General features: G+C 37.2%; 2 protein-coding genes across 7 annotated transcripts; one reads left to right on the forward strand and one right to left on the reverse strand.

The window, feature by feature from the left end:
* Positions 1–360: 360 nt before the first annotated feature.
* On the forward strand, positions 361–79,684 carry LOC5564361 (cholinephosphotransferase 1). 5 transcript variants are annotated; one of them, XM_021852088.1, is made up of 8 exons: positions 361–1,097; positions 24,245–24,644; positions 45,626–45,760; positions 46,304–46,438; positions 57,592–57,750; positions 57,811–57,975; positions 66,552–66,678; positions 78,994–79,684. In XM_021852088.1, exons 1-8 carry the CDS (start codon positions 886–888, stop codon positions 79,194–79,196), a joined length of 1,536 nt encoding a protein of 511 aa, XP_021707780.1. In that variant the 5' UTR covers positions 361–885; the 3' UTR covers positions 79,197–79,684. The 5 variants fall into 5 exon arrangements, with proteins under 5 accessions (XP_021707780.1, XP_021707781.1, XP_021707782.1 ...); XM_021852089.1 differs by having other exon boundaries at positions 66,552–66,633; XM_021852090.1 differs by lacking the exon at positions 46,304–46,438 and having other exon boundaries at positions 362–1,097; positions 78,994–79,683.
* Positions 79,685–105,466: 25,782 nt separating this feature from the next.
* Positions 105,467–120,287, reverse strand: LOC5575456 (histone-lysine N-methyltransferase ASHR1). Of its 2 annotated transcripts, none has more exons than XM_001661924.2 (2): positions 119,706–120,287; positions 105,467–107,018 (listed from the first exon to the last, which is right to left on the reverse strand). In XM_001661924.2, exons 1-2 carry the CDS (start codon positions 120,083–120,085, stop codon positions 105,683–105,685), a joined length of 1,716 nt encoding a protein of 571 aa, XP_001661974.2. In that variant the 5' UTR covers positions 120,086–120,287; the 3' UTR covers positions 105,467–105,682. The 2 variants fall into 2 exon arrangements, with proteins under 2 accessions (XP_001661974.2, XP_021707714.1); XM_021852022.1 differs by lacking the exon at positions 119,706–120,287 and adding an exon at positions 107,094–107,270.
* Between the last annotated feature and the right edge of the window lie 963 nt (positions 120,288–121,250).

Below are 121,250 nucleotides of genomic sequence, written 5' to 3' on the forward strand. Positions count from 1 at the left end.
GTTGATATTTTTCCTCTTCGCGAGTCTCTCTCAGTTTATAACTGTTTTTTCACCCATTTATGGGTTCACAAAGAGTTTTCAACAATGGGTGTTTTTTTACTCTTTTTGAATTTTTAAATTCCCCCATTTTTTGACAGATCGGTACGCTATTCAAAAATGGGTATTTTTTCACCCATTAAAGGGTATTCGCAAACCACCGTGTATGACCAGAACATTCGTCCGATACGTTACATTGAAAAGTTACACTTGTTGACCTAAATGCCTAGTCCCTTCTTCGGCCATCCACGCGTCAGTTTCAGTTCAGTGGCCGACAAGAAGTAAACAAAAAAAGCAACAAAAAATATCGCCTGATTTTCCGCGACCGCCGTTCTGTCAGTCAGGTTGCTCTGCTGTTTCATTTCGTCCGTGATTGCGCGATCATCGCGAATGCACTTTTTTCCCTGTGGATTGTCTCGAAAGGCATTGTCCATCAGGACGAAAATAATTTTTTAAAGTCGTCAATTGAAGCCCTTTTCGCGGTATATCGGGTGCGTGAAGAAAACACGAGTGTTCAATCGGAAGCAAAAGTTAAAATCGGTGTCAAAACTCGGAAGAATTCGCACGCGTGTGACTTGCATTGAGCTGTTGTGTTCCTGATTGGGGAAAAAATCATCTCATCTCCGTCTTTAGATTCAATGAATCAGAGGTGAAATTCTTTCTATCGTGCGCTTAGAAGGAAGTGTTGTTCAGTGAAATAAAAGTGGCCATTAGGAGCATAAGTGATTGAGGGAAGAATTACGTGGAATGAAAAAGTCCATGCCCTACAGCTGCAAGGCGTGAATTAAAAAAAAAGCATTAAGAGGAAGAAATTGTGCAAGGGCGATTTAGTGGAGGAAGCAGGAAGCGATGTATTTCTACAAACAGAAACTGCTGCAGCCGGGGCAGCTGAAAAAGCTCGGCGACCACAAGTATTCCTGTTCCAACGTCAGCCTGCTGGATCCGTTTCTGCAGCCCTGGTGGTGCTGGCTGGTCAGTAAGGTTCCCCTCTGGCTGGCACCGAATCTGATCACCATCGTGGGCCTCGTTATCAACATTTTGACGACGCTTATCCTTATCTAGTGAGTACCTTTTTCGTGGTTTTTATGCTAGAAGGCATTCGTAACAATTCGAGCGTGTAATCTATGGTATAATTTTCTTCTACTGCGATGATGATTCATGTGGTTCAGGTATATATGTAACACTGCAGGGCTGGTTGCGAACCACTTTTTATTGACTTGGTCACTTTTTTGTAGGCAGTCACTATAAATCAGGCCTGTCCAAACTTTTAGGGCCAATTTTTTTTTCTTTGTCGGTAGAGCCTTTAAACCACTGCTTCCATCATTTAGGATTATTGCGGTATGACCTATATTTTATTTAGTGCTTATCAAATATCTTTTCACAAATGAAATGTGATAGACATTGGTTAATGTAGCACTCTATCCCAATTAGGCTCAACTAATTACCCCAGATCCGTGCTCTTGAAAATTTGAATTTTGGCTTCGATTCATCTTCACCTTAAGATTCAGTATGGGGCTCTGCTCAAAAATCTTGCAAAAAACAAGGCCAGTAAACGTCAAAATCCCATGCACAATCAAAACAGTGCAGAGTCCCATAGTCCGTGGGTTTTATGAATCCTTTCGCTTGCTTGGATGTATCCGTGGCATTCTAATTGAATTCTATCTATAGTTAAGTATGCTGTTCAGCTCAAGAAAAGAAAAGAAATTCCTTGACTGAATGGGTCAAGAAATTTCCTTCAGAGAGCTCCATTTGAAATGACAACTGCGTACTGCGATCAGAAAAATGTGATTTTCTGGACCATTTCTGGGAAGAAATTTTCCACGCATCGAGATAGGCGATTCCTTTTCTTGTCAGTAGCAAACCAGCCTTATCACAGAAAAGTTCAGGGCCGACAAAGTTCAAGGCTGCACTTGGCTTGCTAAACTGTCGGCGATTTCATTCTTCTCAATACCATCATGGCCGGATACCCAGTACAATGTAATATCGTTCCTTCTTCCGAGAAAGAAAGCATTCTCACACTAACTTTGAACGCCAATTAAATGCATTAAGAGCTTTCAAAGCTGCTTGACTGTCCGAGAAGATATATATTTGCAAACCTGACTCCAGCTCCAGTATTGTCGCCCATCTTTGACCCATCGGTATAACATACAATAGAGCCTGGACGTAAACTTGCCCCACCAGGATCCCAAAAAGAGCAGCTTGGTTTAACCCAGGTCTTCGAGGTCATCCAATTTTCTATTGTTGTATATCTGAATTCAAACTGAATTCCTTGATGATCTTCATGTGACCAAGACCATCTAGTATTTTATTGTAACGGATAAACTGCAAGGCATTTTTTGCAGCTTGCAGTTTAATGAATGATGCAAAGGAAGCATATTAAGAAGGGCATCCAGAGGTGTACTTCTCATTTCTTCTGTCAATGATATACAAGCGAGCATATACTACTTAGCCAGCTTCTTCTGAGCGGTTACCCCATTTGTCTTGGGCCACCATACCAGTGAAGTATAATAGAGTGTCTACTACTTGAGAAAAACCTTGAATTATCAGAAAATTGTATTCATCCTGAAAAAATCTGGAATTTTGAGGGAATTTCGACTTCTATCAGGGAAATAATTTTGAATCCGTAATACTATGTCCTTTTTGTGACGAAAAATCTTGTAATTCAAAACATATATTCGGTTACGCCGCTATCAAAAGGCTACTTGATGCATCTAGTCCGTGCATTTTTTTAGTGATTTTTATTTATTCGGCATAGAACATGTTTAGACAAGTTAGTAAAGGCAAGTACAATTCCCATTTCCAGCCGAGTGTCGTTCATCAGCATATTAAACATAGGTAGTAGAGAACATTCCAAATTTCATTTTTCGCCTTCGCTACAATAACAATAAACTTTGTAGGAAAAAAGCAAAACATACAACAGGTACGAAAAATAGTACGTTTCTCAGGTTGGCAGGGTTCTTTTGAGAGTCTTTATCACTATTTCAATGCAAGTATCTAAAAATGATAGATAATTTTCATTAGGGAGACCTTAAGTATCTATTTTAATCAAAATGGTCTCTTATATCACTTATTTGCCGTAATCTGTTTGTAGTCAATACTGGTGCGAAAATTTTGGAGGCTCCAGAGAGTCATTTACGCGACTGTTCCACAGGTTCTATATAATGAAATTTTATTCGGAACCCGAGGATTGCTTCAGGAATTCTAGTGATTTCTCCAGAAATTCCTTCTGGAATACTATCAGGAACATTTCCATGGAGGCTCCAGCGATTTTCAAAGGATGCTTAGAGGAAATTTTTTAGAATTTGGTGCAGAAAATTCTGATTCTTTAAAAAATCTCTAGTTGTTTTGTTTTTCAAAGTAGATTTCGCACAGATTCTACAAGAGTTTTTCCACAAAGTTTTATTCCGAGTTTTTCCAAAAAACCCTACAATAGTTCGTTTGCTGATTTTTTTCATTTATTGCAGGCTTATATTTTTGTGAATTATTTCGTCGGGCTAGTTCTTCACTCATTATTTCAGGCATTTTCATAAGGATTCTTTGAAAAGTTCATCTACGAATAATCTCATGAATTGCTCCAAAAATTCCTTCAGGCATGATTCGATGAAATCTACTATAAACTTTCCAAGAATCATTAAACACAACCTAGAATTTCTCATTAAGTTCCTCCAGAAATTACTCTCGGCATTTCTCCAGCTGTTTATCAAAATGTTACAGAGATTATTACAGTCATTGCTCTGATAATAAATTTCTTCGGATTCTGTCCGAAGTTCTTCTAAAAGTCTTGTAGGACACTATTCAGAGATTCATTTTTTTTCAGTTATCTTAACAATTTATCGTGAAAAAAAAAATCCAAGCAAGAATTTATTGAGAAGTCAGGAGTTCTCGAATATGTGTGCAAAATATTCTCAAATATTCAATATATTCAAAGTACCTTGAAAGAATTACTTAGGCAGCTCGTGAGAGCAAAAAACAAATTCCTGCAAAGATCTTAGGAGTAATATGTGAAATGAATCAACAGTTAAATGAGCAGTAATACTTGCCGTAATGCCACGAGGAATCAAAAAAGAATATCTTAGAAATATTCTTCAATATATCAAGCTACGAATCAAACTCTCATGTCGTTGTTCCCGCTAGGATTTTTTTCGTATGCATCCCTAATTAATGTATGATCTCTTTTTGATCCTTGTTTTTTTTTTCGTGCAAAAGATCTCTGAAGTTCTTATTTTTAAAACAATGAATTGCAACCAGCCTTAGTTTCCCTAGATTCAGATCATTTGATAAGCATCCTTGTTTTTCATAAAAAAAAAATCATATCATTTCTTTTTTAATTTTTTTTCTTTGTAGTTTACACATTTAAAACAAACATAAGGGAACATGGTCCAATTCGGACCTAGTAACAGTTTTTTGACCATATCTTTTCATCACGATGGACGGCATGAAAAACGTTATGTTTTCTTGAAAACCAGATTTAGCGCGCGCACTTTTCTCTCAGAGAGTTTTGTGATATCTCCTATCAGGACACACGGTGTGCTGGAACACACATATTATCGAACTTGTATGAACCTCCGATCTTTTTTCACTAAAAATTAGCCTTGATAGTCAAGAAAAGCTTGCGGAATATTAAAAAATCTTTCATCGGCAAAAATTGAAACAAGTCGATTTTTGTATTTTTATCCTTTTTTCATATTTTCATAGGAGAATATTAGAGTTACACTAATTTTGATGCATTGCAATAGCTCAAAGACTTATTTGATATACCTTGATCACGAATCGATTACAAGACGTTTCAAATTGAGCATAACTTCTACCTACATTCACACAATGTGACCTGCCCATGGTGGTATGCCGTTTATTAACGACATCGCATTTTTACATACATTTATTAAGGTAAACATACTACAAGTTATCAAGTTTCAATCAATGTTTCCTATTCTACTGAATAATTGAAATCATTGGAGTTCGTCATTGAACATGAAGCTTTTTTAAGATAACAGACAGTTGTATATTTACATGCAACCATTAAAATAAACCACCATAATATTATGTAGGGCAATGTTTTTTTTCTATTTTGTATGGTATGTTCACTCTGGCTGGTCTTGTTATTCACATTTGTTTTGATTGAAAGATGGAGGAAGATTTTACGCAAACCTGTATACGGTACATCCAAAACTAGAACACATACAAATATTGTAAAATTACATGAGGCGTTGCATACCCAGGTAACCAAGAAGCATTTAAATAAGCCGCAGAACGGACTGTACACAGCATTTGATATGCTTCATGTCTTATAGAAGCAGTTTGATTGCTTAGCTGTCTTGAAGCAGAATCCGCACTGCTGCTCAAAATCTGTTGGCTACTAATTAGCATATCTCCTGCACGAGCAGTCTTCGATTAGAAGCAATTCAAATGCTTTTCTACTGCTTCTAAGCAGCAGGAGAGAAGAGTGAAGATGATACGTTATAAATTTGACAACATGTTTTTTCACTATCGAACACATCGTCCGCGTCGGCGTGGTATCACTCGTACTTGCTATACCCTTCTCTCTTCCCTCTGGCCTTCTCTTTCCACCACCCTCAAGAATGTCGCGGGGAAATGCTGGGATGCAGGCAAACAATACATTTTTTCTTCGTTCCGACTTCTAGATGAACCTCGTTCAATTGTCTGCTTCGAAAATAACCCTTATTGCAGGGTAAATCTAGAGAAATCGAGAAGGGAACTAGACATGGCTGGCAAGCTATATTCATAATGAATATACATCTGCACATGAATAATATTATTATGTTTATATCAGGACTCTCTGCTCCGAAGACAGCCCCACGTATGAACAGTGGTTTAAATACGGCAAATAATCAAAGCTGCTTACTAAATCACCTTTAGCACATTCTGGAGCGCGGCAGAGCAAAATGATGGCATCTTCAGGCTGCAGGTACGAGTCGCAATTATGAAATATGAGGCAAAAAAACAACCAGACGAGAAAAAAAGGACGATATGCGACAGTGAGAGAAAAAGAGAGTGTGAAAACAATATTTTTGTTTTGGTATGTTCAGTACTGAGGCGTTACGCTTTTTAGCTGTCATTGGAAACGTTTCTGAAGGTATAGCACTAAGATAGCCCGTTATTTCGCCAAAACCTGCATTGCGACAGCATTATAGGCAGATATATCGTTAATTAGCATTTATTGCCTTGCCGTTGAAGCGAATATAATGCTGAAACAATGCAGTTTTAAATGCTTGATGGTTACTTGGGTACCTCTAGGCTTTTAATGATATATGGGAATTTGTGACCTTGATTGCAAAAATGATTCCAAATTGTAAAACTGTTTTTCGCTATAAGGTTTGATACCGGATTCATGTTCTACTATAGCTAGGCCATCAAGCATACGTACCGAACTCATTATAGTTTCATGAAATAGTGATAGTAAAACAGATTGTTTGTGAGCGTTTTGAAAGTACCAAAATCTCATCACTTTTTAATGTCCGAATATAAAGCCTCATATACTCTTGATTGGCACGAAAACAGCTCAGAGGTGAAGTGTCATACTGATACTCCTTAGTTTCGCATTCGTTTTGCTTAACTGAATAACATATTTTTTTGTTATTTTGTTTAGTACGTTGCGGATCCCGCACTATCAAAGTTACCTGCATTTTCAAAGATACCTCGTTTTACGATACTAAAATTTATGTGTCCATGTTGGTCATTGAAATTGTTGTGTCTATTTCGCAAAATGTGCCCTCCATAAGTGCGAAGTCGTGAATAAAAGGGCTGGATTACGTTGGATCGATTTGTTACCGTCGCCACATTTATCCGAAGTAGTTAGTTAGTTATCTTTATTAGGGAGATTTTCAGCCCTTGGCTGGTTCATCTCCGCTATCCGAAGTAATCCAGCCCTTTCACTCACAGGCACTTCGAACCCCAAATATAATGTGCGCATTGCATATGAGTAGATTAGTGACTGCACAAAACTTGTATCACGATGAGCTTGAGACCACCTTAAGGCTATATAAGCCATTTACTGTTAATCATGTTATAGTGCACCCTCTTTCAAGACTTTTGCGCGTATAAGCACATGAATACAGCCTATACTGCCATGTGTATCAATTTCTGGGAATTCCTATTCTGATTAGAAAACTATACCACATACGTAAAATATTACTGATTTGATTCAGAAAGAAGAATACAAAGCGTTCGTATGAGCTTTTCTGAAGTGAAAAGTGAAATTTCCATTATATAAAATACTGCATACCACCATGGGCTGGTCATATTGTGTTAGTGTATGTAGGAAATGATGCTTAATTTAAAACATCTAAGAATTCATTCATGTTAAAGATATGTCAAATTGGTCATTAAGTCGTTAAAAGTCATCATATAAGTGTATCTCTAATATTTTCCTATGAACTCATATATGGAAAAAGGGTAAAAATACAAAAATCGTCTTTTTTCAATTTTTTGCCGATGAAAGATTTTTTAATATTCCGCAAGCTTTTTTTGACTACCAAGGCTAACTTTTAGTGAAAAAAGATCGGAGGTTCATGCAAGTCCGATAATATGTGTGTTCCAGCACACCGTGGGACATGACTAGACTTGTTTGAACAAAATTCTCCAAAAGGTCCGAATTCGATCAACCCTGTTCCAATTCGGTCCCCCCATATTCTAATTCGGACCACTTTATATTTTATCGCTTTTTGCTATGGTAGCTATAAAATATCACTCCGATTTGTTTGTTATCAAAGCTTGTTGAACTTCTTCTATAAGCGTAAGCATAAAAAATAACTCAATGCTTGAAAAATTCCTATTTAGTGCGAGTCATAATTAGCTCAAAAAATGTGAATGTCATTTAAAAAAAAAGTGTGAAACTGGTTTAAAATTGAGTACAGTGAACTTTCTCTTGCTCGATTTTAAACTGACCATCGTGTATGGAAGATATCGAGATAAGGAACACACATTTTTTAATTTTTGAGCTTCTTGTAATTTTGACAAAATACATTGGAAAATCAATTTTTGCTCATAATATAGTAAAATTTTCAACATATTGAATTATGGCATGAAAATATTGGATTAAAAAGGTGAACTTGTTCGGGAAACTGAAAGAGAGTCTCGGAACAACAAGATAGAGACGTATAGACAAAATTTTAGGGTCAAAGTACGCTATATTACAGTGATTATAAAATGAAGCCAAACTTTAAATTGTCAAGTTCAAAACACATTATATCGGGTAAGGCAAAGTTGATTGTATTGTTCTCAGCACTCGTAAACTTTTTTTTGTATCGTTTGTCAAACAAATTTGGAAAGTTGCATCCAAAATAGGCAGTGGTATTAATGGAGATGCTTTTCAAGTAGCTGGTTTATTGATTCCTTTTTCGGTGGGCTACCGTTGTTGAAAACCAAGAGATCCGTATTGAACCATATCAAAAGATCCAGATTGGACCAGCACACATTTTGTGATTTTCAAACTAGTTGAGCACAAACAGTGCATAGACATATCAAAACCATATGGTCAGATGAAAGCTTAGGCTTGGGGAATTCGATTATAAAATAACACAGAAAGATTTGAGAATTATTGTCGATTACAGAAGCTTGGAAATAATGCTAACCGATAGCACACTAGAGCACTTCAAAACAACAAACTAATATAAATATCAAACAAATTAACTGAAATGTATTATGTTAGATCCTAGCCAGACGGTGGGTAGAAAAACGGTACACACGATCCTTACAGTAGTCATCTCAAATTCTTTATTCGTCAATCAATAATGTATTTTGGAGAATTTCTTGAACCTGGAATATTTTTACAAAAACCTAGAAAAACCTGAAATAGCTGGTTCGTATCCGAAGGTATAACATATGTGTAGTCAACATCCGTTATGTTATGTTTGAATTACAATATCTGTGATTTTGATCAAAAACCTTTATTGAAATGTCCTGTTGTGGCCTACTCAATCTATCTATTGTATAACAGTTATCCTTCAACACAATATTGTATACAACGATGCACATCGAGAATATTTTATACAAGTTCAATAGAGAAGAGCGTAGTATAAATATGACACCATTAAGTTGTACAAATCAGTTGGAAAAAAATCGTGAACTAGAAAACATCTCTCCGTGTAATTATTCCCGTTATTATTATCCGTTAATCGTGTCGGCGGGAACATGTCCTATAAAATATTAGTGGTTTAAGTACTATTTTGCCACGCTATGTTTCTTGGAAATGTTTAATTTTTATCAATAATTAGCGATGTTTCGATATTTTTTAAATCTCTTTTTTACTGTTAGGTGTAACATTTTTTTGCATTCTTCTCAATCTGTTTGACTTGAATTTTTAAAATAAAAAAAAATCATATTTAGTTTCAGAAGATTTTAGAATTCAAAAACATTGCATCTAAAATTTTCTCTAGATACTGAATATTTGGTTCCGGGTCATTTGGCCGAATGCCATTTGGCCGAATGCCGTTTGGCCGAACGTCATTTGGACGAATACCGTTTGGCCGAAATTGAAAACAAAAGTGAACTGCAGTTAGCATGGATTTATAATGAATTTCAAAGAATTTATTCAGCTTATTCATAAATCATCATTTATATACATTAATATGTTTTTTAGTGTTAGTTGAAGAAACAGTCAGTGCTGAAAGAAGAACATCCTAAATGTAAGCAGTAGTTTACTTCTATGCTTACGGTAATAGCCAGCAGATGTTTTGACATAGCGTTTGTAGCTAGCTTTTGACAGTAAATAAAACGGTTTAACGCTTAAGGTCCAAACGCAATGATTGCGGAACCGGTTCGCCAGCATGAATCAAACCATTTTGACTCAGCTGTCGACGAACGAAAGTGAATCAAGTTTGAGTCGACAAACATGCTATAGTTCATGCTCGCGAACCGGTTCCGCTTTCCGTTGCGCTATCATTGCGTTTGGGCCTTTATGCATCATTCTGCTGGATCGGGTTGGATTGGCTTCTTCTTTTCACAACGAAGAAATAGTGTGTTTCTTTGACGTAAGTGTTCACCGAGTTTATTGCTATACGCAAGCAACGGTGCAGTTTCAGTTCACATGTTGTAATCTTAATCTTCGAGGAGAATGACATCTCACCTTACCCGAGCAGAAGAAAATAACTACTGAATACCAAATTGAGGTATTCCATACCAGATAATTTCCAGTACTTACAACCTGAATGACCCGAGGAGGAACAAATAACTCCCCAATAACTCATGCATACCATATTTTGGTATCATACCAAAATTAGGTATTGTTCAGTTGTCAATACCTCAATTTGGTATTATATTGGTATTGCGAAAACTGTTTAAAAAAAATCAATAATACTTCATTGAGGTATTCGACAGCTATTGAGGACTGCTTGAAGTATTGAACTATTATTGAAAAATTTCACTTCCCGAGCAGAAGAAAATAACTACTGAATACCAAACTGACGTATTCCATACCAGACAATTTCCAATACCAACAACCTGAATGAGGTATGAATGAGCCCTGCATAAGAGGTAAAATACCTCAAATAATATCTCAAGCATGTTCTACTGATACCAAACTGATAATTCGATCAGGTATTGTAATACCTAAATAATACGTGATGGATTTTCATATAAAAGTGAAATTTTTCAATAATAGTTCAATACTTCAAGCAGTCCTCAATAGCTGTCGAATACCTCAATGAAGTATTATTGATTTTTTTTTAAACAGTTTTCGCAATACCAATATAATACCAAATTGAGGTATTGACAACTGAACAATACCTAATTTTGGTATGATACCAAAATATGGTATGCATGAGTTATTGGGGAGTTATTTGTTCCTCCTCGGGTTTTATATGAAAATCCATCACGTATTATTTAGGTATTACAATACCTGATCGAATTATCAGTTTGGTATCAGTAGAACATGCTTGAGATATTATTTGAAGTATTTTACCTCTTATGCAGGGCTCATTCATACCTCATTCAGGTTGTTGGTATTGGAAATTGTCTGGTATGGAATACCTCAGTTTGGTATTCAGTAGTTATTTTCTTCTGCTCGGGGAGGTATTTTTTGCTTCATGCAAAATTACTTTTACCGAAATAATTTCAAGCGGATAACATTACTCCTCAAGAAAAGTCCAAAACAAACATAACGCATGTTCGTTTGGCTCACACTTTGACAGCTCTCGCTGCTCGATTGGCTCACACTTTGACAGAAATGTCAGCTTCCGCGAATCTCTCTTATAAAGGATTTCTAGTCTAGACCGACGAGAATACGTAAATTCCCCTATGTTCTAAACTTTTTTTCTCCCGGTATATTATGATTTTTAAAATTCACCAAAATGCTTATAATTATTCTATACTAACTCTTATAAATTTGAGCATCTTCCTTCTTAATGAGATTTATGAAGTACTATACAGTAAAAATTACTGTACTCGACTAGATTTACAACATACAGTAGATCATCTCAGATATCTTTCTCATAATCATATGGAGCACAAGGCCACAAGTCGGCTGGTGTGATGACCATCTTCGGATTTCGAGATGTTTCACCTCAAACTGATTTCAAGCGTTTTAACTTTCAATTCAAGTCACTTGTATTATTATTATTGTTTTTTTTTTTTTTGAAAACCGTAAGCCACTGTTTGATCACTATTTTTTCCAATCTGATCACAAAAATAACTCTTTGTGGTGATACCACTATTCGCTACCAGCCCTGATGTAACACTAATAATTGACCACCTGGGGACGAAGCATCGACACGGGGCAGACTCTTGTGCTATAACCGAGTAAGTAGCGCAAAGAGAGCACCGCAAATAGATGATTGATGTACAATTATATAATTCGCGAACTCGTCAGTCAGTCGTCTGCTCTCTGTAGGTACATAGCGGAGGCACTTTCTTGCAATCTTTGCGTCTTTCATTACCCTCTTCTCGGACGTGGGTTGCGTTGAGAGTCGAAGCGGAACATGCTGTTGGTTCTTCTAACTATAGAGCTTCTTCAGCCAAGATATTCTCGTGTTGCGTATGTGAGGCCTAGGCCAGATCGCAGACGCAGTTGAACAATGTTTTACGCATCGCTTAGATTTGGATGCACGTACATTATACATTTGTGCGCAGGGCGCTAGTTGTGGTATGTTGGTGCCAATTTCGCAGTTGTTTGTATACCATACGAAGGGTTAAGACAGTTGAAAGACGCTCATCAACCGTGTAGGACAAAACGAGAATAGAATCGCAAGGTCGCATCCCATGAATATCTCTAGCAAACCTTCATGGTTTTCTTAACAATTGTATCAGCGCACTATCCAAAAATTTCTCCAGTTTATCTAGCAGGATCTTATTCTAAAAATCTTGCAGTAGATTTTTCAGACTGCACATGAAGTTCAATTGTATAAGGTACCATGGGGTAAGTGGATACAGACAAATCATTAGTCAACTTCATTATTACGTACAGCTTACGTAAATAATGTAATTCATACTTTTTTCTGTGGATAACAAATGATGGACTAATATACTTCAAATTGTCATTTATTAAGATTTTTCTGATTTTTATGTATTGAGTATGAGGGACTTGAAAATTTGCGCCAAATGATCCACTTGCCTCACTATGGTGGGGTAAGTGGATCACCACTAAACAAATCTTTTCTCAAAACATATATGGTGTAATCATGTATACTAAGAATGATATTGCTCTCGTTCTTGTTATTAGTGCTAGTTATGTTATGTTTTGATACCATAAAAATTGAAAAGTATCTTCATTTTATCAAAATATTATTAAAAATATTTATACATTAGTTCACACTAATTCAAACAAAAATAAAACATTGTAGCTATAATTATTTGGAGAAAATTCTTTATTATAATCACATAAGTTATAAAGAAGTATTGTAGGATGATTCCTAACGATGTTTTCGAAAAACACTTGTAGTTTAAAAATATAAGATACATTTATTTTTGTTTAACAAACTGAAATCTTCTTATTCTATTTTTGAATGTATTTGTATCATCTGTCTAGAACAATTTATATGGTTAAATAAGGTACGATAATATGTTGTCAATTGGAAAATTTGTATATTTTGCTGTTTTGCAACTCAGCTTTAATAAACCACGAAAAGTTTTGTTAGAATTTTGCAATATTCATTCTTTTATATTTTCTTATACCAGAAAGATTAAAATAAATTTTAGGTGGATTAGTTCAAATTTTCTATAGTCAATTAGACAAATTTAAGCTAGTAATGAGAAACAGTAAAAACAAAACAATATTTGCGAGTATTCAAACTTATTCAAATTATCGTAAGCAGTCTGTCAATAAATGGTAATAATACTTGATCCACTTTCCCCACCCCATTAAAAAGTGGGGGTAAGTGTACCATGTCCAATATATCTGTATTTATTTATAAAATTCACATATTTTTCATGTTGATTCATACAATTAGAACTGAAATGTTCACCACGCGTTGAAAAAACTAGCAGAATTTGATTTAAGGCAGAGATACAATGAATTTTTGATTGACGGAAAACAATTTTAAAATTAATTGATTTTTGCAGCCAACAAGTTTGCTTGTGTTAGTGTTGGTGTAGTATCAGTTTTGCATTAGTATCAGTGTGGACGTAAGAACATAACCTAAAACGAAGCAATGCTGCGAAAACATTCAACATATTCAAGTATTTATGCTCAATATAGACAAATGATCCACTTACCCCACTGATACACTTCCCCCACTGTACCTTATTGTTTTATTGCATTCTTCCAAAATTATCTCAAGGAAATATCTCAACTTATTCATGGAATTAGTACAAGTTTTGTCCAAAATGTGTTGCATTATTTCTTAAGGATGTAATACATCGATTTTCCTACAAATATTTGTGTAGGATTACTCCATATACCAAACTATAAGTTTCTCAATACATAGATTCTTGAAAGATAGAAAAATTCCTTTAGGATTTATGTTTGCATGGCTTCACGTTTTACTTTACTTCTAGGCTATCATTTTCAACTATTTTTAAGCTAGTACTTAGGCTGTGTTTGAATAGACTAGATAAGACGTCTAATGTATGAAGAAAATCTAGCACACTTTTACCTCTATATTTATCCACAGCTAAAGATACTACAATGCATTCCTCTAGAGATTCCTCAGAATACTGCTTTTCGCAGTCTGCAAATATTTCATCAGGAATAACTATTAGGGATATTGTAAGAAAAAATCCTCGAGAATTCCTTGGAGGAGTTTTTAAACTAATTTTCTGGGAAATGCTTGTGTAACTTTTAAAAATTCAGGGCCGGCAGCGGCTGAATGTCTGAAAAATAGGAACTTTAAAAACCTCATACCTGAAAAAGAGACCAAAAATAGCCCAGCTATTAGATTATTTAATGTTTGATTCACGAACTTACTAAGGAATTCCTCCAAAACTCTTGGAGGATTTTTTCTAAGGATACCTCCAGAAACCAGTCCAATGATTCTTTCATCAATATTCCCAGGAGTTCCTCCAATTTTTTAATTAAAACCTCTACAAAAATTCTACTAGATGAGGACATTTTCAATCTTTATTAGTTTTTTTGCATTTCTTCTGTCGTTCAGGATTTTAACTAGGAATTTCTTTTAAGATACCTTCAAAAATTACTCCAGAAATTCTTCCCTAAATTCCTCCAGGAATTTATCCAGTGATACCTGCAAAAACTAACAAGATTTTTATAATTATTCAAGAACTTCGTGAACGTGAAGTATTTCTGAAGATATCTTAAAGTGATGTCTGATAAAGTTCCTAATGAACTTCTGCGAGAATCACTAGAAGAACTCCAGTCCATGAGTAAGTAAGGAACTCCTGGAGGGTTTTTTAAGATAAATTGAATAGAATTCTCGATTACTTTTTCAAATCGGCGTAAGTAACTTTTATATGGTTTTGAGAAAATTAATTAGGAAAAATCACAATCTATCTTCTAAAACTGTTTTAAAATGAATCATTTTTTTAACATTTTTTTGCCGTGTACTTCGCTCAAATTTTGCATACACTCAGCTCACGTTCAAAAACTAGGTGGTTTCTATTATTTCCCACAAAAATAATTATCAGAAAATGATAAGCCGTTTCATTCAGTCACTTTCGACGTTTTTCTACCAGTGTAAAATCGGCTCAAGTAGTGTTTTGTTTTGATTCGTGGTTAAGTCACTTTGTCTCTCCATACAGCAAGGCGGCGAAAGTAGTGGTTAGGTTGCGAAAGTTGAAAATGTTACTTTCGTCGTTTTGTAAATCCGGAAATTAAACGTTCTAAAAGTGAAAAGTTGAGTTGGTACAGAGCGGTACGTGTAGAATTCCGCCTGCTTAACACGTAGGATCGATAAAGTAAGTTTGTATACTTTTTTGACTTGAGTCTGTATGAATAAGTTTTCGAGAATTATTGATAAATTATTGGAAAAGTAATCATTCGAATTTCTAGATAATATTTTGCAGTATTTTCTGAAGGAAATCCTCGATAGAATTCTTGATATAACTGCAGGAATAATTCCTGAATGAAAAGCTTGAGAAGTTTCTGAAGGAACGTCATAAGGAGTTCCTGGAAGAGCTCTTCATAGATTTCTTGTAATACCTGAGCAGACCTGAGCAATACCTGAGAGAAACAGTGGGTGAATTCTTGAAAGCGTCTGGAAGAGAACCTACAAAAGTTGGTGTAGAACGGTGAATTTTTGAAGGTAATCAAAATCTATAATTATTAGGAATTGGTTGAAAAATTCAACATTTTTTTCAAAAAGAACTTTTATTAAAAGCATTTTTAATATGCTATCTAAAAAATCAAGTTATTTTTGAAGTAACAATTTTCCAAATACCATAGAAAATTCCGATTTTATTTTTGATTAAAATATTTTAAATTTAAAGGGAACTGAAATGAATAAAATTTTTAGGTGTAAATCACGTCTTGATGGAAGTACTTATATAGGTTTTATATGAAAAATTACCTACGCCTTCATAGAGTTGCTCGTTTAGTTCCAGCATCATAAATAATAATAATACTTGATCCACTTACCCCACCCCATTAAAAAGTAGGGGTAAGTGCACCGTGTGCAATATATCTATATTTATTTATAAAAATCACATATTTTTCATTGTGATTCATTCAATTAGAACTGAAATGCTCATCACGTGTTGAAAAATATAATAGTATTCGATTTTAGACAGAGATAGAATGGATTTTTGATTGATGGAAAACAATTTTCAAATTAATTGATTTTTGCAGCTAACGAGTATGCTTGTGTTAGTGTACATGTAGTACCAGTTTTGCAATAGTATCAGTGTGGGCGTAAGAATATAACCTAAAATGAAGCAATGGTGCGAAAACATTCTTAATATTGACGAGTGATCCACTTACCCCACTGATACACTTCCCCACTGTACCTTATAAGGGTCAGCTCAATTCGACAATTCAGAGCATTACTGGTAATAAAATAATAAAATCAATTGATTTATACAAATTGATTTTGAATTTACCTGAACACTTTTGAAAGAGAACTTGTTATTACTACCATAGAATTTTTTTCTATATATTAGGCACTCTGTGCTCGTGGCCACTACTGTGTCGGACTCAGTTGATCTGTAGCTGCTTTATCGATACAGATCTATTTTCAACTTATCTATATTTACATCTAGTTTCACTCTCTCCTACTCTTTTACTCTCACACCGAGCAGGTAGGAGAGAGCTCTGCTATTAGTGAGGCTAGCTGCCTGCGAAGAGGGTCAGTTTGTCTCAGTCACCATCTGATACTGACGGAGGATGGATGTGCTCCGTGAGGCGTCTTCTGGTGGCTGGACGGGTTTTTTTGTGGAGGGGCTGGGAATCGAACCCATGACCTTCCGCTTATGAAGCGGAAGCGTAACCTCAAGGCTACAGACCCCCCTTACTATAGAAATTAAACCCTAAAATTTAGGGAATCGATTGAACCTGCTTCGTCTGCCCTACCCGCAGGGGCAAGCGTCACTACCGAAGGATCTTTGACACGATTTGTGAGCATTTTTGTTATGCGAAAAAAAAGTTTGGCTTTGAAGAACAGCTTTTGGAATTGTTTGAAAAAAGAAACCTATTTAGTTCTTCAACCATAAGCATTTTGTTAGATATCATATTTTAATAACATCGTAGAATACTAGTTGAACGATGCACAGAAAATCGATTACGATTTCATTAATAAATAGAAAAAGTTATAGCATAATCCAGCTGTTCACTTTTTAAAATGATCAGTCCTGTGATACATTCACGATAAGGATATCTGAAGCTTTTTAATGAGCAATCTAAGAAAAAAAAAACAGAATAATATGTGGAACAATCGCGTAATAAGGTTAAAAAAAGGTTTAACTTGAAAACAAAAATAACTTAGGAGTTCGGTTTAGCCAAAAAGAGATTTATTAATTTATGGAAGAATTCTAGAACCAGAACGTAATCCAAAATAAAACATTGCATATTGGTCCCAAAGCCATATCTAGGAAGACAAAAATGATTGTACCTAAACCGTCAATTTTAGATATATGGTCTCTTCGGAAAAGTTTCTCCACATTTTTCAGACATTTTCAGTAACACCCTAACTTATTTGTTTAAAAAAAACTCAACTCGCGAACCATAAGAGATAGAAATTTGGGCAAAGTTGCTCTAAATTGGTTGTTCTAAAACATTGTAGAAAATTGTATAGGCCTAAATGCGTCAGCAAAAAAAAAATATATATTCTGATCTCGTAAACCATGCGGGCCACCCTAATTTCACATCACTGAAAAATATGGAGAAACTTTGCCGAAGACACCATACATCTAAAATTGACGGTTTAGGCGCAATCATTTTTATCTTCCTATATATGGCTTTGGGACCAATGTGCATTGGCGTTATTTCCGGAGAAATGGACCGGGAACATGGTCCAATTCGGACCTAGTAACAGTTTTTTGGCCATACCTTTTCGGTATGATGAACGACATGAAAAAATTTGAGTTTACATAAACGTCTAATTCAGCGCGCACACTTTTCTCTCAAAGAGTTTTGGGATATCTCCTACCGGGACATGACTAGGCATGTTTGAACAAAACGCTCCAGAAGGTCCGAATTGGATCAACCCTGTTCCAATTCGGACCCGCCATGTTCTAATTCGGACCACCCTAAGTTTTATCGTTTTGGCTATGGTAGTTATGATATATAACTCCAATTTGTTTGGTATCAAGGCTTATTTAACTTCTTCTGTAAGCTCAAGCATAAAAAATAAACCCAATTTGTGAAAAATTTTAGTTTAATTCGAGCCAGATTTAGCTCAAGTAAAATGTGAATTTCTTAAAAAAAAAGAGGGTGAATTCCAAAACTGGTTCAAATCTAAGTACAGTTTACTCTCCCTAACTGGATTTTAAACGGACCATCATATATGGGAGATATCGAGATAAAGAACACATATTTTTTATTTTGGAACTTTTTGTTATTTTGACAAAATACATTCAAAAAATTCTTGAATATAGTAAAATTTCAACACATTTAAACTTTGCATGAAAATATCGGGTTAAAAAGGTGAACTAAAAAGGTTCTCAGCAATCGTAAACGTCTTTTTGTATCGTATTGTCAAACTGTTTTGGGAAGCCGTATCCAAACTAGGCTGGAGATGCTTTTCAAGTAGCTGGATTATTGATTCCTTTATTTTTTGGTAGTCTACCGTATTTGTTAGATTTTTTCGAAGACTTTTTCTTGGCCGCACCAGAAACAAAGACATCATCGATCAATATTACAACTTTTGTGATTTTCTACCAAGCCGAGAAGACTTTCACGGGGTGGAGCTCTTGAAATAGACTGAGTGCTCGTTGAAAATCAAGAGGTCCCTTTTGGATCATATACAAAGGTCCGGATTGGACCAACACATATTTTGTGATTTTCAAACTAGTTGAGCACAAACAGTGCATACATATATCAAAGCCATATGATCAGATGAAAGTTTAGGCTTGGAGGATTCGATTATAAAATAACACAGAAACATTGGAGATTTATTGTCACTAACAGAAGCTTGGAAAAAATGCTAACCGACAGCACACCAGAGCACTTCAAAACAACAAACTTTTATAAAAGTCAAACGAATTAACTGAAAGGCGTCAAATTTATTGTGTTAGATCCAAGCCAGACGATGGATAGAACAACGGTACTCACGATCTCTACAGTTACGCCAGTATTGAGAAATGCTTAATGGTCCGAATTAGAACAGGGTCCGAATTGGACCAGGTTCCCCTATTGATTGTTTTTTTTTTATTCCTAGAGCAAGCAATGAAGGAGTCCTTGAAGGAATGTCCAGATCAATCCCTTGAATTTAAGGAATATTCCCAATCTTATTCGATCTGCTATCATATTGTTTATTGCAAATGTTGAATAATGGATGAATACTACATTTATTATTACATTTTTAAGACAATCCCTTCGAAGAAATTTTGAGGGGGATGGGGTAACGCCTGACTATCTCTGGCTATATCCATGGCCATGTGCATATATTGTAGTTTCTACACAGGGCGCTAGAAGCCGATAAAAATTTTGCAGTTGTTTGTATACCTCACAAAGGGTTTAGTCGTGACAGTTCAAAGTCACTCGCCCACCGTAGGACAAAACAAGGATAGAATGTTAGCAATCCACTTAGAAACAAGGTCGCAATCCGACCCGATGTGTGGACATACATAAGTTGGACGGTTGCCTTTAAGATTTATTTTCGGACGTGTGCCGGTTTGTCTGGCAAAATTGGTTCGTCAGAGCAGCGGATGCTGACTTCTTTGACTGATGGTTGCCAAGGAACATCATCCACCGCCGCCGCCGCCAAACGTGCGCCGAGATTGGCAGGGTGGATTCATTTTTCGGCTTCACTTGCGTTGTTCGTAAGAGTTGAACGAATTCGCAACAACGCAACGGCTCTCTGACATCATTCGGTACTTACCACTCTCAAGTAGTGAAAGTGGTGAACGGCGTATCGTTTGTGGTGTTTATTTTTTGCCGATCTCGGTGCACGACCCGGGTGTCTTGAGAAAGATGAATTCAAATATGTTATGAATTTCTGCGGTTTTTACCTATTCATCTGTTCTGAAATAAAACAACAAACAATACAGTGATCAAAGTATCCACCGCATAAAAAGTCAGCAAAGGTCAATGAAAGAATTCCCAGTAGATATCATGAAGCTATTGCAGCATTGGTTAGTGTAGGCAGACACTCGTCTTCGATTTGCTGGGAAGCGATTTGTTACGTATATGAAGATTCTTTACCCTCCGTAATTTTTAACAGATCCAATAGAACAGATCAAATTTCGATTACTATTTCAAATCGACGTAAGTAACTTTCATACGGTTTGGAATACATTAATTAAGAAGAATCACAACCTGTCTTCTAAAACTGTATTAACATGAATCAGCTTTTTAATATATTTTCGCCGTATACATCGCTTAAGGCAAATTAGGCCGTCATTGAAATTTGTACTGGGGATCGATGATTGTGGTTGATTCGTCTCACGATTGCGAATTAAAGGAAATAAATTGGTTTTGCACTGATTTGGCTGAAAAAGTATCAACATACTATCTGCATGTAAGCGCAAGTAGTGAAACTTTCCTGAATCAATATTACTTATGTTGACTGAGTTTTATCTTTTTGAAATTGCGAGCTGCAAAATCAACATGGCTACCAAAACGAATGACGGGCTACTTAGCCTTAAATTTTGCATACAATCAGCTTGCGTAAAAAAACTAAGTAGTTTCTATTATTCCAACAAAAAAAATATGACAAAATGATAAGCCGTTTCATTCAGTTACTTACGACGTTTTTGTACCAGTGTAAAATCGACTAGTGCTTTGTTTTGATTCGTGGTTGAGTTAATTTTCCTCTCCATACAATGAAGCGGTAAAAGTAGCGGTTAGGTCGCGAAAGTTGAAAATCTTACTTACGTCGTTTATTTACGTGTAAATCCGAAAATTAAACGTTCTAAAAGTGAAAAAAAATAGTTGGTTTAAAGTGGAACGTGTGGAGTTTCATCTGCGAAACACGTAAGATCGATATAGTAAGTTTGTTTGGTTTTCTGACTTGAGACTGTTTGAAATTCTTCCAACGTTCTAAACGTATCTATGTCGTCCGCGAAGCAGACAAACTGACCGGATCTCATGAAAATCTCGCCTCGACTATTAAACCCGGCTCTCCTCATGACACCAACTAACACAATGTTGAACAATAGTAACCAAAGTCCTTCGCTTGTCTTAGCCTTGCAGGTCAGGTAGTTAAGTAGTAGATAGTGGGCTTCTAAGGAATCAGGAAGAAGGAATATGAGCCGTGTGAAGAATTCGTTATTTTTTTTTGGCAGGAACTCTCTTATGTTATTTTATTAGAATTCTACCAACAATCAAACAACAACAGACATCGGCCTAAAACCATGTTGAACTTTGAGATGATTTGATTGATCAAATTTGTTTATCTATCTATAAAAACTACACATACCAATGACGGCGCGGACCCCCTTGTGAACTTCCCGGGAAAACTGTTCTCGTTCATGATCTTCCATAGCTGTATTTGGTCGTATGCCGCTTCGCAATCAATGAACAGATGATACGTAGGGGCCTGATATTCCCGGAATTTCTGGAGGATTTTCCGCACTGTAAAGGTCTGGTCCGTAATCAAACGGTCGTCCATGAAGCCGGCTTGATAATTTGACACAAACTTTTTTGCTATTGGCGACTATTCATGAGCCGTTGAACGGCATCATTGACTTCTCTCAAAGAGGAAGCCAATTAATTTTTAGTGTTCAACATTCAGCGGTAGTCGTTGCTTTCACTTCCTTGAACCTCCGTGTATGTGTCCTCAACGCCATTTTAGACTAAGTAACCCGTCATTCATTTTGGCAGCCATATTGATTTACTGCTTGCAATTTCAAACTGATAAAACTCAGCCATCTTAAGTAATATTGATTCAGAAAAGTATCACTACATGCGCTTGCATGCAGAAAGTATGCTGATACTTTTTCAGCTATGTCGGTGCAAAAACGAGTGATTTTCTTCAATTTGCAATCGTGAGACGAATTAGCCACAATCATCGATGCCCAGTACAAATTTCAATGACGGCCTACTCCGCCTCAAATGTTCGTCGTAGTGCAACTTCCACGTTTCAATCATCTCGTGCCCGCCTGACAAAATTAGTTTAGTTTAAATTTAGCAATTCTTCACATTCTGCCGTTTCCAGTTGCCATATTTTCTCTTGGAGTAGGCAGATCTTTAACGTGCCAAACGTGCTGCGTTCTGCCGAGTACCTTGCTACATTATTACTGCTTGGCTCGCGTTCTTCTTCTCCAGAATTATTCCACACTCCTTGTCGAACCAATTGTTCTGTCGACTCCGTCCAATGTGAATAGGTACTGTCGATTATAATCAGCTATTGGTTTGTTGGATATAAGATATAAAAGATCAAGAATAATAATAAAAAATAGTATTGAGCCATATCTTGTTAAGATATTATAAGATCAAAACGATATCTGGCAGGTTATGGTGCTTGGTAGTCTAATGGCTATCGCTTCTACTAGGTAAGCAGAAGGTCATGGGTTCAATCCCAGGCTCCGTCCATAGGTAGACTACTTTGGAGATGTGTATCTTGGTTGTACATTCTATACTAGGGCAAATGTACCATTAGTGGTGCACCTAAGGGAAAACTGCTAAAACATGGTGATAAAATCATGAATTATATGATTTTAGCGTATCAATCGCTAGATCTCAAATCCTTCTATCATTCAAATGTATAAAAATCACGATTCATTTGAAATTTCCCTGCAAAAAGCCTTGCACCAACAATAGGAACACTGTTCCTTTAGTGGAGGTATGTTTTAAGAATGGTTCCTTTAGTGGCGCAAACCATTGATTTCTTATGGGACCCTCCACTATAGGTACTGATGCACCACTATAGGTACAAAGGAGCAAACAATTTAAGCAAAATCATTGTTTAAAATAGGTTTATGGTTAAATTTCATGAATATTTTTCGATAACTTGTATCATTTTCACATCGTACATCATAGAAAAATATCACATAGCCATAAAAAAGTGCGAAACATGTCAAAACACACTACCTCCACTATTGGAGCTACCTCCACTAAGGGAGCGTTTGCCCTATCGATATTTTTTACTCTTCCAACTGTCATTCCTCCCACGTTAATTCTTGCACAGACATGCTAACCATACGGCTATGCCTCACAGCTGGAAGACGATGGAAATAAGTTGTTTCATGTGAAAGAACTACTTTTGATCTTTTGTACATATTTTCAAATGTCGAGCTGTCGCGTTGAATTTTACCAAATTGACGAACATCTTTTCAATATCAGATTAAGATATGAGATCAAAATTTGTTTGTTTCGTGATATAATTATGAAATTTCCGTCTGCCCAGGTTATTGTATTCCAGTAGTCATCGGTGTGTCTTCGGTAAACCAAACCTCTTCCGGCAACGTTCGTTCGAGATGCTAGACGTAGGCTGTGGCGACATCCGGATTCGGAATCCGCTCAAGGTCATATCTAGACAGGCGTCGGTACCGTATGTTGGAGTACGAATGACCAGACTATGTTCTTGGAGGCGATGAAATCAATCCATCATAGATTATTTCGTTCGTCCGTTGGATTTTCCAATATGAACTTCTCCTCCTAGTCCTGAACAACCTAAGTATGCAAATCTCCTATGATGATCTTGATGACATCACATGGACAGCGATCGTGTTCACAAAATCGGCCGACGATCCTCTGAGGATCATCTTCAATCTTCACATTCATTTGTTGATCGGTCACTGTTCGATAACGCGTTTCTGCATATCGCCCAATACTATGAAAACTTTTCGCACATTGTGTGTACTTACAGTCCTTAAGAGGAAAATAACCGTCATCGTGTTTGTTTCGAACCTTTGCTCAAAATCGAAGTAATGGTAATGAAAATCTATCAAATACACTGCAATTTCTATCTGACGGTTTAATGCCGGATTTTTTGGCCTTATATAAATCTATCGAGAATATCGAGATATAAATCACCATCGAAAAGCTTTGAGTCTCATCCATTACAGCTTAGCAAGCTACGGTAACTAACTATATCCATAAAAGGTGTTAAAGATAAACATCTACTATCCGTGTCGATGTTAATTTATTGCTAGCGTCACCCGCAATGCATCAGTCTTGTTATCATACAACGTATTTACGTTGACAGCATCACTATCAGTTCAAACAATCAAACTAACACATCTTTATCTTTCTTCTTCTTTGCAGCTTCAGTCCAAACGGTCGCGAGGAACCTCCCCGATGGGCCAGTGCACTGTGTGCCCTGGGTCTGTTCATCTACCAAAGTCTGGATGCGATCGATGGCAAACAAGCGCGCCGTACCAATTCGTCCACCCCGCTGGGAGAACTGTTCGACCACGGGTGCGACTCCATATCCACGGTGTTCGTGGCCCTATCGGCGTGCATATCCTGCCAACTCGGATACTATCCACGGTGGATGTTCTTCCAGTGTTTCTGCGCCATGACCCTGTTCTACTGTGCCCACTGGCAGACGTACGTTTCCGGTACGCTGCGGTTCGGTAAGATCGACGTCACCGAGGCCCAGTGCACCATCATCGGTATCCATCTGATATCGGCCGTCTTCGGGCCGTCCATCTGGATGACGAAAGTAAGTTGGTTTTTTGACTAGCGGGGGTGGGAATTATTTGATTATAGTTATATGATTTTGAATGTCGCCTTAGCTGAAACAGAGTACATGGATATGGTGTCCTTCGAATCGCTGCTGCTTCTTGATCGTCATTTGAGTAGCTTTCTAAGTAGCTTGCGTTAAAAGCTGCGGATGACTTGACAAAATACTCCGCGGGTACAACTGGGTCATTCGTACCGATTATAGCCACACTTATCGTTCATTAACGCGATCCCGCTAACCAGCAAGTGACTGACGAAAAGTACAGTCACCGCCAAACTAAAGTGCCCACTTGCAAGTAATCATATAAATTCTCAAAAATTGTTTGTCAAAAGGAAAAAAAAACGTCGAATGACATACGATTTTTTTTGCCAATTTGCATAATAACAAGCAAGTGGGTACTTAATTTTGACGATCACTGTACAAATAAAAACGAAAATGAGAATAAAAATTGCGGAACCGAAAAAAAACGTCTCTGCTTTCGATGGACTCTGACCGGGCGTCACGTCACAATCAAGGTAAACAAAAACTCAAGTAGAAATTGGCCACTTCAAGCATGGTGTCCACGCGGCGATATCACGCCACAGTTGTTTATTATTTATTTTTTGTCGGTTTTCGAATCGCTGCCGGCGACCGACGTTTGGATGGAATTGCTCGAATGCGGACATACATATGTACGTACCTATCTACGTTTTGCGCGTGGTGTCGATTCTGATTAGCAGGTTTTGTGTGCGGTACTCGTTGGTTGGGACTGATCAATTTCGGTTCATTCTCGGAACAAATGATTTGCTGTTACAATTGTACATTTTTCGGTTGCACTGACGATGCAAAATCGTTCTTGACTGTGGTCAGTTTTGGAGCTCATTGACAATTGGCAAAACCTTCTCACAAAAATTGAGCTGCAACAATTAAGAGTTGGAGTTGGAGTTTAAGTTGGATAATGACTCAATACACAACAATTTTCAGAAATTGCAAAAATATGTTATGAAATACTCAATATGATTTCTTTGAAGAGGCGTTTTACAAAATTGCATAAAAAATTGCACACAACTCGGTGCAGAACTCGATCTTTACAACACTCGTCGTAATTATCCAACTCGACAATCCTCGTTAGATAAATTAACAACTCGAATTGTAAAAATCATCATCCTGCACCTTGTTGCGAAAACTACTACTTTATACAACCGAATAAGTTTGGTCTAAAATAATTTTCTTATCGGTCGGCTATCTTTGCGCGTTTGAGCATGTAAAGACTGCGCTATCACTTAATGATTTCCAACTACTCATGAAGCATGTGAGGCCTAAATATCTACCGCAAACTACACGGAAGCAGCAATACCATGAGCTCACGATCACGAAAGCAGCATTCTAGAGCGACCGAAGGGCAGCGATTCTAAAGTTTCACATACCTACATATCTTTGTTTCAGCTCGGTGTTTTATTACAGCAATTAGGTTCTTAGTTGAATATCTAACCAGATAAATACAGCGAATATTCTTTGGGATGTATGCAAGCTCTGATAAGCAAAGCGTAGAGTATTATATCGTAGATTTACCATCACAATACGAATATTGTGACCTACATCTTCGCTCAATCTTATCGTGCTTGGCAATCATTTTATTTGCCAACAATAGGCACCGGCAGTAGTCTGCTGGGTCAGTAGTGTGACGGTTCACGCATACGTTTACAGCTGAGGCCACGGTCGCGAAATGGCGTGATTTGTATTAGCGTCTGTTGCTGTTCAAAGCTCTGTATGTCACGGTGTTCTCCAAGGCGTTATTATCAGAAAACATCTTCATCAACTCTATACCACCAGTCGATTTCTATAGCTTATTCTTAGCCCGTTTTAAACTTACGCCTCTTGTAAGCGGTTTCTTCGCCACCGCTTAGGCCTTAAACCTGGTTTAATCGTATGGGTAAACGTGGTTTACGGCTTAAGCGAAGGTGAAAAAATCGGCCCTTGTTGATATAAGCCCACAACTGCTAAGGAAAACAAATTTATCCACCCACATAATTTTGATTTACTCCCTTTCTGTGGTATAATCGTCATAAATATTTTCGTCATATTAATTTCAAGTAACACTGCTACGTTACTGGCAATAACTTTAGGTAGGTTAAACTTCATAACTTCAATCGTCATTATATGTGTTTAATGACAAACTGTGATTACAAACTATGAAAATTTGTGGTAGTAAACAGATTTTTTTAAAGGCTTTTGCGTCGTTTTGAGGCATTGCAGAGTCAATTGTCTCATGAGACCAAACAATGTTTGCTCTAAATTCCGTTTAAAATTTTTCTTTTCTGATAAGAATACTATCGTAGCTTTAATTTACGGATAATGGCAATTTAAATTGGCGTTGGAATACATTTTTTGTTGTTATTCGAGTAGTGGTGTGTGATGCACGAAAATTATAGGAAGAAAATCGATAGTTAAAGATTCGCATAGAAAGTAAATAACAACTGAAATTATTATGTACATGAACCTCAAAAATGTGGCATTTGCACAGATAGATTACTTAATAAGCAAAAGCTCATGCCATTACTTCATAGAAGTTGCACGTTTGTTCGTGATTCTACAGCTTGGAAGAGTTTCAGAAAGATATTGACATGCCAGTCTACCAAAGACTGCTTGGAATACCATATTTTAACATTTCAATTGATCGTACACTGTGTATTAGACCTGTTCATATTTGAAAAAAATGTCTGGAAATCTTCCGGTCAAGCAGCATTCTGAAATATTCTGCCTAGAACAATGTATGGTCAATTGTCAACTGATTTAATAAAGATTATAGCATGCTTCAAGTTAAAAATATGTCTTTGCGCTTATTTCAAGGTTTGATCACGTTTGAAAGCAAATTTTATTCTGTTAATGTTAGATAAAATTGAGTTTTAACATTGTTTGATCGAGATGTGCCCAAAGATCGAACACCGCATCTTAACTCGATGATATAGTTAAATCGTCCATAACACATGTACCGGCGAATGAATAAATTGAACAAGTTAGCATTGCCTTTTCTTTCCGAGGAATGATTGTTTTGATCGCTTTGGCTATTCAGAACGATTCTAAATCATCGACTGAGAATTTATACATGTCTGTCTTAATAAGCAAAAGCTCATGCCATTACTTCACAGAAGTTGCACGTTTGTTCGTGATTCTACAGCTTGGAAGAGTTTCAGAAAGATATTGACATGCCAGTCTAATAAAGACTGCTTGGAATACCATATTTTAACATTTCAATTGATCGTACACTGTGTATTAGACCTGTTCATATTTGAAAAAAATGTCTGGAAATCTTCCGGTCAAGCAGTATTCTGAAATCTTCTGCCTAGAACAATGTATGGTCAATTTTCAACTGATTTAATAAAGATTATAGCATGCTTCAAGTTAAAAATATGTCTTTGCGCTTATTTCAAGGTTTGATCACTTTTGAAAGCAAATTTTATTCTGGTAATGTTAGATAAAATTGAGTTTTAACATTGTTTGATCGAGATGTGCCCAAAGATCGAACACCGCATCTTAACTCGATGATATAGTTAAATCGTCCATAACACATGTACCGGCGAATGAATAAATTGAACAAGTTAGCATTGCCTTTTCTTTCCGAGGAATGATTGTTTTGATCGCTTTGGCTATTCAGAACGATTCTAAATCATCGACTGAGAAAAAGCAGTGCTAAATTGTTCATTTTTTACATCCTTCGAAGCTCATAGTGGTGTTCTTGGCTCATACACAGCGGATTTACAAATGTGCTTTCTAATTACTTCTTTTTACCATTTTTTTTTTGTTAGGTAGATCGTAACCTTAAACTTTTAGATTTGCATAGTCTTCATGTTCTGGAAATTGAAAATCTAAAATTTTTATACAAGAATGTTTTTCAGAGAAAAATCATCCCGAAAATAGGGATTTTCCAGAACTTTGAAGCACATAGCCAAACCAAACTATGTTAAAACTTACTACAATCATAAAATCGTGTTCGACAGAAGTTCGTAGAATTGAATATACTACTATGAAGAGGTGTTTCCGATAAGTTCTGGTGTTCCGTTCGGTGATTATGAATTTTTGGAGCTTGAAATTAGTTCAAAAATACATAATTGATTCGAATCACACCCAAATTTTCACCAAATTGTGCATTCCGACATAAAAAATCAAAATATTGGTTGACTGGGGAATTTCCAGACATTCTTCGAAGTATTAATAGGTCTACTGTTTATTTCTATCTAACTAGGCCTTTCCAGCCGCTGTAACTGGTTAAGAGAGATGATAAATTTTCCGTATTCTTAAGAGCTATACCTTTTCAAGCTGTAAATTGTCGAGAAGTTTACTTTATTCTTCTCATATCTGGCCCGTTGACTGTTGTGCTTATTTATAGTTAGAACACATCAAGGATCATTATTAAAATTTTCGATTGCATTTCAAGCTAATGTTTCAGTATGGTAATTTAGTTTAGGTTCCAAATTTTAAAAATACTGGAAAACTTGAAAAAGCGTAATAATTATATTACACATACTACACTTGTTGAAAAATTTGACTCACAATTGCACTGAAAACACCATTTAAACAGATAAACTGTTGCTAGAACATGTTTTCGTTGTATCATGATACCCAATGTGAAACTCAACTATATTGCAACTGGATTGAAACAAACTACTAACTGTCAAACACGTAGACAAGTGCAACTTTCGTGCAACTGGGATGAATCTTCTTGAGTTGTGAGCATTGAAACGCAAGTTGAATGCAATGGATATTCGATAAGAAAAACTGAACTTCAATTAGGCTTAAACAAAATATAATGGTAGATGGTTAAACTAGTTGAACCGAATACCACTGCGAAGGTTTCATTCTTACTAATACTGTACATTAATCCTTAAAAGGCGTGGACGACTTTTATGCACTCTTTTGCTCATATCTTTTGACTCAATTGATAAATTTTCTAAATTTTAACAATGTTGTGTAGAGGATTAGTTGCACTTCCAAGTACATCCACACAAATTTGGATACCGGTGGCCAATCAGGATACACGGCTGGAAATGTTGTGTACACCTCCTATTCCTATTCCTATTCCTTGCTAAAATTTCACTAGATTTTGAATGTATTTATGTGAAAGTATATGAAAATAGAATGTATCAAGTCACTTGGCCACTTGACATGTTCAGATACCTAGTATGCGATCCCGGAGAACCAATCGGAATCATATGTTGATTTCCAATGTTTTCAATTAGCATATTTTCCTGACAAATGGAAAAATGCTAAGGTTGTTCCAATTTTAAAACCAGACAAAAATCCTGCAGAAGCTTCTAGCTATCGTCCAATCAGTTTGCTTTCCTCCATCAGTAAACTTTTTGAAAAGGTTATTTTGAACAGAATGATGGCCCACATCAACGAAAATTCAATTTTTGCCAATGAACAGTTCGGATTCCGCCATGGACATTCGACCACTCATCAACTTTTACGTGTAACAAATTTGATCCGTTCCAACAAATCTGAAGGCTATTCTACTGGTCTTGCTCTTCTAGACATAGAAAAAGCTTTCGACAGTGTTTGGCATGAAGGTTTGATTGTAAAATTAAAAAACTTTAATTTTCCAACATACATTGTTAGAATAATTCAAAGTTATCTGTCAAATCGTACACTTCAGGTTAATTATCAGAACTCCAGATCTGAAAGACTTCCTGTAAGAGCTGGTGTTCCTCAAGGCAGCATTTTGGGACCAATATTATACAATATTTTCACATCTGACTTACCTGAGCTACCTCAGGGATGTCAAAAATCTTTGTTTGCGGATGACACAGGCCTCTCCGCCAAAGGACGAAGCCTGCGTGTCATCTGTAGTCGATTGCAAAAAAGTTTGGATATTTTTTCTTCATACTTGCAAAAATGGAAGATTTCTCCTAATGCTTCCAAAACTCAACTAATAATATTCCCACATAAACCAAAAGCTCTTTATTTGAAACCTTCAAGTAGACATGTTGTCACGATGAGAGGGGTTCCAATAAATTGGTCAGAGGAAGTTAAGTATCTAGGGCTCATGCTAGATAAGAATTTAACTTTCAAAAATCACATTGAGGGCATTCAAGCCAAATGTAATAAATATGTAAAATGTCTCTATCCCCTTATTAATAGAAAATCAAAACTTTGTCTGAAGAACAAGCTGTTGATATTCAAACAAATTTTCAGGCCAGCCATGTTGTATGCTGTACCAATATGGACTAGCTGTTGTAATACCAGGAAGAAAGCTCTGCAGAGAATTCAAAATAAAATTTTGAAAATGATTCTGAGGCTTCCTCCCTGGTATAGTACCAATGAATTACATAGAATATCCAATGTTGAAACATTGGAACAAATGTCAAATACAATCATTAATAATTTCAGGCAAAAATCGTTACAATCTTCTATTGCCACGATTAATGCGTTATATGTTTAGGTTAAGTTAGGTTAAGTATATTAAAAACTTTTTTTTTCTCTTATAAGCAGGTGAAATCAACTCACCTGTAAAAAAACTGAACTGCTACGGCAAATGAAATGTAATATGTTGTTAACAAAATGTTAATTAAATCTTAAATTTGTTTTACCAAATTAGGATGATAGTGTTGTCAAATAACACAGAACACCTAGATATAAGAAATGAATGTAATGTTTGGAATGATACGAATAAAGAAATTAAAAAAAAAAAAAAAAAAAAAAAAAAAAAAAAAAAAAAAAAAAAAAAAAAAAAAAAAAAAAAAATGTTGATTTCCATACTGTGTCAAATAAAATCATATTTTTTCGACAAAAGATTACCATCGGAAGCTTTTCTGGTCCTTTTGAATACAGGTGACCATTTTAAGTCCAACATCGGAACCCCGTTTTTGATTCCAAAAGACCAATTTTTAGCATAAGAAACCGCCATTATGCGAAACATCAGGAGGATTCTCATTAACATTCTCACAGGATCATAATTCTCTTCAGAATCCCCCAAGGATTCTCCTCAGAATCCTCTCAGGGTTCTCATCAGAGATCATCTCTTGAGATGCTTGTCAGAATGCATTTCAAGCTAATATTATCAGAATTTTTTAAAAGTTTTCACCAGAATCCTCTCACGATTTTCATCAGAAACCTTTCAGGATTTCATCAGCATCGATGCCGAATTCTCAGCAGAATCGTTCCAGGATACTCATCAGAAACGTTTCAGCATTTGCATCAGTATCTCTACAGGATTCTCATATGGATCCTTTTGTGATTCTCATGAAAACCTTTCCAAATTTTTCTTCAGAATACTTCAAGGATTCTCATCAGAATCTTTTCAGGATAAATATTCGCAACGATATCCTTCCAGGGGGGGAGGGCCTTCCTTAGCCGAATGGTTAGAGTCCGCGACTACAAAGCAACGCCATGCTGAAGGTGTCTGGGTTCGATTCCCGGTCGGTCCAGGATCTTTTCGTAAAGGAAATTTCCTTGACTTCCCTGGGCATAGAGTATCATCGTACCTGCCATACGATATACGAATGCGAAAATGGCAACTTTGGCAATGAAAGCTCTCAGTTAATAACTGTGGAAGTGCTCATAAGAACACTAAGCTGAGAAGCAGGCTGTGTCCCAGTGGGGACGTGAAAGTCAAGAAGAAGAAGATCCTTCCAGGATTTGATCAGAATCATTCTTGAGATTTACTTTTACGAAATAATTATATTTTATTACTTAATAAAACTAAAAATGACCCCTATTCGTTCAGAAAATTCCAACTTTTTAAGTTATAATTTACTGAAATAGTGTTATTCGATGTTTCGCATAATTGCTGTTTTTATGATAAAAATTGGTCTTTTGGAATCAAAAACGGAGTTCTGAAGCTGGACTTAAGATTGTTACCTGTATTGAAACTGGCTAGAAAGGCTTCCCATGGTAATCCTTTGTCGAAAAAATATGATATTATTTGACACACTAAGGAAAACAACATTTTATTCCGATTGGTTCTACTAAGTCTTCCGGTCTTGTATCTGAACACGTCAACTAATCTCCTACAGAATACTGTTAAAATTTCGAAAATTTATCGATTGAGCCAAAGACATAAGCAAATCAGTGCAAAAAAGTCGTCCACACCTTTTAAGAGTTAATTCTACGGAAAACTTAGGCAATATTCCATTAGCAGGATTTCTCAGAATCGTCAAAATAAAATTTTCACAAAACTCTGGGCAGGGTTTACAAATATATTCCTGGGTGGATTGCTGAATGAATTCTGGACAGATGTTTCACAGATTCCAGTACTATAAATTTATAATGAAGATTCTGGGAGTATCCTAGAAACATTGATTACAGAATCATGCGTTGATGTTCGCAAAATGTCATGCAGGATTCTAAGATAACCCTAGGCAAGATTTTCAAATAAAATTAGGTGCGATTGTGACAAAATTCTGAGTAGATTTTTCTAACATCTTTGACATGATTCTAATATAATTAAAGCAGGATTTTTCATGATTCTTGAACGAAATTCTGACGTAGGTAATATTGAACACAACTCCTTCGCAAAATCATTATAGAACACCAATACGTCTTAAAGAACCATGTTGATATGGAACATGACGTGTTCAACGCAAATAAATGCTTAGAATATTCTACAAAATCATGAAGTTTGATATTCATAATTACATAATTCACTTTTTCGGAATCGTTTTTGCCGAAATGGCCATTTCACCGGCGGACTTTAACGGGTTTTGCTCAGATTTTGGCATTCGTCTTCACATAAAAACTAGGAAAAATATAAAGGTTAAAAATCACATGAGCTGAAAATATAAGCGACTAAAAAATTGAGCATACCCAATGGAAATCCGTTACCAACTATCACCATGTCAGAATTGAAATTTGAAATTTATCAATTATCACCATGTCGAGATGAAAATAGATAAAATTTTCTGCCGGATGTTTCATGACGCATAACATTTCGTCTACTTTCATTTAAAACATGCATGTTTGGATCTCGACAATTTTTTACAAAACTCGTGCTTAACCCTTGTATTTGAATTACATGATGGTACTCGCTCCGTCATGCCTTATAGCGCTTGAGCCTTTAACAATTGATTAAATATGGAAATCATGTATAACACGTCAGTATGCTGAGTCATTGAACACATCAAAAGACGATTCGCAATATTAGATAACTACGTTTATATATATTTGAAATGAATGTTTTAGATAGTTACGTCTGGAAAATGACGTGACGCAGAATATTGTTGATATATCATTTACAGAATGTATGTAAAAGTATAAAATACGTATACAAACAAATGCTAAATATTTCTTCTGATAATAGCAACAAATAAAAAAAAAACTGGATACTCTTAGAATTTGTGGACTTATACTATCAAAAGAACTTGAATTCAGAACGGTACTGTCCGTATTTTTATTTTTTGTCCAGATAGTGCATTCAGGTAAGTTAAAGATATTTGCTGGTGAGCACAGATTTGATACATTTTTTCTGATAATGACGGTCTGAGGAGCACCGTGTATGCGTTAACCGTACGCTGATAAATAGTACTCCTCGATAGTCAGGGCGCACAATTTTTATGACGTGGATTGCCGCATAGCGGTCAAAGGTGCGCTCTGGGCCAATGATCGTTAGCACTAAGCAGCGTTTCCCTTTCGGTACAAAGTAAACGCTCGACGCCTTATCAACCGACTTGTGGTGGTCTGGTCCTAATCGCGAAAATTGCACAAAAATGGAAAGCACAGTTACAGGGGTAACTTGGGGTCAGATTACAGCGGTGACAACACACTTAGTCGTTAGCTTTGCTTGAGTTTCGTTCTTATAGTTCAGTGAATAACAACCGTATGAATCCTTCTTATAGTGACCACCATCCTCATGATTAAAAATCGCTAGACAGAAGCAGCCATGAACCGCTTGCAGTATCTTTACAACTCCGACCATCACCTTGTATGCAACCTGTAACCTCATCTTGTATCTTCATTATCTCTTCCCCGCTCGTTTTCGTTGCGTTCACATTCATGTCTTGCGCTCCAAATACCACCCCCTGAACCCCACGCTCCCCCTACATGTATCGCCATCGCTATCTCGCCAAATTATAGATATTCGGAAACTTTGAACTCTGGAACTCCATGTCCGTGATGACGGTCATTTGCGGCAGCTGGTCGCTGATGCACTTCTTCGCAGTGATACGAGCCGGCGGCGTCGGCAAAAACGGATCCACCGTAGCCGTAAGTTTTCCCCGATTCGATACCCCTCGATGTAATAATACTACGTAGCTTTCTTCTGTCCTGGAAATTATCCTATTCGATCGAAACCTAAACAAAATGTCCCCATTCACCCCGTTTCCTCTTGACTCGCTAAAAACTCTATTACTACTCTCCAACAATCCACTATCATCTATCGTAGTGTCTGAGTATCAACTTACAGTTTTATCACCCGACGCATAGTTTGTATTAACAGTTGATTTTCCCTGTGTCTAAGAAACCTTTTTTGTTATGAGACGGTGAATGTTATAAGCTCCTGGTCCAATTATCGAAGCATTCATAGGCATGTAGTTAATTTACTGATAACTCGCTGATTCTAACTTTTGGGCGCGTTCTTCTGACGATTTTAATTGAAACTTGAAACAAAAACGTCGTTCTTAATTAAAACCGAATACGAAACAATTTGAATATTGTCAAATTTCGATTACCTTAAAAGCAATATAATCGAGGAGAAGTTGGTCGCTTCCGAACGATTTTAAATTTGTTGTAAAGCATATATTATTGGACCAACTTTTTAACCTTCCAGTCGTCATGCGGTTTGCCACTGTCAAACCCACCAGGCTGCTGTTGTGTACGACAAGCGAGGTTTCACCAGCAATGATGTACAAAATACAACAGCGACACTACTGAAGTGTTAGACTTACTGTTAGGATGTGATCAATCTATGTAAACGAACATCTAGAAAAACTTTTGTCATTAATCTAATAAATTTAACACAAAAGCTTAAAGCTTTAGTTGTTCGATTAATCAATCATTGTGAGGATAGTTTTGCAAGTATAAAAAATAGGGGTAATTTGGAAAGTTTCGCTTATGGAGTGCTGTGAGGAGCACACCTTGAACACAGAGTCAATTCTTGATATTTCATCAGAAATAGCATGCAACCTCAAAGCTGACAAGGGAATGAAGGCATGTAATATGGCAGTGTTCTTAACTCATAGAACATCATAAATAATGTTTGAAAAAACTAACCAATGGCCCCGGAAGGCTATTAAAAAATTCATCATTTTGGTATGATTATGTTTGACTGTTACAATGCTCTTCAAAATTTAATCTTTATGCACGGATTATTTATAAATACTAATAACTTTTAAGTACACCCGATTCTGTTTTTGCACGGATTTTTTTTACACTGCCGTGCAAAAAAAGTTTCCATACATTTTTTTTCACCAAAACCTTATTTTTGCATGAAACGTTGAGAAATGGTGTTACTTTTTTTGCACGGTTTTTGAAATTTTGAACTGAAAACTTTTTTTGCACGGTACGCATCCCCCGTGCAAAAACAGAATCGGGTGTATAGTGATTTTTTTTATCGATATTTCTATGCTGAGTCACTGAATCCGAACCGTCTTAAAACCCATAAAATTTATTGAATTGTCTAAAATTTAAAATTAAATTCCTTGAATCATGCAAAAAATTTCCCAATGAAGAAGCTTTCGATAGTTTATTTTCTATTTTCTAAAATTAACCTTTACGTCTCCGATCATCGACAAGGCATTTTCAAATTGCTGCCATTTCATCAATATCCATTCGATTTAATTGAAACCACCTTCAGTTGACTTTAAAATGGTACAAATTACACAGCGTAACAAAAATGACATTTTTGCGTGTCTCAAGGATCAAATTATGTGTCTTTAGTAGATTTGGGGTTGCTGAATCTGGTGTCATTCTCAGAAATGTTCCAGCACGTCACAATTTTTAGCTACAGGTCGCCAAAGTTGTATAAAACACTGGTTTTATTAATGTTTACATGAAATTTAAAGTACAATTTATCAAACTTTTTTGTAATCTAATCCACCAAACATGCAAAATAGAACTTGAACTTTCATTTCAGACATAATTTGATTGAAATTGCGCGATAAAATTTCGATTAAAACGATTTTTTCAACATGCTTGCAGTCTCCATACAAAATTCTTCGTATCTTCTATATGGCAAAATACAACAATTCTCTAAACCATCAAAAAATAACTTTCCGTATCGAAAGTACACGCAAAAAAATCTGTTCCCATATGCGTGAACAAAAAGTCATGGTAAACAGAACGCATGACATGTCCTATTTCGTGATTCGGTTCCCAAAAGCATGACTGCTTGTATCTCATTTCTATGAACGTAATCACTGATCCAAGAACACAGTTCTTGTCTGCTTCACTGACAAGTGGGTTTCGTAACGCTTCCTATACCATGACTTGGAAATCACAGTATCGAGAATCCATAAGATCATTTTCGCGATTTTGTTCTTCATAACAAGAACTTTGTTCATGCGCACTGTCAAAAGTAATAACGCGTGCACAACAACAAATAAACAGTCATCGAAGGTGACCTGAGCGTGAATCCGCAAGTTCGTTTGAATTTTTGATGGCATATGAGACTGTTTCAACATCTTTTATCCAAATTAATGGTTATTCCTGCTGTTGTTGCTGCCAAATTGTGTTTATTGGAAAATGGTGCTGGATTTGCTGCTGGAATTTGTCATACCCTCACTAAATCGTAGCTTTCAAATGCTTTGAAGGTACGGATTTTCTGCTGCCTTGCTATCTTTCTTCCGATTGTGAATTTATGAAATTGTGGCCGAAATCATTTGCAATCGTACGCTATATACTCAAATTTGGAGAAAATATTCCATAAACTATTCATGTACAGAGAGTGGACCGTAAAAATATCTAGTCATTTGTAATTACAATTGCGGTTTCCAAAACACCACCATGAACAGTGTTTCTGTTTTCGAGAACAAAAATCACGGCTCCATCAGTTTCGCAGGCGTTACGAATGGTTTGTGGAACATAGTTCCATATTCCGTGATTTATGTTCATGGTGTATATTCGTAAAGCAAAAAACAGCTTGTTCTGGAATTCACGACTGGATGTTCGTATTTTCAGGAACGGTTTTATTTGCGTGTAATACAAACTTTGATGATAAGTATTGTTATACACATAAAGTTTGAATTCTGCGGCAAATTAAGCCAATATATTACCTTACAAGCTGGCAAACTTGCATGCAAGTTGGCTGAAATAGTCATTTTTTTGCATTTTCAACAGTCAATATCTCAAAAACTAGACGTGCTATGATATTTCTGAGAACGGCAATGGATTCAGCAGCGCTTAATTAAGTGAATAGCGGTATTTTGGTGCTGGAGACAAAAACGTGTTCCGCAGTGTTATTTGCCCTAAATGGACAATACAATTCGGAGCCATGCCTGAGATATTTCGTATAGTACTGGGGTCACAGCAGTGCCAAATACGAGATATATGATTATTTTTGGATTAATTGTAATTACAACACCGAAGTTTTTATGTAAAACCTAAGCAAACGATTGATTGTGATCATTAGGCTCAAAACATACCGTGCAACATCTAAATCTTCGTGAATTCGATACAATATGTCACTACAGCGCTCGTGGCATAATTTGCGCCAGGGCCTCTCTGGCGTCCACATTGGAAACCATGCGTAGGACAAACATTGGCAAAAACTTTATCCATGGAAGTCAAGAAGTGTTTTTGAAACTATGGAATCCAGGACCCTAAATACTAGGGTACTAAAACTAACTGTTTTATGAAGCCAGTTATTATTACAAGACTGAGAAAGCTTCAAGATCATCAATTAGATCGACTAAGTGACTTACTTTTAAATCAAAATTCACTTAAAGATTTTCGGAAACAGAACAAACTGATAAACTTAACGGTCGCCAATGTTGTTCCCTTGAAGCTGTTTTGTTTGTTTTCTTTGGACTCTTCGATGAATTGTGAAATTAAGTTTCCCGAGGTAGCCTAGCAGAGCTTGGCAGAAGCGACCAATAATTCGTAGATTACCGTGTAAAAAGTAGACTTTGAATAAATGGATTGAGAAATTTATAAACTCGTTTTCGATACGAATATTAAAAAAAACATTTTAAAATCCTAATGAAATTTGTAAAATTTGCTTTTCACTTCGATACTTTCCCGAGAAAATTATACAGATGACAAGAGCACGGTTCAATCTTTTCTTACACTTATCTATAGCGAAACTGATTGTTTTTTCCTAATTCTACAGAACAAATCGTGACTTATTGTAAACTGTCTTAAAAGAACTTAACGTGCAGAAACTTCTGTAATTTCATCATCAAATCTGAAAGCATTTTCAATGTTTGTTATGAAATTTTCCAATACTCGATTTTTGCATGAATCATGCCACAATGTATCAGGAAAAATTTATTCCTATAATTTCTCTGGTATTAATCCAGGATTACTTCCAAAAGTTCATACGACAATTCAGCCAAGAAACTTTGTATAAGCTCCGGAAGATCTGTATGAATCGCTCGAAAAATTGCCAACATATTCTTCCAAGAATGCCTTAAAATCTCAAAGTCGTCTTCGCCTATCGCCTACAGCACCACGCTCGTGCTGTGTAAAGCAAGCGAGCATTGTACTCAATACACAATGCGACAGCTCTTGGGTTGATCAATGAATTGTTTTAATGATTTTTTAGGGATCTCCTGAGAGTTCTCCATGGATATTCCAATAATTTGTCAATAAATATTTATAGTAATGCTCAATGTAAATTATCAAAGGACATCTACAGAGTTGGCTGTAGAAATTTTGTTAAAATAATGTCACTTCTTGTTGAACTATGGGTAGGACAACCCTTTGACTGTCCTAACTTTGATGTTGTAATGCATCTAATAAAAAAATAATCACATTTCTTGTATTTGCCACTGCTGTCAATCAGGATTATGTACGGAAGGATTCCGAATTTGACATTGTCCATTAATGTTGAATAACTCTTACCCTTTTAAAGTCCACTGAGGGTGACTAAAAAAAAATCAAATGAAAATTTGTGAAATGGCAGCTATTTAGCTATTTGAAAATGCCTTGTCGGTGGTTAGAGACGTTAAGATTAACAACAGATATTTCAGGAATAAAATAACTGGATAATGTCTTAAAAGACTCTTAATCCAACCTTCTCCTAGATCTTTGTTCACGATTCATTCAGATAGTTCTTCTGCACATATATATATATATATATATATATATATATATATGTGTATATATATATATATATATATATATATATATATATATATATATATATATATATATATATATATATATATATATATATATATATATATATATATATATATATATATATATATATATATATATATATATATATATTTTTTAGCAACAGACAATTCCAGAAGAAGATCTTAAAAAATCAACGAAACATTTGTTGAACCCAAAAGAACCCTAAAAAAAGAAGAAAAAAAATTGTATCGTGTCATTTTTTCAACAGTTTTTTGTTGTACTTTCGGCAGCTTCGTTCTCTTCTTCATGGGAGATTTTCTGAAAGTTATTAGGTTTGAAATATGCATAACCATTATCTGCATGAAAGCAAATATCAGATGATTTGCCGATATAAATAACGAAACTGCTGAAAATACGTAAGTTCCTTTATGTTACTTCAACAAAAACTGTGCTTAACTATTTTGAGAAGCTATACTATGAACTACTGGAGATATTTTCATTAAGTTGATAAAGTAATAATAAATTAAGGGTAACAAGATAAAAGATTTTCTGTATGACTCGAAGATAATCGTGTTATGGATAAAATTACAACAATTCTTACCCAAAAATTCTCTGGAAATTCTTCCACAAATTTCTTCAGGGATTCCTTTAAGTAATTCTCAAGATTTCCTTGGAAGATTTTTTATGATTTTGACTTGTAATACTTTCTGGATTCATATTCTTTTTAGCAATTCGTTTAGGATTCGCTTTAAAAATTCCTAAAAAAAATTTTCTAGAGATTCCCAGAGAAAAACATAAGATATCCCCAACATTCGCTCATAAATTCTTCCAATTTCTCAAAAAATTTCTTTTTTTCTGTTTCAATAAGACATTCTTGACGTATCTCCAAAGGAATTCTTCTAGTTGATTCTACCCCATTACCCCGAATTCCATAACCCTGAATGTCATTACCAACTACCACCCCCCACCCCCCCCCCATTGATTCCAAATCCCCGCACGATTCATAACCCCGAATGACATAACCCCGAATTGCAATATCATGAGGAAGTGTCATTAATGTCATCATGTCAACATAATTGTAAATTCGGGGATACAGCATTCGGGTTAATGGTACATTCGGGGTAATGACACTCGGGGAAATGGCATTCGGGGTAATGGGGCAGAATTCTTCAAGTTGTTTATAGATTTTATGAGAAATGTCTCTAGAAATTTCCTCCTAGGAGTATTCAAAGAATCCAAGGATTGCTGAAATAAAGCCTTCCAAAATTTCCTTTGTAAACTACTTCTATGATTTTCAAGGATTTTTTTCCAGAGGTCCCTCTAGAAAGTCTTCCAAAGGTTTTTTTTTTCAGAAAAATTAATTCAGATACTCCTCCAGACATTCCCTAATATGTTTATCCAAGGATAACCTCCGGAGTTCCTTCAGAGATTACGTCAGAAAATTCTCATGTGATTTCACGAATTCCTTCCATTATTATATAATGGGATACCTCTAATATTTGTCCAAGATATTTTCGGATATTCTTCCACGATATTTGAAGAGTTGGAATAAGAAATCATGAAATCCTTACAGAAATACTTCACATGTTCTTTCACAGATTGTATCACAAATTTAGGGAGTTTTTGTCAGATTTGTATTCCTAATATTGTGTTTATTCCTTTGAATGCGCCACGTGTTTGGGGTAAGTGAAAAACAAAGATCAAACATGTTTGGCGGGCTATTCGCGCAGTGCTCCACACCCTGTCATTACCCCACTAGCACAAACTTCTTTCCATGATAACTGTATAGATGCAGAGGATTCCTATGTCTCTAGTGACAAAGGTTGTCTGACTAATCATTCTTATCTGGAGGATGAATCTGGAAAAAAAACTTTTGGAAGCATTTCTTGAAAATTGTCGGAGGAATTTCATGGAAAACTTTTGTATAATGCAAGAATGAAATTTTCAATCAAATCTTTTGGATATTTTTGAATTCGAACTTCGTGTTAAATTTAATTCAGAATAACGTCGAATTTATAGTGTTCGTAGCTAATGATTCTGTCATTTTTTTTTATTTGCTGATACAATTTTCTGTAATTAGCTGGATAATGAATTTCTGATAAACGATTCATAACGATTTCCAAATAATAGTGTGATGTATGGATATCAACAATATAACCGTTAGCTATCAAAGACGTATTTTTTGCTAAAGTTAATTTTTCTTGAGATTATTCAATAGACTGGCCCAGCTTAGTATGGGAGAAAAATAAAGTTGTAGGATTCCACGGGGCACCCCCCAAGATTATTTTTTGGGGTTAGACGAAGCCTTTCTGAAAAATTCAGCTCATTTGGTCGTTCCATGAGCTGGCGCATTTGAATTGAAGTTAATATGGGATTTTCAGCTCAAACATATGAGCAACAGCACATCATGTACTGTTTGGTTCATGAAAATTGATGATCGCGTTCAATTGGCCCCAGAATGTCAAAAACACTACTTGATGTAATAGCGAAGAATATTGTAGAAGATTGTACCATGATCAAAATTAACAAAGTTGGTGTTTTAACTATCTGAAGTATATCATGCAACACTGCTTGTATTTCTTCAAAATAGCTTGGAGGTAGCCACTAAGCGCATCATAGCCACCTTTGACCGTGGGCGAGCTTAGGCACATGTCGCATGCATATAAGTGACTGTACGGGAGTGCTGATCTAAGCCTAACTTTCAACAACTGAAGAAGTAATGAAAATGAGATACAACCTTCTGCAATTATGTTCATTAGGGTACCAACTAGAGTATTTGTCATTCTGGGCTTAATTGAACGCGAACAATTAGTATACGGAACGAAACAGTGACATAGAATCAATTTTCAATATATTTGAGACGAATATCCCATACAAACTTCAAATCGAATGCGCCAGCTGGTGAAGCAATCAATTGAGTTGAAATTTCGAGAGAGCGTTTTTCTTACCCTAAGGCTCATTTCTAGGGGGTGCCCCGTTAGGTTTTACAACTTTTTTGTTTAAGGGCCAGTCTATTATTCAAATACTTTGTTTTGTGTACTTGCGTGTGCGTGTCTCGTATATTTTCTATATCTGCGCCCAAGTTTTTCTGATTTTTTTTGGTTGAATTTCCAAAAAACAAACTTGGACAATGATTCAGAAAATGTTTCTACATTGAAAATCGAGTGAACCACATTGATTTTTTCTTGTGTAAGGTTTTTCCGTAATGAATCCAGAGTAAATTCTAATAATATCAATCTTTGGAGTCGTCAGCAAATAACTGAAACTACATGTCCATGAATGCTTCCATCTCTACCCATATGAATGAATAATAATCGACCCGTACCGTATGCCCTCTTTCTGTAACTAATAGCGTTTTGCCATTTTCATTAGAAAAAATACCTAAGTGCATGAAACATAAATGTCTGTGCAGGAATGATGCGTTTGCGGTTGATGTGTGTAGTAACTTTTCTGAAAAATGTGATGCAAATGTTGAAGTATGAGCTGTTTTCCATATTAACTTCATTATGCTGTAACTTTCATTATCCAGTAAGGGACAAACTGTCCGATTTGTTGGGACTGTGGTAGTAGTCTCTTAGTAGGGAGAAGCTTGCCATAGGGCACGGCCAAAAGCGAATAGGGTAAACTAGTCACGTGAGCAACCAATTCCATATTTCCTACGGTAACTTTAGACCATATAAAATTGTTAAAATTATTTTTTTCATAAACAGGACAATAAAAAAAATTTTCCAACGTTTTAAATTGAAAAAAATAAGATGTTTGGTAATTTGTGTGGAGCATAGACTTTGATTAAACTACTTCTTTCACTTGAAAAGGCCTAATATAGGTGTAACTTAAGGTTTAGTATCATTTAGTGTTTAGGTAAACTAGGCAGCACAACAATATTCGAAAATAATTCGCTATACGCCTGTACCCGGCAGTTATGCATGTGTGAATGTCTTGCTCTGAGTGTTTTTTTTTAGAAATAAGGCATGGATTGTACTCAGGATTTGTAGCAGCATGTTTAGTGATGACATACACTTTATACAAAATATATTACAAATTTTTTTTTCACTGAATAGATAATCCTATCTGGTAGAGAACTGATGGTGTTTGACTGAATAACAAGTTTAACTAGGGAGAGAGAATTCATTCCCGTAATAGGTGACCAAAAAGAGCAGCCAAAAGTACACCAATGAGAAGAAAGGTCCCAAAAGATATCCAATCAAAATCAGAAGTACAGTAAAATCAAATCTGAGCTCTAACGAATAGCAACGAGCTGTTTTAGAATGTTATCGTCATGTCATAACTCAAAACATTGGTTTTGAACGAGAAAATTCTCAAAAACTATAGATTAAATCGTAACTCATGAGTAATGACTGTTTATAAAATTTGGAATACGGCTGTAATTGATATCGATAAGATATGACGGAAGTCAAGATTGTACAGTAACCGGCGAAAAAAAAGATCATTTTACCGTTTTCCATACAAAATGACCAAGTTTGATGACTTGGATCGTGACTTCTAGAGCTCCAATTGGGCTGAAATTTATGCCGCAACTAGGAAATAACTTGAAATTTGCGCAGTGCAAAAATCACATACTTTAAAGTTATCGTAAATGCCCTATTTTGTAAAAAATGCTTAATTTTTGAAACGAAAGAATTTACGAAAAAATTGTTTGTAGAACAAAATTTTTCTAAAAATGCATTTTTTTCAAAATATATCAAACAAATTTTTCAATATGGGACATTTTTGATACCTTCAAAGTGTGTGATCAAAATGGTGTGAATTTTTTACTGCACAGATTTCAAGTTATTTCCTAGTGGCGGTAAAAATGTCAGATCAATCGGAGCTCTAGGAGTCAAGATCCAAGTTTCCAAACTTGGCCATTATGTATAAAGAACGGCAAAATGACCTTTGTTTTTGCCGGCCACTGTAGTTTTTTTTTATTAAAATAATTTAAGAAAATTATTGTAAGTCTATATTGATTAAAAGCGTTCAACAAGCACTAGTGACAGCCACAATCTAGCTCACTTTCAGGAAGGTCTCAAATTACCTGAAGTCTAATTTGAGTCTTTTTGATCATCAATTCAGCTTTCAAACGACACATGTAGAACGTTAGGTCGTTTGAAACCTAAAAGCTTGTTTGATTGTGGCGTCCCTATAAAGACAGGATTGAATATAGCTGCTACAATGACTGCATCTACAAAACGCAAATGATTCAAAATGCTAGTCGTTATTTGTGCATTTGGTGCACACGTTGAATAGCATTTTCAACTCTATTCGTTTTGTGGATATCTCAAACCGTTTTGCATAATGGATAAAATTGGAGATTAGTCTGCTCAGTGGGTTAGAAAAACATAAAAGAGCTTCAAATATCTTATTGATGAGAATAGAAATACTAAATGACCAAATCGTAGGTTATCCTACTATATTTTTTAATTATTGAACCTAATTCTGGGGATTTGAAAAGTCCGCGAACAAAGGATACTTATTGGTTTCGTCGATGTTAACTCACCAAATATTTTTTCTCTTCCCCTAATGGTCATATGGGTCCCTTCCATATCCATATATCTACATGTGTGTATGTGTGTCTACATAACCATGCTAATCACTGCTAAACCGAACCGCCTTGCGATGGTGCGACGCACTTACAACAACATCCGGTTGACTGATGACGGTGATACTGACGCGACCATCATCATAATCCACACACATATAATGCACACCAATGTGTCTCCGCGGTATTCGAACACCCAACAAACCGACAGATCCCAGTCATTGGTGGCACGTGGAACCTGTACACGGTCTGTACGATCTTCTCGCTCGGCTATCTACAGGTGTTCATAACCTTCTGTAGAACGTTCCATGAAGGGGGCGTCGGTAAAAATGGCTCAACCGTTGCTGTAAGGACTCAATAGAATTGATTATAGTTTTATTAGGCTTAGTTATGTTCCTAACATGTGCTAACATTTTTTGTTCAAATTATGGTTTTACCTAAATCCCGCCACTTTCGGGATCAATACTCGACACTTTTTCCAAAGAAGTAACTAATCCTAGACATACATGGGTTGCGACGCACACTTTAACATGCAATAGCTACTCATCGGGAATTGATACCGCTACTGCCGCTAGCAGCCAATAGATGGCGTTAATATAGTCTTCAATAACCGTCATTTTTGGGGATCAGTTATTGACATGGGACGGCTAATCGAACGATACTTGTTCCTGGGCTTATCAAAAAACGGAGTCGACCGAGCACTTTCTTCGATTTTAATAAGTTCCTTTTTTAATTTCAACCTCTCCTAACATGGTTTCATCTATAACTACAACTACCACTACTACCAATGCTGCCTCTACTGCCCACTACCACAACTACTACTACTACCGTCATCACTGCAATCCTAATGCAATCAATGCCAATCAATGTCCAACCTCAAACAACACAGCTTCCGATGCTGGGTGGCGTCGACATTAAGATAGTACCACTTTACTTTGCCGTGTTTGTGTTTGGGCTGTTAGCGTATGAGAATGCGTCCGTGATCTTCACGGGGGGCGTCGGCAAGAATGGATCAACCGTTGCCGTAAGGATTGTGTGTTGGCTGCCTCTCCCTCCTGGTGGCTTGAAGAAGTTTTTTCCCCATGGAAGGCCACCATGGGGGAAATGCACTGCGCGTATTTGTTTCGTTTTTGTTTAGTTTGTTTTGACTGGTGGTTTGAGAGTAAATTGTGCTAACATGTTACCGTGTTAATTGTTTGTAGGTCGTAACTTTAGTTCATATGATCATATCGCCCTAACTACATCATCATATCTGCACTGTATTACCGTGATGAAATTCCGTTGAATTTCCCACAGTATTGCTACTGTTTGATCTCGACGAGGTTGCGATTTCTTTTTTTGTGCATTTATTTAAATTTAATTGAAGCATCAGTGTGTGATTCAATTATACTCATTGGAACAAAACGGCGATACGCTTACCGTATCTGACTGACTGGTTATGCAGTCGGTATCAGACAGTCGACGAGGTGCTAAATTGATATGAACTTGACGCTTGAATGCGATATCATGTGAGGCAAATGTACGAATAAGTAATTCCGCGTTGCGGTCCAGATTTTGCTCCCGATTCAAGGCTTGTTATCGACGTAGAAAATATCGTAACAGCCGCTGATAAAAAATTGAGGAACAATTTCGGTTGGATCATTTTTGTTACAAATGTCAGCGAATTCAGGCAATTTAATGCTCAGTCGTTAGAATGCGACTTAAAAAAGTTCGAATTATACTGCGTATTTATTATACACAAAACATTCGGAAATATGCCAAATGGTCGGCGTTAAGTCAGAGGGGACCAAGTATAAAACTTGAGAAAATTGGATTATTCTCTAATTAGATGCGAAATTATCTTACCTCCATTTCACTTCGACCAGATTTGATGAATGCTGTAAACTGCGAGAGATGTGTAACAAATTTACTTTGGATGATCAATAAAAATCGATAAAATCGTGCAGTCAGAGTGGACCAAGTGCTTATTACCATAATAGCAAAAATGATCAGCGCGCTGAGGAATGTGAGGAAATGAAAAACATTTCAGGAGATTTGTCAGATTTTTCGACATCGAATCATTCTTCTTCTTATCCATCAATAGAAATTTATAAATATTACTTAATTCGATGCATTTGATTTTGATTTTTGACCATTTACCATATTCGGATGGTTGGTCAGAAACAGCAACAAATTCTGTGCAGACAGAGCGGACCAAGTGTTGAAAAGCACTAAACTGATTGATTATTGCATGTTTTTTTAGTCAATTTCAAAGTCCGATAGAAGTTTATGGTAGTTTTATGGTGTATGTATGGAATGTTCTAAAATCCGCTTACCGGTATACATTGGTCGGTATTCAAGATTTTCACTTGGTCCACTCTGACTGAACGCATTTTTTCTGGTCTTCAATGCCCTGACCCTGCGAAACCTTAATTTTCAAGCTATCGTAATGCCACTGATTTCGGTATTGACTATATGGATTATTTAAGAATTTACGACACTGGTGTCAAAGGGTCTTGATAATTTGACTTGATCCATTCTGACTTAACGCCGACCAAATATACTTTTGAAATTGAGCGGGATGAACATTGGAGTTCAACAGGTATTCTTCATCATCCGAAAACTCTCTAGAACAGGCCGGCCCAACGTACGGCTCGCGGTTCCAGCTTGAAGACCCTTCTCATATTTGGCCATTCTGCTGCTCTACCAACTTGAATTTTTATACATTACAACTTAAGATTTTTCAATTTCAGGTTTTTATTTGTTCTGAAGATTCTTTACATTATTGCACGATCCTCCTAAGTTTGCTTTAGTTTTCAAATGTTCAAACGCTTGATTGAAAAGATATTCAATAAGACCTAGATAAAGTCAAATATAAATCAATAAAGAACTAAGGAAATCTATCCAATAACTTTCTATGCCTTTAAATAGATGAAAGTTCAAACAAATATTGTTGACAAAAAATAAATCCGGGACACTATCCTTAGAAAAGTTCTTACACAATATTTAAAGAATTGTCTAAGAAAATTTGGGTGAACGGACTTTTCCAGATTCTAGAACGGAAACTTAAAATAAGTCTTGGTGAGGTTCTGACGGAGATTCTTGCAAATTTATAGCTTCATTCTAAGAATATTCTGGCCAGAATTTTCAAATTCTTGCCAGGATGTCAAAATCCAATGAATATTTGTGACACAATTATGAGAACATTAAGTTCTGGACAAGCTACTAACAGGTTTCAGGGCCGAATTTTAAAAGAAGCCCGGGCTGGATTCTGACCATATGCAATCCTCACGAAATCTTTGCCAAAATTATTAGAGAAGCAAATACCAAATTATAAATTTGACATAAAACTCATTGAATTGAACATGGATGGACTTTATCATCCAAAAATTATATGGAATTCGATCTTAAAATCTACGAGCTTGGAAAGTGCCATTTTGAAATACTATTGGAGCTTATGAAATATGCCCAGGAAAATGTCCGTTTTTCAAAGATCCTAGGCCGATAATTGATCCAAGCCAACTACAGCATGGATTTGCTGTATAGCCACTAGGCTAAAAAATGACTCAAGCCTTTTCACTGTTAATTGAGTTAAGTGAACTTGAAAGTTTTCTTAACCTTTACAGTCCCAACATAGAAAATAGTTCCAACTTTTTTCTTTTATTTGCAATACCTTTGCCAATTGTCAACCGGTTTTGATGATTTCACCACGGTTAAATCAGGAATGTAATATAGTTTTCAGAAAGTTATTTTTAAAAACTGGCGTAGTTTCATAATAGGACCCGATTTCCGGTAGCTAAGGCAGCTAAAAACTAAATATTATTCGATGGAAATATGTTCTCTGTGTTTCGGTTGGAGAATAGAATACAGTGAACACATTTTCCAGTGACTTTTCTTGATTTTGAACGAAAAAACTGCTTTTGAAAATTCCGAAATCAATGACGGATCCTGCCTCTTAATATTCCAGTTATGTCCTTATGTCCGCACTAGACAACGGACTAGCATGCAATGCCCAATGACATAGAGCTTGAGCTTGATTGGCTGCCCGTGGATGCTACTCCAGTATCGCCAGATCAGCTGCACTTACACAAGGAACCAACCAGATGACTGCTTGGAACAGATACCCTCAGTGTATGAGTGCTGGTGGTCTTCTATTTTTAGGCAACAATGCACACTGGTCCAGGAAGCTAATTTAGGCGGACATGAGGTTTTCGTCAAGATTTATTGATTTTAGAGCCATAGTTTCTTCTGAGAATATGTTCAGAATTTTTAGTACTACAAAATGTACGGATCAAAAAATTGTTTACGGTGATCGCAAAAGTGACTTATACGCCAACTTTTTTTATTTTAACGAATCGTAAGTTGGTATGTTCAGCAAAGTTGTAGCAAATGATCATAGAAACAACTTTGCCGAACAAACTTTTTCTTGGTTTTGCTTAAGAGCCGAGATAATTAAGTATTTTTATTAAAAAATCGTTTTTTGCTCTTAAGTATTTAATTTTTTAGTTTTATTGGCCTACTATGTTCTACAAAGTTTTTATACTTATCATTTCCTACAACTTTGCTGAACATACCAAAGTTGTATTTCTTATGGTTTTCATGTTATTTGAGTTTTTCATCTTAAAATTAGCTATTTTGTATGCCTTGTATCTCAACTATGGGCACCTCAAAAAAATATGTCTTTCCACCAAATGATTTTGCAGTCTTTTGAGTACATGTGAGCAAAATTTGGAGAAGATGATATTTTTCTATCTCGTTTAAAATCGATTTTACTAATAGACGATATGAGATAAATCCATAATTATTGAATATTCATACATGTTCAACTCACAAAAGTCATGGCTACCTAAGCACATCAAACCAAAGGTAACACGTGTATTTATGTAGAAAGATAAAGTAAATCGTTTTTCAGTTGTTTTCGACTAACTTGGAAGCTTCTGCAAGAAATTTATCGTCTTTTCCTCTACCAGTATTTAATCTATTCCTAAGCAACATCATCCGGTTGGAAGTCAACAAAAGCCGTATAAAATACATATACAAAATTTACAGTCCGATTGAATTCTGTGGCATGATTTTCCCAGAATCTACTGATGGATTTATTCCGCATTTCATATGCTTCTTCGGCGGCATGCCGGACAACATCACTCCATGCGAAAGTAGTTTTTGCACCATTGGAGAGAGTACGTATCAATCGTGGAACTGGTGATACTAACACTACGTTTTTGACAAATACTGATCAAATGCCTCCTCCTTAATCTCCCGATTAAAGTTGGCTACTTTTAAAATGATTGTGATCCGAAAAATGAGGTGTTGGTCAAGTCCCATTGTTTCTGCTACTGTATTGCGCATTTTTTTCACCAGTAAACTATTGCAGAAGTTTTTACAAGTGCGAAAACGCTAACAAAAGTGCGCAATTCAATCAAATCGGGTAGGTGTCTTCGGGGGACTTATTCTTCGTTATTCGAGAAATAAGTGCTCTGAAGACACCAACAGGAGTCAATGCAATCCCGCACTTTTATTCACACTTTCGCACTTATAAGGCCGCACTCCGCAGTCCAGTAGTGAAAGAAATACACAATATCTACTTCCCGTAAAAAACGGCGTGTCGTGTTACGACCATTTGAGTTCCTACCAGCTGGAAGAGGTTCGTTCAGTCTCAGCCCCAACCTTCTTTTGAGGGGTTTTCGTGGCGATCCTTTAGAATGCTGTTACACTTACTGATACGCCTACAACTATTGCACGCAAGTGGTGTTGTCCGGCATGCTGCATTACCAAAGAAAAACATGAAACATGGAATCCATCAGAAGATTCTGGGAAAATCATGCCACAGAATTCAATCGGACTGTAAATGTTGTATATGTATGTTATACAGCTTATGTTGACTTCCAACCGGATGATCTTGCTTAGGAATAGATTATATAATGGTAGAGGAAAAGACGATAAATTTCATGCAGAAGCTTCCAAGTTAGTCGAAAACAACTGAAAAACGATGTACTTTATCTTTCTACATAAATACACTTGTTACCTTTGGTTTGATGTACTTAGGTAGCCATGACTTTTGTGAGTTGAACATGTATGAATATTCAATAATTATGGATTTATCTCATATCGTCTATTAGTAAAATCGATTTTAAACGAGATAGAAAAATATCATCTTCTCCAAATTTTGCTCACATGTACTCGAAGACTGCAAAATCATTTGGTGGAAAGATATATTTTTTTGAGGTGCTCATAGTTGAGATACAAGGCATACAAAGTAGCTAATTTTAAGATGAAATCTCAAATAACATAAAAATCATAAGAAATACAACTTTGGTATGTTCAGCAAAGTTGTAGAAAATGATAAATATGAAAACTTTGTAGAACATAGTAGGCCAATTAAACTAAAAAATAAAACACTTAGGAGCAAAAAACGATTTTTTAATAAAAATACTTAATTATCTCGGCTCTTAAGCAAAACCGAGAAAAAGTTTGTTCGGCAAAGTTGTTTCTATGATCATTTGCTACAACTTTGCTGAACATACCAACTTACGATTCGTTAAAATAAAAAAAGTTGGCGTATAAGTCACTTTTGCGATCACCGTAAACAATTTGTTGATCCGTACATTTTGTAGTACTAAAAATTCTGAACATATTCTCAGAAGAAACTATGGCTCTAAAATCAATAAATCTTGACGAAAACCTCATGTCCGCCTAAATTAGCTTCCTGGACCAGTGTGCAATGGTGCCTGCCACGTCAGAATGCAGACCAATGTGGGGAAGGGAGAGGAAATGATGTTGCACTTATACTGGCCCACTGTAGATCGTGGAGTCCGACTGCATCTACGCCAGTTCATGCGGAGTGTATGGATTGGGGGAAAGGCATGGCAGAGATGTTTGCTTTTGTAGTTAGCAGACTGCCTATGGATCAGACGAAGGAAGGCGTGCACGTAGAAGAATGGAAGTGTTAGGGAAACGGTTTCTTGTCCGTATCTGGTTCTAGTGTTTGCTATGAACGAATAGTTTGAGTGTGATACATTAAGAGTGGAAGGTAGAAGCAAGTGAGAGATATACAACTACAAAGTACGAGGAAAAGGACGGGCCTGGGATTGAACCCATGACCTTCTGCTTATGAAGCAGAAGCGGTAGCCATCAACCCCGTCTGCATACAATGCCCAATGACATAGTCGAAAAACCTTCCTCACGAAAAGTTTATCGGACTGAAGCGATAATCAAAGTCACATTCCATGACAAGATGCAGCCAAATGCCTGACGACATAACCCGCACGACCACGAAGCCCTCAAATACTGATAGCATTCTGAGACTTAAAGTTCATTATTTTTTATCTATAAGTAGATAGACATGGGGGCCTTCTTTAGCCGAGTGGTTATAGTCCGCGGCTACAAAGCAAAGCCATGCTGAAGGTGCCTGGGTTCGAATCCCGGTCGGTCTAGGATCTTTTCGTAATGGAAATTTCCTTGACTTCCCTGGGCATAGAGTATCATCGTACCTGTCACACCTTTGGCAAAGAAACCTCTCAGTTAATAACTGTGGAAGGGCTCATAAGAACACTACGCTGAGAAGCAGGCTCTGTCCCAGTAAGGACGTAAATGCCAAGAAGAACATGGTGCCATATATCAATAACAGGACATGGCTTTATTTGAATTTTCTGATTTCGGTTCCATTAGGACACTTATAGACTTGCCGGTAGCAGAGTATTGTGACGACTCGAAACACATGATATGTCATATTGTATTCATGAGGCTTTTATTATATTGTATTAAAAAGACTTTTAGAATAGAAAATAAGAAAAATATCTGATAGAACTCCTTAAATAATTAACGGACGTTTTTTGATTGAGTTTTATGAAACTCTTTGGAAGAGTCATATGTGAATTCATCAAAAAATCTCTAGAAAACTAGTTCCATTTTTGTGGTAAATTCTAAAATAAACTGATATATAAATCATCCAAAAAACAAAGGATATTTAAGCAAAAAAAAAAACACTTCTGGACCGTTTCCGGAAAATTGATACTAAGCCCAATTATCTTAAATTGATCAGAAGCTAACGCCTGAGACAGTGTCCAAAAGAGTTCTTAATATTCTAGCTACATTGAGAAATGTTCCAGAATTTGCATCAGCAGATTGCTATTCGTTGTCTAGTTTCATCAAACATTTTGGCTGCCGGGTAACCATTATAAAACATGTTCTCCGAGGGAATCACACTTCCCATGTCAAATAGCATTTTTGTGCTTGCCACATGATATGCAAATGCAAATTTGGAGTCGTCTCAAACAATACTCTGCTATAGACTTTTCGCTATAAATGTCCCATTTGAAGCCTACCGGAACCGATTTCGGAAAATCCGGAGAGGCCATGTCCTGTTAATGATCTATGGCGCCGTGTCTACTTCCTTAGAGATAAAAACATAATTGACTTTAAGCCGTCAAACGCTACCCATATGTAAAGTTCCCTAAGTGTCCCCTTAGGTTCCTTATCGGAACCTGTATCAGATGACCATGTGGCCGCAATGGTCCTATATGGTCTTAAGCTGCGCAGGATAGAATATTTGTATCTAAGTGTCCATCATGTAATGATTTACCCAAAGTTTTAGATTTATTCAATGTATTTGCAGTCGAGTATCCTTTTTTGGCCGCGACTGGCCCTATTGAAAACTACGCCAGTTTTCATCCACAATTTTCTAAAAACTATACTAGATGCCTGATCTAAACGTGGTAGAATCATCAAAATAGGTTGAGAACTGACCAAGTTTATGCAAGATAAAGAAAAAAAAATCGATTTTATATGTTAGTACTGTGAAGTTTAAGAAATCATTTTAGTCCCAAATAGAACTTTTGAATTCGTGAAAAAACTACTCTAAATTATATGTTTTAAAATACAAACTGTGTCTGAAATGCTGTGAAAATTCCGCCCAAATCAATCATTAGATTTTGATCCTACCTTTCAAGTTGAAGATTGAAAAAGATGACAATAGGGTTTCATTCTACTTCGTCGTAAGCGCTAATATTCGTCGTATTAAAATGTTCTACTACGGTGAATATTCAAACCTGCACCATATATTTATTTCCCAAGTGTAATTTTGAGAAAGCTATTATTATTCGTACAATTGTACAACAAAAATGCAATAAATCTACTATATTTCGATAAATAGCTTCAGTTCAATTATTTACTTTGCACTTTTTCACCGAAATCGCATGGACGAACACGATTTGAGAGAAATGCTTAGCGATCGACTGAGCCACACCACTTTATGATAGGGGAAGTGGTGGTAAAATGAACAGGGGTGGTAGAATGAACACCGTGCCTTTTACCGAGAAAAAACAAATTTCGATGAATTTTTATCACGCATGGACGATTTAGAGCATTAATCTGAGTGTTCAAGTTGATACGTAGGTCTATTGAAGTAAAATTATAAACGAAATCTAAGTTTTTAGAAAACCACCTTTGAAAATTAGAAGTGACGTAACTTTTAGCTCGGAAGACTTGAGGTTTTTCAGTGAGGTTAATATCGTTATGATATGATGTCAAATCTGATATCTTCAGAATTCTTTTTGAATGGGTTACAATCATTAATGGATGTATTTTCGTAGGAGCAATGAAAATTTTCAGAAATATTTGTTTTGCTCACGTTTTTTGCATGGTGTTCATCTTACCACCAATCGCTGTTCATTTTACCCACATAGTGCAGGTAAAATGAACATTTGCATCGCTTTTTGATAGCGATGAAAATATGTTAAAATTTAGCTATTTTAGTCTGAATCCATGTCGCTGCTATAGATTACATCCCTATTTTTGATGTTGTGCGATAGAACTAAACAAATTCCTCGTTTTTCTATCAGAAACAAGATGATTTCCTTAAGGTGTTCATTTTACCACCCCTTCCCCTACAAGTTTTTTCACATCCCCCTGTGTGACTTCGCCGAGCACTTATTTTCACTATGGAAAATCTTTGTACTTTTTCACACTTCACTCCAATCACACGCCGTAAAACGTATTCACGAAATTTTATGAAATTTCCTCAACGACCGCGTATAATTAAGAATGTAAGTTCAATCCGTCGTACTGAGAAAAAACGAATTGAGAATTGCAAAATTTCATTGCATTATTTCCACAAAGACGATAAAGATTTATCAAAATCTTATTCGATTCCCGGTCGGTCCAGGATCTATTCATAATGGAAATTTCCTTGACTTCCCTGAGCATAGAGTATAATCGTACCTGCCGCACGATGTACGAATGCAAAAATCACATTGATTGATTCAAATATTGAGAAATAGACATTGAAAATGTGGTGAACAATATTTACATCGAATTTTCTAAGAATCAACGGGTTGAGGATTGATCCCTTTGAATTATTACGCGACAAATGCAACGTTTTCAACATGATGTCAAAAATAGTTAGAAAGGTTTTCTTTAGGGTATGTATTCATAAGGCACTTTTAAAAGTTATTAAATTTAGTTCATTCGACTACCGTCGGAAGTTCACTTACTTTGCATCCTCTATGCATGTAGATTTGAAGGGCCTTACTTCGAGAAGTTCAGAGATGGCTCAATGTTTTTTTAGAACTTTCCGATGTTTTATGCACATAATTTAACCTAACTCAATTATTTGGCAGATTGACTAATACAAATGATACTTATAAATAGTTTGCAGGCCTCGATTGGGACACATAAAATCATGTACAGAATCAACTGCAAAAAAAAAAATCCGGAGGACCTCAACTTGCAATCATTTTAACCTAATTATACACACTGAGAATAATGCACCTTCAAAAATCAAAAAAAGTTGTCATCAAATAATATCAAAGTTAGAAGTTTTGAGAACATCTGTTCAAAACTGGCTTTCTCGGATTTTGCGAGAACCACATGACTTCTTATGTAGTTGCAAATCTTTGTCACATCCAGTGTTGTGAAAAACTCATTTTCTCATAACTCACTCTTGATATTTTTCATGCATGAGTTATCAATCACGCAATTCAGCAGTCAAAAAATCATGGATGAGTTGGCTCACCTTTTTGACTCATTGTCTCGTATTTCCACAGTCCACAGTAAAATTATAGTAATCCTTTCTAACGTCAACAACTGCATTCGGGTTTTACGAGTTTTTTGACGGGTTTTGCGACTGAATCATTTTTTACAGTTTGAGTTGATTGAGTGATTTTGCATCGAAATCTCAAGCGTGAGATTTGCGAAGCAGATCTCTAATGAGTTTGCTCTCACGGGAGAGCATATTAATTGAGATTTGAGTGTGAGTCTATCAACACTTTATATCGAGTTAGCATTAGCTAAAAATAATCTTGCGTTGGTATTTTTTAGATAGTGCAGTTATTTTTCGATACCTTTACTGGGAGCTACACGAGTCTTATCATCTCTTTACTGGAATCGAGTAGCAAATACGCTATTGAGGCAACTCAATAATAGAGGTTCTCCTATTTATAGATTTGTGAACAGCTAAACTAGTTTTGATACTTGATGGCACCCAGTTCAATTTGAGCAATCATCATTTTATCTATAAGACAATAATCACATATTCCATTCATTTACAGCTTCATGAGTCATCGCAATACATATCACCTGAAATGTTTTAAAACTAACATATTTCTTAACAATGGATCCATTGGCAAAACAAAATTGGCACGGAAATTACATGTCTTGGTATTAACTAACTAGGAAAATATCATAGTTGTATATTTGAAGGAAGTTAAGATCAATCTGATGTTTTGTGTTGTGTGTGCGTGTTTGTTGTAACTGTCTTGTTAGTTTTGTTGTACACTTGGCAAAGGTAGCGTGGTAAATGCTTAGTAGTAAAGAAAGCAATGAATAGGATTTGAAATTCAAAAATATACTCACCAACACTTTATCACTACTAACTAGCAACAATACCTCTCCTCCATAAATAATAGCGTCTTCCATTTCCTCACTGATTTTCCTATATCCTAACGTAAAAACCCCATACTCCCTCACCTTAGTTCACTTCGTTTCATGTTCATTGTTTCTCGTGAGTTTGAAAATTAATGTTATCATCCAGACCTGTCTTCGGTCCCTCCATACTGTACATAGATATCAAGACATTAATTTTCAAACTTCTCCCTTCCATTCTCGACTGTAAGGAGAATTGGCCATTTTACTAATTTTCCAATTTCCACCTCTTTTCTCGTCGACATGCCTCGGATGCCTCCGGATGGGACAACCGAACAGGGAACCAGCGTCCTCTCGCCCATCATACCGTTCCTCTTCGTTGTGGTACCGGCGTACGTCATCTCACAAAAGTCCACCGACCACATCTACGAAAACTACCCAGCGCTGTACATCATGGCGTTCGGGATGATCACCGCCAAGGTGACCAACCGGTTAGTGGTAAGTACATAACCTTAGATCGGAATAAGCGCAAATGATCAACTTTGACATTTGTTTTAGGTTGCCCACATGACCAAGAGTGAGATGGAATACCTGGATTGGGGCCTGATAGGACCCCTGTGTTTGTTCCTGAACCAGTACTTCAACAGTTTTCTTCCGGAGTACTACGTGCTATGGTTCGCGATGCTGTGGTGCTCAGTAGATCTGATTCGGTACTGTGGGCAGGTGAGTGTCAGCTAGTCGTAGACTTTGTAGAGAATGGATATCTAAAAAAACTTAAGCAAACAATTTTCTCATATCTAATGATTCCACCGTAAGAGATCACTGTATACCAACCTTGTACCTTCATGGCTACAGCGTAGCGTCACGCCATTGCCGGGCGTATGATAGAGCTCCATCTTCGTCGGTCTTGGGCTATACTTCGCCAGTTGCCCCGAACGTTTAGGGTCGCCAGATCCTTTTCTACTGGGTACAGCCAGCAGCGTATTCGTGGTCATCCACTAAGTCTCCTACATCTACCTGATTTCCTGCTGAATATTATTTTCACAATTTCTTCGACATTCGTACTAAGTAGAGGGTCTTGTCCCGGGAATCCCGGGACAAAAATCCCGGGAAATCCCGGGATCTCAAAAATCCCGAATCCCGGGATATTTTAGAAAATCCCGGGATTTCCCGAAATTGTATATTGCACTAGAAAATACTTGTATGTAATTATCAAATTATGGTTCAAAACAAACGGCATGTTGTTCTGGTCACTGTTAATGCATGGATGTTTATTTGTTATTGCTTTTAGCTCGCTATATAAGGATTTTATTGAGGTTATGTGGGGTTTTGCGTTTGAATTTGTATAATCTTTCTGGTACGCTTGTAACGTAATTTCCAATTCAATTTCAAAACCTAACAAAATAAAACTTAATAACTAGAAACAAAATTTTAGAAACGTTTTTGTTTTTAAATATAAATGTCATCTTCATGCTTTGGTGGTAAATTTTTCTACCTTATTATCCTGGTATGACATGCTGGCAGCAATTGTGTCAACTCTTAAGGTGAAACATTTCGGAGTCCAAAGATGGCCGGCACAATGGCCGACTTCTCCCCCTACTCACGTTTTCAAAGGCACAAAACTGGAGAAATAGTTGGTAAACGTCCCTGGTCTTCTTATTTTAAGCTTTCTGTTAGTGCACAAAGCCAAAATTAAAAGTGCACTGTTGTGGGATGCTTTCTTCGCGAGATTTGTGGCTTTGAAGTTTTAATGCAATCTTAGAAGTTGATTCCAAGCTGTTTCACCTTAAAATGGCAGGAAGATTTCAATTATATTGGTAAATGAAGAATGGTGTTATTTTTTGGTGATTAAATTTCAACTGATCCATAAAAATCAGATTACGTTATTTCGAAGCTACTCTATACAGCTAAACTTTGCTTCAGAATCCTGCGCCGGCCGATTTTTGGCCATTTTAGAAAAATTTGATTTAATCCCGGGATCCCGGGATTTCCCGGGATTGTGAAAAATAAAATCCCGGATCCCGGGATTTTTTCGAGCCCGGGAAACAAGACCCTCTAGTACTAAGTGACCAACGTACTGAAGTCTTCCGTAATTTTCACGCTCAATTCGTATCTTTATACACATGATATAACTCGTGATTCATGCGTCTGCGTCACACACCATTCTCTAGTTTCCCACCGAGTATTGTCTGCAGCACTTTCCGCTTGAACAGATAAAGCTTACCAGTCCGCGTCTTCCAACGTCCACGCTTTGTGCCAGTAGAGAACCACCGGAAAAATCAACGTTTTATACAGTGCATTTCCGTTTCCCTTTGCATGTTGTGGGACCTAGGCCGTGAAAGGCCCTATTTGCAGCCGCAACACGAATTTTCACTTCGCTGGAAACAACGTTGTCACATGTCACAAGTGTTCCAAGTAGAGTGTCCATCCCGGGACATCCCGGGACAAAAAACGATGATTTATATCCAATGAATGAAAAACTATGTTTTGTCACGAATAAGATAGCGAAATGTAGTTATAACTTATTAGCTCCGTACTTCATACAGAACATAAAAATCTCTTCAATCTCAATTGAAGTGGATAGAAGCAAATCGGTGTAAATGACTTTTAAGTCAAACGGCTTTAAAGTTTCTCAGCAATTTTTCAATCCTAACAAATCATATGGGGGCCAAAAAACTAGCCAATCTTCCACAAATTACTATATGTTTTCTGTTGGATGGAAAAATCAGCTTAAAATGACTGTAAGAAAGTTTGATTACTGTAGAATATTTAAATACACTTCACTAAAAACCGACCAACATATTACTTACACCTTTTGCGTTTGGGCCCCTATATTTTGAAAGGTAGTTTTAATTTTATAATAGTAAATTTGATTTTACTTCCATTCCACTTCTATTTCTATAGAAAATCTTAAAAAAAATCCCTGGATTCCGGGACAAGCACCAAATTTTATCCCGAATCCCGTGATGACGAAAATGGTCAGGAAATGGGCACTCTAGTTCCAAGATAAACTTCAAACATTACCTCAGCACCTACTCCAACAAGCCCACCTCTATCTCTACCTGCAACTATGTACTATATTTTTGTAGAAATAATGGTCAGGCCTTTATTGCTGTCTTCCTCTTCAGAGGCATGAAAGCCTCCTCCACTGATCTGCGATCGATTCCAATAAGGTCGATATCACCCGCAAAAGCAAGGAGCATGTGCGACCGTTTGATGATAGAGCCATCTCTCTGCACGCCAGGTCTTCTAATAGCACCCTCGAGTACAATATTATACAGTAAATTCGATAGTGAGGCTCCCTGCTTCAATCCGTCTAACGTCACAAACGAGGTTAACACCTAGTCTGCAATCCGAACACTTGATTTCGAACCATCCAGTGTAGCACGTATCAGCCTAATAAATTTCGTCGGAAAACCATGTTCAGAACTTATCTGCCACAGCTCATTTCTTTTCACTGCATCGTACGCCACTTTGAAACTGCTAAAAGTATTCCTTCCACCTGGCAGGCACCGCCGTTTTATCAGCTCGCCTTGATCATTGCACATGGCAGCTACTGGGTGTGACGCGCGCCATTGACCCTTCCAAATAAATCTTCGCATATCGTGCCGGTTCATGCTATCTTGAGCTTCAGCTACCACACTTCCTTCGTGCTGCCTTTTCTTTTTGCAAAGGATTCGCTTTTCTTCGGCTCTCGCTGTCCTGTACCGCTCTCTGTTCTGTCGGATACCGGCCACAAGCTAACGGCCTCTGGTGGCATTCTTCACGTCTATCATTCTTCATTGAACCAGTCGTTCCGCCTTCGTTGTTGATCAATTACTTCCCTCGCTGTTGTTGTCACTGCTTTGTGGTAGGGTGGTTGTCCGACATTTCGCGGTTAACCATTTCGCGGTCAACAAGTTCGCGGTGTACCATTTCGCGGTGTGTATCATTTTGCGGTTTACCGTTTCGCGATTAGTACCATTTCGCGGTATGCCATTTCGCGGTCTATACCATTTCGCGGTGTGGTTTTTCCTACGAGTTGCACTGAAAATTGTTGGCATTATCATCAATAATATTTTCATCGGAGATTTACCCTTCTTTTGAATACTTGCAGTTCTTCAAATTGCTCTGTTAAGATATATGAAACATTTCGGTACAAACCGCGAAACAGTATACCGCGAAATGGTACTGACCGCGAAATGACATACCGCCAAATGGTACTAACCGCGAAATGTCGTGCCGCGAAATGACAAACCGCGAAATGGTACACCGCGAAGTGGATTACCGCAAAATGTTATACAATCGATATTAGGGCCTCGAAAGGTTCTGACATTCATGACATCTGAGAAATGCCGCCTATCAACCAGTACGTGGTCTATTTGGGAGCAGGCATCGCCACTAGAGATCAAGTGTGTTTGCGGATATTCTTCAGCGGAGGTTACAATCCGCAGAGCATTATCATAGTTAACGGAATGGAGGCTTTTCGTAACAATGACGGGTCGGAAGATGTCTTCTTTTTCGATCTGCGCATTTGCGTCGCCGATGACTATCTTGGCATCATATTTTGGGCACTTTCCGTATGCCTTATCTAGACACTCATAGAACTCATCCTCTATGTAATCGGGCTTATCGCTCGGAGGCCCACATATGCTGATCAGGCTGTAGTTGCCCTTTATTTTCAACACAGAGATTCGGTTGCTTACCGGTTTCCACCGTATAACTCTCTTGTTCTGCTTTCCTATCACTATGTAGGCAATTGTTTATTTTAAGTATTGCATCCTGCAGTCATTAATTCAGATGTTACTTGTGGTACCGTGAGGGCCCCTAACTCTGCGCAGCTCCTAACATTGCGCACTTTTACCAAAATCCACCAAAATCTGGTAAAATACTTAATTTTTTGTTTAAATTTGTTTATTCATATATTGCTACAATAGTAATAAAAAGTACGCGAAGAATTTTCTTGACAAACTTACGTTTATTACTTTAATAAAAAATAAAATAGCTTTAAAAATGTTGAAAAACGTCCAAATTGACTGCCCGTTAGCAAAAATGCTAAGGGAGTACATCATCACTTAACCCTCTGATACCCAAATTTTTATTTTCGATCTAAATATCATTTTTCGTTATCTAAAATCGTTCTAAACACGTTTTGGGCAATGATTTAGTTTTATTCACGAATTTGTGAATTTTGGTTTTATTTTTGAACATCCCTATCCTTTTTCATTTTTTCTTGAAGCCTCTTCTGGTTACTGATTTTTGGCAATAATAAAAATTTAAGTTTTCAGGGTACTTTTAAAAATATGAAATTTTTAATTTTTTTCTGTGATATTTTTTATTTTCCGTGTAATTAACGGAACAACAGGTTTAAAATTATTTTAATACCACCAAGCTCTTCTTCTGTAATAGGTTGATCGTAGAAAAATAAAAAAGGTTCGCATTTTTATATTACATGTTAAATGAACACCAGGCATTTGAAGGTTATATAGGAATACAATTTTTCAAACAATTTTCAAAAATAGAAAAAAGTTTTAAAAGTCATAAAAAACTTTTCTTATATGCATGTTATGAGTCAAGGTTAAAGCCACAAATAAAATCATTTTGATTTCTGAGCTACGAAAAAATACACAAAATTCCAAAGTGTACCCCGTCTAAAGGCGGGGTTGGGTATTAGAGGGTTAAGTCATTTGAAGCAAATTAAAGAGAACATATTTCAGATTTTTAGTACGTAGGCACTAGTTTATTTATCGAGCAATCATCACTGGTAAAGTGCAACTTATTTTCTCTTCATTTTCGTATTCTTCTTAAGTGCGCATAGTAAGGAACCTTTTTTCAACTATGTTCCTTACTATGCGCAACAGTTAAAAAACGTTATTTTCAACATACAATCAACCCTCCAGAGGTCGATATTGTAGGGAACCATCGACTTGTCGACACCATCGAGATATGGAATAGAAGTACTTTGGAAAATTGTTTGAGGGGATCATCATAGTAAAGGAAGATTAAAAAATGACGTCCATCATATTTTAAGGATTTCTACACTCCGTCTCCACAATTCTCTGTTGCGAATTTTACAGTACCTATTGCATGCATTGTCACATTTTCGTAGACTCTTTTTCCCCTGAACGATGGACGTAATTTTTGAATGCTCCCTTACCATGCAATAAAAAAATGTTGATTTTTTGTATAGTTTCATGAGTCAATAACGAGTAATGAAACATCGAGGTTTAATCGTATTTACAATATAGAAACGCCAATAAAGTAAAGCCTGTCCACGTTAAATTTCGGACACCCAAATAATGGCAGCAAAAAAAAGTTACTCATAATTCAACAAAAACAATTGTTTATTTCAGAATAAAAGAGTTATATCTACAAAATAAACAGTTGACAAGGATGTTAATCCTTCTTTCTGTAAAATTCTCGAACTTTCTGTGGTACACCCGCCATCCGTGTCCGAAATTTATCGTGGACAGGCTTTACTGTTATTGATCTGTAACAGGAATCGTTTATTAATTACGTCTCGCTTAAGAATTAGTATACCCTTTCGCTCAAACTATTCATTGTATTTAGTAGAAATGTTCGGGTTTGACTTATAACAAACCAAAACCACGTTCTTATTTATTTTCTTCAAACCAAAAATTCAAAATTCGGATCCGACCCGAATTCGAGACAATTATTTAATACCAAGCCCGGATCCGAACCGAACCAAAGAAAATTTGGTTTTTATATGGTCGGCGTTAAGTCAGAGGGGACCAAGTACAAAACTTGGGAAAATTGGATTATTCTCTCATTAGATGTGAAATTACCTTACCTCCGTTACACTTTGATCAGATTTGATGAATGCTGTAAACTGCGAGAGATATGTAATAAATTTACTTTGGATGATCAATAAAAACCGGTAAAAGTGTGCAGTCAGAGTGGACCAAGTGCTTATTACCATAACATCGAAAATGATCAGCACGCCGAGGAATGCGAGGAAATGAAAAACATTTCAAGAGATTTGTCAGATTTTTCGACATCGAATGATTCTTCTACTTATCCATCAATAGAAATTTATAAATATTACCTAAATCGATGCATTTGATTTTGATTTTTGACCATTTACCATATTTGGATGGGTGGTCAGAAATTGCAATAATTTCTGTGCAGACAGAGCGGACCAAGTGTTGAAAAGCAATAAACTGATTGATTATTGCATTTTTTTAGTCAATTTCAGAGTCCGATAGAAGGTTATTATAGTTCTATGGTGTATGCATGGAATGTCCTAGGACCCGCTTATTGGACCAGTATATTTTGCTCGGTACTCAAGATTTTCACTTGGTCCACTCTGACTGAACGCATATTTGAAAACTTATGGTCATCAATGCCCTGACTCTGCAAAACCTTAATTTTCAAGCTATCGTAATGTCACTGATTTCGATATTGACTATATTGATTATTGAACCATTTATGATACAGATGTCGAAGGGTCCTGATGATCTGTTTATATTAGAGATATGCACTCACTTTGACCATGCAAGCATTCAATGATTGTTATTTTCCTAGAAATTGTTCAATCAGAGTGGACCAAGTTCACATAGTCCATCAAAAAATCGTTCTACCAGAGGTTTGAATTATGATTTTTCATGATTATCACTTCACATTATACTGTTTGAAAGCAACGCAAAAAGGTGTAGAAATATTGAATCAAAATTTTAACGAGTTCAAAAATTACAGAGCGTTAGACTTTAAACCCATTTTTCTCAAAATATGAAAAATGTCACTTGGTCCACTCTGACTTAACACCGACCATATTTTCTAGTGAAAATACATAAACAGTCAAAGCTAATTTTCCTCTGCACGCCAAGGATGAACGCAAAAAAGACGTAGTTTGTACCCTTTTTGTATGTTGGTTTAGATTTTAGAAAACTAAGTCAATTACATGTTTTGGAAATCAGATGATGATTTCGATTATTTTGAGAGTTGCACTTAAGTAACAGTAATTATCATGGATTGAATTATAGATAAAATTTACTTCACTTAGTAAACTGTTAGAGACATTCCACTCTCCACTGGGGACGTAAAGCCGTATAAAGCAAGAAAATTAAGATTGATGCAGAGTTTAAATGCTAGTAATGCTTCTGGTTAAATACTTCAACTGCTATAAAGAATTTATCGAGTGCGCAGAGTTAGGAACCTAAATGCGCAGAATAAGGAGCATTGCAAAAATGAGTGCGCAGAGTTAGGAACACGAACACCTTTGAGAAAAATTTAAAATTTGCAATAAAAATTATTACTTAGTGAAGCTTTTATATTTTTTCCTTATACATAAGATCAATGAGTATTTGCTCCCAAAATTTCAGAGTATTGTGTTTTGTTCTCAATTAATTACAGCTATTTGAAATTTGAAAAGCCTTAAGTGCGCAGAGTATGGGGCCTTCAAGTACCGTAAGGACGCCATTGAATTATTTTAAAAAATCTGAACAAAATTTCGCAATAAAAGTCATTAACATGTACTACCGTATACTAGAATGGATTGTATTAGAATGTAATTCATATTATTTAATTTTATATACTATTTATAAAAAATAATTTTAGGCTGTTTAAGGTGATAAACACGAGTTGAACAATGATTTTATTATGGCAGATCGAAAAATGCTTCTTAGCTGCCACGCTTTAATATTACTACACTTTTTATATTAAATTTAGGGGAGGGATTATTTGAGTATGTTTAAAAACTACAAAAGTAAAGTGTTAAAGTTCAATTTGTAGTTTTTACGCTTTAATATGTTGTTGTACTATAGTACAAAGATAACAACCAGCTAATGAAAGTAAACTAATTCCAACTAGTTGTGAATATAGAGCCTCATACTTAGGATGAGCGGTGAATGGCGCCCTACACATGTATCATTGACATGCATGGAATTGGGTACCATTATACGTTGTTCACATTTCAACTTCTTTCCTACAAAAACAAATGTTTTGTCTTGCGTATAGCGCAAAAAGTTGCGAAAAATATCGAAAACCCCTATTTTTGACAGAATTTAATGTGTTTAACAGCATAAATGAGCGGTGAATGGCGTCCTTATGGTAATTCTTCTATAAATTATTCTTTGAATTCCTTCTAGAAACCTGAGATTTCTTCTTAGGTTAGTGCAAAAACAAAAGTAGGTCGATTCGACTGGTCTTAAGTTCGTCGAAAATCAATGGAGCTCTGGAGCTTCCATGGGAAAGAGCGGGTTAAGGTGGTTTATTCACAGTAAAGATCATGATATTTTAGTTACTAAATCTTGAAACTTCCCCTATTCTAATGTTCCCCCGAACATCCGCTTCCGTTACAGGTATGTCTGGAGATCTGCGCCTACCTGCGGATCGAGCTGTTCCGCATCCCGTACCCTCCGAAGCCGCTAATGACGTCACAAGGTACGAATCCTCCACACCACCATCACCATCACGAAGGTAGAAACGGTACGCATAGCAGCAGCAATGCCACTGTCCAACAACAGCCGCTGCAAGCCAATCGAAAGCATCAGACGCGCGCTAGCAGTAGAAAGCATAACTCGCACCAATAACGAGTTTCTTCCGTTTATATTTATTATTAAAGCTGTAGCTATTATTTCTTGTTTTACGGTTGGAAGATTGAATCCGTTAAGTTCCATGTTCCGGGTTACCGATCGTCCTGCGTTTTTCTTTATGCGCTTAGCGCAGGATCGATGGTGCAGTTAAGTTACTGAAGGAGATAGCAATTCAGGTTTTTTTTTCTTTGTTTTTTTATTACAACTTTAGGATTCAGGCGTAGCGAAAGTCATCACAATTGTATTTATCAAAGTCGGGCGTTCGCACCGCCAATAACTTACCTTCGGATAGGCTTATGGTTTAAATTAATAGGAAAAAAACAAAATATCTTGGAATTTTAGCATGAAGGATACGTCATATGACCACCAACGGATCGACAAGATAGTTTCAATAGTTGTTCCATATTGTTAACGTTCAATCATTAAAATGTGCAAATTTGTTTGTCCAATAAAAGATTCTTTGTGGTGGAAAACGCTATGAGCTGTCTCGTCGATTCATCGGTGGAAAACAGCTAGAATATCTTAGAAAATTAAATAATCTACTCGTGTATGGCATCACTTGTAAACTTGTAATGGATGACGTACACCAATGATTTTTAACGAGAGAATGAGCGTGAGTGTTGACAGTATTATCGCAACCCACCCAAAAATCATACCTCTCCGAGTAGCCAAAAATTGAACAGAAGAAGAACATTTTAAGTAGTAGGTGGACGCACTTTCAAGCGCTTTGCTAAATTCAACTAAAGGAAACGAAAACCAATCGATGATGTATAGTTGCTACCGTGTTTTTGTCGTTCTTCGTTATGCTAGAGAGACAGAGAGAGACCCCAACCTAATCCCGTGACTAATGAGCCCTCGTATGCTGTGATTTTCACAACCCATCTAAGCTTTTGTTTACTGGCTGTAAGCCCGCTCTGTTTTGAGACTTTAAAAAATAATGCATTTGAAAGCAGAGATGTGCTCCTTGTATGTTTGTATCTAATTCAATGTCCTGTACTGTAAGATGTGTTTAGTAGCCGTTCGAAGCAATAAGAGTCAGCAAGATTCTATAACATTCCCCAGAATTTTATGGAATGAACGCTTCTCCAGAATGCACCATTTCCTGAATTTTATTTTCTAGAAAGCTAGGTCGACCAATAACCTTGGAATAAGGCTACCTCATATCTGTCCGGAAGTCCACAGGTAATTTTCAAAAATGATCTTGCAAAACACGGTCGATAAAATCGTCAGATTGATAAGGGTTCCTCGCATAAAACGCCTTTTTTCTGAGTTCAGTTGTACATTTTGTTTCGTCTCGTACACTCGTACAAAGTGAGTCGAATCAATCCGTAGCAGCTGTCAAATCAACATTTGTTATCATAAGTTAAGTCGCATAAGATCTCAGGTTAGTTCGGTAGAAAATTTATACACTCGCATTGTGTGCTATTATTCATAACATAATATATGCACGTATATCGCCTCCACTTTTGTACGTAGAAGGCTTTTTCGCGACATCTTATGAATGAAATGTTGCACGTACAAAGCCTCCAGGTGATTTCGTTATACGTACATTTTGGTTGTCAGGGTGGTAAGCATATCTGGCAAATTATGCCAATGATTGAGTCAGACAATGCTAGAAATGTCCCATGGACACCTCAAGGAACGATGTTAGTAATAATATTTAACATGCATCGCATGGAAGTGCTCCTTATTGCAAAGTTTACACAATTAGGTTGAGAAAAGCTCGCCATTCCATCATAGAAGTGCCCAAGTAGTTTTTTACTCTAGTGATGCATCCTTCTATCAGTCTCATCTTATTTATTATTTGACATGAGATCATTTGGCATGAAGTCGTTCGGCATAGATATACTTGGCTTTTATTATATTAAACACTGAGTGGCCACTTAGCATAACTGGGATCCTACCATCATAATGTTTTTTTTGTGACTTGGATGTTCGTCATGTTATGCGAAATAGTCATTATGCTGCTAAATGTCTATTATGCCAAATGACACTTGATCATTGAATTAACTATGCCAAACGATTTTATGTTAAATGACCTTATACCGAATGACTTAGAGCCATATGGGCTCAGAATCACTATAATGAGTAGTGGGTGGTCCCTTGATTCCGTGTCATGCTCCTGTTTGGTGAGGGACCGAATCAAGATCAATCGTGTCCGGTTCGCATTGTACGAGTGCGAAAAGATATTCGTGTTCAGTTTTAGGATATATTATAAACTGGTGAGCTCGTTTCATGCTTATAATAACACATTTTTATTCGTAGCGTTGACGTTTATGTAATTTTCAAACAAACTTTGGATAGTTCGTCACTGCAAGTGACGACATAAACCCTTTTTCATGTTCCATGTCATTCTAATACACATATAGGGGTCTATAGGTAAATTTGTTGACAGATCATCTCAAATTCACCGTAGTTCGGTAGTTTTGTTTGTAATAAGCTGTCAAAACTTGATGAATTACCGAATAATTGGTGTTCTTGTAAATTACTGATCTGTTCGGTGATTTTATTTACCGAACGCTAATAGTCTGATTGAGTGTGTATTATATAAGTCGAGTCGACCAAAAATGACTCGACTGGAGTCACTGTCGACCAAAAACTTTGCTTATAATTATCAATCAACAACTTTTGGCCTCCTTAATTTCTCACGGTAATAGTTGATCAGAGCAGATGTCGAAGGGTTTTCTCTAAATTGCCCAGGCACGTAAGGAAGTTCCTTGGCGATGCACTTCAAGCAGGGACAGAGAGCGGGGATCGCAGCTACGTTTGGTGGATTTTGAAGACAGTGATTGAAGGATCTAACGACTGGTGTGTGTTACTGATCTTTGAGAAACCTCCTAATCAGCGAAGCCTTGCGCTTATGCATTGGGAGATGCAAGTTAACGACTACCCTATATTTTAAGCAGGGTGATCTGTTCAGGAATCCTTAAAGATTATCGATCCCAGATGAAATTTCCTATGTGCGAAGTAATACGTGCTATGGCTTGATTCGAAATGCTGAACACAGATACTAGAAACCATAGCTTCGATGTGAATAAAGTATTAAGCACCACAACCTTCTGATGTAAGGTGAGATTTCTTGGCTTGAGCAGCCACATCAACTGAGACGCATTCCTTATGATTTCGCTCAAGTTGTTTGCTTTTGCGAATTGAAGAATGTTATTCCTAGTATCTTGATGGATTCACACTCCCGTGGCCAAACAGCCACGTAGGTTGTATCCCGATGTTAACAGCAAAAGATTTGTGGAAATTCAAGAAAGACCCTGAACACCGGCCAAAGTCCAGAAAAGATTGCTTAATGAGGTTAGTTTGCTCATGTCAGTTATCATGAACGATATGTCGTCAGCATACGCTACTATCAAATCTAGCACATGATTGCAGATGGTGCGTAACTTAACCAGGAGGGGACGGAGGTAAAGGACAAAAAGATGCATGCTCAAAGGGTCTCCTTGCCGGCCAGAGCGTTGGATTACGATCAGTAATACTTGCAATTCCTAAAAAAATATATTCATATAAAAATGTCTGGCCGTATTCTCTGATTTTTTTATGGAAACTTTATATCCTGCATCTTGTTCGATTTTTTTTTTTAAATCTGTATGGACTTTTTCTGGTTTCAATTTTCAAGCAAAAGGTGTCTAAAGTTGCTATTTTAAAGTAATTCAGACGCTACCAGCCCTGCTTAAGTAACTTTTTTTCTCATTCTACTTGCAGTGAATCCTAGTGTAGCAGCCCCAACAAAACCTTCAGAGTTTTTTACGTCAGTATTCCACAGATTCTTCAGAATTTCTTCTGAGCATTCTTCAAGCTTCAGGAGTTCTTCTAGTGATTTTTTTCTGAAATACTTTCAGGGACTACTTCAATAAATTACTCCAGTGATGTTTTTTCAAGGGATGCCTAGAGGAATTTGTTTCGGGAAAGCACTTCAACGCAACTACCTTCCACAGAAATTATTTTGATTTTTTTCAGGGACTATCCCAGGATTTCCTTCAAATATTTTGCCAGTTACTCTAGTAGATCTATCAAAGGAGTTCTTTCAAGAAAATTCACAAAGATTTATATCAGAGTTTTGAACAAATTTATTGATATTTTTCTTGGAAAATCTGCAAAAAAATTTACACTGATTGGTCTTTTACACATTTTCATAAATGAGCGTTATCAGTTGCGACTTCGGGTAGCTTGAGTCGTTTCACATTCTACCGTGGCGGGCGTCAGTACCTAATGTTGTTCACAACGGAAAGTCTTTGGCGCACTTTAACCATCACAAGGTAATGGTCCGAATCCATGTTTGCGTCACGATAGGTTCTGACGTCGATAAATCCTAGAAGTTGCTTCAGTCAATCGAAACGCGGTCAACTTGTGATTCGGTCTATTAGGGTTATCTTCAGGTGTACCCATACGGGAGACTATGCTGGAAATAGGTACTACGTATGGTCATTTCTTGGATACGGCGAAAACAATGAGTCTAAGACCGTTTTCATTCGTAAACTGGTGAGCTTCTCTATAATCGGTTTGAATTCTTCCTTCTGGCCAACCTGAGCGTTGAGATCTCCGATACGAATGTTGACGTCATGGCTTGGGCATCTGGCTTATGCTCGTTCCAGCTGCGCATGGAAAGCGTCCTTATTGTCATTGTCACTTGCTAGGCAAGGACTGTACGCGTTGATTATGCTAATATTGAAGAAACGGCCTTTGATACGCAACTTGCACATGCCTTTGTCGATGCAGAGGCACATGGTAGGGTGCATGTGCCTCTGCATTTCCCACATCACGATAAAAGCTGTGCCCAGCTCGTCTCTGTTGTAGCAGCTCTGGTAGATGGTATAACCATTTTTATACGTCCATTTTCAGCAAACCTCCTGCAGCGCTACGATGTCGAAGTTCCAAACCCTCAATATGTCGAAAAGAATGCGAGTACTTTCCAAGAAATTGAGAGACTTACCGTTCTATGATCCGAGTTGGCCGTTTTCAATGCCTGTTAACAAAACTGTCCAGAGCTCATGATGGGTCTTGGGAAAGATCCGTTGAAAAACTTCACTGGAACTTTTGGGAGACCTTGTCAAAATTCGTCCTCAAAAATCTAACCAGAAATCTGGTACAGATATCAAGTGGAATGTTTTTTGAGTGATGAAGAAACTTCTAAAGAGTTCCGTCATTTCAATGGATTCAGTCTGTGATTCCACCAATCGATAGGCAAAAATCTCCCCAGGATTTTTGCAATGGTTTAACTAGAAATCTGGGTAGCATCTCTGGCAAATTCTGCCAATGATCGAGTCAAACAAAAATTGCAAGAAATATCCCAGGAACACCTCCAGGAACAATCTTAGTAATAATATTTAACATACATCGTGACAAAGTACCGTCAACGTACCAGTACCCGCTCATGTTCCAGTAGCCCGCTCACGAGCTTGAAAAGTAAGGTAATTTGAGTAAATACACAAAAAAATGTCCACAGTATGATTCAATTTGTCGATTTCAACCGTATAGCGGCTATAGTTTTCAAATTTACTTTGTGCAAACTTATCTTTTTTCAGTGTGAGCGGGCTACTGGAGCATGAGCGGATATTGGTGCACTGATGGTAGTTCTTTTTGCAAAATTTCGGCTGAGAAAAACCCGTCATGCCAAAGTTAATCATGGAAGTGCCCAGTTAGTTCTTTATCCTAGTGGTGCACCTTATTTCCAGTCTAATCTTATTATTGATAGAGGCAAGGGGCATAATTGACATGAGATCATTTGGCATGAAACCGTTGGGCATAATTATATTAAAAACTAAGGGGCTATTCGGCATAACTGGGATTCTAATTATATACATTTTTTCCAATAGGCAATTCTTTATGTTATGCTTAATGGTCAATGATACTAGATGACCATTATGCCAAATGACGGTATGGACCATTATCATACTGGAAGAAGTATTGTGCAAAATTAAACAAATCTTTTGTACAGTTTTAGGATGTGACTAGAAGAAGACTCTACCATTATGTAGTGCGGAACAGCTGTTAAAAACCTATGTAATTTGCCTAATTAACATAAACGCAAGCGATTTTTGAAATGGTTATTTCAGATAGTTTTAGCAAGACTCTTAAAAACATGAATGAATATAGTTTTCTGGGAAATTGTGCATTCAAGGTATTGGTGTCCTGGAGAATGGCGCATTTTGAGGAATGATATATTCTATGTAGTGAAATTCGGGGGAATGATTTTCTGCGAAATGTTATAGAATCGTCAGCAGTCCTGCACAAACATTTACTCACCCGCGATGGTAAAAATGCTAGTTGTGAATCGTTATAGCTTTAAATCAGCTTTAGGTCGTGCTTCAAGCGGATAAGATCACTGCTTCACATTCATTGGCACAGTTCAGTTCAGTTGATAATATTCTGATTCGAAGTTTTTTCCTCAATTGGGTCCTAAAATTTTTAATGAAATCTTGTTTTTATTTAATAACACGAAAATGCATGTTACTGTAACTACTTTAGCAATTTTTCCCGCTCAAATAATGGCTATAACATGTTTAAACTTTAATTTAAAAATTTGGTCCATAAATGAACCTTGACACTTTTGATCATGTTTGACGTTCGCTTAGTCGACAAAAACACCACAGGGGTTTTAGTTCGACCACTGGGGTTGTTCCTATCTGACATTTCGTAAGGGACACGGAAAACAAAATACACCCAAAATTTGAGTTTAAGCCAAAGGATGTGACAAAATCTAAAAAAATGTTTTTTGGACTCAAACCAACGGAAAACATTAGAAAATTGAGTAAACATGTGTTATTGGCCTAAACTTAAGCGTTTGGTACTAAAATTGGGACAGGGCTTTAGGACCCTATTGTTCGAATAATTTCTCTAGAATTCTTAAAAAAAAGTTAATGCACTATGATTTTTTTTTTCATTTTTTTATTACTTTTGGGAACGAATGATTTGCATACGATCGGAAACAGTCGAGACGGGAAAAGGTTTGGAAGTTGATAAAGTTTTATTTATCGAACAGCTATCGAACCATAACCCAGCGTTTGGTGGGTTTCTTGTACCAAAAAACACTGCAAACTCTTGAATCAACTAGGCAGGCAGACAACTAAGAAAGCGTGGACGGAACATTGAAGTTTCTCAACCAATGCAGCAGCTGATTTTGTTTCAGGAAGTTTTACCAAATTGCTCAAATTCCGTTCCGCTTGTGGTAGAGGGTAGTGAGTGTTATTAAGTTTTCGTGGTGCTTCGGCGTTCAATGGCGGGAAGGCAGAGCCAGTTCCAATCTAAAAGACCAGAAGTAGTAGATTTGCTGTTGCAGTCAGTCAATATGTGTTAACAAATTTCGATGATGAAAATAGAAAACAATGTTCTCCGAGAGCGAAAATTCAGAGTCGTTTCATTTGTTTTGAAGCTTTTTAGGTGAGCGTGGATCTGGTTGGACGAGCATATTGTGCTATTACAAGGCTGTTCAAGGTCCTGTTAGCATTTAATCAACATATGAATGGTTGGACGCCGTAAACGTGCAGTGGTTGAATATCCGGCCATTTGGTGGAATTATGAACTTACAAACAATGCTGAAATCTAATTCTCAGAAGTGCGACCCAAAAAAAAATATAGACACTTCCTTATTTCAACGTAGGGCAATTACTTCGAGTTACATATTTCTTATAATTATTAGTGTCAAAGTAACTTTTAATTTGAAATTTCGCCTTCCTGTAGTCACAAGCAGTTCTTTCAAGATATACAAGTATCTATGGTGTTATAGCTGCATAAAATTTCATCATAGATTACCACTTCTTGCAATCAAAGCCTGTTATTTTAATTATCGATATTGCATTTGCTGCTACTCAGTTAGATATTTTTTCTTCTTTTCATCATAACTTTTCTTACGAGTAAAACTGTGATAATAATTGTTGAATTAATGAATTTGATTCTTTACATAATAGATTTTATCTTCTTTTAAAAATAGGCTATTCCTTCAATTGATAATGTAAGAATAATCATAAGCACATCCACTTACACTATCCGTCATAAATACGGACTCGCTTGAAAAAGTATTGCAACACTCAGCTCAATATTGAATCACCCTGAAAAGTTTAGCATCATCTCAAAACAGGAGATACTGATGATTTAGAATGGTGCGGTCTTCAACGAATTAGTCCAGCAGATCCAGGACATTCGGAAAGCAAACAGTTTGGTTCACAAATTTGCCCCAAGTGGCGCTAGTGAGCATGTAAAATTGAGCATTTTAAGCATGTTCTATTTTGTGATCTTGTGAGATAGAAAGTTCGAGTCTTCGACATAGTTGTTCAGAAAGTAGAGAAAAGGTGATTCGATTCAAAATTGTGCCGCTAGATGGCGCTAGTGAGTATATAAAAATGAATATCTAACTCATCATCCAGATAAGATAGAAAGTTCAAGCCTTCGACAAAGTTGTTTAAGGTCAAGGACATCCGAAATGCAAACAGTTTGGTTCGATTTTTTTTCCACCAGGTGGCGGTAGTGAAATTAGTGTCGAAATCTGACTAACCTCTGCTAACAGCTATTACCGCTAGCAGAGAAGTGAATAGGTAATTGCTTCCATTTTGGAAGTTCTTTTTTCAGCACTGACTGTTTTTTGAACTAACACTTAAAAGGTAACTGTTATCAATGATGATTTAGCCTTCTTTCAGAATAAGCTGAATCAGTTGTTCGAAATCCAGCTTGGAAATTCATTACAAATGCATGCTAGCTGTGTTCACTATTGGTTTTCAATTTCGGTCAAACGGCATCCGGCAAAATGACCCTTTCGGCCAAATGGCGTTCGGTCAAATGAACCGAAACCCCAATATCTCATGTTTTGATAAGATAGAATGTTCAGAATGTTGTTCAGAAAGCCTTTTGGATTTGAAAGTGGAAGTGATTAAGGTCAGTATCATACCATACGTCAAATTCATTTTTGAACCTAGGTTGGAACTGGCGAAACCCGTTCTGAACCACAGTTTAACTCCAACCCGACGTTCATTTGTTTGTGTCGATCACCGACCCAAACGAAAACGACAATATTCAACTGATTCAGGTCTGGTCAATTATATAGATCTGATCTGATTTAGGTATGATTTATTTCATATGCGAGTGATTCAGGTCTGACTAACATCATATTCAAATTAGTCAAGTTAGAACCTCTTCATATCTTAAGTGATTCAGGATGCATTGACTTTATAATCAACGAATTCATGTTGATTCATTTCATATCCAAGCGATTAATGTCGGATTCACTTTATATTCAAGTGTTTCAGGTTTGATTCACTTCATATTCAAGTAATTCAGGTTTGATTCAGAACTCCATATTCAAAAAATCATGTCAGATTCACTCCATGTTCCAGTGATTCAGGACTGATTCACCTCATATTCAGGTGATTCAGGTTTGGTTCGCTCCATATCCAAGTGATTCACTTCATTTTCAAGTGTTTTAGGATCGATTCATTGCGAGTTGGAGTTATTCATTTTAGTTTAACTTCCAACCAGTACAGGACTCATGTTCAAATAATTGAGGACCTCTCACCTCATATATAAGTGATTCAGGTCTATTATCATATTCAAGTGTTTCATAGCAGTGTTTGGATTTTGATCCGAATAAGCCGATCGAGTCATACTCAGAAAGTGTCGTGAGTGAGTACGCAACAGTTCGTGGCACATCGCAATCCGATAGCCCTATAAATGATGATATTCATTCTCTCACTTGATACCCGACGAGAGAGCGTGCAAGAACAGAAGCTCTCACAGACGATAACAGAATCGAGCCATTCGGGTGATTTTTGTTTTGATTAAAATTGTTTTCTGGTAATGCAACCTTGAACTTAATTAATAATAATCTATTGGTTAATTAAACACCCGTTTAGCTGCAGACATAACTAAGAAAATGAAGCATATTCGTTTCTAATTCTTGAACAGAATAAGAGAGTGTGAGCGAATGTTACAAATGGTGACACACATCAATCGATGCCAAACGGTGAGTGGTGTGTCTCCTTCGTGACTCGTTATCTTCCACGAACGATAGATGTCATACGCGTTGTGTGAATGCAAGCGGATAAAAGCGATACAATTATGGCTCGTTTGTCAATTGTTCTTATTCTGCGCGACGTGTGAGTCGAAAAGAGTCGCTCTCACCTCAGGTAACGTGAGGCTACTAATGCTAATCAAATGGGAGCGAATCGTCAATGAGGTGACTCGTGTCACCTCAAACGCCGCGCAGAATAATCACAAATGATCGTTAAGGTGAAGATGAATCGAAGCCAAACTTCATATTTTCAAGAGCACGAATCTGGAGGACCAAACATCCGTTTAAGCTTAAAATTTAATTGATTGGTCACTAGCTGGGTGTGACCAATCGATTAAGTTTTCAACTCAAACAGGTGTTCGGTTCTCCAGATTTGTGCTCTTGAAAATTTGAGGTTTGGCTTCGATTCATCTTCACCCTAAGGGTGTGAACCGTTTCATTGATTCGTTTAACTTTTAGTTAACATTTGACCGCTCGATAGTTATTTCCGCTTCGGTTCAAAATAACCCTGCTCTGGAGTATGGTTAAACTTGACAGTTCAATGGTTATTTTCTGCTCCCGTGAATTTGAGTTGTTCTGAAATAACTACTCGACTGCCAAAGCTCAAATGGGTCAACCGAGAAGATCAGTTTAACCATTTGAGGGGAAAATAACTATCAAAATGTCAAATTTTAACTAATAGTTAATAGAATTGGCAAAACGGTTTACAGCCTAAATATTCTAAAGTCTGTTTCCTATTGATTCAGGTCTTAATCATTGGATATTCAAGACTCCAATTTTCTATCTTATCTGGATCAGATGATATAACTCGCTTGAAATCCTTAATTGTATTTGCTCACTAGCGGCACCAAGCAATATAAATTAACCTGTTTTGAGGTGATGCTGAACTTTTTGGGGGTTGATTCAATATTCAGCTGAGTGTTGCAATACTTTTTTTAGTGAGTCCGTATTTATGACGGATAGTTTATCTGTATGAAGTGATCGGTAATAACGTTAAATTAGGTAGTGATGTCACAGTCGTACTCTGTACGGTTTCATTCATAACGTATGGCTCATATCAGTCTAGACGAGATATGAAGCATCATATATTGTTTTTGACATGCTATTTACAGTTTCCCATTAGTGTCATTTTTCTTCCAAATGGCCTTTTCAGCAAAATGGTGCTCGTCCAAACGGCCACATGGCGTTTGAATGAATGACCCGGAACCAAAGCTATAATTACTACTACTGTATAACTACAATTAAAGTATATTTAAAGTGAGAAAGAACCATATAGAAATTATAATTCATAACATTATTTCGAAATTTGGGATTACTCATAGAACATAGAGTTAAAGGCAGGCTTTGTACAAACTGGGATGAAAATTTAAGTTAACATAGATGCCAACGAAGAAGGGAAATTTCTCTTCAAAACGTTCTGTTCTGTTCTGTTCAGAACTTTACATAGCCATAAAAGGTAGAAACGGCTCCCAAAATTCACTCGATCCACTCTCATCGAAAAGCTTTCAGTTATCCGATTGTCCCCGATTCAGATGTGTTGTTGGCACATCCCTCAAAGTTGGGCATTTTTTCCGAAAAAGGTTAGTAGTTTTCTATATCACCTATACCTAGTAACAGATAGTTCCTAGTAGAAGGTTAGTCCTTTGGTGGAAACTTGGTTTGAATGCTACCACTTTCTGGAGAATCAGTTGGTTTGTTTTTGGGATTCGTTTTCATTTGCGGGAACTTTACTTGTGTGTTTGTGTTACTCTTACTTTAGCTTAATGTTGTGTGCTGTACTATTTCTGTTTCAATTGTTTACAAACTAATTAACTGTTCTTGTGTAATTCTTTGGCTCATTTCACCTTACTTCCAGATTTTTTACCACCCATTCTACTTGTGTGATTCGGTTAATCATTGTGAATTGTTTTATCACCTTTGTGTGCATTTAATTGACACCCATTTTGTAGAATTTTTTAGACAGCATCCATTGCTTCTTCATCAAGTTGGACTAGATTTTAGATATTTTCGTTAAACATTTAGTTATACTTTAGTTAGATTTACGCTAATCTATGCTTTTCCCATTTCTCTTCTATCTCCCTGCACCCGACTCGTCTACATCACTCGATCTGGTTTTTGCGTTGGATCTACAAACTTCTTCCTGTGCATGCCACCCACCAACTCCTCGAATCCCTCTTCTAACTCATCAAACCCAACCCGTAGCATCGTCGTCGTCGGAAGCTGATGAACATCCGCTGAACAACAATGTCAGTAATAGCAGTAGCCGAGCCAGTAAGTCGCCCCAGGCCAGCCCTCTGCGGAACTTGGCGGTTCCGCCGATGTTCCAGCGAGCCCCCTCGTCGGAGGACGGTGGAAGTCCCCGGGTGACGCCCCATGCGTCACCCAGAAGGCCGCATCAACACTAGGTAAATGGGCGCCTATGAGTGAAAGCTTCCTATTACCGTTGTCACCATCACTACCACCGGAAGAGTGTATTAGTGCTTCATTGTTTCACGGTTATGCGAATTTATACAGTGACCTTTTGGTTTATTCTACGAGTGGAGTGAGGTGGGAAATCACGGTCTCGTACGAGATCGAGATTCCTCACTTCACTCCACTAGTAGAATAATCCCACCTATGATGAAATATTTGCTATCCATGGTTCCAAATATTGATTCCATAAAGATCATGTGCATGTAACGTAGAATCAACAATCCAGTAAAGTACCCCAAGAAACCATGAGTACGAATGACGAGCCTTGATTCAGCATCAGAATTGCATTCAGGTATTATGACAGCACTTCAAATGCAGACACGCCCCAATTTGGGTCCTAAAATTTTAAATGAAATCTTGTTTTTATTCAATTACACGAAAGAGCATGTTACTGCAACTACTTTAGCAATTTTTACCGCTCTAATAACGGCTATATCATGTTTAAAGTTTAATTTAAAAAATGGGTCCATAAATGAACCTTGACACTTTTGATCATGTTCGACGTTCGCTTAGTCGACAATAACACCACAGGAGTTTTAGTTTTTACACTGGGGATGTTCCTATCTGACATTTCGGAAGGGACACGGAAAACAAAATACACTTAAAATTTGAGTTTAAGCCAAGGGGTGTTACAAAATCTAAAAAAACTTAAAAAAATGTTTTTGGACTAAAACCAACGGAAAACATAAGAAAATTGAGTAAACATGTGTTATTGGCCTAAACTGAAGCACTAAAATTTGGCACTAAAATTGGGACAGGGCTTTAGGACCCTATAACATTTCCTTAAACTCTTAAATTATGATGGGTCTCTGTAGGGGGACATTCTGATCAGTCATCAATATGGGAATGGCTATGAGAATTTTTCCAAACATTCTATGCAGAATCCTTTAGTGGTCTCCTCTAATTCTAATTCTAATTCTCTAATTCCTCTAGAAATGTATCCACAGATTCTACCAGAAATTCCACCGGTAAAAAAACCTTAAGGTGGCCTTCTTTCTGCGAGTCCTTAAAAGGTTCATCTACAAATTATTGAGGATTTACTCCACTGATTCATTCATAGATCATACCTTAAGTAATTTCTTCAGTAATTCTTCAGGGCTTACTCCAAGGCTGCCTCCAAAAATTCCTACATAGATTGCTATAACAATTGCTTCGTAGATTCCTTCAGGAATTCCTCTAGAAGCTAGTTCCAAGGATTCCGTCCCGCGTTACCCAGGAATCACATCACGAATTCTTTCACATACTTCTCAAGGGATTCCTCAAGAAATTCATTCTTTCTTCTTAAATTTCACAAGGAGCTTTTTTTTCTATCTTTATTAACGAGATTTTTAGCCCTGGGCTAGTTCATCTCGGGACCAACGGCTTTACATCCCTTCCGAAGGAAGTCGTCACTAGAATTTTTAGTGACTATGTCGGGGATGAGATTCGATCCCAGGTCCTCGGCGTGAGAGGCGAGTGTTCTAACCACTACACCAGGTCCGTCCCCCACAAGGAGCTGCTTCAGATTCTTTGTATTAATTTTTCTACAGATTCCTCTAGGGATTTATACAAAAACTTCGCGAGGGATTCTTCAGTGATTCATCAAATGCTTCTTTCAAGAATTCCACCAAAAAATCTTTCTACGATTTATTTAAGAATTCCTCCAGCGAATCTTCAGGAAATCCTAAACAGATTCTCAGTATTGTTAATAAATCTTCGAGCTGTTTAGTAGAATACCTATAAGTAGATGAAAAAACCGAATTTAGTACTATACCATTTAATTTCACTAGAGTTTGTATCCTTTGACAGATACGCGTATTTCGACCTTAACTGTAAGGCCGTCGTCAGTGTCGTGTACTATACTCGACTTTGAGTCGAACCGAAAAAATTCGGTTTTTTCATCTACTTCTCAGGATTTTTTACTGCGATTCCACCAGGAATTCCTCTAAAAAGACTCTAAACTCTAAAGAGACTGTTCAAGAAATCCCTTCGAAAAAAAATAATACAGGAATTCCATCAAAAATTTCCACCAGGAATCACACCTATCAAAAATCTTTTAGTGATTCTTCTACTGATTTCCCTAGTAATTCCTCCAGAAAATACTGCACCGATTTTCTCGAAAAATTCCCTCGAAAATTCCTCCCGAAATATATGCAGAGATTTACTCCAGGAACTCTTACAATGATTCTACCCTGAATTTCTTCAACGGTTCATCAAGGAGCTCCTCCAGTGATTCCACCAAAAATTCCTCCAAGGATTCCACCAGGAAGCCTTCAGGGATTCGTGGAATACTGCAAAAGAATTCATCAAAACTTCCTACATCAGGAATTTCTTCAGAGATTTCTCTTCCAATGTTTTGAGAGGTTCCCCTGGTTATCCTCCGGTATTATTCTAGGGAATCTTCAATATTTTTTTTTTTTATAAATTCCATCAGTGTTCTCTTCAAAGATTCTTCCTTCCTTTCTGCAGGAATTACTTCAATACTCTACCATAAATTTCTCCGAAGATTTCTAAAGGAATTTATCCATCAATTCCTTCCAGTTTTTCTTGAAGGATTTTTTCCAAGGAATCCACCAGGAAACACCTTAGAGAATCCATTAGGAACTAATTTCAGAAATTGCTTCAAAAGTTCTTCCAGAAATATATTAAGGATTTTTTCCAAGAAATTCTGTGGGAATTTCTACAGTGATTTCTTTGGCGATTTCCCAAGAAATTGCTCCATGGATTTTTTCAAAAACTTAAAAAAAAATCTAAAGAAAACCTGAACTCATTCAAAGAAATGTTTTGTTTAATTCTCTGAGTGAATATCAGTGAATTCCCTGGAGGAATTTTTGCTAACCCTGAAGGAAAATCCTAGTAAAACCTTTGAAGTGTTCTATTGTAGAGCTTCTGGCGAAAATTTGGTAGATTTTTCTGGTGGAAATTCTGGGGAAACTCTGGTGATATTACCAGCTTTAACCCTAGAAAAACTCCTCACGGATTCCATGTCAAATCGGTCAGTCACAGAACTCGACCATCTTCGATTTGGATTAAATTTTGCACATGTTTTTGGTATGGTAGAATAAGTGTTTTCCATAGAAAAATTGATTATTTTGATTCAAGTATAACTTTTGAAAATGGCCTATAAATTTTTGCATACAACTTATTTGATAAATTCTAACTCCGAAACTGTTGATTTAAGAGAAAAATGGTCTATGAAGAAGTTGCAGTGAACCGTTTGGACTATAAGAAAAAAATATACACTGAAAAAATATTTTATTTATTTTCATTGAAAAATCAAAAATAAAACTTGAATTTTAAATTGCACAAAAACCCCATTTTTAATATTTTTTAAATTTTCACCATAGACTCACAGAACAACTTTTGGTCGATTTAAAGAATTTTGATTTTTTTTGTCAAAATAAATACGTTCTGATGATACAGTAAGTATCTTGAAATGATTCTAAGCCATAATGTTTATATGAATATTTTCTCTAGAAGTAGCCATTTTCGATATAATTCGCGAATAACTAATGAAAATTGCCTATTTTAATATTTAAATAATATTTTTTGCATTAAACTCGATATAATTCGAAAATGGCTACTTCTAGAGAAATTATTCATATAATCATTATGGCTTAGAATCATTTCAAGAGACTTACTGTATCATCAGCACGTATTTATTTTGACAAAAAATCAAAATTCTTTAAATCGACCACAAGTTGTTCTTAGAAAAACTTTTTTATTAAAAATTTCTCCATCATCAAACTTTATCCCAAACATCTGTTTACTATCAAGATTCTTTGGTGGAAATTTAAAAAATATTAAAAATGGGGTTTTTGTATAATTTTAAATTTAAGTTTTATTTTTGTTTTTTTTTTATGAAAATAAATAAAATATTTTTTCAGTGTATTTTTTTTTCTTATAGTCCAAACGGTTTACTTCAACTTCTTCATAGACCATTTTTCTCTAAAATCAACAGTTTCGGAGTTAGAATTTTTCAAATAAGTTGCATGTAAAAATTTATAGACCATTTTCAAAAGTTACACTTGAGTCAAAATGATCATTTTTTCTATGGAAAACACTTACTCTACCATAACAAAAACATGTGCAAAATTTAATCCAAATCGAAGACTATCGAGCACGATTTTTTATTTTTTTGGACTCATTCTGGATGGAATTCGTCTCCTGGTAAAATTACTTAAAAAACTTCTTTCTCGAAAAATTACTGGTGAAATAATAAGAGAAAATACTGGTTAAGTCTCTGAAGGAATTACTGGTGGAATCTTCATAGGAAATTGTGGTCAAATCCCACAGGAAATTCGTTATTAGAGCTTTGAAGTTCATTTTGGCGGAATCCACGGAGGAAACACTGGTGGAATACTCAGAGGAATCCCCGAAGTACGATACACTGGTGGATTCCCAAATTGCTGATAAAATCCTTGTAAGAAATCCTTACAAAAAAATCTGGTAAAATCGTTGGAGATACCCCCCCCCCCCTCCAAAAATCCCTTGCACATATTCCGCGAGAAATTCCTTGAAAAAATCCGGGAAATCTCTTGAGGATTTCCAAGATTGATTCCTTAAGAAACTCCGAGAGGAATCCATGATGAATGAGAAATTCCAGAAAGAATCTCTTGAGTAATTCCTGTGATGAGATCCTTATAAGATAATTCCTTATAATACGAGGAATTCCTTAATTCCTTAAAAAATAATTCCTTGAGCAATTTCGAGAGGCATCACTTGATTAAATTCCTAAAGGGAATTCCGGGAGGACTCCCTTGAAGACTTCCTGGATCTCTTGAAGAATTCCATAGAGAAACCCCTGGAAGAAAATTCGAGTGGAATGCCCTAATCGATTCCGAGAGGAATCCGCAATAAATAGCCTGATGAAATTCTAAATACTCCCTAGAGGGATTCCTGGAGGAATTTTTAGATGCATTCCTGATGTCAGGGATTCGATAGAACTTAAGATGATGAAATCTTAGAAGTTTTTCTAACGTAATCCATGGAAGAACTTCTGATGAAATCCCTGCAGAAACACCCAATGAAATCTGTTGAAGATGATGAAATCCCTAGATAAACTTCTGATGGAATCATTAGGAAAATTATTGATAGAACTCCTGTAGAAATTCACGGTAGAATCTTTGAAGGAACTCCTGGAGGAACTCCTGATAAAATCCCTAGAAGAGCTTCTCATGGAATCCCTGAAGAAACTCCTTATGGGATCTCTGAAAGAACTCCTGATGGAATTCCATAAGGAACCCCTAATAATCTCTGGAGGAATATACAAAGGAACTCTTAATGGAGTCCCTAGAGAAACTTCTGAAAGAACACCTGTAGAAATTCCAGGTGAAATCTCTGAAGAAACTCCTGATGAAATCCTTAGAAATACTTCTGTTGTTATCCCTGCAGGAATTCCTAATTGAATCCCTTTAAAAACTCCTGATGAAATCCCAAAAAGAGCTCCTGTTGAAAGACTCAGGGGAACTCCTGATGGAATCCCTAGTTAAACTTCTGATGGAATCATTAGGCAAATTATTGATAGAACTCCTGTAGAAATTCACGGTAGACTCTTTGAAGGAACTCCTAATGGAAATCCTGGAGGAACTCCTGATAAAATCCCTAGAAGAACTTCTGATGGAATCCCTGGAGAAACTCCTTATGGGATCTCTGAAAGAATTCCTGATGGAATTCTTTAAGGAACCCCTAATAATCTCTAGAGGAATATACAAAGGAACTCTTGATGAAGTCCCTAGAGAAACTTCTGAAAGAACACCTGTAGAAATTCCAGGTGGAATCTCTGAAGAAACTCCTGATGAAATCCTTAGAAATACTTCTGTTGTTATCACTGCAGGTATTCCTAATTGAATCCCTTTGAAAACTCCTGATGAAATCCCAAAAAGAGCTCCTGTTGAAAGACTCAGGGGAACTCCTGATGGAATCCCTACAAACTCTTTTGATAGAATCCCTGGAGAAAGTCCAGGTGGAATGTTTAAAGAAAATGCTAATACAATCCCTGAAGGATTTCATGTTAAATTTCCAGAAGAACTCCCTGGAGAAGTTCCAGGTTGAATTTCTAAGGAAACTTCTGATATAATCAAATAAGGAACTCCTGATGGAAACTCTACAGGAACTCCCGAGGAACTTTTGATGGAATCTCTATAGGAACTTCTGATGAAATTTGTGAAGAAAAAAATGATAAGATTCCTGTATGAATTCCTGACGGAATCCCCGGAAGAAATCTTTATGCAATCCCTAAAAGAAATCCTGATGCTTTTCCTTGAGGTACTCATGATATAATCGCTGGAGGAATTCCAGGTGAAATGTCTGATGGATTCTCTAGAAGAACTCCTGATGAAATCCCCAGAAGTCTGATGGAAGCCCTGAAGGTAGAATACCTATAGGAACTCCTGATGGAATCGCTGGAGGAATTCCTGGTGGAACTTCTCTGATGGAAACTTTTGAAGTTCTCCAAACTCCTGATGGAATCCCTTGAGGAACTCTTGGTGGAATCTCATGAGTAATTTCAGGTGAGCTTTCGGAAGGAATTTTCAAAAGAATTCTTTGCTAAATCACTGGACAAAATCTTGATTAAATTTGTAGATGAACACCTGGTGGAATCATGAAGGAATTACCGATGAAATCCATGATGGAATTTTGGTAGAACTGCATGGCGACGACGCTGAGTAGACATTGCACTACCAACAGCTTTTCATCAATTCGACTTCAGGCTAACTCATTGCAACAATCATCAACGATGCGTACAAATTTCAATGACGGCCTACATCGCCTTAAGGTTAAGGCTAAGTAGCCCGTCATTCGTTTTGGCAGCGATGATGACTTTACATCTTGCAGTTTCAAAGTGATAAAACTCAGTTTTAAGGTGACACGGGAGACCGTGTTATTTTCCCTATCTTTTGTCTCACTCTAACAATTGCCATCAAAACTTTGCAGAAGCAAATATATAGTTTTAGTGAACCGATTAAACTGAAAAGTTATCGGGTTGTGCACTACATACAGTATTGGACAAAACATTTGCAACTTTTTCGATTTTCCATACAAAATGACCAACATTGGTAAGCTAGATCTCAGTTATTCATGGACCGATTCGAATGAAACTTTCACAGAACATCAGATATAACTTGGATTTTAACATATATTTTTGAATTTCCAATCACGAGTTTATAAGTAATAACGGTTTGATTAAAGTGTAATTTTTGACGAAAAATTCAAAAATTTTTATCTTAAAATCTGATAGCCCTACACAAAAACTGTCTTCAGCAAACTTATTCATCTCATCAGAATCTACAACTTTGCTCAAGATACCATGAAGCTATTCCTTCAATATGTTTAGTTATGTCAATTATGAAAAATCAAAAATCAAAAAATTCACTTTAGTCAAACCGTTACTTCTTTTCAACTTGTGATTGGAAAAATCACTCAAAAATATATGTTTAAATTCAAGTTATGTCTGATAATCTGTGAAAACTTCATTCAAATATGTCAATAAATAACTGAGATATAGTTTATCAAAGTTGGTCATTTTGTATGGAAAATCGAACAAGATGCAAATGTTTTGTCCAATACTGTATATATAATTATAGAGATACATTTTTCGCATCGATACATTGAGTGGTTCTTGAGATTTGCTTCTTCAAATGGAGAGGGTGATTAAAACACCGTCCAGTGCAGCCTTAAGAGTTTATTTGACTTGAAAAAGTATCACTGTACCCGCTAACAATCATAAAGTATACTGATACTTTTTCAGCTGTGTCAGTGCAAAACCAACTGATTTTTTTCGAATCAAAATTTAGCGATGAATTAGCAACAATCATCAACGACGCGTTAAAATTTCAATGACGGCCTACTTTGCCTTAAGGTTAAGTAGCCCGTCATTCGTTTTGACAGTCATGTTGATTTTGCAGCTTGCGATTTGCAAAAAATAAGTAATATTCATTCAGAAAAGTATCACTACTTGCGATTACATGCAGAAAGTATACTTTTTCAAACCAAAACCAAATGATTTTCTCTAATTCGCAATCGTTAGACGAATTAGCCACAATCATCAATGCCTAGTACAAATATCAATGACGGCCTACTTCGCCTTAACCAAACCTAACATTTGATCGCAAATATGAATCGTATTCTTTGGTCATATTCCATAACTTAACAACGGTGGGTTAAGAGGATTTTGATCTACGACATATTTTAATCGGTTTACAAACATCACAATTTCGCGAGATTTTTTTAACTATTTACTAATCAATTGCTAACAATGGATTTTAAATTATTTCATCATAGATAGGCATCCATTCAAAGGTAATAGGCCATTCCCGTGGAATCTAATCGTTTTATTTTGTTTCCATAAAAGATTATTGTTTCCTTCGGGACGTGACATTCCCACTGAGATAAAGCCTACAGGAATCCAAGAATGGCCAACTTGTGCCCCTACTCACGTTTTCAAAGGCACTAAACTGCCCATAACTGCATATTTGTAACATTCGACAAAAGTAGGCATTGAGTAAATGGGATACCAAGTTTGCATTTCACTGCAGTATGGGAGGAAACTAAAATTTCAAAAAATCATTAGGAATTCAAAAGAGCTTATTTGAGGCTGAAATTTTGTACAACTCATATTGCATATTGGGCGAATAGTCAGAAAATAATTCTGATAGAAATTTCGTTGCTACTACATTATGAGGCTCATGTATAATCTCAATGTGACTGTTATGCGGTTACAATTGCCAATGTGACAAAACAACTTGGTATTTTTTTCGAGTTTTCTAGAACAATCTCACAAATTTTAGTAAGTTGATCGAAAGTATTTATCATTTGATAACTCTCCATGGTATTAACTCCATTTTGTCAAAAATGTCGAATGTGACTGTTATGCAGTTATGGGCAGTAAACTGAAGCAATAGTTGGCCAACCAAACTGATCTTCTTATTTTAAGCTTTCTGTTAGTGCACAAAGCCAACATAAAAAGTGCACTGTTATTGGATACTTTGTTCGTGAGATTTTTGCCTTTGAAGTTTTAGTGCAATCTTGAAAGTTGATTTCAAACTGTTTCACAGTACAGAAAATACAATGATAATGGCATATATCGAACGGGAATGGCCTATTTCAAGTTTGGAAAGAACCATTGAGATAAGTACTCAGAATGATGCGACGACGCCAATCTTGCCTTCATGAAAATAAGAGAAAAATAAAACAAATGTAACAAATAAAACTACCTGTGTATGTATCTTCTGAAACTAGAACCCTCAGACACATAGTTTTGAATTGATAAAAGACATTTAGAATAATTAAACTCAAAGGTTTTTTTATGGTTTTGATCAGTTTACATTTTTAAAGTATATTCTAGTAAATCTTTCACCAAAAAAAACTGTATGTTTTCACATTCATATATTATCGATGTAGTGGTTCTACGTAGGTTTAAAATCAAACACAGAAAATACATTCTGAAATGTCGTAAAACCTGTTTTAGACCTGATAGTGGCGTCTTGCTGTAGCTGAGAAAGAAACAAAACGTTTGGCGTTTTAGATTATTGAAATTTTACCAATCGCATGAACGTTATGGTGTGGTGGATTGAAAACACTGAGGTGCAGCGTGTGTATTTGGGAGAGTATAGTAAATCCAAGCATGGAATGTTTTATAGGTATTCGATAGATAGTTGTAGTTATTTATTAGGGAGGCTAAATTAACGAATGACAATGCAATAGAACAGTGAAAATGGTAAAACAGCCTGTACCTTTTGTTGATCCGAAATTCCATAAAAAATAGAACGTTGCATCGGGTACTTTAAATTTCATTTATTTAGTTAACATCTAAACATATAATACATCAACAATTTCACGCCACAATACTCGGTTCGTGGCTGCATCTCTCCATCCTCGGTTCTGCCCCACGCTCACCAAATCGATGCGCACTTGATCCGCCCACCTAGCTCGCTGCGCTCCACGCCTTCGCACCCGACGACTCCTAGTGCTTGCAGGTCCTCCTCGAGCATCGTCCACGTTTCATGCCCGTAGAGGACTACCGGCCTTATGAGCGTTTTGTACATGGTACATTCGGTGCGGGTGTGAGTCTTTTTTTTACCGCAGCTTCTTGTGGAGCCATAGTAGGCCCGAATTCCACTGATGATGCGCCTCTGTAGACGAACTCGTTGACCACCTTGAACGTATCCCCATCTATCGTATCACTGCTACCTAGGCGAGCCATGTCGCGCTCGGCCCCACCAACTAGCATGTACTTTGTCTTGGTCGCACCACCAGTCCAATTTTGGCTGCCTCGCTTTTCAGGCGGGTGTACAGGTCTACCACCTTTTGAAATGTTCGGCCGACAATGTCCATATCATCCGCGAAGCAAACAAATTGACTGAATCTCGTAAACATCGAGCCCCGGCTTTTAAACCAGGCTCTTCGCATAACACCTTCTAGCGCAATATAGAACAACAGGCACGAAAGTCCATCACCTTGTCGTAGTCCCAGGCGGAATCAAAACGCCTGAAACCTCCACACAATAATTTTGCACACCTTCCATCGTCGCTCTTATCCGTCTCCTAAGCTGTTCTCATCCATGGTTTTCCATAGCTCCACGGCCTACGCGGTCGATAAAAAAAAACCGATGAAAAGGTGATGCGTTGGGACCTGGTATTCACAATATTTTTAGAGGACTTTCCGTACAGTAAAGATCTGGTCCGTTGTCGATCGGCCGTCAACGCAGCCGGCTTGATAACTTCCCACGAACTCGTTTACTACAGATGACAGACGACGGAAGATGATCTGGGATAATACTTTGTAGGCCGCATTTAGAATGGTGATAACTTGTCACCCCTTCCTTCCACTTCTCCTGTAGCTGTTCTGTTTCCCAGATTCTGACTATCAGCCGATGCAAACAAGCGACTAACTTCTCCGGGCCCATTTTAATGAGTTCCGCTCCGATACCATCCTTCCCAGCTGCCTTGTTATTGACCTGTTGAACGGCTTCCTTAACCTCCCACAAAGTGGAAGTTGGTTGGTTTTCAACGTCCGCAGTACTGACGATGGCATTTTCTCAGTTGTATAGACCTTCATTGCCTGTGCTCTCAGCGCCATTCAGGTGTTCGTTGAAGTGCTGCTTTCATCTTTCGATCACCTCACGCTCGTCCGTCACGATGCTCCCATCCTTATCCATGCACATCTCGGCTCGCGGCACAAAGCCGTTGAGGGATGCGTTGAGCTTCTGATAGAACTTGACCTAGATGAAGTCGACTCAACTGATTCACGGCATACATAATCTCTGGCCGAGTACACTGAGCGAGGTACATCAGCCTTCAAACTGCTTCCTGGTACGGAATGTTGGCCATCTGTTCCGCTTCTTGATCCGTTTTGGGAGACATGTCCTTCGTTAGCTTGTCGATCATCGGTACCTTCGCTGGTTTACAGTTCGCCATGTTGAACTTTGCCAGCATCCCTTCCACGTAGGCTTCCTGATCATGCGCAATGGTTCCATCCGTTCGGATGATCCGGATTCCAAGGCAGTTCTTTTCCGTACCAAGATCCTTCATACGGAAATGACCACTTAGGAACGCCTTCGTTTGCTCAATCCATCCGCTGTCATTGGAGAATATCATGACGTCATCCATGTAGACCGCCACAAAAATCATGCTGCTACCCTCGCTCGATGCGGTTGTACACGCAGGAATCGTACTTCGATTGAGTTAGCCCAAACTGCTTCAGATTCCAGATTCGACTGGATAACTTCAGCCCGTATAGTGCCTTGTTGAGGCGACACACCAGGGATAGATTCCGTCGATCGACGAACAGCGGAGGCTGCTCCATGAAGATTTCTTCCGTCAGTTCACCTTGGAGAAAAGCGGTGACAGCGTCCACCGTTGAACCTTCAAATTGTGTTTCGCTATGGCGAACAGATATCGCAGCGAACTGTGACGGACTACCGGGGAGTAAGTTTCGTCATAATCTATCCCCTTTCGCTGCGAAAACCCCTTGATCACAAGTCGCGCCTTGTGTCGATCAAGGTTTCCATTGGCATCCAGCTTCGTTTTGTTGACCCATTTGCAACGGATCGCCATCTTACCCTCAGAAAGTTCCGTCAAGGTCCACGTTTCGTTCGCCATATGAGCGTCAAGCATGGCAACCTTCCATTTGTGCGATTTGTCTCGACTCATTGCTAGGTTGATGCGTGGTCGGGTCGTCGGAAATCGTGGCTCGTTCGTCACTCTGCTGCTGAGAGGCCACACCAGTAAATTGTCTCGAGTGCTCAGGACCCAGGGATGAACCGCTTGCTTCACCACTCGCCACATCGGAATTCAATGGGCTGTTGTCATCGATTGCAAAATCTCTATACTTGCTTGGAAGTTTGTGCTCCCGATCACTGCGCCTCAACACCTGTGACAAAGGTGGATTTGAAGTTTGTCGTGGAGGGAGCACAGTGATGTAAGTAACGGTATCTGTGGAAAAACTACTAATGTTGCTTGCTGCTTCTTCGAATTCTTCATCCCAATCGTTTTCCTCGACTTCAACTGGACCAGTTGCACCATTCGCGGGATGCCCACTGGTAGCATCTTCTGGGTTTGGAATCGATACCACCTCTTCCAAGTCTAGCTTGATGATCGATGGTTTGCTGCTTTTGATTGTTGCCACCAAGGTACCGGCATCGTTCTCTTTGATGAACGTTACATCTCGGCTTCTTGATATAGCCTTCGTGTCTTCATCCAATCCAACTAGACAACATTCATGGGCCTTCGCATCCCACTTACGCCGCTCCGGTTTCGGGACATGAACCATCACCTTTGCTACAAAGATCCGAATGTTGGACAAATCCGGTTTCTTTCTGTTCCAGCACTCTTCGGGTGTCATCCCATGACCGGGGAACGGTGATCGATTAATGAGGTACACCGCCGTCGAAACTGCTTCTGCCCAAAACGATTTTTGCAGGATTGCTTCAAATAGCATGCACCTTGCACGCTCGACGATTGTCCGGTTTGCCCTCTCAGCCATACCGTTCTGCTGTAGGGTGTAGTCATTCGTTCGCTGATGCCGGATGCCAAACTTCTCCCAGTAGCTCTGGATTTCTTGTTGGTATACTCCAGCCCGTTTTCGGTTCGGATGGTTTTGATTTTCGAACCGGTCTGCCGCTCAGCCATCACGTGGAAAGCTTGAAACGCCCTCAAAACTTTTCGTTCGTGGAAAATATACGAATATGCGGCGTGATTTGTTGTCCACAAACAGGATGTAGTACTTGCTACCCCCTAGCGATAGTACCTCCATCGGACCGCAAATATCCGAGTGAACGACCTCTAGCAATTCTTTGGCTCTGGAACCCTTTTTGCCCTTTTGGCGCACACGCCGCAATCATTAACGCTATTTGAATTTAAATTCATACCACTCACCAGATCGCTCGCTAGCTTTTTCAGATTCGCCTCGCTGAGGTGGCCCATTGAATAGTCCATTTACGTGGCACCCAGTAGCCACCAGGTCGCCGGTCGAGTTCATCACCTTGCGGCCAGCGTTGTCGAACATCATCGAGTACCCTTTACTTACGATTTTGTTGACGGAGAGGAGAGGCACGGACAGCTGTGGAATGTAGTGGACATCGCTAACGGAAATTTCGCTTCCTTGGTCTTTACAGACGGGCTTGAGTGCAGCGGTTCCTGTTCCCTCAATTTTCATTGCGACCACCACAGTGCCACTGGACGGCTTCATATTCTGCAAGAGAGCCTTGCTTCGTGTCATATGAGTCGTGGCTCCAGAGTCGGCATCACTGGCGGCTTCCAACGTAGACAGGACGGTGCAGAAAACGTCTCCTCACAAACAAACAGACGTCACACTCTCATCATTGTCCATCGACCACCTTTTCAACGGTCGATTCAAAAATATGGCAGGTGGCCAATTCGCCACCCGCAGCGCTCGCATCGTTTTTGTTCGCGATTGACGTTTGCACACTACCGCCATCTGTTGGCCCGTCGGCCAAATTCAATAATTTTAGCATTGGGCGCACATGGCCTCGTGACTATGATTTTGATCGAGATTTATTCTAAGTGTTACGTCTGTTTGTCTGTGGTCTCCTTTTTTCGTGCTTCTGCAGTCCTTCGCTATGTGCCCGTAGTTCGACAGTTACATATCAGGTTATACAATGTTCCATAATCGGAGTCACAACTATCACACACAATGAGTCAGCACGCCGAATATTTGCCATGTGATAGTTGAGTCGTCAGTGTCCTGTCAACGCTCTGACCAAGAATTCTCGATTACTTTTTCAAATCGACGTAAGTAACTTTCATACGGTTTTGAGAAAATTAATTCAGAAGAATCACAACCTGTCTTCTAAAACTGTTTTAAAATGTACACCTTTTTAACATTTTTTCGCAGTGTACACCACTTAAATTTTGCATAAAATCAGCTCACGTTAAAAACTACGTAGTTTCTATTATTTTCCCAAAAAAAAAATATACAAAATGATAAGCCGTTTCATCAAGTTACTTTCGACGTTTTTCCATCAGTGTAAAATCGGCTCAAGTAGTGTTTTGTTTTGATTCGTTAAGTCACTTTGTCTCTCCATACAGCGGGGCGGCGAAAGTAGTGGTTAGGTTGCGAAAGTTGAAAATCTTACTTTCGTCGTTTTGTAAATCCGGAAATTAAACGTTCTAAAAGGGAAAAGTTGAGTTGGTACAGAGCGGTACGTGTAGAATTCCGCCTGCTTAACACGTAGGATCGATAAGGTAAGTTTGTATACTTTTTTGACTTGAGTCTGTATGAATAAGTTTTCGACAATTCTCGATTACTTTTTCAAATCGACGTAAGTAACTTTCATATGGTTTTGAGAAAACTAATTGAGAAGAATCATAACCTGTCTTCTAAAACTGTTTTAAAATGAATCACCTTTTTAACATTTTTTCGCCGTGTACATCGCTCAAATTTTGCATACAATCAGATCACGTTCAAAAACTAGGTAGTTTCTATTATTTTCAACAAAAATAATTATAACAAAATGATAAGCCGTTTCATACAGTTACTTTCGACGTTTTTCTACTAGTGTAAAATCGGCTCAAGTAGTGTTTTGTTTTGAATCGTGGTTAAGTCACTTTGTCTCTCTATACAGCGGGGCGGCGAAAGTAGTGGTTAGGTTGCGAAAGTTGAAAATCTTACTTCCGTCGTTTTGTAAATCCGGAAATTAAACGTTCTAAAAGTGAAAAATCTAGTTGGGTAGGAACGGAACATGTGGAATTTCGCCTGCGACACACGTAGGATCAATAAAGTAAGTTCATTCACTTTTTTGACTTGAGACTATTTGAACAAGTTTTCGAGAATTGCTGTCTCTTTGACAGATTTGTTAAATACTTCGCCACTCTTAGAGATGGCTCAGTAATTCACAATTTTGTTTGACGACACGACTCCAAACTATTCCGATATTGCTTGTGCTGAGTTGCCGCCCAAGAATTTATCTGAAGCTTCACCCAGCACTTCGAAATTGGAATGGCTTTAGGACATTTCGTCGAATGACATTTGGTCGAATGACGTTTGGTCGAATGACATTTGGTCGAATGGACATTTGGTCGAATGGACATTTGGTCGAATTGCTTTGGAACTTTTTTTTTTGCTGGAATGACGTTTAGTTGAACGGAAATTTGGTTGAAAGCTTATTTTTACATGGTTTATCATCACTCGGTGAAATTAATTATTGTTTTCTAAGTATTGCAAAGTTGGTGAGATAATGTATTATTTTAAGTAATCTGAATCATTACCTGTTGTTGAATAAAATATGGGACATTGTATGTCGTCTTATTCTCAAATTCCATACATCTTTTAATTAAATGAAATTTTCGGAAATAGTTGTTTTATTCATTGACTGAAATATTAAGCTCTAGTGAATTTATTATTCTTTGAAATAATCATCATTCTTTGAAAAAATGCTCAAATTTTTATTTTATTACTCAACGCTGTTAAGGCTTGCATTATTTATTACTCTTTTGAAATGTCATCGTTCTTTGTAATGAACTGTTGATCTTCATCTGATGGAAGAATTCGGAGAGAGTGCTTGGGATCTTTCTTTGAATTCCGGGTCTTTCCGCTTACGGAAGTGGGTAAGATTTTTGAATGCGGAAATCATAATTAAAACGGCAGGAAAAAGTTGCTTTAAGGAAAACATTGATGGTCAATTGGCTTATTGTTACTTCCAGCTTAATAAAATTCCTCAAGCAAATATATGGATTTGATGACCTCGGATGAATAACATAGTTTGCAGTACAGCCAAGGGCTGAAAGTCTCGATAATAAAGACAATTCATTCAGTTTGCAGTAGAAGCTTTGAATATTTAAAAATGAAAATTGTGCTGATTCTATGAATCGGGTAAAGGAAGACGGGCTTACTGAGGAGACAAAAAATGGTTTGCTTCCATTTAAGATCAACTTATCTCGAATTGCAGAACATGCCTGAACAAAAAAGCAGCATGAAACATTAAAAACGCAAGAGGTTGATCAATATGTTGAGAGAGCGTCCATCAAATTGAATATCAAAATGTTGCTATTCGTTCAGAGATTGTTAGTAAAATGGCTGATACTTTTTCAATTATTCTATAGAATAGGTTAAGATCATTTCGAACCTAAGGCCTCTAATCATTCGCTTTACCAGATAAGAATAGGTTCCGAAACGTAAAACGAAAATGCTACTCTCGACTATAGTCAGACTAAACCAGGGTGTCTACTCGTTTATCAAAATGAAATTCCCTGATATTTCCAGGTTTTTTCCAGGTTCTTTCAAATAATTCCAGGTGCAAGAAATACTCTTATTTTATATGGCTTAAACAAACTAATGACAAATTTTAAAGTGTTTATAATTTAATAGCAATTTACTCTTTATATTTTCAAAGCAATCTGGAGCTATTACAATATCCAATATTCTAATAATAAAGTGCTAAATATATTTAAGCTTAAATATTATTCAGTTGAATTGTATTTGATCATGATGATGTTTTCTTTTTGGTTTGTAAATTCTCTGTTCGTCATTGTGAACTGCGTTCTCGTGCAAAAAGAGGATTATTCATTAATTTCCATGGGTTATTTGAACACCTGATATGCAAAATAAATTCTTTTTTTATTAGTGACAATATTTTAACATAAAAATTCCGTTTACCGATGTTTCGAGAGTTCTTAATTGAATAATTGTTACGAAATTTTACATCAATAATTGTTTAATACCAGATTGTTTTTGCATAATTGGATTTTTTTTATATCAAATATTTACCAATAATTTTAAAAATGGTTACAGTAATCAGTAGCAAAGAGTTTGATTCCTCATGGAATCAGATCAGACATTTTTCTGAGAATATTTCTAAAATTATTTCCAATTTTTCGTGACATTACGACAAATAAAACATTTTGTATTACTGTATGCAATTTCAATGATTTTCTCAAGCAATTTCATCAAAAATTATTTTTGGTATTCGCCCACAGATTCAGATATAACTTCAAAGATTTCTTTAGGTTAGATAGATGGACAGAATTCCTCCAAGATTGTTTTTTTTTCATATTTTTTAAAATACAATCTGGGTTTTTTTCAAAGAATACCACAAAAATTACCTCAGAAACTTTTCCAGATGCCAATAGGAATTCCTCAAGATTTCTTACAAAAATGGTCTTCAGAATTTCTTCAAGATTTTAGCTAGGATTTTTGTTAACGTCACCTTCAGGAATTACTTCAGAGGTTGCTCTTAAGATTTCTTTGGGAATTCCTCCAGTAATTCGAACAGATTCCTCAAGGAAGTTTTCAAAAAAAAATTTCAAGCATTCATAAAGGAGTTTTTCCACAATGAATGAATGAATGAATTTTTCCACAAAACTGTGGAATTAAAAATTGAAAAAACTAATGACGTATTCCTAAAGCAAATGGTAAACTTGTGTATGTTAGTGTGTCAATCTTGAGGAATGAGGATTTCTAGAAGAACCCACTCTTGATGAAATTTTAGAAGATTTTCTAGTTGCTAAGATAATAAAAAAGTAACCGTGAATGAAATAGCATAGCAATTCTTGTCGGGTTCCTTGAAAAAAAAAATCCTTAAACTTATCAAAAACTCTGGAGTTGACCTTGGCGGGTTTTTTTGGAAGAAAATATGTGAAAATCTTTGGAAGATCTTTTAGAGCAACAACTAGAGAAAACTAGAGAGAGTGAAATAGGAAGTCCTAAGCTAGTCTTTGAAAAATTGTTCAATGAACCCATGAGAGAATTACTGGAGGTAGTAATGTTGAAGTGCTCAAGTGAAAAATACTGGAAGTAGTAGTGCTGAAGCAAATTTTTGGAGAAATACTTTAAGCATCCTTTGAAAAATTGCTAGAAGAATTGATTGAGGAATTTCTTGAAGAATTTCTGGAGAGAACCCTGTACTAGTACCTGAAAGTATTCCAGATGAAATCTCTGAAAAAATCACTAGGATAATTCCTGAAGATTTTCTCGAGAAATATGAGATGAAATTTTGCACTTCAAGCAAAATAAGGAAGAAAGGGACTTTAGAGACCCTTTCGAATAAAATAAAGACTGCAGAGGCCTTTCATCACAAATAAAGACTTGCATTAATATAGAGACCAAGTTTCCAAAAACAAACCTGCTACCAATCCTACAAATGAGAATCCTTTACTGATCAAATATAGAGATATAAAAAAATGATGTTTTGGTAAGTCGATTCATAATCAAAAAGATCCTCACTGAACAGCTGAAATAGTGATTTGAAAGCGGCGCAGCCGAATTTTTTTCAATTCCAGAAAACTTTCCAGCAAATAGTAGTTAGCTCTGGGTTTTAATGCCAAAATTCTTTGTCACGAACATATTTTATCATAAATTACAGACTCAAAATAATTTCCCTGATTGTGATTGCAATTCCCTGAGAATTCCAGGTTTTTTCCAGGTTGAATAAAATTCCCTGATAATTCCAGGTTTTCCAGGTTTTTCCAGGTAGTAGACACCCTGTAAACGTAAAACTCTGTTTCCATACGATTAAAGATTCGACCACTTACCTTTCCACGAAATGTCGGTTCGACCAAATATCATATGCTTTCTGTTGAAACTAAACCTTTTCGACCAAATGTCCATTCGACCAAAAGTACTTTCGACCAAACGTCATTCGACTAAATGTTATTCGACCAAATGTCTTTCGACCAAATGTCATAGATTCGCACTTCGAAATTGGAATAGCCGGCTCAGGGCCAATGAAGTCATGCGATGCTCCATCGCGAGCTAGCTCATCAGCCAATTCAATTCCAGCTATGGAAGAATGACTAGATATCCATACAAGGTTTACAGAGTTTACTGAATTCAGTTGCTCAATTTGAGTTCGACAAGCGATAACAAGCTTCGACCTTGAGTTGGGCGAAGCAAGAGCTTTGATAGCAGCCTGACTATCTGAACAGAAGTATATGACTTTACCCATAACGCGCTGTTGAAGTGCTGATTGCACTCTACACATAAGAGCAAATATTTCCGCTTGAAAACGGTGCAGTTTCTACCAAGTGAGTAAAACTGATTCAGCCTCAGCTCACGAGAATATACACCAGCACCAGCTCTACCTTCAAGAAGGGAGCCATCAGTGTAACATACTATATCGTTTGATATAGTTCTTTCCAAATAGCCAGCCGTCCAATCTTCCCGTGAAGAGAATTGTGTGGTAAATGTCCTGTAAGGAAAGTGACAAGCAATTGTGAGATCACTTGGAGCAAGGACAATTTTGTCCGAATTCACCAAAAGTGGAAACAACGAAGTGTGTGTAGATACGCTACGATTCACTGGATTTTTCTCCAGTAGATCCAGTGCCCATAAACGGTACGAGCAAGAAAGTGCTTCTTGTTTAAGATGTATGTGTAGTGGCGCAACGTCGAAAAGGGCCTCGAGCGCTGCCGTGAAAGTTATAGTGAACGCACCAGACATCATCATCAAGCACATCCTTTGGAGATTGCCCAATTTTGATTAGATTGTTCTCACTTCGCCCTTAGGCTACCACACAAGACATCCATATGCCAATATTGGTCGAACATTTGATATACCGTAAGGACGCCATTCACCGCTCATGCTCCATTCACCGCTCATTGAATTATTTTGAAAAATCTGAACAAATTTTCGCAATAAAAGTCATCAACATGTATTAGTATACCAGAATGGATTGTATCAGAATGAAATTCATATGATTTATTTTATATACTATTTAGAAAAAAATAATTTTAGGCTGTTTAAGGTGGTAAACATGAGTTGAACAATGATTTTATTATGGCAGATCGAAAAATGCTTTTTAGCTGCCACGCTTTAATATGTTGTTGTACTATAGTACAAAGATAACAACCAGCTAATGAAAGTAAATTAATTCCAACTAGTTTTGTATATAGAGCCTCATACTTAGGATGAGCGGTGAATGGCGCCCTACACATGCATCATTGGCATACATGTTTTTCGGTATCATTATACGTTGTTCACATTTCAACTTTTTTCCTACAAAAACAAATGCTTTATCTTGCGTCTAGCGCAAAAAGTTGCGAAAAATGTAAAAAAAAAAACGATTTTTATGTGTTGAAATGCTGTTAAATGAGCGGTGAATGGCGTCCTTACGGTACTTGGGTTTGAGGCCCCAAGTATTACCAAAGGTTCGCCGGCATTGACCAAAGGCCATACTAGCTTTTTCGAGTCTGAAATCAATGTGAGGTGTCTACAAAGTTTAGAATCTTGAACGACTGCGACATACTTTTCCTGATCAGTTACATTAATTTCAGCGCCAAAAAGACGTAAAGGTCGAACTCCATCGCGGTTTCGTCTTTCCGTAAAAAAGAATAATAGATGTTTTATTCAGGTTAACCGAAAGGCCATATTAGCGACACCAACTCTCGACTACCTGAAGAGCACTTTGCATCAGGGCGAATAGGGTGCATATGCACACATCAGTTATCAAAGACAGATAGTCGTCGGCAAATTTATAAGTTGGAAAACCGCAATTATTCAGTTGCCTCAATAGCATATCTGCTACGAGATTCCACAAAAGTGGTGACAAGACTTCCCCTTGGGGGCATCCGCAAACACACAATTTTTGAATCGCTGCTTGCCGCAATGTCGAGATGAGATGTCGGTTTTTCAGCATTTGATGAATCCTATTGTTAATCATTGTAGGTAGCCCATGGTTTCGTGCAGCTTCCAATATGGCATCGAAAGACACGTTATCGAAGGCACCCTCAATATCCAAGAAAACACCCAAGCAGGATTGCTTCTGAGCGAATGCTTTCTCGATATCGTATACAACTTTGTGTAAAAGAGTCACAGTGGACTTTATAGATTGGTAAGCATGTTGATTCACATGAAGAGGCATGTTTGCCAATTAAACATTACGGATGAGGACATGCTTCTTCAAAAGCTTCTATAATGTAGGATGTTGTAGTATCAACGGCATCATCCAAATCACTTGGATTTTCAATGGACGGAGAATATTCATGAAATTTGGTCGCAACCAATTCAATGTAGAGTTCCCAGTTTGTTGACCGGGGATTCCTAAAACGCAATGTCAGCGCAGTTACATTTGAATGTTTAAAGAAGATGTAGCGATGATCAGATAATGATTCCTCATCTGATACATGCCAATTCGTCAACTCGTGACTGATTCTATTCGAGCAGAGCGTTATGTCTAACACTTCTTCTCTATTAGAAACCATGAAGGTTGGGCGATTGCCTATGTTAAGTAATCCAAGGTCTGTACTACTTAAGTATTCCATCAGACTGGAGCCTCTCAAATTGATATCCGAGCTGCCCCAGATGATGTGATGAGCATTGGCATCACTGCCCACAATCAGCGGAAGGCCTTTTGTTACGCAGTGTACGACAACTCGTTTGAAGTCATCCGTTGGGGATATGAACCATCCATGTGGTAAATATACCGAACAATAGACGTATTTCCTGTTGAGGTCACCAACAGAAACATCGATTGTGACAGCACATACATCTCTGGTAGTTAACTCAGAAATGAGTGTAGCAACGATTGCTTTATTGACGAGCTCGCATGCGCGGGGCATGGAGCGCGAGTTTGCCATTTCGAGTTTGCTGAAAGTAGCAAAAACTGGGTCCACAAGGTTACCTAGATAGAAGTTCCCCTTACGAAAGTAAGGTTCTCGAACTAGCGCCACTTGGGCTGTACCATTTTGCATGAGTCTGCAAAGATTGATCGTTGCTGTTTTTTTATGCTGAAGATTGATCTGAGCCAACCTAACCGTAGCCACTGCCCACATTAGGTAGGATTAAGCTTTTTCGATCTCAGGTCGAAAAAGACCAGCAGCGAAAAAGCCAGATCGGTATCTATTGAAAGCCGCCAAAGGCGAAAAAGCACAGAATAGTAGAAGCATTAGCCTTAGAATGCTAAAGTCGCGACTGTTCGTGTGACCAACATCTAGTTTGCCACGCTCTGACAGCTTGAGTACCGGGTATATAGTGGTTTCTGCGCTCGTGTACATACACGTTACATGTCACCAACACTACACTGAGAAAAATCTACACGCCAAGGTCGTGTGTTTTACTTACAGATTTGCGCAATGAGGAAAACCACATGACTTGAGTGTGGTAGCCATATGGATTTCGTCATTGACTTCACGGTATAATAGTATGTGTATCAACATTAGGTTGTCATGAGAAATAAACATGAATGTCTAAATATTAAATCATGAAAACCAACTGATTTGCTTATTGAATTCGAAATGTAGTGGCTATAGATAGTCATGTGTGATAGAACATGAATGTCATGAGACTGAAAGAAGAAATTTGATAGAAGAAATCTTGCTCCCCGAAATATGGATTCGAGGCTCCTCTGCTTGTCGCAAGCTCACTTGAATTTTTTTTTTTTTTTCAAACAAGTGAGTCAGCAACAAGCGGGGCGCCGCAAATCCATAATTTGGGAAGCCCGGGATTAGCATATTTCATTTTATTCGAAGCTGAAAGCTAGGAAAATCTGTTAGTGGAATCCGATTTTTCTCTGACACCATACATTATATCCAACGCTGGAAGTAATGCATTTTTTTTATAGAAAATTAGAATGAACTCCTCTTATTCACTCGGACATCTTCACTAATAGAAAAAAAAACGAATCCGCAAATTTTCTTCTAACACTTTCAGCTTCAGAATTTGCCTCTCCTCTTTGGAACATGATGATGACTGTCGTTCGACACGAGGTCCATTCGCAATTTAGTTCGCTATGGGCTGATCACTAATAATTTAGAAACACACTGAATCCGTGTTGGGTGATAATCTATAGCACCCATAGGTTGACGCATACAAATTTGAAATGGAAAGCTTTAGGAGCTTATGTGGAAAACTATGGAATTCATGTTGTCGGTTGATGAATCAGTCCATGAAGCAAAACTAAAAAATTGAATGTGTAATACACACGAAGTTTGTAAGAAAATCACAACAAATCGACATAGACGTTCATGAATCGATCCATAATTTTAAACTCACGGATCAAGCGTGTGGATTTTTTTCAGTGTACTTAAAGAGTGCTGGTGGAAAATATAAACAAAGATCAGCTGTTTCCAGCAAAATCAAACGGCAGTATTTTCAACCAGCAAATTTGCACACGTGTTCGTCACACCGGTCGGCGAGAACTCAATAAGCGTCAAATCACAGATAACAGATGTTTATGCTAGAACAAAAATCTTCTGAAAGCTTGTGTAAATATTCAAACTAAAACACGTTGAAAACACTAGCGCCGCCACACAACGGATTGCTGCAATCAGTGGTGAATATAAGAATCTTGAAATGTTTCATATTCACCACAGACATCACCATGGGAACTTAGCGATAACAGCGCCACCACGATGTTGCTACTTGTGTTGCCACTTAAAATCAACATTAATTGTCTTACACAGTTTTACAATCGGACATAAACATCTGTTATCTGTGGTCAAATCAAATTTTTCAACCAAAATAAAACATTCTCTACGACATGGCACTAAACAAACAATCAAAAACTTCAATAGTAAGTATTAATAAAATAATTCTGTTTTGCGAAAACAGCGCCACTAGCGTTCTACTTCTTATACTTTTATTCACATAATACACTGTGTAAAACGCATAAGGCGGCATCCACAAATTACGTAACGCTCTAGGGGGAGGGGGAGTAGATTCAAGCGTTACGGCTCATACAAAAATTTGAAATTATTCATACAAAAAGCGTTACGGAGGAGGGATCCAATTTTAGCGTTACGTATTAAATGGACGCCGCCTAATGCAAAACCACATAGGTGATAATTTAAATTAAATAGCAACATATTCATAATCCATCACATACATCTCTGGTTGTTAACTCAGAAATGAGTGTAGCAACGTCAGCGCTATTTACGAGGCACGCGAGTTTGCCATTTCATGTTTCTGGAAGTAGCAATAACTGGGTCCACAAGGCTACCTAGATGAAAGTTCACAAAAGTAAGGTTTTTGAGCTAGCGCCACTTGAGGTGTACCATTTGCATGAGTCTACAAAGATTGATCGTTGCTGATATGCTGATATTTTATGCTGAAGATTGGTCTAACTAAGCTACCCTAACCGTAGCCACTACCCAAACTAGGCAGGATTAAGCTTTTCGCAATCTCAGCACGAAAAAGACCAGCAGCGAAAAAACCAGATCGGTATCTATTGAAAGTCGCCAAAGGCGAAAAGCACAGACCACATTGTGTAAAACGCATAATGCGAAACCATAAAGGTGAACATTTAAACTAAATTACAACGTACCGTCAAACGGGGTGACTTGCAACGGCGGGGTGACTTGCAACACATTATAATTTACAACTAAATTTCACTATAAAACACAACTTTCAATAGAAAATTCGTTTTAAATCGGTGCTTCAATACGTATGACTTATAATTCAAGTAGGAGCCACGATTAAAACTGTTATTATAAATATGTTCATACAATAAACATAATTCTTTTAAATGTCTAGAAAACTGATACTTGATGGAGGTTCAAAATCGTGACCTGAAAACATGAGATAGATTTAATGTACAAAAGTAATACTCTACATGTTGTTTCTATAACTAATAAGTGATAATATGACGAACTTTATTTTACGAAATTGTAGCAACAACTTTTTAATAAAAATAATTTTTATACACATGTACCTATGCGGGGTGACTTGCAACACTTAATTTCTAAGCAATTTAGAGTTTTATAAAAGTTGAAAACTTTTGTGTTAGGTCTACTTTATAATCAAAAGAGTAATAATTCATCAATCAACTACAAACACTCGTTAAAAATATTGTTCAGTTAAGATATTGGACCTTGATGATTTAACGCCTCTTTTTCCCATACAAAAATAGCTCAATTATTTTCTTACAAAAATGTATTCTAAATGTTCTTGTACTGGTTCGAATGCTTTGAATACATGAATAACAATACTTAACAAGTGTGACTAATAAAAAATATCAACATTTTGTTGGGAAAAACTAAATTAGCAGTGAGTGTTGCAAGTCACCCCGCACAAGAACATTTAAAAAATTTCACCTTTTTGATGACTTTTGATATGACAAAATAATTCGATTCAATTTTCTATCGTCTCATTCTGTAGGCGAGCCGGCCTTTCAAAGTTCTACAAGGAATTTAGATTTTTAGATTACGTATGGATCATGGTTTTGGTTGATTGAAGTTGAAAAGTGTTGCAAGTCACCCCGTTTGACGGTATTAATAATCCCACCCTTATTTAGCCTCAGGCTTGAGACTGGAGAAGGGCAGCCGATTATCTCTGAGAAATACAAGGTCATCTGCGCCATTACTCCGGGTAGCACAGGAAGGGCACAATACTGCAGAGGGTGCCCTACTCCACCAGGCTCCATAAATTATTAATCTCAATTTTCTCTGGATCAACCCCTGGTCAAGATTCTAATAAAACATTTTTTCCATATTTTCATCACAATGAAACCTGTATGGAAAACGCCAATTTTAAGTTTTCAAATTATATTTTGCTAAATTTAACCTCACATTGATTTGTCAATAATGTGATCAGCTTTTGAGCTTTGAGCTTCCCTTTTAAATAGAAGTGATGAAGACTTTGAAGTCAACCGAAGCTGCCCTTTTGAATTGAAGAAAGTCTATAGATACTTTACATTCCATTTCTCTACTTAGCATTTAGTATTGAAGAATATATTTCAGAACTGTTTCTGGGCTAATAGATTCATTCAATTCTTGGAAACCATTCAACAGTTCTATTCAAAAACTTGCGGCTTGAAATCAGAACATGTGAGTAGTTTACGGGAACGCAAATCGTTGCCAATTGCTTTAGATATATTGATTGAAACGCTGTACATTTTCTCTACAGACTAACTTATACGATTTGCCACAGTATTCATCTAGTATCTATTAAATAACACGTCGTGAACTAAAAATGCTTCCGAATCCATTGTTTATCATAAAGTTAAAAAAACAAAATTATCGAACGTAAAATAATGTAAAACGAACCCATTTCAACCGCAAATCTTTCGTCGCATCGCGTTGTTCATCTGGGCGGTATGCACTTCGGTTAGTGCCCCTCTGTAGACGAGCACCACGCCTGCATAGTCCTCCTGGGGGTGGCTGAATCCGTACCGCTGAATGAACTGCTGCAGTGCGTTCAATTTGTCGGCATAGCTCAGTTCCTCGTCGTTGACGACCTTCCGTACAACCGCCAAATGGCCGGCATCGATGCTGCTTGGTTGTGTTACCCTGGTCAACCATTCGTAGCACTTGTTCGGATCACACACATCGCAAAGGCAATCGAAACCCAGCGAGTGCAGATGGAATTCGTGTTCTTCCGGACCTTGGTCATACGAGGGGCCATAGGAGAAGTGAATCTGTTCGCCACGTCGGATGGGACGCAACACGATCATCTTCAGCTCGTTTCCCAGCTCGTTCAGGAGCACCGTGTTTGGATCGCACGAGTGGCCAAAACAGGAAGCGATCGGGTACAGATGACCGTTGCTGTCCTGTCGGAAGGTTAGATTTCTCTTCTGAATCTGATAGTCGACAAAGCACTGTTGCATGAAATCCTTCTGCTCTTCGCTGGCCATAATCGACCGAACCAATGGCACCTTCATGTAAATCTCGTAGAAGATGGCAGCGTTGAACTGGATGATGTTATCGTAGAGAGGCCTTCCAGGGCGTCTTGATTTCGCCGTCAGAAACGTCTTGAACTCATCCAACGGATTATACTTGGAGTAGTCCAAGTTGTAGAAACTATCGCTTCCTCGTGCTCTCTTGCAGAACTTCATCATTTTTGTGATATCGTCTTTGAAGAGTGCCAATCCGTGAAAGAACAGTTTGGGGCCTAACCAGAAATCGTTCATCTTGCTAGTTTCCGCGCAGACACCGCACTCGAAGCGGTGCACATTCTGAGCTTTGCGCATGCATTCCTCATCGCAGAACATGGCCGTTGCGCAGTTCGGACACGGGATCAAATGGGACAGATTCGTCGAAATGCAGTAATTGCAACGGGTGAAGACATTTTCCCAACTGACACAGGCAATCATCGGTTTTTCGCGTAGAATAACATCCCCGGCTTTAAAGTCCCGTTTGGCAACCATGATGGGACCTTGGGAGGGATGTTGGCGCCCCTGGATACCCTTGGCCAGGAACGGAATTTTCGGATTGGTTTCCAAGCTGACTTCCACCAGGGGGAAACGAATGTCTTTCTGCATCGAACGACAATTGGCTTCCCGGGTCAACAACTTTGGCATCAAAGCCTCCGGGTAGTTGTGCTTCTTGGCCAAGGCGATGTTCACCAACGCCACATCATAGAATCCCTGTTCGTAGTAGACGGCCGAACTGAAAAAAAAACAATGCGGAATTAGATCAATAAAAATCAAAACGACCAAATCACTTAAACTGGGCTCCCCAAACCTATCAGAAAATAAAATCTCCGTCAAATCTGTGCAGGTCATTTGAAGGCTCACACACTATAAGACTTTACAAAGCTAATCAAATGATGTGATTATTTCTTGAATAATTTTTGCATTCACTCCCGTCTTAAATGTCTGTTTTCTGAAAGAAGTACTTTCAGACCAATAACTAAAATTAATACCATAAAAACACCAGTACAGTGGGCACGGTGCTCCAATTACCGTTATTATCAAATAAAATATACCATTCAAACGGCAGTCAGCAGTTGATTCCTGACGTTGTTCTGCACCTCTGGGCCGATTTTTAAAGAATCCTTAGGCAGAACTTTGAGTTACGCCCTTTTGAAGTTTATATGATAGAAATCACACGAAATATGCCTAATTAACTTGTTTAAACAAAGAAATTATAATAAAATTTTGTAGTTTTAATTTTTTATATGGTTTTAGATATTAAAAAATACATTTTTCTAAAATTTTTCTCGACCGACATTTGAAAAGGGTCAACTCTTTGTTTGATTATTACTAATAAGCCAATACACGAAAAATGATATCTACCAAATTAACATATATGCATATCCTGTCCAAGAATTATTCATTCATATTTGAATGCTTTGGACAATTTCCTAAAATCACTATCAGGCGTTAGATATAATTGTTCGCGTATTGGTTGATAATTAATAACTTAACATAGCATTGGCCCTTTCCAAATGTCGGTCTAGATTTTTTTTATGAAAATGTTTTTCAATATATAAAACCAGATAAAAAATCAAAACTACATTTTTTGTATGATCTCTTTGTTTAAACAAGAAAAAATGGCATATTTTCAGTGATTTCTATCATATAAACTTCAAAAGGGCGTAACTCAAAATTCTGCCTAAGGATTTTTTTCAAAATTGGCCCAGAGGTGCAGAACAACGTTAGGAATCAACTGCTGACTGCCGTTTGAATGGTATATTTTATTTGATAATAACGGTAATTGGAGCACCGTGGTGGGGATTCGCTCGTTGGGGGTCCGCTACATCAAAGGACTCGATTGTTGGATGTTCGCTGTTTGGAATTTTTTATTTGTATGGTATTCAGTTGGAGCTGCCTGACAGCTTAACTTGTCAAGGCTGAACCCTCGGTCCGGCTTTTGCCAAGTTTCCCCTCTACCAGGACCAATACTCAGACGGACTAGGCAATGGCGCCCACATGAACACTGCTTTTTTATTAGTATTGTGACGCGGTAGTTTTTGAAAAGTACCCATATTCCCTTGCTTCTGAGAAAAGGAAGCATTGTGAAAATCAGCAGCTCCATCAGAATTTGTTTGAAATAGTAGTGTAGTAGTGTCATTACTAATACTGTCTAGTCAAAATGGTTTTGAATAGTTTGTCATTTAAGTGCTATTCTGATTACTCCTGTCTTTTACGTAAGATTAGAGGCTTAAATGTCAATTGTCGTCAAGTCTTAACAAAATTAGGCTGTTTAGTGGTAGTTCTAGTTAATTTCATTATTTGTTGTTAAAAGCATTTATTGGTCATTACGTTCATATATCCTTAAAGAAAAAAGTCGCTTTCCTTGTCTGTTCAACAATTTTTCGAAACTAGCAAGTGTACCCTAATGATCGATCTCAGCGTATTACTTTCCATAGTCATTTTTATAGTGAATATTGAAGAGTAAAGTTACCTTAGGCTTCTATTACAGTCTCCTATAAGATTCACTTTTCGGTGGCAAATGCAATGCTTCACAACGCCTACTTTCTACTTGTAAATTTTGCGAAAATGAAGCTGGAATTAGATTATTTATACCGCTGTTACAAAAGAGGTATTTTTTATTATGGCAATGTAAAAACCATATTAAAATAAGATTGTCGCCACTTATTTCTACTCAGTGAATCTACTAGTCATTTTCCTAAGAGTTCCTAAGTATTCCCTACGTCGTATATGATAACGATGTATCTAGCTAGCTAATAGAAAGAGTGGCTACGGATCATTCTGGTTAGCAAAAGGCAAACTGAACGTCACCAATAGTATTACGTGCTTATTCTGCGCGGCGTGTGAGTCGAGACGACTCGCTCTCACCGCGAGTGACGTGAGACGACTAATGTTAATCAAATGGGAGCGAGTCGACAATTGTCACCTCATTCGACTCGTGTCACCTCACACGCCGCGCAGAATAGGCACGTTAATGTCCACTTCGAATAGATTAATTATTTGAAATGGGCATCAATTCTATCAATGACGTAGAATGTCCGTTGGATCACATCCGAGATATTATTGCGTCTATGCCATATGAATTATGACGCGGCTTTAAGTAAAAAATGCCAAAATGTGATACCACCACTACAGGTTACACCTTTGGTTTCCATCATATGGGCTAATGGATTATGCCCTCCCATCGCGGCAAGGTCGCATAACCAAGGGGAAGGGCCAAACGGGATAGACCCAATTGCTGTAATATTTGCTAGTGTGAAACCTCAAATGAAATTTTGAACAATCCCTGAAATTTTCACTTGGAAAATGATTCGAGAAGTGTTTGGAATAACTGCAGGAATGTTGGTGAAATTTCTAGTGAACTTAATGATGACTACCTGGTCAAATTCATTAAGGATTTCCTAATAGAGTTCTTTATAGATTTCCAGTAATAATCCTTGGAAGAGTTTTAAACCAATTCCTAAGATAAATTAATTCACGAAAGTATCCATATGGAAATAGATTAAATCTCTGGAGATTACTTTGGATAATTGGATTAAACTCTTGGGGATTATCTTCGAAGAACTCATGTAAGAGTCTTCAGACGATCTACTAAAGTAACTTCTAGTAAAATCGGTGGGAATCTAGAATGTTTGGGAAAATGTTGGACAATAATGTCGGAGTAATCTATGCAAAAATTGTGGGTGATATATGCCGAATCATAAATCACTGCAAAGAGAATGAAAGAAGTGACTTTAGAGGCAATTTTAGTGAAAAAGAGACCCGAGGCCTTCCTTTAAAAATGGGTACATTTTAGAGATTTGAATTAAAATAGAGACCAAGTCTCTAAAAAGAGACTGATAGTAGGTGTCTTTTGAAAGACTTGGTCTCTATTGTAATGCAAATCTTTATTTATGACACCTTTCAAAAAGCCCATTTTTGGTTGAAATAGAGACTTTAGGCAGCATCCATTTATTACGTAACGCGGGGGGTAGGCTCGATAGTTTGTGGGCACCGCCTTAGAGGCCTTCCATTGAAAATAGGCTTGTTTTTAAAATAATGACCAAACCTTAACAAAGAGGTTATCAATAAAAAAAATATGAAAAACTTGTATATATAGCTTTCTATAAAATAAAATTCTGGGGAATGTTATAGAATCTTGCTGACTCCTATTGCTTCGAACGGCTACTGAACACATCTTACAGTACAGGACATTGAATTAGATACAAACATACAAGGAGCACATCTCTGCTTTCAGGTTGCAAATGCATTATTTTTTAAAGTCTCAAAACAGAGCGGGCTTACAGCCAGTAAACAAAAGCTTAGTTGGGTTGTGAAAATCACAGCATACGAGGGCTCATTAGTCACGGGATTATGTTGGGGTCTCTCTCTGTCTCTCTAGCATAACGAAGAACGACAAAAACACGGTAGCAACTACAGTGGCCCAATTTCATATTCGTAAAGGATACTGTTTTCACATCAAGTTAATAAAAAACTTTTAAATGATGTATTGAGCTACAAATACTTTATCCACATTGAAGGTAATAGGTGTCATCTATTGTTTGCCAATCACAAAATGTTTCCATTTACATTCATCTTTGGACTAATGGAAAAGTATTGAAATGTTGTCTAACATTCACCCAATTCCATATTCGTACATCTACCAAAATTCAAACGCACAACATTCAAAACTAAATTAAAAAGCTCTATTTGATTGCTCAAGTGCTTTATTATGATGTTCAGATGTAGTGAAGCACATTTGGACAATTTATTAGCGGACATATATGAAATTTAGGTAAAATTAGTTTTTCCAATGATTTTTGCTATAAAATCCAATAATTCGAACAATAACGTACATTTCTGTCATTGAATCAAATCTATTAATTATATTCGTAAGCTCTGATAGAAATTTAGTTGAAATGTACACAGTTTACAAAAATCATAAACAGTTTTTATCCCTTTTGAGTTCAGAAAATTATTGTGCCATAACTTCAAAACTCTTCTAAAATGATATTTTTAATCAATGTTAACCAAATTTTCGTTCTAAGCAACAGGTAAAGGTTAATTTTTAATTTGTCTGTAAACATATTTTTAACTAAGAACTTCGTTTTACAAGAAAGTACCCTAAACTACGCTGTACATACCTCCACATAATTGATGTCATCGCAATATTCAATTATCTTTGAATTAATATTCAAATTATATTCAAAATAGCACCCTATTTTGCAATTTATTGATTTTATAAGAAAAATACAAAATAACATGAACGAGCAGAGAGCATTGATATACTTTTCACTTGACTATATCCTGTTGTTTTTATCATTTTAAAAAACGTTTGTGTTGCGGTTACGGCAAAAATATTTATTCTATAAATCTCTTTAATCATGCTTAGTAGTAAAATGTAAATTAAAAATAATACTAACGCAATGTTTTGATTGGAACATTAACTATGGATTATGTATATCGATTTAGGAGCCAAACCTAAAGAAAGTGACTAAAATTTTTGGTTTTGAATTTGTTATAAATGTTATATTACCTAAGATCCAAAAGTATAAGTTGTCGATATCCACTCCTAGCTACTCTAAAACTGATTATAATTTTTTGAAACTTGTGCAATTTCCACAGTAATCATTCTTAAGAAAGTGATGTTGAAAAAATGCAATTTATTGTTCGACTTACCGAATGTTTTAGCAAAAAACATGGGAAAAGTTGTGTTTTTCTTAAATTTACTTAAGTTTCAAATATGTCCGCTTATAAATTTTCCAAATGTACTCTACTCCATCTGAACAACACAACGAAGAGCTTAAGTAATCATCTAGTCCATTAAAAATTAGTTTTGAATGTTGTATATTTCTTTTTTGTTAGGTGTACGAATAGGGAATTGGGTCAATTATAGACACAAACTTAATACTTTTCCATTATTCCAAAGATTTAAGCAAATTAATACAGGTTGTCATTGCCAAACAATAGATAACACCTATGACCTTCGTTATTGATAAAGTATATCGAAGCCCATGCACCATTTATTAGTTTTATACCAACTTGATATGAAAGCAGTGCCCCGTACAAAAATGAAATTGAGTCACTGTATACATCATCGGTTGGTTTTCGTTTTCTTTAGTTGAATTTAGCAAAGCGCTTGAAAGTGCGTCCACCTACTACTTAAAATGTTCTTCTTCTGTTCAATTTTTGGCTACTCGGAGAGGTATGATTTTTGGGTGGGTTGCGATAATACTGTCAACACTCACGCTCATTCTCTCGTTAAAAATCATTGGTGTACGTCATCCATTACAAGTTTACAAGTGATGCCATACACGAGTAGATTATATGATTTTCTATAATATTCTAGCTGTTTTCCACAGATGAATCGACGAGACAGCTCATAGCATTTTTCACCACAAAGAATCTTTTACTGGACAGACAAATTTACACATTTTAATGATTGAACGTTAACAATATGGATCAACAATTGAAACTATCTTGTCGATCCGTTGGTGGTCATATGACGTATCCTTCACGCTAAAATTCCAAGATATTTTGTTTTCTTTCTGGCATTACGTCCCCACTGGGACAGAGCCTACTTCTCAGCTTAGTGTTCTTATGAGCACTTCCACAGTTATTAACTCAGAGCTTACTATGCCAAAGACCATTTTTGCATTCGTATATCGTGTGGCAGATACGAAGATACTCAATGCCCTGGGAAGTCGAGAAAATTTCCAACCCGGAAAGATTCTCGACCGGTGGGATTCGAACCCACGACCCTCAGCTTGGTCTTGCTGAATAGCTGCGCGTTTACCGCTACGGCTGTCTGGGCCCCCCAAGTTTCCCCTCTACCAGGACCAATACTCAGACGGACTAGGCTATGGTGCCCGCATGAACACTGTTTTTTTATTAGTATTGTGACGTGATAGTTTTTGAAAAATGCCCTTATTGAGCTCTCGCCGAGCGGTGTCACGAACACATGCGCAAATTTGCTGGTTGAAAATACTGCCGTTTGATTTTGCTGGGAACAGCTGATCTTTGTTTATATTTTCCACCAGCAATCTTTAAGTAGTGTTGGTGTCATGTAACGTGAATGTACACGAGCGCAGAAACCACTATTCCCTTGCATCTGAGAAAAGGAAGCATTGTGAAAATCAGCAGCTCCATCAGAATTTGATTGAAATAGTACACGGAGAAAAAACAGTCTAGTTTGAAACAACCAAATCGTTTGTTGAAAATCAAACTAAGATTTTGGTTGTTTTTATACATACTTTTGTTGAAACAAACAAAATGTTTTGTTTGAAGCTAACTTGTAAAATACGTTATATGAACCTAATCATATTGGTAATTTTTATCTGCTTTCTTTGTACCCACAAACTAATATTTTGGTTGATTTCGACAAATACTTGGTTTGTTTTTACCATAAAACAGGTTGTTTAATTTTCATTCGTTTAGTTATTTTCAAACTAAAATATTAAATTAAAGGAAACAAATTCAAATTTTAAATTAAACTAAGATTTTGTTGGCATCAAAAACAAACAAAATAATAGTTTGAAATGAGCTTCCAATATGGTTATTGATTGTTGTCCTTGAGTTCGGTTATAGTAGTTTTATACTTCTAGTCATTTTTGTTGGTGAAAGTATGTTTTCTAATTTAGGGGCCTATTTTGTAAATCGAGCAGATTCATGTGGCTCGTCTGTATTCATTGTCGATCAAAGCAAGCATGCATATTTCAGATGTCACCCGTCGACTCCCATAGTAATCCAGTCACATAGAGTGACAACTGTCGAAAAACTCGAGTGACAGAGCTGAGTCGAGCGAATTTTTCGGTCGACAGTGACATCAGTCGAGTCATTTTGATCGAATCGACTTATAAAATAGACCCCTTATAAGGTAAGCTGATCACATTCTTCCGATCATGATTTCCATTCAGTGACAGATTTTATTAACCTGTCCTGTTTTATTTTCAGGAAAAGTGGATTCGAAAAGATTTCTTAGTGAGCACTACCATTTTGGGACTTCAGATCCTGGTAAAGAGGTTATAAACTCCCGTTTTCCACATTTTGTTAGATTCATCGTCGTGTGACAAATTTGTCTTGAAGGATCATATGTGCATTTTTACTGAAAATGACACAAGCTATTATATACAGCATAATATAATACCAGATAACTATGTTAATTTTTGCAGATAAAAATCCATTATAAGCGTCAAACAAGCGCAACGCTGATTCACTTCAGGAGGCCTGATTAAACCTGATTAAAAATAAATAGCAGCATCTGAAGCCTAATTAAAAAAAATACATATTCTTTTGTGATATGATATTAATAAAAAATAAATAATGTCACCATTAGTGTTAATTAATTGAAATTAATAGACCATTTCCGTGAAAAAATATTATTGGTCCATAAGCTTTCTATTAATTTACTGGACAAACTTTCCCAAGGAACCCATATGTTTTGAAGCCTCTAACTATTGAAAAACAATGAAAAACTGGCGGCACAGTAGTCCACCCCACGGTCCCCTACAATTTATATCTCTACGAAGTTTTTGGGAACCCCTATTTTCCTTATGAATTTATCTCCACGTGGTGGTGAATTTCGATCAGCTGTTCCTCCGCGGTCTCCACTTTGTTGCTCTTTGGATTCGGATGTCTTTGTTGTGTTTTGGCATGGTGCATGATGACAAAACATTGGCTATCTCTTTTGCTCTCTCATCATGGCCAATTGACTGTCCTGCTCTTTGACATTTCCTGCAAGAATTGTTTCCATTTTTATATGGAGTTGAAAATCATTGCAGGAATCGTTGACTTTGTTTTTATTCGAAATTTCGAGGTTATGTCAAGCGTGAAACGATTTATCTCCTCCTTTGACGCCACTTCTAAACGGTGGCAGGAATTCCCACATCCATCCCTGGAAACCACCTTGGTACTGGTCAAAAGGGGTCATGCGCAAATTACGCCACGCTCAGAGGGGGGGAGGGGGTCGAGCCAAGTGTGACAAGCCTTACAAAAATTTCGGAGGACTCGTACAAAAAACGTGACAAAGGGGGGGAGGGGATCAAAATAGATTAAATTTAGCGTGACATAATTTGTGTACCATCCCAAATATCTATATTTACCGGCGAATACATATTTCCCCCTAACTAATTTGAAGGGGGAAGAGAACCATCCCCAACCACCATAAAAATCCTTCATATCCTTCGCATGAAGCTATGGTTGAATAGTTTTCAAAAAGGGTCCTGCTCTCTCCTGGTTTTGTAATCAGAGGAAAACTGACGACAAAAATTCCCCTGCTTGGGGGCAAATCGTTTGCTGTTCTCTACTGGAAAACCGGAAGAGTTCCTGTGCCAAGATTGCCATATCATTGGATCCGAATTAGGTCCAGCTTCCATGGGTACCGATTACCGAGGATTACCTACAATATGCTGCAGCGCAGTAAAATTTTCGTGGCTAGTTTCCGCCGGTCGCAAAGGCAAAGGAAAACAGGACCCTTGTCGAGGATTTTCGCGGAGCACCACAGCAGCTTCAGCAAAGGAGATGAAGGCCAAGTGTAGGATTCCGTACTGGGATGTTCTGATTCCGTCTGGTCCGTATTTCGTTTTGGGATGTTCTTATGATTCCGGTAACGGTTTGAGGTTATAAAACGAAAATTGCTGCTCATAATTTTTTTTAGATGTCGAGATCTCGACACTTTTGTTGTGTGCTGAAATTTGACATTTCAGTATGTCTACAAACATTTTATGCAGGGGTGTCATAGAACATTGTTGAAAAATCTACACTCAGTATGCCCATAGGGTTGAACAAACTGTGCCGCACGACTATTTTATGCTCAAAATGTGGTGAATTTTGAAGTTTTTAAAAAATTGTAAGAAAATCAGGACTGCATATAAATAAAATCTAAAAGCGTCAATAATCAATAAAAACAATCGTCTTTGGAAGAAAAATATAAAAACTGGGGGTAAGGTTTGACGGAAATGGTCTATTATATAAAATCACTAGTGAACCTACCAACAACCAACGGTTTGTTAATTCCAAACAATGAGTTTGTTACAAAGTTGAGATTGGCTATTTCAAACTGATTATTCTGGTTTAAAACAAACTAAAGTATTGGTTGTTTCCACAAACGTCAAAATAAACAACTATTTTTTTTTGTTTCAAAATCAACCAAAATAATTGTTTGTTACAACCACTTCAAGAGGTTGTAACAAACTAATATTTTGTTTGTGTGATATTCAACCTAAACTTTAGTTTGAAAATTACTAAAATTTGTTTGAGTTTACCATTCTTTTTTCTCCGTGTAGTGTAGTAGTGTCATTACTAATACTGTCTAGTCAAAATGGTTTTGAATAATTTGTCATTTAAGTGCTATTCTGATTACTCCTGTCTTTTACGTAAAATTAGAGGCTTAAATGTCATTTGTCGCGAAGTCTTAACAAAATTAGGCTTATTAGTAGTAGTTCTAGGTAATTTCATTTTTTATTGTTAAAAGTATTTATTGGTCATTACGTTCATATATCCTTAAAGAAAAAAATCACTTTCCTTGTCTGTTCAACAATTTCTCGACCCTAGCAAGTGAGCCCTAATGATCGATCTCAGCGTCTTACTTTCCATAGTCATTTTTATAGTTTTTTTTTTTTTTTAATTTTTTTTTTTTTTTTTTTTTTTATTATTTGCTACACTTTACACCGCTATGGTGCATTCGTGTCAATTGAAATTAATTAATACATATTAAATAGTTCCGCGAAACACTATTTTTTCTCGACCTGGTATGATATACTTTCCATTCAGACTCGAGTTTTTGGCCTCCCGTATTGCAGGTCCGTTTTGCTATGTTTTCATCCATCGTTCCATTCACCGTTTCAGTCGACAACCTTCTCTTCGCAGTCTCTGCTGTTTCAGTGGCTCGTTCATCACGCTCATCGGTGTTATTCTTGTGGACATCGACATCGTTGTCCTCGTTGTTATCGTCATCGCTGCCGTCATCATCGTCGTTGCTGTCGTTGATGTCAGTTGCACCAGCGGGAACTGATGGGGGATCCATGGTAGTGGTTTGCTTGTCTTCAACTTCGTTTCGTTTTCCTGGAGCATTTTGATGTTGTTGGTTTGCTTGACGTATTGTCGCTTGGCTTCGGGTAACTCACGTATGTGTTTTCACCGCCGACCACAATGCGCGACGGTATCGGCTTCTCCAATCTCATCCGTACCGCTCTGACGCCGTTAGGTAGTCCAGGGAAATAATTCTACCATACCTCGTTCTCGATGGAGATTACTTTGCCGTACTGCTGCATATGATCGGTAATGATGGTGTTCGACATTTGTGGTAGAAGATCATGAATACGTATGGTAGTGGTAGGTCCATCCACAAAGATCGGGATGTGATAGGTCTTTCCTTCGTGGGTGAAGTAGTGCAGCAAATGGTGCTGCTTTTGTAGTCTTGGTGCTACACCAGAGTTATTCATTTCAACATACACACAGTTCTTGATATTGTGTATTTGAATGTTCTTGACGTCGGCCAAGTCCAGTTTGACGATATTTTTCACAAATTGTTCGACCTGATCCAGCACAGGCCGCTTGGGCAGGACACTGAAGTCAATGACGAAGGTGTTCTTCCTGTGCGAAGGCATTTTGCGTCGATAGCAAAAAAATTTCACAACAGGAATAATAGAAAACTTGAGAACTATATGGAAAGACCTCTGTCACGCACGAAGAGCGGTTGTCAACTCATTTTTATAGTGAATATTTAAGTGTAAAGTTACCTTAGGCTTCTATAACAGTCTCCTACAAGATTCACTTTTCGGTGGCAAATGCAATGCTTCACAACGCCTACTTTCTGTTGCAGGTGGCAGTAATAATTAAAAACCGACTGGTTTGAATGACTAATGAACAGAGACTGAAGAAAACTTTATTTGGATAATTTAACATGATTGCTTTGATTAATTTGAATTTATTCTAAGTTGATTCGTTGCACGTGATTTGGATCAACGTACAACATTTTCTACTTGTAAATTTTGCGAAAATGAAGCTGGAATTAGATTATTTATACCGTTATTACAAAAGAGTTATTTCTTATTATGGCAATGTAAAAACCATATTAAAATAAGATTTTCGCCACGGATTTCTACTCAGTGAATCTACTACAAATTTTCCTCAGAGTAATATTCCCTACGTCGTACATGATAACGATGTGTCTAGCTAGCTAATAGTAAGAGTGGCTACGGATCATTCTGGTTAGCAAAAGGCAAACTGATCGTCACCAGTAGTATTAATGTTCACTTCGAATAGATTAATTATTTGAAATGGGCATCAATTCTATCAATGACGCAGAATGTCCGTTGGATCACATCCGAGATATTATTGCGTCTATGCACGGTAAAAAATAAGCACCATGCTATCAATAGTTCTGCACTTGGATTTGCACTACTGTTGAATCTTGACAAAATCAAGGTAACAGCACTTGAATACAACGTTGCATGTTTTAATTTGAAATAAAAAAAAGTTAAAACAAACATTTCCGCCTGACCCAGATTTGAACCACCAACCTTCGGAGTGCAAGTCTAGTGTCTTACCTCGACACCAACTCGCATCTGTTGAAAGGGATTGAATTGACCTCAATCACTTTCTACAACGAGCTGTCAATGATTGCTCTCATACAAAAGACATGATGTTCAAAATCAACGACTTTTCACTTCAGAGTCTAGTTCTAGAGACAGTAGAGCAAATCCAAAGTTGAAACTCTTCAAATCATGGTGATTGGTGTTTTGAATTGAGTCAAGTGATCAATCTATTCAATCGAACGTGCTGATTTTTTACCGTGTGCCATATGAATTATGACGCGGCTTTAAGCAAAAAAATGCCAAAATGTGATACCACCACTACAGGTTACGCCTTTGGTTTCCATCATATGGGCTAATGGATTATGCCCTCCCATCGCGGCAAGGTCGCATAACCAAGGGGAGGGGAGGAGTCATTAGTGGAATTTATAAACAAATATTTGAACAAAAATCTTCCAGGAGTTTATAGACGAGATTTTGCTACCATTCCAGGTCAAGGAAGTAAAATAGTGACCTCACAATTTTGGTTAAAAAGAGATCTTCCATTAAAAATAGACATTTCAGAGACTTGCTCACATTAGTTCTGTCTGAATGCTTCTTTAGAGTCCCTAGAATTTTAAATCAGGGTTTACTGCAACAGAATTAAGGAAAAACTGACTAGAGCTCACAGATTCGATATCGACTCATGGAACCATACTTAAAACAAAATTTCATGGTTACTATGATGGTCCCTAGAAGAAGCTTTCCAAAGGATTGCTGTTCCATATGAAACGATATTTCCATGAGTCAATGGTCCCTTCAATATCGACTCATGGAGGTTTCACTGTATCTCAAAAGAGACCTGCTATCAGCCCTGTAACGGAGATGTTTTCTGATAATAACGGTCCGGGGAGCACTCCGTGACTTACCGATTGGCGTATCCGAAGGCCAAATCCTGCGACTCGTTCGGAGATGCGCAGATACTTTCGTTGTACTTCATCAGGGCCGCCTCGAACAGTTTCCTCGTGTACAGTTGATTGCCTTCGCGGCGGATTTCGGCCGCCCGGATGGAACACTTTGGTTTGTCGTGGTAAATCGGATCCGCGAAGCAGTGCCCATTCGTCTCCACAAACGTCCGGTAGGTGCGAATATCGGCATCCTCCGCCAGCAGATGGGGATTGGCGACCAGAATCTGCAGCATGGCATCCAATGAACCCGGAGTGGCCACCGGTAGGCCGCTGCGATGTGCTGCACTCTGGGCAATCAACTCGTAGCACTTCATTTTGGTTTCGTGATGCTGTCGATCCATTGTATTTTGATTTTCCGCCCGATTCAAACACTTCACTGGTAAAAATTTTCAAATGTTTTAGTTTTTTATAATAAACAGTTTATTTTGTGACCACCGCAGTGCGAGAAAAAAGAAAGAAAAATCCAGACGGGTCGGTGCACGGTTGTGTACGAATATTCGCTTGGTTGCAAGCAAAGCACAGTGAACACGGAGCAAAACACAAATTGAACTGCTGCTTGTTGGTGTTTTTGCTGGGAGTGTATAGCACAAAATCCGTTCGGATTCACATTCATTCTGGAGCAAAACGTCACGGTCACGACGTGCGTACCAAGATTATTGGCAACCGCCGAGGCTCCTGTACACGCAAAAAAATTGTGCGGTAAGAACTACTATTTTAGGGGGTTAACTTAAGCGCTCGTACCGGCAATTTTCAGCAGACCAGAAATGCGCTTGATTTTACCATGTTTGTAGTCGAAATCAGATTGTTGTAAATTATTTCTGTCAAATGTACCAGTGATATGGTGGGATGTACCGTAAACATAATAAATTGGTCTAAAATTCCATGGTAGTTTCAAGAATGGGCGTAGTCAGCTACAATGGTCTTATCCACTGGTGTACTAAACCAGCTCGGTCGAAGAATTTTGACACTAGAGCGGGTCCAGATCACGTGGCGACCTTACGGGAGCGTGCCCCGCTCAAGTGTCACAATTCTCAGACCGAGCAAATTTAGTACACCGGTGGATTAGACCATAGTAATTATTAGCACAGAATTTTTTCCCGTGTAGTGTCCGTATCACGAACTAACATGGAACAATAAGTGAAATTCTGCCGTAGTCGTCTCATGCTGTGCTAAAAACGTCACCATGTCCGACTCGTGCTATGCATGTGGCCCTCGGTCCACGACACTGGTTGTATAATATGCTTGCCCATAGTCTAATCAATCGATTGACAATGGAAAACCGAAGAAATTCTACGCCTTTAGCTCGGAAATTTGAAAAAAAGTTTTTGTTTACATTTGAAATTTTTTTGACGGCTTCAATTGCTGTGTGTAACGTGTTGTAACGGTTGCATGGATGAACCGATTAAATTAAATTAATTTAAGATGAAATTTACTCATTTTCTATGTACAAACGGTTTATGCAAGTGCAGAATAGTTCTTTCTTTCTAAATGGCATGCGAATTGAGT

Source organism: Aedes aegypti, chromosome 3 (genome assembly GCF_002204515.2).
Source record: "Aedes aegypti strain LVP_AGWG chromosome 3, AaegL5.0 Primary Assembly, whole genome shotgun sequence".
Classification (NCBI taxonomy): Eukaryota; Metazoa; Arthropoda; class Insecta; order Diptera; family Culicidae; genus Aedes; species Aedes aegypti.

Excerpts from the sequence above, each read along its gene's own strand:
- LOC5564361 (XM_021852088.1), top strand. The coding sequence starts at position 886 with ATGTATTTCTACAAACAGAAACTGCTGCAGCCGGGGCAGCTGAAAAAG. Across the intron at positions 45,761-46,303 it reads AAAATGGCTCAACCGTTGCT|CTTCCGATGCTGGGTGGCGT; the intron begins GTAAGGACTCAA and ends CAAACAACACAG. Across the intron at positions 57,751-57,810 it reads AGGTGACCAACCGGTTAGTG|GTTGCCCACATGACCAAGAG; the intron begins GTAAGTACATAA and ends CATTTGTTTTAG.
- LOC5575456 (XM_001661924.2), bottom strand. The coding sequence starts at position 120,085 with ATGGATCGACAGCATCACGAAACCAAAATGAAGTGCTACGAGTTGATT. Across the intron at positions 107,019-119,705 it reads GCCTTCGGATACGCCAATCG|TTCGGCCGTCTACTACGAAC; the intron begins GTAAGTCACGGA and ends TTTTTTTTTCAG.